The following is a 144179-nucleotide window of genomic DNA, read 5'->3' on the forward strand; positions in this document are numbered from 1 at the left end:
ATGTGTTTATGTTGTCAGTCACATAGGGGGAAAAAAAATCAAAGGGCTTCATATTTTTTGTTAATGGAATATGTTGAGATGACATTAATCATACAGACAGGGAACCCTCTACTCATAAGTGAACGCATGCGTTAAATACTAGGGCTGTTAATGGACCCTGTTTCTGATCACTGCTGTCATAAGTGATAACAGGCCTGAGGCCAATTAAACCACTTTTCACATTTTTCTCAAAGCGAGGGAGTGCTGGGAAGGGATCCTGGCACCAGCGAGAGTGCTGAGGTGAGGGGCTTAGCGCCACAGTAATGCGATCTCTCTCTGCTCAGGCACTCCTGCGCTCCCCTCCACCGCACGCTGCCCGAGCTCCTGTCTGGAGCTCCAACACGGGGCCTGGCTTCTCCGCAGTGAGGTGAGGACAGAGCAGGCAGGAGTTACCAGTTGTCAGTAACCTCAGTTACCAATAACGGCATCGAGGAATTCTCCACTTTTAATGTCCTGCCTCAACTCTTCTGTTTGCAGTGGGGAACCTGAAGCAGAAGCAGAGATCCACCTGCTTTGGGGTACGCTTGCAGTTGGTCGAGTTATCGGGGAACCATTGCCTCGCGAGATGCCTGCCATGTTCTGAGTCTGTCTGACTTGAGGTACCCCAGGGCATGTGCATCCAGACTTGTTACTGTTTTGCACAAGTAGTTCCACCTGGCTGGCCAAAGTTTGCCTTTTTTCCTCGTGACCAATATTACCAGTGAGAAACAAATGAAGACGCATCCAAAGAAGCTTAAAACCACGGACACCCTGAATTTGAAAGGTCCTTGCATGTAGCTGGCAGTACTACAAGGCAGGCTATTTTTGAATCAGTAGGAATTTGGTATTAGTTATTTGTAGGCTAGTGTGGACTATGCTTGGACTTTGAAAGCTTAAAGCCTTGGTCACGTAACCCACAACGCCACTCTTCAAAATCTCTGTACATCCTCACCCAGCCCTATACAAGGTCCTGTCTTACAGATCTCAAAATAAGAGAGACTTGAGATGATCTGTCTACTAGGCAGCTCTACGGATCCAAGCACTTCTTCACTGCCTCCTCTCCTGCCCTTTTCCCGAGTTAAAGATTGTATCTGCCAGGCTGAGTTGGGATGGTAGCTTGTTTCGCTGGTAGGAGGAATGCTGAATTTTTCAGCAAGTTGTGAAAGCCAAAGTCCTCGCCAACTTTCCTTTAAGCTTTTTAGACCCAGCGTTTGCATTTGCTTTCTGTTTCAAGTGAGGAGAGATGTGGCAGGCAAGTAGGGTCTCAGTCCCTTTGAAAGTCCCGTGGCAGAGCAGGGTACCTGGCAAACACAGGAAAATGAAATGGTGGGAATCACTTTCTAATGTCTAGCTCCCTGATCTGCACATGTATTTCCAAGCTGTGATAGTTAACTGTAATATAAATCAAATTAAAAACATCACAAAAGTAGGAGAAATTCAAACCATCCTCTTTATTATATTAGGAGATTAGTTAAAAAAAATTTAAATCCTGTGATTTTTACATGAGACATGTTTTAGGCTTGTTTTTCTTGCCTTCCAGGTTCTGAACTCGAGTTTGTTGTTTGAACTAGTATAGACTGTTTCTTTTGTGAAGTTTTTACCCCCAGAGATCTTCAAAATCTATTGCAGATTTGAAGAGCCTATTTAACCTTTTCTGACATTTAAAAGAAAACAGAAAGCAAGCCCTGCCAGCTGAAAAGTGAGTTAAAGGAACCAGTCCAGTTTGTGTCCAACTGGATGAAGAAAGGATAGTCAAATTCCTTCCATTTTACACATAGTTAGTCATGAAATTGTACAAGAGAAATAAAAAAAAAGACAATAAAATAGCCGTATTGTAACAGCTGAAGCAAACCTTGGGTAACTGTCAGCAGTGAAATGTCCAGAGAGCATTTGTACCATTCCATTTCATTAAGCTGAAGGGTGGGATTGCAGACTGTAAAAGATTATAGCAGAGCTCTTCAGAAATTTACAGCTCACAGCGCAGCGAAGCACAAGGGAAGTCTCCCTTTCTTGTGTACGCAACAGGGAGCCTGGGTTTTGTCTCTCCGATGATGATGATGATGTGTAGAAGAAGGAGGTTGCCAGAAGCACCGATGAAACCTGAAATGTGCTCCGTGAACGCTTTTTTTTTCTTCCCCGCGGCTGCAAAATGTATGTGCACAGTCAGTTTTATTCGCTTCCCAAACTCTTGGCTTTGCGGGCTGCATTAGGACAGGAAGCCTTATGGGTGGTGTTTAGGGCAATGTCAGATGCTTTGGGGGTATAATGCATAACAGGAATAAGTGCAATGAATGCCATAGGAGAGGGGACACTTCTCTCCTTTCAAACAGTGTAACCAGCAGGAGCTACTCTGTTTTATACCAGCTGAGGATCTGGCCCTGAGACCTTCACTGAGCTGCAACAGGAAGCTTAAATTTGGGGTAAAATAGGAGTGTGCATCTGCAGCCTGCTGCTCTGTAACAGAGCAAGTACGCTGGGAAGCTAAGTTCTTCTTTCTCAGAAATGACTTTGGTTTCAGTCTCCTCTCCCTTTATACGACAGCATCCCCCCTTTTCGTTGGTGGAACTCCTGCTAATGTGCTGTGGAGTAAGAGAAAATTTAGGATAGCAGTTATCTGTCAGCAGAAAAGACATAGGGCTGGTGGGGAGGGGGTGAGAAAGAAAGGTCACTGTAGATGACTAACAAGCCTACATACTTTTACTGGTGAAGTTTGGCTATAGCGGCTAACTTCCTCTGGCTCCTTTTTATCTGCTTATGTTGACTCACCAAAAATGCTGGATGGTGCTTGTCCGTGCCAGAGAGGAGGAGGCATCTACCAACAGCAGAGGTGGTCAAGAGATATACACTGGTGCAAGCTTCCAACAGGAATGGTGGTTTCCACCAAACTGATTTTCCAAAGTGAAGAATTTTCAAAATCACAATGGGAATGATGCAAAATTAAGTGTTGCAAACCAAATGAAATGCAACCCAAGTTCAGAAAAGCTTGGATTTCCTTTTTATTTATACAAAAAATATATTTTTTGTATTAAGTCACCATGGCATTCAGCTTAATTTCCTTATCTGAGCATTTCCTTTTAGGAGTTTTAATTCACAACTCTGTTCTCTCGACTATGGGCCCATAGTCCTTTGGAGGACTGCAGCTCCCAAGAAATAACATGCACTTGGCTTGGCCTGAATTATGCGTTGTGTTGGATACTCGTGTGACTCTAGTGTTATACGAGCAATTTAATTTGGACAGAAAAGTTTAGCCCATAGGGAAATCTGGGGGTTCTGGCCTTTTAACTACAAAGCCAAAATAGAGACCCTCATGAAATGTGAAGTTCAGTATTAACTGAATTTCAGGCAAATTGAGCATGTGTGTCAAATCCAGCAAACAAAAGGAAACATTTCAATATAGGTAATTCTCCATTCTCCTTTCTGTTCAAGAACAATGAAAGTATTGGCAATTCTTAACAGAAATTATAAGAAATTTCAGTTTTTGTGCAAATTTATTATGTTGGAAGTACTTGCTTCAGCTTAGAATAATAAGTTTTGACAAACTGGAAGTTCCCAAAGAGCAGGAATTCCAACTTTCTCACTGCTGCAAGTCCATGTTCATTAATTTTCATGGCGTTTTATGTGCAGGCTCTCCTCTGTGGGTTATAAAGGCTTGAGGAGTAAAGCCAAAATCTTTACTGAGGATTTGTACATGGGTAATTGAAGGATTTAATTCTTAAAAGTGGAATTGTACTCAGTTTGGTTTTATAACCCCAAAATTTTTGATATAAATTGTATAGGTCAAAGGAAGTGTTCTTAATTGCACTGAAGTGAACCCACAAAAAGCAATGTAAACGGATGAAAGAACCACCAAAGTCTGTAACGAAGCAGAGTTTGGACTCCTCTGTAACCTTTGTTTAGTTTTACACTGCAAGTGATTAGTGGAACAGGCTTCTTGTGCAAAATTATCAGTTCAGACTGGTTTCATGACTAGATTTCGGATATGTAAAGAAAATCTTGTGCGTGCAGCATTGTGGGACTTAGCTCTCTTTTGCAGGCACACGTTTCTTTCTCTTCAACAGATCTGTTTTGATATTGCAGAAGTGACCTCTGATCACACAGCCAGCGTGGCTTCACCGAGGGCAAGTCCTGCCTGACCAACCTAGTGGACTTCTATGGTGGAGTGACTACATCAGTGGTAACCAACACAATTAAATGACTAAGAAATTAGTAAGATAGGATAATAAAGTTCACCAGTTGTCTCCCAGGCCTCTTATTTCACTAGTTTGGGTTTTGGATATTATAACAATGATATATTAGAGGATGCTGAGGATGAAGCTGTGAAACAGTTGAACTGATAGGGTCAGAGCATTGTTCCTCAATCCTTTATTTTACGTACATTCATGTAGGACTTAAAGGGCTGCCCAATGGTTCCCCTTCACAACTCCTGTTGGGATATCATGAGTAGCAATGGTACTGAGGAGAACAGGAAAAAAAACCACCCAACATCCAGATCAGAAGACGAAAAGTGTGAAGACCAAATCTTGAGGAATACTTGCCATTTTGCAAAAGGCAATAACCAAGCCTATACTGTGTGTCTAAACAGTATGCAGTTCTCTGCACAGGGATGAAATTCTTCTAGACTAAGAAAGAGGAGGCCAAAGTTTATTCTCAGTTCATGAGGCAAATAGAGAATACAGTTCAGTGGTTTTCATGAGGTCCCTAGATAGAATTTGGCTCAAGTTGATCCTTCATGGCTTAGCGTAGACAAGGACAATGACCAGCCTACAGGAAACACAGGAGGAGATCCATCCAATAGACATGGTCAGAAAATAAACTTTTCTTCCCTTCCCTATAAAACAGTTGGATTTTTCTATTAAAATAAACCCCTAATTCTTGTTAAACCAGAAAGCATTCTGGTGCTTTCATGAGAAATAGGACAGATTCAAGAAAGGTGTACGCCTTTACTTAAAGAAGTGCATTTGGCTGAAAGACCCTAAGAAACATATTTTCCCTTTTTTGCAACAGTTCATTTTAAATTCAGGCTCATAGGGTAGCACGGGACAGTGACAGGATCTTCAGCATATGGGAAAAGCACTGGCATTTTGATCTCCCTGCAAAACTTCTTCAGCCTTGGTAGCTTTTGCCATCACTACACCTTGCAGCTAAGTACTTGAGATGATTGTGTTTTCACTTAACTAACCCCACCGTGAGCCTTACTCTGCTACCAGTCGATTGTCTGGTAAGGGCCCCAGTTCTTCAGTATGAGCAGATTAGAGATCAGCATTGATCTTCCATGTTGTGGGACAGATTTGGCCCACAAGCATCCAGAGACCAGGCAGATAATTCTGATAAAAACCCTCTCCTCCTTCTGGCACCTAAATTTTGTAAAAGACTCAGTGGGACAGTGAGAGCTGGTGGGTGAAGAGCTCTTTGTTGAATCATTTTTTTTTCCCTGCAAGAGAAGAAGAGAAAATTGGGGTGTTGAGTGTTTGGTGGAAAGCAAAACAAAAACATAAACCTCCCTCTACCAGGCCTGGTTCCAGCCCTATGACAGTCTGTTTTCCACTGACTCTCAAAATTTATGTAAAGAATAAGGCAAAGAATGTAACTGTTTGCTTGCAGTTTCTGCTCTGAATATGCTTCTAATGAGTTCCCCCTTTTAACCCATCTAATTGTCCATCTACCCTGGGCCTTTGAGACTCCAGAGATCCCAAGCATCTTAAGACATAAAGCCAGTGTTAAATGGCATTTCACATTCCAGGAAGCTCCCAAAGAGCCACCAATTTCCCCTCACCCCAGGAGGCTTTGCAGAATCCAAAGAACAGCCCCCACTTTTCGGGGGAACCAGATCAAACCACAGCACCAAACAAGCATGGAATTGCCAAATATTTTCTTTTTGTCTTGGAAAAAAAATAAAAAAAAACAAAAACAAAAACATTTCTAGTTAGTGAATTTCACGTCTGTGATGCCAAGGGGAGGGGATACTTTCCTTCCATTAATAGCAAGGTACCGAGACATCAAAACTAGTGGATGGGATGGAGTCCATCTGTGGGAAGAAACCAATTGTGACAATCAGGATGGGGACAAGACAAAGCAATTAGGTAAATGGCTAGCTCAGATTAAATTTGTGCTTTGGATCACCTCAGTATTTTTCTCTCCATTCATATCTGCCAGCAGCATGCTAATATTTATGCAATTTCTCTGCCTACCCCATCTTGGCCCCCCTCTTCCCACTTGTCCCTCAGTGGATCAGGATTTAAAATTAATTTGAAGTCCATTCAGAAGGGGAAAAAAGGACTAAAAAGGGTGACTTGGACCAGATTCTGAATCTCAGCTCTTCATCTGCGACTGGCTCCATCACTGTATAAGAGGTTAAGCCAGGATCCTGGATTCTGAGAAGCTTATGTGACCCTCACCTTGTTACAGAACATACTGCATAAATACCTGCCCTTTCTTCAATTGCAGCTTATCCTCCTGTGATCTTCCCATAGACACCCTTTGACCACTGCTGCACAGATGCTCCCTTTTAGATGTCATGTCAACCTCCACACACAAGGGAACCCTCAGAGACAACACATTTTGGTGGCACCCTGGGGAGAGGGTGAGCAGCTGGAAAGGAAGGAGGCTATTGACAGAGGCTGCTAATGCCGAGGTCAGTTTCTAACACCCAAGACAGAAAAATGCCATTGAGATTTCAGTGGGGTCAGGTTTTAGGCCCCAATTGCTCCATATTCCTACCAATGAAAACATTGTGCTTCTGAGTCCTTATCTAGATGATTTAGGGGTGCACAAAAGCAATCCTTTCCTTCATCCTGTCACCAAGAGGAGCAAGAAACCCTCCTATTAGAAAAAGGGAAAGAGAAAAAGCATTAGTTCAGGCAAATGGCTTCATTTAGCAAAACTATATCTGTGTCTGATGGCTTCTGGAGCAGACTGGGGCTAAACAGTGTCTGTCAGGAGCAGAGACACTGTGGCGTGGACCAGAGCACAAGTCCATGCCCCTGTTTACAGAAGTGCCCCAAGTGCTCACAATGAGCATTGCCAATCATTGTTTTCTCTAGTGAGATGTATCAGTCCCTTACTAGAAAAGTCACCCAGTCCCTCCTTTCTCACGGAGTGTGGCACTGAGATGCAGCAGCAGAGGGGCAAGCAATGTAGTTTCAATTAAGACCCACCAAAAACAGCTCTTACTATGTTATAAATTCTATATTTATCCTGAAACACCAGCCCCATCCTGAGCCTTTCTCCCCCTCCTTTAATTGTTTGCAGAAAAGTTTCCATTGTGTTTTCTTTTCCATTTTTTAGGAGCAGTATTGCAATATAAATAGTCTTTTTTCTTTTCTTCTCTCTCTCTCTCTCTCTATTTTTGCTAATAGTTTGGTTTCTCTACTTGGCTGAACGTACATGACTCTGAGGTTTTGCGATATAATTGCATGATTGCTTCCAAATTTTCCAGCCAATGGGGCATCTAATCAGTTGAAAAATTTCATTATCCACTGATATATGCTGGAGGGAAGGCAAAAAAAATGGTTTCTCCATGTGTCATTTCCCTCCCTCTCCTCCCCCATATTTAACCTTCTCCCTCTACACCCGGTGCAGGGACAAAGTCAACCCATCTGCAAAAGAAGTGACTGCGAATCTGTTAGTTCAGGGGGGTTGTGGTTGTACCATGCTCCTTCACGTGGAGATAACCCACTCAGACTGGAGTCAGGGGCAGTCCAGCTAAACAAGCCAAGTGTGGTCTGACGTGTGATACTGAGACAGGTATTATCCTTATTCCTTAGCGAGCTGATCTCCAGCCGAAAATGTCTGATTTCATCAGGTTTGGTTATTTTGTTCAGTCTTGCAGTTGCAGCCCAAGAAAAAGAGAAAGGCATTTCTAACTATTCCTCACCCAGTTTTTCCTCTTGTACTGGGTTACTAATCCCTTTAGACCTGACTTAATTTTAATTACCACACAAGGACACTACAGGGGTGCCTACATCCTTTCACATGCTGCCATTTTTCTATTCCGGTGTCTGACTTCAAGGCTGTGCTACATTGTGCAAATCCGTTAAGACGATAGGTTAAAAGCAACAGAGGGGGAGGGAGGAAGGAACATCATCCTCCTTCCTCATCCAAAAAAACTTTCAGCTTTCTTAAGGGATTTAAGTACACTTGGTGAAACCGGAAGGCAAAACCTCTTGCTTCTGCTTCCCTTTGTCTTTGAGGGAGTGAAGGCTGACTTTGGTCCTCTTAGTGTCATTGCATCCCTCTTCACCTCCCAGGTCATCCTCGGGGTCTTGCATGCTGGAAGATGCAGAAGCCCACCATCCTTTCGTCCTCTGCCCCCATCCTCTGGCTGTTGCCATGCACAAAGCATAAAAACTCCTTTCTCCTCAATTGACTATTTAAGGATCAAAATCTGAACTCAAGGTTTCACCTTGTTTGAGCAGACTACCTAAAAAAATCATCACGACGACTTCTAAAAGCTCATTTATAAGTACCAACATTTGTACTACATTTTGAACAGCTTGAATTATGTCAAGGTGCAGAACTTTAAACCTTAAAAAAAAAAAAGAAAGAAAAAGAAATCCAAACAAACAAAAAAAGCCCTCTCAATTTGTCTTTTACTTGAAAACATCTCATAAAAATTTGAAATTTTCACTCACAATGAAGTTTGGTCTTTGCTTTCCACTTTCACATAAAAATAATCCCCTTCCAAATATTTTAGAAAAGAAAAGAAAACCTTTAGCTTCCCTGAACCATTTAAAAAATAATAATCAGCTTTTCCTGGTTAAAATTGAAACTGCTCTCAAAATCTTACTTTAAGTCATCAGCATGTTTCAGATATAGTTTCTCATTTGTGAGGCATGAGCTCAAGTGCATTTATCTACCTACAATATCAATAAGTCATTTAGAGCAGGTTTTTCCAAACAGGATTTTTTTTATTTAAGTATTCTTTGCAGGCTGTCCTCTGGAGTGCCCTGGATCTCATTAGAAGTGTGGTATTTTCCTCTTCCTCTAAAATTAAATTTAGTTTCCAATTAAAAGCTGGCCCCTCTGACAGACACTTTTTTTCACTTTCAGGTCCAGATTTCTTACCATGTTGACCCTACCAAATGCCTCCAGTGACTTGTAAAAATAATAAGGATTGTGCGCAGCTGCACAGATCAAAAATCCCCCCAGCATTCAATTGCTATCATGAGTCTTTTATCAATCTGCTCTAGAGTAGAGAGGGAAACAATTTTCCCACCCCATGAAACCAAAATTTCATATATGTACCCTTTCCACATTATGATGGAAAAAAAAAATTACTTTCAAAGTTTTTGATTCCTTTTGTAAAAACAGACTCCCACTCCACAGGGGAACACTACCTGGGTGGTTGAGAGGTTCCCCTGGGTTATGGAATAGCAGCGGGGGCAGGATTTCCACCTGTAGTACCAGGCTGTGTGAAATGAGAGAATAACTTCAGGAGACCCACGCTCACATCTTGGTCCACCTCAGACTTCCTGCTGTGTTTTACTGGGCCAGTCTCTTCAGCCTCCTGTTCCTGAACCCCTGCTCTATGCCTTTCCTGGTCACCCCTTTTCGAGATGATCTTCACAAGCTGAGAATGAGAACACAAGGCAAAAATGCAGGCAGCTGTCGCCTAGGCTAAACCTCATTTCCAGAGCATGAGGTTGCTCTGGTTACCAGCACCAACTCCATGCTAAGGACAACTCCTAGCTCCTTAGTAAACTAGAGAACTTCTTTAATTCATATATAATTGAATGGTGCCAGCTAATTATTAGAAACATAATAGCCTGTTACATAATCACAACAGCCTCAATAAATGTGGTTTGAGTTATTACGTAGTACTTTATTAATAGACAATAAATACAATCTTAAATCTAAATTAAATCCTCATTTGGTAGGTGCTTCATTTTGAAAGGGTATCAGAATGTGTCACTGAAGTCAAATGTCAGCATATTTAAAGTCATGTGACAAAAATCCTGGCCCAGATGTTGTTTCAGATCTGGTTCAAGGGACAAGTGGAAGAATGTCCTTGGAGAACAGCTTCATACAGTACAGTCTCATCTGCTGCTCACACATTTTGTCTGAACATTTAATCCCCACCAGCACATAAGTGTTCTGGAGGTCACTTTTGGGCAATATGTTCGGGAGGATCTCAGGAAACAGCCAGATGGTGTGAGAGCATGGTGGTATTTCTAGCTGGATGACCACCCACTTCCTCCTACAAGATCCTTTGAATGTAGAAAACAAAAGCAGACGGACTTAAATCCAAGAAAGAGGAAAGTTATTTAAAAATAAGTGTCTTGATTGATAGCAACAAGATGGAAATTGCTAGTTTCCTAAAACCAGATGCTCACGAGCACTTCTGAGGATGCCTCACCTCAGGGACTGTAGGGGGACAGTGCCTTGTTCTAGGCAACCAAATAGCATTGCCCAGGGAAAGGACTTTCCTATCACTGTGGCTGGCAAGGCAGCTCCAGCCATTGCTTTCTGGTGATAACTCCTTCTCCAATAATTTACGAGCTTTCACAACCTAGGGTTCAATTATTGCCATCTGGTCTACCTGGGTCAAAACCAAGAAAGGCAGGGAAACCCTGCAGTCTGCACAAAGAAATTAGTGAATAAACCAAAGGCTTATGTGAAAATGTTAACTGATCTTTCCACATAGACCTGACGGTTAGATTTCCATGAGCTTTAGAAATTTCCTGCAGGCTTCAGTTATGCTGACAGGCAAGGAAGAGAGGATGGAATATTCTGCAAATATTTACTCCCACTGAATTAACTTACTTTGAAGTTCATTGTCATTTTCTTTCTTTGCACATCGGTAGCCTGGCAATAGAGGAGAACAGTAGCAAAAACTGTAAGTAGTCCTACTGGCTATTTGTCCCAATGCTGCTTTCAGGGATGCGTCTGTGAAACCAGGAGTAGTTGTACCATCAACAAATTTCTTTAAAGGCTACAAGGGACTGTTCTGATTAGTCAAACTGCCAGGAAAGTCATGTAAGGTAGACACCTGAATAAAGCTAGCACAGTTAAGAAATGGTTCCTTGGATACATAAAGAGGAAAAAGAAAGGAGGCAACATGTGCAGATGAGTGAAGAGAGACTCCAGGTGGGTTTAAAACATTGGCCAAGTGTCTACTGGCTCACCAGGAGAGGATGGGATACAGGAACAAGGCTAAAAGCTGGTGGAGTGAGGATCGAGGCTTCAGAGCTACTCTTGGTAAGCAGAAAAAGGAAGAGAGACCACGTGAGTGAACCTGCACAGAGAGAAAGGCCTCCTGGAAGAGAATTTTCACAATTGATTTAGAAACGAAGCCTGATTTTAACTGTTAGTTCTACTAATTTAGAGCAAATTGCCCCCAGGTCAGTTCTGAAGGTAAGGAGAAACCAAAAACCATACAGACATTGCTTTGGTGTTCAGAGAGAGGAGACAATGATGACCTGACTAATGGGAAAGAGCACAGAAATGAAAACTTGCACAGATGAAGTGAAAGCAGAATAAGAATAATGTGCGCAAATGCAGGGTTATGCCCTAAGCTCAATTCTCAGATAGTGAAAGAGCTAGTGTAATCAAAGTCAAGTAACAAGACTTTTTAAATAACATTGGCTGCTCTGCAGGTTCATAAATTAAGAAGGAAGGGGGGGCAGAGACGAACTGCTCAGCTGCAGACCCTTTCTCAAAGCAGCCACAATAACTGAGGACTTCGGGCGTGTGCGCATAGGGCAGATGGAAAATCTGAGCAAGATGCAAAATGCACTCAACAACATTGGGTTTCAAACTAATGTATCCAGTGAGATACCTGTATTTCAAGCCTTTCCCGCCCCCTCCTGCCCTTCCCCCAAGAAGGAATGCTTGTACGGTCAGAGTGACACATGCCTAAGAAAGTGTCCATCTGCTCTACTACCTACTGAATGCCAAGGCCAATTTAAGCCAAATTTGGCTGGATGCTCATGTCTGAACAGAGTCCACATCTTCCAGTAGAAAAAATGGATGTAGAAAGCATTTCTGAATACCAGACGTGCAAGATTTACTTTTGCTAATACATAGAGGATGCCATTGTTTGCAGCAAAAGAAAAATTTCTTCAGTCCTAGGTTTGTAGGCATATCATATGCCAGAGACTGTGGTGCTGGTATTAAACCCTAAAACTTCTGTCCAAAGCCTGCTGTTTATGAAGGAAGAAGTTCAGTCTGTAATGCGAGTGTCCTGGTCACTTGGACCATGAGCACATCCTTTGGGAATTTGTTCAAGTGGTAGATCACATGCAGGCTTGGAAGAGAGAATTTCTCACATACTTTGAGCTCTTAATGGTCTAGTAGGGATTTTAATAAAATGCAGGCTCATTTGTAATTTTGCATGCGACTGACATGTCCCTGGCATTGTTGCAATGCGTTAAAATCAGTGCTGTAGCCCTTTTCCCTCAATCCACCATGATCTTTGTCTACTGAGGAAAAGATTTCCCCGGTCCCCAAAATGTTTGTAGAATACCCAGGATGTTGTTGGCATGAACGGAATTAAGAATAAAAGAGGAAACACACCTTCAAATGCAGTAGGCAGGGATACAACAAACACTTTGGCAAATGCACATGGCATTTCCACTGGGGGATCACAAGAGGACAGATACAAAGGAGTGTGGAAAGAAATCCATATCTGTATCTAGGGCCTGATCCAAGGTCTTGGTGGAGCTGATGGAAAAATCCAATGGGCTTCAAATAAGGCCCTTATTCCAAAAAGGGGAAAGAGTTTAGAAAAAAAAGAATAAAACATTAAAAAGCCAAGGGGAAAGAAGAGATAAATAACATTTACCCAAAACAAACCAGATGTTTCACCTCAAATCCACTTTCTGTTTCCATGAGAATAAAGACAAAGAAAATAATGGCTGTTAGCCTTTTCTTTGGGTCGGACGGCAGAGACCCAATGGGTGATGGGCTGTTAGGCATGTGACCCTCACACGCTTCCTGTGTCATAAATGAGTCACAGTAGTAGCATACTCATAAATATATTGGAAAGAATAATGTTAGTCTAAATGGTTTGATTCAAGCAGAGGCAATAAAAGGCAAAAAACATCTTCAGCTTGCCTCAAATGCTCATTTCCTTCATTTTTCTTTCTTATATATATATTTTTTTTAAAAAAGCTCTTAATTCCGTTTTCTGTCTCAAAATGAGCAATGTGTTTGGGAATGGATGAGCAGCACGAGTTTGCTGACTTGAGCCATTGGAGTTACAGTCTCTATGGAGCTTTTAAAGTTGCTGAGGAAGCAAAGCCAAAGCAATTTTCCAAGCAGAGATGACAGGACTATGTAGAGCTCCTGGTTGCTGACGGGGGGGCGCTCAGGCACATTGCTTTCTTAGGACTTTCTAGAGGTCACCGAGCCACAGCCAAGGTCAGAAGAGAGCACTTGGATGTTCTCATCCTAACATCACGCTTTGGTACCTCCTGGGAACTGAGGGATGAATATAGACCTTTGTCCTTCCCGCATTTGCAGGCAGCAGCAAGATTGTACCGATTTAAATGTGCTCAGTACCCCTGAAAAAGTTGAGGGTCCTTGAGCTCTTGACCCTCCATAACAAAGCAATGATAGGATTTGGGTTGAATTGGTGCTGCTCCCACAAAGGGAAAGCATTTGCACGTGGTTCCCTAAAAAGCCCTATCAACTCATGTTTTCTAAGCGTAGGTAATGCAGATAGCATTTAACTTTTTTTTTTTTCTTGCAGAAAGGCCTCTGCTTTACCATTGCTTTTAAAGCTATCACATTGAGATGGCTCAACCTGAAGTTTTCCATGATACAGCATCTTCTGCAGAATGATTTTCTTTGAAGTTTCAGCTAGAACAGTTCCACTCCCAAGGAAAAATGAAAAAAGGCATCTTTTTGTCTGAGAGAAAAGAGAAATAAACAACAACAGTTCCATTGAAAAACTGTAATGCCTTTGCTTAGAATAGGATGTAAAATTTGACAGGATTGCCCTGCTCTCAAAGATGGCACTTGTACCATCAGCGTGAAAAACAAAAATCTACATAAATATGGTCAAGTTGTAAACTTCAAAAAAACCCCACAGGCTTAACAGAAAATTTGTCCGTGTTTGGCAGCTTAATTCTCAGGCAGTTCAACATGCAGTGAGCATGCTCTCATCCCCTTGCTGCTCTCACGCGTGCAGCATGCTGCTGCTTTGCGTGACAACAGCTGAGTGGGGCTTTCTGGCCCAGGTTGCTGGAGAACATTGTGGCACCGTATTGCAGGTAGACAGCATCTTCTGTGCTCCTGTTTCTTCTCCTGTTAATATCTACCCAGACCGGAAGAGGAGCAGGCGTTCTAAACGTTAGAAAAATACAAATAAGACAATGTGTCTTATTTCATTAAGTGAAGGCCGTGATAATCTATAACAAAAAAAAAAAAGAAAAAAGAAAAAAGAAAAAAGAAAAAAGAAAAAAATGAACAAAGCTTGACCAGGACAGCTTTACATCTGGCTTTCCTTAACTTATGAATGTTTCAATTTTGCTTTACTGTTAAATGTTGTGGTGTTTTGGTTTTTTTTTTTTTTTCCCTATTTTGCCTGTTACATAGCCCCAGAACACTGGCATCTGAAATTTAGATTAAAATTACAAGCAGCAAAATCTTTGTGTCCATAACAGGTCCCTCCACCCCCACAACACAAAGAAATTATTTTTATTTGTTTTCAAAACAGAGAGGGGAGTATTCAGGGTGTCCCTTTGCCAGCAGTTTAATAGAGAATTTGTCTTTCCCCACCCTTTTCTGGGGAAGATGGGTGAAATTTCTTTTGCAAGAACAGCCTCTGGCTGGCCTCCTGGTAGCCTAGTTTGTTTGACTTTCCTCTTGGGTGACTGCCTGCCTGCAAGCAAGCAAAAGCATGGAAGCTGAAAGCAAGCAGCAAGCTGATGCAATGGACAGGGCCCTTCGGGATCAACTTTACAAGAGCTATGCAAAAATCAAACAGAATTGAAACAAGCTCTGCCAAACACAAGCCAATGGACAGGATTCCCTTCTCCCTGCAGCTGATTCTACATAAACCAAAGACAGGACGTCTAAAGCAGGATCCGTGTCCGGACGAGAGTGTGGCAGATGATGCCCTGGACCTTGGAGGAGAGGGTGAGAAGGGAGGACAAAGATGCAGCTGAAGGTAATTTGGGCAAACACATCATCTACAGAGCACAAAACATAGTACAATAGGGAATAACGTGCAAGATGATGCTCAGGAAAAGGTTCTTCCCTAGTATACCCTCTTCTCATGAGCCAGCAATGTGAGTTTGCAGCCCAGAAAGCCAACCATATCCTGGGCTGTATCATAAGAAACATCACGAGCAGGTCAAGGGAAGTGATTCTACCCCCCTACTCCACTCTGGTGAGACCCCACCTGGAGCACTGCATTCAGCTCTGGGACCCCCAATATAAAAAGCACACAGACCTGTTGGACTGAGTCCAGAGGAGGGCCACGAAGATGGTCAGAGGGCTGGAGCACCTTTCCTATGAGGACAGGGGTTGGGGTTGTTCAGCCTGGAGAAGAGAAGGCTCTGAGGAGACCTTATAGCAGCCTTCCAGTACCTAAAGGGGGCCTACAAGAAAGACGGGGAGGGACTCTTTATCAGGGAGTGGAGTGCTAGGACAACAGGTAATGGCTTTAAACTGAAGGAGGGTAGATTTAGATTAGATATTAGGAAGAAATTCTTTACTGTCAGGGTGGTGAGACACTGAACAGGTTGCCCAGAGAAGTTGTGGCTGCCCCATCCCTGGAAGTGTTCAAGGCCAGGCTGGATGGGGCTTTGAGTAACCTGGTCTAGTGGGAGGTGTCCCTGCCCAGGACAGGGGGGGTTGGAACTAGAAGATCTTTAAGGTCCCTTCCAATCCAAACCATTCTATGATTCTGATTCTGTCTCTCCAAAGCATCTTTGATATATAGCAGCCCTTTAAAAAACATTTCTACTAATCACCTACTATCCTGCTATTTTGGTGTCATGGGGCTCATTAAGTTCAGAGGCTCAACATACCAACTTCCCATGCTGCAAACACACAAAAAGTGGATATCTGCTAGAAGACCTAGGACTGATGATGTTAAATCCCAAACAGTGCCATCCCAGTCCTCCCCTCCCTCCCATTTGGGATACATGGACAGGAGAAAGCCAAACTGATCAGGACAATCCGTATAGTGTTTAGAGGTTAGCTACTCTAACAACTACATATAAGTCCACACCTTCCATCACAACCAGAGTTACTCCTCCTCTGCAATAGAAACCTTGGAAGAGACCAAAAACCTGATCGCTGAAGTTCTTGAAGTAGGAATCCTCACAGGCGTTACGTCCCAAAGCTTTAGCTCATGCAGTGGAGACACTTCATGGGTAAAGCACGTTCCTTTCCCTCTTTGGCACAGCAGGATCCTTCGAGCCTGAGTGACAGCCATTAGTAGGGTGTGGGGAGCATGTGCTACAGTAGAAGGTGCTGCTGCCTGGTCTCACATTCACTTACAGTGCAGGAAGCCACACCATTTGCAGTCTGAGACCTGCAGATCTTTATCCAGAGACATAGGTAGTCCTATTTGGTGCAGGAAACAGAGCCGTTCCCTTGTGTCTGGAGCTGGTCGAGCTACAAACTCCACATCACGAGGAGAAATAACAGGACAAGCCCTTAACAGCAATGATGGACAGCAGTTCCTCTCCCCTTTCACAGCTTCTGTCCCTGTAGACCATTAACACGGCCCATTCCAAACTCCAACACTTTCACCTTCAGCTTATTTTAATTTATTTCTTCAGAGGAGAGTTGTTTTTCACTTTTCAGAGGAAATTCCTGGTTGCCTGAAGACCCTCTGTATAAAACCCACTGTGAGCTGCATTCCACAGGTCTCACAAGAATTTGGACTTCTTTGTTTTGCCCTTGAAAGCCTGCTCTGGGCTCCAAAAAGGAAGGGGAAATGATTGGGGCATTTGTGTCTTGCAGAAGCTGAAGTGAGACATGCTTATTTTTTATACAGGATATAAGGGATTCTTTTGACAAAATACATTCATTCTACCAATGACTGGATTAAAAAAAAAATAAAAAAAAAATCTTTATTACCCCTCCAGTGGCTGCTGCACAAATTATTTTTGCAGATGTATGTGGGTCTGGTTTGAATTGCAATAGCACTATAAACGTTGACAGAAGTGCTCTGATTTTGGGATATCCCTTTCCACTAGAAGAGGATGAATCCACCATTTTCTCCCTAATTGTCCACACTCCTCCTCCTCTTAAACTGTGTGCTTGTCACACCTGAGCGTACAGTTCTGTCTAGGCCTCTTCAAGAAAGATGAGGCAAGTGCAGAAGGTAGCCTACTAAAAGTGGAGTTAAGCTTTTATTTAGTAGCAGACTGAAGTCACTCATCAGGAGGGGAAAAGAGATATTTAACCAGCTTTGGCTCACAAAGGTATTGGGATAAACTGGCTCACAAGGTCCTTGTAAAGTTGTCTAACAGAAGAAAAGATGCACACAATTGTTACTGCTGGAAGCAGCATTAGATCTTCCCAGACAAGACCATATGATGTTCTCTGAAGAGAACTACATATGATGACCTAAAATCTTTCCTCGTCCTAAATTTGACATTCAGCTGTTTCTCACTGATATCCATTACAGGTCCAGATCAGGGAGTTACTCTCCTTCTGGACAATGCTGTCCCCAAAAAGTCACATTGATCCTTCAGTTCCACCTCTCTGGAAAGCTATGGATACCTATATCCAGCAGACTGCACTTAGATCTACTCACAAGCATCTTGTAGCCATCCAAGCAATTCAGCAAGAGAAATTGAAGTCTCTACCACTTTGCAGTCTTTTTATCTAGATTTGGACTCCACAAAGGACATTTTGATGGAGATTTTTTTATTTAAACCATTCATGCAGCACCAATGGAAAGTTCCTTTTTAACCTTGTAAGTGTGAAGTTGACACTCAAAGTGCCCAGAGCACCAAATAAAATATGAAAACACAGTGTTGATGAAGGCCGTTGTAATACAGGTTAAGATCCTTCTCTTTTTGTGGTGGGAAAACTGAGGCTTAAAGTCAGTAAAAGTTCCATCATGGACAGATCTCTTGCATTAGTGATGAGCGTGCACTCCTGGCAGGTACCCCATAGCATAAAACAGACCGATGCTTCTCTTATGGCTTGGTTGGCATTGAAGAGCACATCCCATGACTATTTGCCAATTCTTACATAATGTCCTTGTCTCATCTTTCTTATCTGGGAGTCTGTTTATATCCTTACCATGGACCACCATTGTGTTGCTACCTCAGCACCTCAAAACACAGTTCTGAAAAAACAAATTGACTGGCAGAAAAGTGAGAAAGACTTTTTTTCTTAAAGAAACCTGAATTTAGGAAAAACTTAGTTGCGAAGCACAAGCGTTAGCTCTAGAAACCTGATTTTAACAGTTGTTTTTATTGCTAATATTAGCCAAGAATAGAACTGTATGTGTTTTGTGCCCCATCCAGTATAAAATTAACACTCAAGCTATACTGGTTAAGTATGTAGAGACAGGTTCTCCAAATAATCTGGATATCAAAAGTCTATTGCCATCATTTAGCGTACCAAATAAAGTGAAGAGTTTTCAAAAGCTGCTTGTAGGGGCTTGTAGACACAAGAGATTTGAACTGCAGCATAATGTCTCTGCCAGCTCTGCCCTTGATGACCTTATCTAGGGAAGCCTCACCCCAGAGCATTAAAGGAAAACCATTTCAGACAATCAAATCTATTTACATGTACATTTATAAATTGGCATGATTTTTGAGCCACTAAAATTAGGTTCAGATCTTAGTCTCCAACTTACAAATGAAATCAGTTCAGTTGTCACTAGGACAGTACAACATGATCCAAAATACACAGGGACAAACATTTTAGTCTTAGTCCTGGTATCCAAAGGAAGTGGTAATTCAGTGATCACAGTGGCCAGCTCTTCCCCTTCCACCACCAATTTCAGCCAATTTCAACATCACTTGACAGAAATATCGGGACTGCTCCTTTTTACTCGTATCTGTGAAAACCAGCATGTGATCAGAGAAAGGCACCTGGCTTCCTGTCATGGAAGGAAGTAAAAAACTCAATAACATCAAGGTACTCACACAGAAGAGTGGATTTTGGGTTTTTCTGAGTTCTACAGTTCAGAGTGACTTGTTTTCTTAATGAACACTGAAAAACAGAAGTATAGCACAAGCCCTTTAAAAAGGAACAGAGGTGGAGGAGCTACTGCATGAACGTAGCAACACAGGATCATCTTGCTTCAAAAACATTTTACTGTTTTGAAACAGTACACAAAGTCATAAAAAATAGCAATTGGCTTTGCCAAAAAAGCATCCAGAGGAGAAGAGGCAAGGAAAGAACAGAGAAGGAACAGTGGAAATAAATCTTTCCAAACAAAGTGACAAGTCCAAAAATAATGAGAACTAAAGTTCAAAGAAGAAATCTAAGCTGAAGTAGAAAGAGAACAACCATACACAGGCAGCGGGGGTATGGGGGTTGCATGTACGCTGGTGGGGGGGTACGTAGCAAACATCTTGTGCTATTTCCTCAGCTAGCATTAAGGGTTCAAATCAGGACATCAGCACTTGACAGACATGACTTAGAAATTCATGTTTATATATCCTGCTGCAACGTCTGGCCCTCAAAGTTTTCAGATCCCATCAAATACTTTAACCATCAGGATTGTTTTCTCCCTATACACTGAATTGAATATCCAATTATTTTTTTTAGCCTGCACAGTGACAGTATCCCATACCTACATTTTGACACCTTCCAAGCTGGTGACAACCGTGTGCTCTGGCCAATACATTGAATTTTCCCTTCCTTAGCCACGCTTCCCAACGGCTTCCCCGCTCACCTTTTATTCTCTCCACAATCAGGATAGAAAGGAACACAAGGCAGCACAAACTGAACACAGAGCACACAGGGGATGTGGTTAACGGCAGAGCTTTTGACTATAGCTTCTGAAGCAGACCACAAGGTCACAAGCGGTGGATTAACTTCACAGGAAGACACAACATTCCTTTGTTTTTCAACAGAATAGAGACAAATTACAGGTGACCATAACACAAGTGTGTTTGGTACAGGATTTAACACGCTTACAGCAAACTCATTTAGCAGCATGAGCTGTGTTCAGAGCCTACGGTTCTCTGCAGAGACAGAGCAATAAGGGCGCTGAGTCACGGTGCATTGCTTTGGGTGTCTCTCAGTTCAAATGCCAGATATTTCCTTCGGAGAGCCCAAGGATGGGCAAGTAGCTTTCACACATACCAGGCTGGGCTACACTAATTGCCAAGGGCAACCCATCCTTCCCCACCCACTGCAACCAAAAGCTTCTTTACTGGCTCCTCGTGGATTTTTAATCTTTGCTGCTCCTTCATGTTGTGTGGCCTGTGCTGCCCTTCAACTCAAAGGGACACTACACAGGCAGAAGAAGAACAGGTACAAAAAAAGCTTTTTTATGATAAAGCCTATCAGAGAAGGAATAAGAGCTAGTCTGAGAAAGCATTATCACTAGTAAGTTGGCAACCTCTTTTTGATAGCTATATTCTTGCGCAGCCCCCTTTGGGGTCATACAGCAGAGGCTAAGCAAGCAATACAAAGGTAATAGACAAAATTTGCCTACATAGGCTTTCAGACACCAGGACAAATCTGACTTTCTTCTGTTTTCTTAGAGAAAACCTTCCTTTTGCTATGGCAGCTCTGTAAAAGGGAAAAACATTCCTATTTTCCCCCTTTTTCTTCTCAAGTAAGGCACTTCCCCCCCTTCCCCCTCCCCCGAAGTACTACCAACTTTGGTCACTAGTTAAGCATCTCATAAGATACAAGCTAGCTTGGGATGAGGGTTTATGTAAGAGCAATGAACCACAGACGCTGCAGATAACACTAACGAGCCACAGATGTTGCCAGGTCCAGCTTTGATTTAAAAGGGGTGAGGTAGTAGGTGGGAACCTTTTGGGGCTTGAAAAGAAAGTTGGGGCTCTGGGGGCTTTTGCTACTAGATAAAGGGCTGTGTTGATAAGCCAGTTTTTTTAGACTCTACTCTTTGCTATCAAGCCTGATTTCCCATGGAATAAGCCTGACCCTGTCTATATAGGCTCTTGTTTGTAAAGTTGCTCAGGTATAGAACAGCTAGTCTAATCCTCTGGATCATAAATTTAAAGTAAAGCTGAGGGTAAACTGGGTGTCTAAGTCTAATATTAGGTTCTTCACTGTGGCTTGAAAAGGTTAAATCTACAAGAGCCTCAGGCTAGATCTTGGCACAGCTGATGGAACAGCTATCTTAGTTGCAGGGGTGAGATAGCACAAATGCTTGGAAATCCAGGCATGAAATGCAATTTATTAAGGCCAGAACTTTTTCTTTTCTGTTAAGTTATCCCATACCAATGGGTAGTTTTAAAGCAGTCCTCTATATAACATGTGCTGGTTTTCCCTATGAAACAGGAGACTACGCGATCTGAGTTTCTAAATCAGTTGTAGAGGGACAACAGAAGTGTCTTTATTTCTGCTTTGTAGTGGCAGAAGAAAGAGCCATATGTTAGTTGACTTTTTTGCATTGATTGCTCACAGTCCTTGTTATAAAGGCTGGCAGTTTTATTATTGCATCTCCTCAAAATAACAATGCTCTACATAAGAGGGAAGAAAAAAAGACTTCTGACTTGAGTATTATTTGTATTAAAGTAGTGCCCAGAGGCACTGACAAAATCCAGGACTCTTATGCTGGATGAGGTAGGAATGCAGGATAAGAGACAGCTCTGTTGTAATGTTAATATTTGCTTATGCTATAATGAGGCAAGACTCACCAGGGGGATTTCGTGTGAGGGGCTGAAGTGTAGGTAGACTAAATGATGTGCCTGAGGTTGCATGAGAATTTTGAGGCAGAATCCAGAGATTAACCTGCCCCTCTTTAGTCCAACTTTGTGTCCTTCACCAAAAGACTACTCTCTTTTTCCCTTTAAGGGGCTCTAATTGTGACCAACCACTGCCTCAACTCTGTAAAGCTGGTAGCTGCAAGTAATTCAATAACACAAATGTTCTGACAAAGTCATTTTTAGCTTGTTAATTATTCCCAAACACATTCTTTCCCCTTCAAGTGGAGCTAGATGACATCAAAGCTGTTTGAGGGATGGAGGAACACTTGAAGTATTAACAAGAACAATGGAACAGACTATCCATTTTATTCCAACTCATTTAAAGGGGAAAAGGCTGGATGTTGGCCAAGCTTCACCTTGAGAACTGATAATAAAAAATGATTGGAAGTCCAGCTCTTACACTTGTTGTGCTTGTGCAAGACAGTGTTGCAGGGGTCCCAAATTACCCATTTCTGCTATCTTACGCTAATAGCCTAGAAAGGGATGTGTGGGGCTCAAAAACATTGCTTGGAGATTGCAGGGAGCTCTCAAACTCGATGTACTCCAAAATAAAGGATCTACCATGCTTTTCCTACAGGCTAATATAAAGTTGGGAATAATGCAATTACAGAGACAAATATGGAAAAAAGAATCTCCCATGGAAATGAAGGCTGCGTTGCCTGAATCTATTATAGACAGGGAAGGTAATAGGGGAATGGCAGGATAGAGAAGCACTTTCTACAGCATCCAGCTGGGATGAACATTCAGTTCCAGTGGAGGCCTACTCTGAAGTGGTGGATTTGCCTCTTCAGGTCTGACCTCCTGAAGCCTACGAAGAAAACCCATGGACTGTATAAAATCCTGCCGGACTGTCTCTGCCAGCAGAATTGCTGAGTTAGGATTGAAAAGGGTTCTATCCTAATTTCAGCCACGTTAGCTTTCTAATGCTGGATCAAGCCATGATGCAATTACAGGTCAAAAGCCTCTAATGAGGGTTCAAACACACACTCACTTAGCAGACAGCAGTATGGTCAGGTATGTCACTGCCTTTCCCTTCACCTTTCTGCCAGTGCTAATTTGGTGGATGGGGGCATAAAAGCACTCCCTGGAGTAGCAGGGATTTCTTTCCTCTTCCGCGTGGCTTTGATGTAGACATATGAATAACACCTGGCTGAATCATGTAAGGCCTGAATGCAAGTCTAATGAAGTCATCTTATCACTGGAGCCAGGGGAAAGAAAAAAAATAGCTATAGGGAAAAGCAGTAGAAGGAAAATTGAAGGAAGTGAGATGTGATATATCATGCTTTTGTGGTAAGGCATTTTCCGTCTCATGTGGAGGAGGCGGCAATCACTGTTAGGAAAACGACCATGTTTTTTTTACACCCCATAAGATGCAAAAGAAATTAGTTTTTCTTTGGTTTTGTGGGTGATCCACTGTGTGCTCCAATAAGACAGAGCCCCAGAGCACCAGATCTTGTGCTAATTCTTGTTGATAAGCTTCTGAATGCCTGCTAACTAATAGCAAGCATACTCTGTCCCGGTGGTCAAAGATTGTGCATACAAAGTCCTCGTGTGCAGTTCACTCACCTGGCCAAGGAGTAAAACAACAGCATGGAGATTCCTGTTTAAAGAGGCGAGAAGTTTATCTACCACGCATGGCATGCAAATCCTTTCCAAACTCAGACACTGCTTGCGTTACTTGGGCTCCCAAGGGTGGAACAATGTCATATCAGAACCTTTCATCTGGTCTGAGTCTTGGGGGCATGAGTATCTCCAGGCTGTTCCTATGCTCTGCCTAAATAAGGGTATGTCAGGCATTGCCAGCCAGCGCTGGCTGTACGCTGAGAAACATAGAGCAGAGTATTGTTGCTGGGTGTCTGAACTTTGTAGGGTTAGGCTTCTAAATTTTAGGGGCTGGCACTTAACTGGAGAGTGGAGCTATTTGTATTATCATTCTAACCAAACAACTCAGTTTTTATGCAATGTTTTTTAATAGGGGAAATCTATAAATAGGTTTTTTTCTTAATGTTATTGACAAGAAACATGCGTGGAGAATGTTACAAGTACATGCATCAACAACATTGAAATGAAAATAGGACCGTGTTTGAAGTACAGTCTAAATGACTAAAGGCATTTTGATTCTTCTCAGATCAAAATGGCAAGAAAATGTCAACAGAAGAACAGTTGAATTTCATAGTCTAGTGGCATCATTTTACACTAATTTCTGAATTTTTGGTTACTGGCTGAGCTGTCACAGTAATGTGATCAAAATCACAACTCTTGCCTCTTTTTCAGTTTCAGGAGATGCTGTTCAGCCTGCAAGCTTTTCAGCTTGCAAGAAGGACTTTTAAAATGAATTTAATTTTCTGAATGAACATTCTTAAATTTGTTGTCAATAAATAATGCAGTCTCAAAATGATCAGCATATTTATTAAATGTACTCCAATACTATATAGCATCGCCAAATGAGGTCTTATAAACATAACTACCCCGTAACCGGGGGTGAGTGGCTATGGATACGGAGACTGCTGCAGAATTCTAGCTGCACTCTTTGTTAAACAGAACTTCACTTGCCTTTTCAGCATAGATGAAAAATCAGGGTGTTTTGCAATTGGTATTTCATTCCATCCTTCTTCTAGGTTGTCATTGCAGTGGAGTCAAATCCAGGTCAGCCTTAGGACCTAAAACCTTGGTGTAATCACTTTAGGTGGAAAAATGGGTATAATGCAGATCTGTATTCTAGAAACCTGCCAAACATGAAAGAGGAGGATTTTTTCTCTTTCTATAACCCAAAATTAGTTTCAAGGTTTGAGACCTCTATAGAAATGTCCTCACTGGAGTGGAGAAAATAACACAGCTGTACATAGAACCTAAAGGGCTAGAATTTTAGTAGGATGAAAACTGGGCAACATGAATCGGAAGCAGTGCCAAATTCAGGAAACAGAAATTAATAAAATGGCCTGATTCGCTCTCTTCAACCCTGGTGTAAACCTGGAAGTATTCCATGAAACTCCTGGTCTTAAGGAGCCTTTATGGCTTTCACTTGGATCTCAGGATGATGCATCTCCGGGATACCTGCTCGCATGCCAGAGCAGCTCCCTAACATTTGTACAAGTTAGGAGGACTCAGACTAGGAATACCTTGGCAAACCGAGAGGAAGTTGTGAGTTGTGGCCTTGGTTGGCTTTTCTTATTGAAGATATAGGCTTTGTTTACTGAACACTAAAGCTGCAGGTCCATCCCAGCAAAACGGAGACAGGAGAAGAGAACTGTGCTCGCTAAAGGACAACTAACCGAAATTGGACGATGCATAAAGGAGCTTTCTAGGTATGAACACAGGACGTTTGGAGGTGGGTCTGAGCAAGCAGAAGACAGAGGTGAAGTGGCTGCAGTGCCCTGAGTTGGTGACGTGACTCCAGGCAGTGGGGATAAAAGCATCAGGAAATTTCTGGGAAAGGGATTTTCAGTGTGTTTCTGGATCCAGCTGTGATTTCTTTCACCTGAACCTGTTTTTGAACCAGTTTTGTCTCTCCTATACATCTGCCTGTATCTGAGAGAAATCAACAGCACTGCAATAAACCTGAAAGAGGATTAATCTCCTCTTGCTCTTAGTAGGGTTTTTTCATCCAACAACTCCCTTATCCTTAGAGTCAGAAAAGAATAATATTATCTTGCACCTTCTTCCTTCCTGTGGTGATAGGATTTTGTTCCAGTAGGCACTCCCCTGCAGAGGGCCACCAGAATATAGTTTCTGCAAGAACAAGTTATTTAAAAAGATCAAAACATCCAGGAGGAATTATCTTGGCTGCCCTTTAAAAATCTTCCTTTCTCATCTTCTTCCTTTCTTAGTTTTTCTCATTCCTCTCCTGTAAAATGAAGCTTTTTTTGGCAGAAACAGTGGCAGATCCAAAATGTATGAGCTGAGGACAGGATATTGGATCCTCGGTGGGAGAGAGATGGAACCCAGTGCCCGTGTCTATGTCTCTCTACCATGTTCAGCAGGGAAGTGACCACAGCGGAGCCTGAAATTAAACATAGTGTTGTTGCTGTGAGTTTTTATTGTTGTTGTTACAATTGTTGTCCCAGGGCAGCAGAGCTGTATAGAGGAGATGGAACAGCAAATGCTACAGATGGAAGGAAATTAAAAAAAAATATTTTGCGGATTAATTTAAGGGCTAGGAATAGTCCACTAGGCAGGGTATCAAACCACAGTGAGCTGGAGAGCTTAAGGCAATTTGCTGAAGTATAGTTTATAGTTCCTGTGGCGTTTCCAAGTTGAGATTTTGCCCAAAAGATAAGAGTTTTCTTCATGTATCTGCAGGTAAATTGAGGACATCTCAGAATCATGAAAAGGGGGAAGCAGGAAGCAATGTAAAATGGTGATATGCTGGATTTCAGGCATGGCCCTGGCATGGCCCTGCAGCTTGTTGTGAGTTCAGCATCCAGTCAAGGTTCACCCAGGCTTGCTGGTCTTCTGTGCCTAAGATTTTAGTCTGAGACTCTGCTAGGAAAGAAGTTCTCTCCAGCACAGCTGCTCCCTGGCATGTTGTTCAGGATGAGACAGAGCCTAGATACACTCATGGTGGCTCACTGTAGGAATAGGTGGATATAATGACTTCCAGATCCGGATATGGAAACGCTGGAAATAGATTGTCCCCACCAAGGAATCTGCCCTGAGGGGTGCTGGAACAGCGAGTTGTTTGTTTAGCTATGCTGCTGTAACATGCCAAAAGATCACTGCCCGTTGGTCGTGAGTGGATACCATGGGATCATAGCTGCCCCCTCCATCCTTTATTGCCAAATAGATTGGAAAGGGAGTCTGGCTACCCAGGTGGTTTTTCCATGAAAGACAGCAAACATTTTGTCTCCTACCTTTTGTCCTGGGACAAATTCCATTTTGTCAGATTTTTAATGTGATGCTCATGGTGCATTGGTGTGTAACAGGTAAAGATTGAACAGCTAAGATTTCTTCATAGCTATATCATTGTCTGGCGAGGCAGCCATAGGTCAATTGTTTGATCTCCCTCAACCTCAGTTTCACTGTCTGTACAGTGGCAATAATGATACCAGCTGCTTTTATAAACAGCTGGGAGATAAGGACTGATAAGGACTATCTGATAATAATTCTTCAATTACTATTATGAATTGCTCCCCTGCTTTTTTCATTTTTAAACTATCTTAAGTCTCGTCACTATTTTTCTCGCTTGGTTTGGTGGGGCTATGTATGAAGGGAATGTGTTGGGATTAATCCAAACCACACATGTCTTCATCCTGTCTTATCAAAGTGAAATCATTTTGTAAGAAGATTTAGATGCAGCAAGGCATATTTGATTTTGAGCTCCTGGAATTAAGGCAAATGGGGGGGACCACTGAGGAGTGGGAGGAAATGTCTCCTTTCTCTGTGCCGTGACTCAGCAGCATGGTAGGTAGAGGATTCCCACCCTCAACTTATCCCGTGTCTCCTGCTGTCCTGCACTAGTGCAGAATTTCCAGCGGTTATCTGTAAGAGGAACCTCTTCCTGCCTGGCTCTGTCCTGCCCCATCCCTGGAAATTTCCAGAAAATATTATATAGGATGACTTTTACTTAAATTAGCTAATAGTTCTTACAACACCTGAATTTGGCTTTTCAAGACATAAACTACTCCTCAACAGTACCAATTTTTTTTTAAAAGCCTGGCTTTGCTCCCCACAGCTTACATAATCGACCCATCCGGAATTGCATCCAGCTGAAAGTCTGCCTTTGAAAGACTTGAGGCACATCAGCATTCAGAGATTCTCAAGGTACAGCAATTTGGCAGCAACCGTGCATGCCTTCACACTCCAGTGTCCTCCCTTGAAAGGTGAAGGCCTGCCAGTTATTGAGTGTTATTATACAATTAACCCTGTTGGGAGAAATGTCCACGCCGTCGTGGATTGTAACTGTAAAGCTTGTAACAAATCATCACAATGCAATCAACCCTACCAGTGCTGAAAACCTTTCCCTTTTCCTCTGGGGCATTTAAAATGTCATTTGCTACGTGCATTTTTCCCTTTATATGTTTTATTATTAATAATAGTACAATAATGATGAAAAGATCCTCGAAGAAGCCTCAGGAAAGGAATTTTATAAACATTACCGTGGAATAAAATAAGCGCATTCCATTTTATCAGGACATTTTCCATTATAAATGGCCAGCTTTCTCATCACCCTGCCAACAGCTTTGCCTGCCATCTGTTCACTGATGTCATACTATAAAGTTCACTCGCAAAACTGCTTGTTGGGAAGCCCAGGGTTGTGCTAGAGAAGTTTTGTTTAGGAATAAATATGCTGGCATCTCTCAAGTTTTGTGTTTTTTTCAAAAAAAGAATGACTTTTTTGTTTGTTTCAAATTGCTGTCTTCACTATACAAAGATAATGACCAACGTTTTCTGAAATTACTGGAGATTTTGGCTCTTTCTATTATGGAGGGATTAATGTGGGACATTTTGAGAGAGAGAACCCTGGAAATGGGTTTTCAAAAAGTGCTGTACGTTTGTCTTCTGGAAAACAGACTCAATTCAGACAGGCTAAATTTGGCATCTGAAATTCTTAACCAATGCCTCGGAAAAGACAGGTCAAAAAGATCAGGTTAGGAAGTGAAAGGCGAGGGGAAAGAGATGCGTCCCTCAGGGGAAAAAGAATTTTTTTTTGAAAGAGAGAGAGAAAGATAAAAGAAAGGAATGAAAGGAAAGAAAAGAAAGAAAAGCAAGCAAGCAAGCAGATCTCTCCTCATGTCTCCAGTTTTCAGAAAAATCCACAGAAATTCCAGGTGGTAAACAAAAATATTATGTATTTAACACTTCCTCTCTCCCAGGAAAAGGACAATTGTACTTGGAAATGACGACGAGAACATAATGGAAACTTGACGTCAGGGTGCTGCTATGGCCAAGCTCAGCCTTGGCTGGATTGCACTTTCCGTCATGCATCATCACCATTTTCTAGTCTTTCTAAACTCAGAGGAGCCCACACCTTTCCTTTGCCACCCAAGTCACCGCAGCACCAAGAAACATTGACTGTGTCCTCCCCTGTCTCCCCAGCCCTGGCCAGCTTGGTGCTCCCCAAGTGCTTCCAGCGAATCTGCTTGGTCCTTCCTGGGAAGTGGAGACCGCATGATCTGAAAATTGGCAGGCTAGACTGTGGCAGGAATTGGGATGTAGCCTGGGCCAGGAGTGGTTAGGAAGACATGCCGGCAGAGGAACAAGATCCTGGACTTCGAGGTGGTGGCAGGTTTTGGGTGGCAGTGCTGGAGCAGGTGTCTGAAGTGGGGAAGGGGCTGCGAGGGGTAAGGTGCATGTGGATACCACAGCCACGCTGGCTGGTGTGAGGAGCTTTTGTCATCCCCAGCCTGTCCCATGTGTGTCCACAGAGGGTCTCCCACAAGATTTCCTTGCTATCTTGGAAGCCATCTCGCTGCTAACATGATGAGATGCGGACTGCCTGCCTGTGCCACGGAGGTTTGGAAGAAGCATGGAGATTAGCCCAGGAGGGTGCATGTCGACAGGCTTAGGGTGCTGTTCCTTGTTGTAGATCCACATAAAACACTATGGGCACAGCTAGAAGCTCCTTCAGAGCTTTTCCCCACAAGGCCTGCTGCCAAGGCATACGTGGTACCTCAGCCTTGATGCTGTGGCCTCAAGTCCTTGTAGCCAGAGCTTCTGTTTCATGACCAGATTTGCAGCCTGTTTCTGTACGCATTGAACAGGGAGTTTAGCACAGGAATAAAATGGCAGAACTCTGGGAAGAAAAAGGGGATTGGAGATCTTGTTCCATAAGAGAAGGCAGGGAATTTCACTTGCTTTTTGTAGGAAAACAAGGGTCAAGAAAGGATGGCTTAACTTTCAGTGACTACGCCGAGGCTGGAGAGAGTAAGATGCCAGAAAGGGGGAAGAGCTATTTAAGTTGAAGCAAAAATGTTTCATACCAGAAGACACAAAGATGAATGTGGCCAGGAATAAACTAAAACTGGAAAGAAGGGGAGGGTTTCTGACCATTTGAGGAGTAAACTTCTGGCCTCCGAAAAAGAGGACTAGGGAGAAAGAATCCAGCTTGCCCTCCGGTGGAGCTTTCCCCTGTATAAGAAGAGGATAACAGGCTTATTAGCAGGAGACGTGTGGTCCCAGGAGGGCTGAAGGGGATTAACAACCCCATGTTTTCTGCTTTTCTGCCCCACAAAGCCGAAGTGTTTGGCCCTGACTTCTGAGCCATCTCCCTGCTGAATCCAGCATCATTGCCTATCTAAATTGGAACACCACATTTGTAATTAAGTCTCAGGGAAGATCTTTATTTGGTAAGTGGCCCTAAAAAGCCTTTTTTTTTTGTCCTTGGCCAGATCCCAGATCACTGAAGAAAGCAGACAGAAGCTAAAAATGAGTCCATTTAATAGAAAATGGGAAATGTTCCTGGGTCAAGTGTGCATCTGTGCCTCTTTACATATCCTAGTCTAAATATAGGTGCTCTGAGGGCTTGCTACAGATAACTGTAGAAAGGAAGGTGAAAAGAAAGAAGCCACTTAATTTCCTCTTGCCCTTCCCCCAGACCACGTAGTGTTTTCAACCCCCTGAGCTGTGCCAGCTTAACCTCTTGAAGGCTCTGGATAGTGAAGCCGCAAAACTGGGAGGACTGGAGGGTATCCCACCTGCAAAGCCGAGTGGCAAGGAAAGGCTTTTCTTTTTTAATCGCTGTGCTTAATCCTGCCTTTCCTAAACACTGTCGAAGGCTGGAGTTGGTCATTTGTTTTCTTAAATTACCATAAATTGGAATTTATGGGCCAGGTGATTCTCTTTGAAAAGAGTCCTTGTGCGCTGGAGAGGGGAGGGTGGGGCCAACCTGTCAGCAGGGAGCTTTTGGACTACACCAAAAGCAATTCTTTGTTGTTCTCTCTTCCCATCAATGTTCCCCCATAGAAAAATAAATAAATAAAAGTGTTCAACCTTCTTTTAACAGCTGCCCACAAAGGTTCCTTTCTTAACTGTTTTGTTGTTGTTTTTTTTTTTTTTTTTTCTTTTTATTGGTCGTCCTGATTCCTTGGCACAGCAAAGGAGGAATAAGAGAACTCCAGAGACAGTGAGATCCTCCTGGGGACACCTTGCTTTCAGTACTTTTTTTAAAATGTAGGCCATTTTGGGGACAAGTAAGTGGTTTTTTTCCCCTGAGGAAGATTTCAGGGGATAGTCAAGGATGTCTTGGGACTTACAGCTTACCCCTCTTTATCATGAACCAAGTATATTCTTTTTGCTGAGGAGGAGAAGGATGTTGTTTTGTGTTCCCAGCATCAACACAGATTTCCCTGGGCTGAGTGCTCCGATCTTCTCTACATTGCATACTCTACACTTTTTAGTGAGGTTTATGCTAACATGTTTTACCTTGTGTTGCCTGGGGCTGAGAAAGGGAATAAATTGTTTTCTGGGTCTCCTATGGATTGGACAAAAAGTAATGGGATTAAATTGCACTGAGAAAGAGTCAGGTTAGACATCAGGAAACACTTTTTCACAGTTAGAATAGTTAAGTGCTGGAATACATTGCCTAGGGAGGGGGTGGAATCTGTGTTATTAGAAATTTTTAAGAAGAAGTTAGAAAAGTATTTGGCAGAAATGGTTTAATAGAACTGAATCCTGCCTTAGGACAGGGGATTGGACTCAACTGGTGTTCCTCAGCCCTTGCTTCCCCTCTCCCAATTCATCCAAGGATGACTTCACCTTTCTGATCCGGGAGGAACTACAGTTCACCTAGTGCAATGTTTCTACAATAGATTGCACTTCCAGCCTACTGCAAACTGAACCATGTTACTGTCGTCATCCCTCCCCTCCTCCACGACTTCCTTGCTTGCTCCCACATGTGGAAATGAGTGTATACACTGGAAAATTAAGTTGTTGCAAAGTTTCCTGGCTACTGCCTGATGCCTACCAGAGCATGGACCACAGACTGAAGAATGCTGGCTATAGTGACCTCCTGAGGTCCATTCCAGTCCTAATTTCTCTGATTCTAGCAGTGCTCATGTGGTTCATCACCATGGCTCTATTGATGCATGATAATTTGAGCCTTAGTAATAATTATGCTCCAGAGCCCTGGGAAAGAAAGGACTGTTCATTGGTGAAATCAACAGTCCGGAAACAGGACAAATAACTTCAAATCCTAGCCCCTTGGTAAGCCTGCTGTTAGGAAGTCCCTTAGGTCCAAACCTTAAGTTGTATCCTCAAAGACAACCTGCCTTTCCAGCCTCCGGACACATGTGCCATTTCAGCCCAAGGACAAGGGAGATATCTGAAATATCACATGCCAGCGGCAATGAATTGCAGGGGCATTCATTGAAAACTGAAAAAGGCATAGATAAAATCAGTATACTTACCACTTGTGCTTACTTATGCACGTATCTAGCCAGGTTCTTCAAGGTTTTAAAGGTGTGATGTAGTGCTTCTCCCCATTAGTATGAACATCCAGGTGACTACAAATCAAAATATTATGTACCATTAAAACTTTTATAGTTTCCCCATAGAGAGACCTGTCAAATGTGTTTAAGAAATGTTTGGCCTTCTTTGCCTTCTTGGGACTCGGTTCTTGGAAGAAGGGTTTATTTCATATGAATTTTTGGAAAGGAAACCTGAGGCACACAAAAGACATCAACCTGTCTTGTGCTCTGAAATGTTTCCCAGCTATATGGCTCAGATGGAAAGGAAGCAAAGGGTGAGGCTGAAGTCAGGCAGTGGGAAAGTCTAGCAGCTCCATGATACTGCTATGTATTTCACATCTATAGAGAAATGAGTACACTTTCACCCTCTGACTCCAGAAGAACCTGAAAGACCTTTCCATTTGCTCCAGAACTGGCTGAACAGTTGTCAACATCCAAGAGTTATGCTCCATATTAGATATATATCTGGCTACCCATAGAAGTGGTATAGGTCACACAGTCCTCCGATGACTACTGTGAGGTTTTTTTCCTGCTAATTTCTCCATCATCCACCCTGCAGGAATCTGACGCATCCAAGTAAATATTGAATGAAACATGGTTCTCTGCCCAAAGCCCTGGGGGCTCCAGTTCACCTACCCACACCAGCTCTGCTTGTCCTCTGCCCTTGTGTTGTGCCCCTTGGTCATTAGCTGTAATGACTTCTGGATGCTCCCTGAGCGACAGGAGCAATGCAGCACAACAGACCTCACTCTGGGAGTCTGAACTGAATACACGAAATCAAGCCAGAGCCTCACATACTGGAAATGGGTCCGGTCCTCTGAGTGACACAGAGCTCTCCTTCTTCATACTAAGCAGCAAACTGCTTCTTTTCTCCAGCCCTGGGTTGGGGACACTTAAGATACAGGATTTGCATTGTCTGGGATATGTTTGTGAACGTCTGCTCCTTTCTTCACACACCAAATCCTTCAGCTTTATTGCCACAGTTCCTGGCTCAGAGATTTGTGCTCCTTCCTTGCGTTCAACACCACTGGACACAATTTCCAGTGATCTCTGGAAGAGTCACATGCTTGCTGTTCTCCTGACCCAAATCCGAGGTGACAAGCGGCGTAATTCCCCCTGCATATTCCCAGCGTCTAGAGGCCTTCGAGGCCTTTGCATCCAGGAAAGGATGTAGAAGAGGGTACGTCATTTCTCCCTTGCCTCGGGGCTGTGCTTTCCCTTCGCTCTGCAGGGGAAACCTGGATGTTTCCCAAGGACAGGAGAAATCAGACATGGGTGAATGTCTGCGGGCTAGAGAGGGAACAGTGCCCTAGCAGGCAAGTCAGAGATCATGTTCATGAGAGAGCTGACTGAGCGGCTGATGGAGGCACTGCAGCTTCGTGTCTGAACTAGATTCAGGATTATAATTTCAATAAGCATTTTTTCCTAATGGAGTTGGGTTGCCGGGCAATGCAAAGGCTAATGGAATACCCCATCATTTCTGGAGCACAGGAAAGGGATTTGTTGACCTTCATAAAGGAAGGATGATTTTATAGGGCAGGCATTTGGATAGGACCCCCGGGACTCCCTTCTAGTTTTGCCACAGATGCAGGCAAGTCACTTAGGCCAAGATTTTCAGAAGCAATTAACAAAGGAAGAGGGAGAATAACTTAAAATGGCAATGTCCCCACCCATTTAAAGTGGGAGCTGGCTTGCTTTGGGGACAGCTGACAGAAAGGGTTTGCAAAGATGAAGCCCAAAGGCAACAAGGTATGAAGAGGCTTTCTAAATAAAGGAGGAAGCTTGACACCTTTGCTAGGGAAGCATGACGGACTGGGATGACCGAAGCCCTGAAATCACCTCAGAGGCCTTTTTAAGATAGAAGTTCCTTTGATGAACCTCCAGCAAGGTTTATTTTTTAATACTTTTTATCTGATGCTTGTTTTTCCATAACAGCTAAGCAATGACAGGCTGCCAGCCTCCCCTGTTAGATACCAGGAAATACGCAAGGTGAAGAAGTCATGACTCATGATATAATCTCTTTTGCAAACTTGAACACTGTTTGTGCAAGCGGCTTTTCTGATGCCTAATACAGTGTTATGCGTACATATCTTAGCATTGACTAAGTATCTTTTCTCTAATGGGTCACCTATTGGCATTCAGCTTGAAGTGTTTTGAGGCCTTGGCTTACCAGTTTTAGCTGTTCAATGTCTCTAGTAATTGACCAAAGGGGACACAGTTCAATCACGTAAAATCTTGTCTCCTTAGAAAAATGAAGTAAATATTTATGTATGTATTTCACTGCTTTTCATCATTAGGATCTGAAATGAGGCAAGAGATCCACCATGACCTGCAGAGGGATAAAGTCAGTGCCTAAGAAAGATCAAGCTCAGAACTCCAGTTCTTGTGTGGTGGTGCCTGGAAGTACAATTTGGGTACTCATACCAGTGGTATGAGACCTCAAAATAAAGGGGGAAGAAGAGTGCTTTACAAGAGAGGCCCTTTCTCATCCCTCTTCATTGCCTGTCCTGAAATGAGCTGTCTGAAGACTGCTGCGTGGTTAAGAGGTTGCCTCCACAGCCCGGTCTCTGGTCTCCTCCCCGAGTACACAGTGAGAACAGGCACCCCGAATTTCACCCTGCAGTGATGGGGGACACCCCGGGGTCTTGGTACCTCCTCTGAGCCCTGGTGCGTCTGTATAAGAGGTGTCTTCCCAAGGGTGAAGGCACATACATGCCTTCTGCCTTCTCGACCCTCCTTTTGTGTAAGATTTTCTGGTGGGTAGGGTACCCTTTGCTGGGAAGAGGCAGGTGTGAGAGAAGCAAGCGACTGTCTTTCAAACTTAATTTGCCTGACATTGCTGGCCTGGATACGCAGAGAGTTTTCAAACGTGACTGCAGCGGGGTTTCTTCTTGGTTGATTTGTTATTTGGTTTTGCATCTTCTTTTTCTTCCCTCTCGAGCACTTTGGCTCATGTGTGTCTGGTTTATTCCCTCTTCATGTTTATACAAAGAACAGATTTACTGGGGAATAGGGCATCTCCATTACATGCTGCTTTCACGTCTCCTCTGTCAGCTTGGGACTATCCATGTTCTCTCCTATGAAAGGGAAAGAGGGCCTGGGTCATGACATATCTCTTTCCCCATCAGCACTGCAGCTGCACTGAGCTCCATATGCCGATCAGCTCTGAACCATGACAAATACCTCAGGGCCACATCCTCAGGCACTCTGAGCAGATACAGCCCCACTGGTTTCCAGATCAGAGGCCAGACGAGCGTGTCCTCAAGTCAATACATCTGCTTATAGCTTCTGTAAGTAAGCAACTGATTAAATCCTCTGGAGCATGCCAATGTCTGTGCAGAAACATACTGCTAAAGGAGAGGAGGACCGGGAGGGGAAGGAGCTGTCTGAATCTTTGGGGAAAGAGAATATGTTGTAAATAAAGCTACATACCATTAATTAACTTAGCATAATCACCCTGTAATTACACTGATAATCATTTATCTTGGGCTCAGACCAAAAACCTTAATGGGGAAAATCCATCATATCCAATTTTTGTCCAGATGCTTAATTCCACCACTAAACTAATCCTAACGGTTCTGTCAGCTTCATTATGGTGCCATTAGAGATAGTAAACTAGAAAGTGCTCTGAGCGCCTCTGCCTCCCTCTCGTGCTTGTCCTAACCCATAGGGAAAAAGGATGAAAGGGAGCTGGAAGACCCGGGCTACCATATTTCTAAAGGACCTCATGAGCAGTTTTGCGAAAACTGGCAATACTTTGAAAGGAGATCACAAGTAGGGGACTGATTGGTCACTGCTGGCACTGAGTGAGGAAATCTAGGGGTTGACATTAACCCCAGGTGAAGGACTGGCATGAGGCAAACACACTGCTTAGTCCTCCTAAAGCCTTTGCAAAGATTCAGATCTGACAGGATGGAAAATAGGAATTGAATTAGGCTTCCTGGGAAAATGTCATTTTTGTCAGTGCTAAACTTGGTCTGAAGTGCCATGACCCTAAAGCAGCACTTCAGGTATGTCTTGATTTGACCACTTTGCTAGTACAAGGACATTGTAGAACAGGAGAAAAGAATTGTCAGTAGGCTACATGAGGAATGGATAACAAGATATTTGATCATTCTTGTTTCCTCAACTTGAAGCTGCTACAATTGTCTTTATAAATTTAAAATGTACATAACTTGCAGGCACAGAATGATTGAATAATTGGTTAATTGAACAAATTATTAACTCAAAATGAAAGAAGGTCTTGACCAAAGCACGTTAACTCTCATGGTTTAAACTCTCAGCCCTTAAGATCTTGTTTTGTTATGTGACCAGATGATTTTGCAAAAGATCTTCCCAGTTTTTTCAGATCCTAACTTGCAAAAAATGTAGTGCAAGTCAGCTCCATGTGTGATTGTCTCTATTTTGCAATGCATTTTTTTAGGAGAGAGACACTGCAGAATGAAGTCCTCCTTGGAAGATGGAGCTCTTGTTCCAGAGAGGAATTTGAATGTTGGCAGCTTCTGTTTCATTTAGTACTTGCACCCTGTTGCTTATTTTTTCCTGGTGAGCATTGGTAAAGAGGTCATATACACTGACGAATGCATTCAGGTCTCTGCAGTTAATTATGGCTCTAACAACGAACCAGCCTTCAAGGTTCCTGAAACGCATCACTGCCTTCTTGAAAAACAACACCTACTTCACCTTCAAATGCATTCATGCTGCGCTCATAAAATAAATTCTACTCACCTTCTTCCTCGTCCCTTGCTTTTATTTTATTTTAGGAAATCCAAGCTAAGCAAAGCACTGTTTCCCCCCCCCCCAAACAGGGTTGCACTGAGATTCAGTTTGTTCTCTCCTATGTAAAATCACAGATCTAGCTGCCTGAATTCACAGACAGCTTCTTAGTGTGTTGTAAGAAAATGGCTTTCACCACTAGGGAGGGACATATGGTCCTATGTGCTGCATTGTGGTCCTGAAGAAGTGGACTGAACCCCAGAATGTGACTGTTTCTTCACCATGCAGCCAGGGCAATGAATGGGGGAGCTGTGCTCGTGTGCTGATGGAGGCAATGGTGGGGAGTGCTCTGTGTGAGCTGGAGAAACACCAGGCAGCGCTGCTGGTCCCCGCAAAGCATGAACCTAGGGAAGGACAATAATGCGGGAGGATGGAAGTGATCTACAGACTAAGGAGTGATTGAGCCAGAAGCTGTCTTTGAATTTTTCTTCTATTAATTTGTCAACAGAGGTCAGCATTAGCTTCCTCTTCATCCCTGTTTTCTCTGAGAGGCTTCATCAGCCTTTCAGGGTGACAAGGCTGAAAAGGCTGGGAAGACCCTTGTGTTTGGCCAGGCTGTTTTACGTACTAGAGACCTTGCTGCTCTTCTGGTGGTCCAGTCCTGGGGCTGCAGTTGTGGGAAGGAGGCAGACGGCTCCGCAGGCAGGCCAGGTCATTAGCCGCTGCTGCTCAGGCCACCTTCTGGAAGAACCCAAGACAGAAAGATGAAGAATTTAGGTGTGTATAGGGTGTGAATATCCTCATGAGTATATTACTTATCATAAGTGACCCCTCTCTCACCTGTTTACAGCTAAGCCTCATTAGTCAGCTCTGGACTGCATTTAACTCTGCCACTCCCTGATGCTTAGCAACGTTTTCCTAGAAATTTTCTGCCCTCTCCAGAAAGTTGGTTACCAGGTATGAAATCCTCTCCGCCTCTCCTCTGCTCTTGCACATACGCAGGGCGGAGCTGATCAATGGAGACCTTACTGGTTATTTATTTAACAAGGGAAACAAACCTAAACACAAAGAAGGATGGTTAAAAAAAGAATTTTTAAACAAACTCCAAGAACAGCAGCTGATCTTTCTCTTTTGTAAACAAGGCCTTACTGTAATCTTTTTAACTCTCGCCACAAGCCAGATTTATCTTTGGACATCCTGCCCAGAAATCATTGCACTTCTCTGCAGCAGAATAAACATTGAAGGGACCCAGCCACATGGACACACACAGAGGAGGAGATAGGGGGACTTGGAGATCAAGCCAGTGCAAAAATGTTTCATTACGATGGCAAGTCCCCAGCTGAAGGAAAATACAGAAAAGAAAAAAGAAAAAGAAAGCAATGAAATCAAATCCCTGCCTTGATTGCGTGTGGGTGGATAACTCACTTCCTTCACACGCTTCTTATCCACCGATCCCGCACACAGCATGCAAGTACTCCAACTCCTGCGCCTCCCCGTCATTTACTTCTTAAATCACTGCAAATATATACAGCAAAAAAGCTTTGAGATAAAGCTGGCACAGGGGAAGACATGCAACTTCCCCAGCAGAGCTGTGGCAGCGTGACAAGCTCTTGGACCCCATCCAGCAAGCTGAAGCAACTGAAACTCAGGCCCAAAGCTGGTGAATGGCAATGGTTTGGTGCGGACCGAGATCTTCTGCCCTGACTGCAGGAGGCGGAGGGGACGCCTCTGTGTGCAGAACATGTGCTTTGCAGCACACACATGGCGCCTCTCCACTGTGCCACTGAGCACCTCAGTAGGACAAGGAAGCACCCAGGACTGTTCCTTTTTATTTTTATTTTCAAGGGCAAACTTTTGTGCAAATGCCCAGGCAAATCAAAGTTGGGTGCAGGAGCAATGACCAATTAAAGTTCCTTTGTGTCACCGTAAAGCTGAGATCTCCTCTAGATCACCAGCAGAAGAAAGCTCACAGTCTTTTGAAAGGTTTATATTAGGTACTAAAATAGACTTAGTAAATCGTGAAATAACAAACGTTAATACAGAACCTGATGGTGGGGAGCAGTTGTATACTGACAGTTGCACTTGATCTGAACATCCAAAATATTTCCAGATTTTGACTGATTCTAAAATAATCTATTTTACTTATCAGGACAGGTAGGCATGAGCCTATACAGGGTTTTAGGTATCTGGCACTGTGAACCAGTGTGTATGCAGAGGACTTATGTACTCTTACGTGTCAGAGGGGTATAGGGCTGAACAGGACCGATCAGGAAGACAGGTGGCAACATGGGACTGGGTAGGAAAGAGACAAGTGGATGACGTACAATTGGGCTGGGCAAAAGTTCTTGCTTTCTCCAGCCTGGCCACAGGCCTGGGCAATGGAGTTCCCAGGGCTAACCATCCACTGCCAGCAAGTCATTAATTACTGATAAAATTCACTTACTCTTGCATTTGTGCTTGGTGCCAGCTTCTGGCCAAGAGTGACATCATTTTGTCTGTGATCAACATCAAAGAAAGGGAAGAGAGGCCTAGGAAACCCACATAAATCTGAATGGAAGCAAACAAAGATGTGTCATCAACTCTGGAGATGGCACGGTGAGGAGCAAAGTTTTATTGCCACTTGTTTTGGGAGGACCTGTGCATCTTGCTTGTGGCTCTGCATGAGTAATGCGGTTGTCATGGGTCCCTGACAGTGGAAAAATAATAATTATATTGCACTGTCACATATTTCCTCCCTCTTCAGTGGGTGAACTAAAAAGCAACAGGAAGTTCTCCAGCTCTGAGAACCATATTTTTGTCATTCTTTCATTGGGGAGCTGCTGTTCGCATCAGAGCTCCCGCATTCATTGCAGGCCATCAATGGGGGCTTCCTCTGGTTTTCATTTTCTTCCTTACAGATGCAAAACTTGGGGCGTCTTCACAGGCAAGCTGGAGGAATGAGTCTGCGGTAGGAAGGACGGTGCCTGTGAAACGATTTCTTAAAACGGAGTCCAAAGTCTCAGGACATTATCCTTGGGTGACCTGGGAAGGACTGAGCTCCTACATAGCTGACGAACACGTGACGTGACTGTTAGGAAAATTGCAGCTGCAGAATAATGGCCTGAAACTTTTTACTGGGGTAGCTTCTTTTCTGTTAGCATTCTTCTTTACTTTTAACTCAAAAGTATCCCTAGGATTTTTTTACTTTTAACTCTTTAATTTGGTTTATGGTTTCATACAACAAACCAGATATTTTTTAACTCTCCAGATCTCTCCAGTGCCTCCAAGGATGCATGTTGCCTCACAGACATTTTTTTCCTCTTTTAAGTCAAATCTGTTTTTTTTCAACACATAAAGCTATAAACAAGCAATGAAGAAATCCATCTTTTAAAAATAGCTGGAGACGGTCAGGGCACGTGTTCCGCTACTCATGCAGAAAAGAGGAGCATCTGGTTTGAAGAGAAGGCTTCAATGGCTCCAGCAGCAATTTATAGTCATGGAGCTGTCAGCTTGCACCTGCCCTGCAGACAGCAAAGGAGAAGAGGAAAAGGATTTATTTTTTTTAAACATAGAGTTATCCACCAGAAGTTATGCTGGTGGCCTCCCCCCAGACTCTTAAAAAGCCCAAATTAAAAAGTGTGATGACTACACTGAGATACAGTAGCTAATGTGTACTTTTCTGCCATTGCCTTTGGCTGATCTTGAGAATGGTTGGCTTGTAGGCCAGAAATATGATTTACCAGGAATGAGAAAGAGTAATATGGCTGTGGTGCCCTGGTCCCACTAGCCTCACAAAATATGGCTCAGGTCTGCAGGAGAGAGGAACAGACCTCTCTCCTTTCCTCCTCCATCCTCCTTCGGCACCTGTCTCCCTCTGCCTGTCCCCACACCTGCACCCTCCACCTGATGTCTGAACCCAAGCCTCAGTGTCTGTGCTGGCAAAGGGTGGATGCGGAGGTGGACTTCACCCTCCAATATCTCTCACTTGGAGAGGTTTCCTGGTAAAGAGGAAAAGGAGATCAAAATGTCAACCTATAGGAGAAAAACCTTATCAGCACAGCAGTGACCGGTGTCAGGTTTTTGCTCCTGTGAAGAACTCAGCTGAAAAGCTTTCAACAATGCCATTGGATGTGATGATGGGACAGAAAGACCAAATTGGGGTCTGGAGCAGGGGTATTGCTTTAGTTCAGGTTTAGGTTCACAGTCAATGTTGAGCTGAACTTTTTGTCAAGATTGTCAAGAATGCATTTCCCACCCTGTCAGAATTCCAGAAAGGATTTAAATAAATTATCCTGGATTGATGCAAATGATTAAAACCTCAGATGATTTGTAGAATGCAACTTCTGCAATTTCTTGATTTCTGAAATATCAAAGTAACTATGTGGGAATCTTCTATTTTGGTGTAGTCCAAATGCAATACTACACATTCTATATAAAGACATACAAATGGCTTAAAAAGTAGTGTTAGCACTATTTAAATGCTTTAGCTTGTAAAAAAGTAATTCAAATAAATTACAAGCTCCATGACATGCTCAAAAGGAAGTCCAAATGAAAGTCTAATTTCAGCATGATTTACTCTAGCTGAAAACATATTCCAGCAAAGCATGTCTATTTTCACAAAATGGCATTTCCTAATGAAAAACTACTCATATTCCTTTCTATTCTGTCTTTTCTGCTTGTTGACCTGTTCATTTTTCATCTAAAATTGCAAATTCCTCTTTAAGGGAATTTTTCTTCCCTGCAGTCCATTGGAGACAAGTAAGTTGCAATTAACTCTCCCCAGTAAAATGTAAAAGCTAGTCTCTTTAATCATGCATCTCATACAAAATATGACTTGTCAGAAGAGATTTCAAGCAAGAGATATTGCCCATGAAAGAAAATGCAGTCATGTGCCAGGAACACAGAGATAGATTCCCAAAGGAAAAAAAAAAAAAAAAAAAAAAAAGGCAGTGAAAGACTGAGCCAGTCTTGCAGAAGCATCGTTTTGCTTTGGCCTGGGAAGTAAAACACCCAACATACAATTTCCGCTCTTAACTAAGAGGGACAAGGATTAATCAGCCCTTGAAAAAGTAATAATTTAAGCAAGTGGAATGCCAGCAATGCTCACTTTCAGGGGAAAGTTTATAGTGCTTATATCCTGTCTGCTTTACTTTAATAAAATGTAAAATACTTTCAAATAAACTATATTTAATGGACTAGAGGTACATATCCTCTGGCACTTTTTTCCCCCATGTTCACATCCTGGTTGCTGTATAATTCCATACTTTTCATGTTGTGCAATTTCAGTGTTTCTTCTATGCTACTTGGCTCTTAGGGGCTGGATTTCATGTTCAATCAGGGCAGTAACATTGCTCCTCTGGAAAGGAATGGTGGTGACATTGGAAAGGTCCAAACTGCATCCGACAAGCTTGTTTTGCTATAGCTATATCTTTTTTCAAAGTTTATGGTGTTCTTCCTCAGAAAGCACCAGAGCACCCCCACAGGAAGCCAACACAAAAGCAACATGTTCGTGGTTGTGTTCTTTGTCAAAGATAATGACAGAAAATATAACTGGTTGACCCTACAGTAACTGACTGGTAGTCACAGTTCAGCCCTCAAGATTATTTATTTTCAGATCTTATTTATTATGGTTGTGGTCAAAAGATACCAAGGTGCCCTTCTGATAGCTCTTGGAAAGGCCTTGAATAAGACAAGGATCCCATAGAAATAGGAAGCAGCAGCAGTGAAGGTAAATATTAATGAAGGCTGCCTGTCCTTGATGACTAGAATTTCATGTTAGAAAGCCTCTGGGTCACCAGGGTAGGAAGGGAAGAGCCCCAGACTTAGAGCTGCTTTCAGCGACTTTGGAGGAAAGGCGCATGGACTGCAGGTTGGAGAAGGCCTCAGTAAGTCTGTCAGGTACCATGTGAAACCTCTGCAACTGGCTCTGCTTTATTCCAGGGTCATTTTAGTTTTAAAACCATAGAAACCTGATGTCTGTATTCAGCAGTTGGAACCTAAGAGTGGAAACATTTTGCAATTGGGCAGTGGGAGAAACTTAGTTGGCTTTTTTTTTCTTCTTCTCTTTTGCACAACTTGGTTAAAATACTGCTCTAAACCACTGGTGACAGCTCTCAAGAAAAAAGAAAGACTCTGCATGTCACAAGGTCCAAGCTCATCATTTGAGTACTGAGAAAAGCAGATGGTTCAATGCTCTTGGTAGACACATTCCCAATGCACTTGCTCTGTGCCTGGCTCCTTGTGAGTTTGTCCCCTGAGAATGTGATGCTCATCCAGATCCACAGTTTCTCAACGGGGTGTTGCCCACAAGAGGTATCTTAAAGGGTCCTTCCCAGAGAATTTGTCTCCCGCTGATGATAACGGAAAAAGGATTGAGTTCTTTGCTAGTATCTCCACATTCACCTAGATGGAAACTATGCAGGATCCTACTGAGGCATGCAGCCAAGCCAAAAATATCCTGTGGGCAAAAAGGATAATTAGAAAGTTAGCCTGTCCTTCTACCTTCTATCCACTTGTCTGTGTTATGGGAAACTCTTTGTATTTAAAAGAAATGGGGAGGCAAGGATCGCTTCCGGTATCCTGGAGGCTTATCATCTTTGTAAGGAGAAAAACCAGAACCGCCTTGAAAGGCAGCAGTTGTGTTTATTTCATTCTCTTTGGAGAACTGTTAAATCTCCATGTACAGTGAGGTTAGTCTCTGGCTTTCATCTGGCTATTTTGATGAATTAGCAAAGCCACTGGCAGATGCTGGCTGTGAGGGGTAAGCCAAGACTCTTCTTCTGCCTTGACCTCTTTACTGCTGTGCTGTGTTCCCAGGGTGCTCTGCACCCTAAATCTGAGGGCTTTTTTTGCACAGGTCTTTTCTCATGTCTGCACCTCTGACATCTATATCCTATAGTGGGTTTTAATAGCATTCCTATCTTCAGATAAACAGTATCCCCATCCTGCTTTACAGTCATCCCAGACCTACACCATCCAGGGACTTCTGCTCCAGATATAGGGGTTGTAGGTCACACTAAAAGAGATTAAGGGAAGAGACGCTAAAGATATATGTAGTTTTGGGTTTGTTTTTTTCCCCCATGACAGTTGAAGAAAAAGAAGACAACTGCTTGTTGGATGTCTTCAGAAAAATGGCTTAGGGTTGTCCTTGGAGTGGGCTGTGAAAAGGCATAAGGAAGAAGTTGAAGTCCTGGGAGTCTTTTACAGATGTGTAGGAAGTGGCTTTTGGTTCATGAAGGGCAGCATAACCAATTAGAGAGGAAACTGAGTTAAATTCTACATCTGATGATGAAAGGATGATCTGCCGGTGTTCAATAAGAACGTGGTTACTCCATGGTAACCCCATGGTTACCCTTTGGACACCTCAATAGGAGAGAGATATTGAGGTGCTGGAGCAAGTGCAGAGGAGGGCAATGAAGCTGGTGAAGGGCCTGGAGAATAAATCTTAGGAGGAGCAATTGAAGGAGCTGGGACTGTTTAGTTTGAGGAAGAGGAAGCTGAGGGGAGACCTCATCACTCTCTACAACTACTTGAAAGGCCATTGTAGAGAGGTTGGTGCTGGTCTCTTCTCACAGGTAATTAGCGATACAACAAGAGGGAATGGCTTCAAGCTGCAGCAGAGTAGGTTTAGGCTGGACATTAGGAAAAAATTCTTCACAGAAAGAGTGGTCAGACACTGGAATAGGCTGCCCAGGGAGGTGGTGGAGTCACCATCCCTGGATGTGTTTAAGACTCGTTTGGATGTGGTGTTAAGGGATATGGTGTAAGGGAGAACTTTGTAGAGTGGAGTTGATGGTTGGACTCGATGATCCCAAGGGTCTTTTCCACCTAAATGATGCTATGATTCTATGATTCTGTCTCGCCTCTATTAGAAGAGCAAGACTGCAGGCAGCATGTGGGCATGCCAGTCTTTTATCATAGACATGCCTGTGCTGTGAAAATGGAGAGTCTTGGACCTTCATTTTGGTGATTTTTTTAGCATAAGAATGATATTTTCTCTGTTGAGAGGGATTTAGGGCAGGTAATGTCCATCTCAGTCCTTGCCAGCTATCTGTGTCTCTGTTGCTGCAGATGGGCACGTAGGGTACATGTTTCTTGCCCTTTAGAAATATGTTGCCCAGAGAGGCCAAAATATAACTAACAAGAAAAAAATGCTCTGCACAATAAAACAGAATGCCATAAAAGTGTCAGCGCTTCCAAACCTTTCCCTGGTGGGTCACAGCAGAAATATCCATCGTTCCTCTGGGACGCATCTCCTGCCATCTGCTTCTCATTCACTTTCTCCCTCATGTCACCCCTTGGAAGGATTCTGGAAAGGAGGGCTTGGCACCCATTGCCAGGAGACTTGCATCCTTCATTTTGATTTGAAGGGTTCCCCCCTCTGAGGGAAAAGTTGGCATTATCCAGTGGTGCAAGTTAAAAATGGAAAACAAAGGGATACACCCAGTTCTGCTGCAATTCTCAGATTGATTTCCGAGATTCAGGTGAAAGGCAAGCCAGTGTTTTTCCACTTGATGGCTAAGAAGAGTTCCTCTCTGGGGTCGAGTGGGAAATGTCTGCCTCTGTGGCTCATTTGTTTCAGAGCTGGCTTGGCCTGGCTGTGTGCTGGAGCTGGGAGAGGTTTTAGCAGTTGTGAAGGTGACCTGTTGCCTCAAGGCAGCTCTTGAAGCATGAAGGCTCTTTCCAGACTCTTACATCAGCCCAGGACTGCAGGTTACAACGCTCAAAAGTCCTTACTGGTCCCTTTTGCCGGTACGGTGGTTCCCTCACTTGCCTCATGCCACCAGGTGGCACAACAGAAAGTCACCGGGTGCACAACCCTGAATAATACCCCTGGGGTGGGAAAGGGTTGAGTGGTGTGACTTTGGCAAACCTGAGCCCCACACTCTGGGGAAGCAAAGAGGGCTTTCAGTGCTGGTCGTCCCCACCTATCTTTGTCCCAGCATACCCTGGGAGATCTCCCTCTCATCACCGGCAAAAACATCAACCTGCTGTCCTAGAGGCATCCCCTCCCAGCCCTTCAGCTGACCAGAGGAGGGGATTTCCTCCAGAAGGAGCCAACCCAAGAAATTCTAGCTTTTCATCCACCCCATCCTGTCGCTTTGCCTACCCCAGAGCTGATGGGCCTTATTTGGCAGCTGGCTTATGCCTTTGCAATTTGCCATCACAGTTTTGGGGGCCAGGCAGTGGCAAACTCAGCCTGTGTGTGTGTGTCACAGGGAGGCTTGGTAAACCCCAGCACTGTCTGTAATTATGCAAGGTTTTCCTGTGTTGCTGCCCACATAACTTTTGTGATTAGAGAAATGACAAAGATGTACTCAAAACACGGTCAAATATCATCAGGCTTGCCATGACTCCTGCACAGTTTATTCATGCATCTGCAGGAGCATGACAACGGAGGGGGATGTAACTCTTGCATGTCTGCAGTCCAGTCCTTGTTATCTACTGTTGACAAAGTGGGAACTTTCAGGACAATGTTTCTCATGAGGTGTGGTAACAGTGCAGCCTCGGATTGCTTCCTTCTTTGTCTTCTGGACGCATGAAAGTATTATTTATCCCTGGGATTTAGATCAGCATGATGCTCACCAGTCTCACTTGTGGAGCAAGCTCCCACTGTCCTGGCAACGGGGCAGCTGTCCTCACCCCAGAGAGCTTCTCCCCGCGCATAAGCCAGCAGCTTCCAGCAGGAAAATGGAAGAGAATGGAGATACAAAGTCTGCCTGGAGTGAGGAGGAAGGAGCACAAAGGAGGAAAGGGGAGGGAGCAGATGCCATCCATGTGCATTTGCCGGCCCCTCTCAGACGTGCTGTGATGAGCCCCCACGGCACATGCTGCATTCCCTCTGCTCACAGGGGAGCACGAGAGGGGAGACAAGCTCTCCTACACATAGCCTCCGTTTTGGCCTTCCCAGAAGCTGGAGATTGGTCTCAAACAGATGTCAGCAGGCCAGGCTGGCAAAATATGACCCTCCTTCTGGGGAAGAAGGACTAATTGTTGCTTACTGATCCCAGAAGGTCTGGGTTTCATGTAACTGCCTTGCAAGGGAATTAACTCTAACATCCGACAAGTGGTTAATTAAGGCCTTGTACCTTATTACTAGTCTATCCTGTGAACAGAAGGGTGTTATGCAGCTCAGTAAGTGCCACTCAGACGTGCTGAGAAGCTGGGACACTCTTTAACACATCCAGGAGGAAAGATGTATCTTACAGCTAGCGGGACAGTCGCAGCTTTCCCTGCAGCCTGTGCAACAAGCAAGAATCACTTTCCATCCCTGCTTCAAAGACAGGGCAACTGTACATGATGCTTCAAGCACTGCTAATTGCAAACTACAGTCCTACCCCACTGCTGAAGGGCAGTTACCAAAGGGCCTGAAACATTTTGCTCAGTCCTGATGCAAATAATCCACCGCCCTCCCCTCCTGAGATTTTCATTTTAGAGCTAGGGAAAAATGCGCTGAAGGAAGAGAGGATTCTTGGCAAGATCTGCAACTGGCTGCCAACCAGAATCTGGGCTGCAGCAAGGCGACCAGTTTGAAACCAGACTGTCCCGCATGAAGGACGGCACTTGGCGAATCCACCGGGATTTCATTCAAATGGCTAGGGAGGGTAGGCTCACCAGATGATGCCGATTAGCATAGCTCAGCATTACCCCTCTTTGTAAGCGCCAGGAAATCTGTCCTTTATTGTCTAAGCAACCAAATACACACACACACACAATGGGTCTCTGTGAGGACTTGTGTTGATGACAGGTTTGAATGCTTGGTGTAAAAGCTTTTGTGCCCAGTGGACTTTTGTGGTCTTTCCTGAGATGCTTATTTATATATTTGTTTGTTTGCTGTTATGAAAAAGGTCAAGAGCTTTTTACCTTGTGCAAACACAGATGATGATGATATCAGCCTGCATTTGCATCATACTTTTGTGTGGCTCTGTTCCTTTTTGCAAACAAACTCATTCTAGGCCTGAGTCACCTGCCTCCAGTTTGAGTACCACAGTACACAGTGTCTGGACAAATATTTAGACCAGTAAGGTAAATGCATGGGCTCCAGTATCCCCTTTCGTGCCCAACCATTGGGATGTCTTTGCTGTCATGCAGCTTCAGTCCTTCTTCCCAGTGCTCAGAGTTTGGATTAAACACTAACAAATGTATATAACAATTCAGCAGAGAAGCTACTAATTGTATTAAGCCATTGATGATTCAAGTTGCTTTCAGGCGTGTTAACTAGTGGAGACTGGCAGGAGGGGCTGTGTGGCTCAGGATCTGTAGCTGATGTTCAGGGTTTCTCTCAACAGAGAAGCGAGGAAATGCTGGGAATTGCAATGAGACCTGCAGGTGAGGAGTTGCTTTTCATTGTGAAGTGGCTGGGGACAGACAGAGCATACCGAGGTCGTGAGCAAAACACAGACCTAGCCCTCAAAAATCATGACGGTATTCCTGACTCTACTAATGCCTACAGTACTTGGGACAATTGTGTCCCTTCTCCTGGCCTCAGTTTCCCCATCTGGGAAAGAGGATCCTGTTCCTCGCTTCCTTTGTAAAGCACTCCGAGATCTACCAATGGCAAGAGCTATAGCATAAATTAGTACCGGGAATATTTTTGCTCCCAAGTGATATATTCAACTCAAATATTTACAAATGTTCAAAAGTCAAATATTTGAAAATCACAAGACATATTTTTCCGTGAATGCTAAAAGAAAAACCAAAATTGAACATACTCTGTCTGCCACGGATGAATATTTGACTATGTGCAGACATTAGAGTAATTGCAGCGTTAATTGCCTGTCTGAAAGCATTAATTAACTTTAAATCCAGATGTGATCATCCAGAGTTGCTCTGGGGTTTGTGGACTCTCACCTTTACGAATATGAAAATGGTATTAAAATCAGCATCACAGTTTACAAGGATTTTATGGAGGAGAAGAAAAAACTTCTCCTTTTCTTTAAGCTGGTATTAAGGACCTGTTTCAGGCTTTTGTTTTTCTCTTGCCTCCTTCTCTGCACCGTTTTCTCTTGTGCAACATGACTATAAGTTGCTATCACTCAAAATATTGAACATAACAGTTTTTGCATGCTTTGCACAGAAATTGGTCTCTGTGCAAAACAGAAATATTAGCCATTGGCCATCCATTGAAGCCAAGGGATAGAACTTGGATAAAGTTTGCCCTCCTTTTTGACGCTGGCGAGCTATTAAAACCTATCTCGGGTCTTACTGGAGACCAAGCAGTAAAACAGAGCAGCTCTGGAATTCTGACTGAGCGAATTTCTGTGTCTGCTGGGGGTTACAGTATGCCCATGGACCAGACTGCAACCACGGCCATTGCTAACCGGAGGAGGAGAAGGGAAATGAGGAAACTTCGAGGGTTAACTTTTAGGGGAGTGGAGAGGAAAAGAAAGAAAAAAACTCCTTCTTTTGCTTAGTGGGTAAAATCAGAGTGTTTCTTCTTCCTCTCCTCCCTCCTCCCCAGTCAGGACAAAATAAATACTATAATTCCTAATGAAATCAGGAAGGGGGTAATAGTTCCTGGAAGAGGAAGAGAGAGACTGTGAGGAGATCCCTGCCAATGGTGTTCAGTTACTACAGAGAGAGCACTGAGCAGCCCCAGGAAAGCACTTTGTGGGACAGATTCCTTTGGCTAACTCTGATCGAATTTCGCTTTTTCATTGGGCGACAAATTTTTTCACTTTCTTGCTCTGGAGTGTGTTCCTGCCATGCATTTTATAGCTGGTCTGTCACAAACAGCCTCCGTCTGTCCTCCCTTGTGCGCCTGCAGAATGAAATGCCATCCTGTCCCGTTTTCTTTCCCTGCTGAGGTGCTCTGGGGGGTATATTGCCAGGAATCGGCAGTGCTTCCTCAGAAATGTTAATGATACCAATCAAAGCCTTGTTTGCAGGCCCCACACTGAGCCCTGGAAATTCTGGGAGTCAAATAATAGGGATGCCACCGCTAAAGATCAGAAGGAGCATCTGGGAGGGACTGCAGTGAGGACAGCAACATGATCTACTATCTCTTTGTAGTCTGCGAACGCTGTGACTCCCAGCACTTCTAGTAAGTGATGCTGGAGCATTTTACCCAGTCAGCAAAGTCCACTGACACCCGTACGTCACTGTCCACTAGCAGATGGGCTCCACCATTTCTTTTTCCAGTTTAGTGGCCGGGATCTGCAGCACAATGGGGAAAATTTAGATCCTAACCTCTGTTGTTTTGCTGCAGCACTGTTTATCGCAGTGGCTGGTTTGAATTCACACAGTGCCAAGGGGGTGCTAAGCCACGGACCATTGTGTGCCAGATGCTGTAGAAATGTTAAAGGAAAAAAGCCAGGACACACCCCAAGGAGTTGACGATTGAAACAGAAGGCAAGGGTTAAGATATTCTATAGATAGATGGGGAGTAAGCACAAACCAGGGAACTACATGTTGGATATTGCTCAACATCATACTCGGCAGGATGTGATGCTCACGAAGATATAATGAAAGCCATTGGGGAAGCTAAAAGTGGAGTCTGGACACCCTCACTCCTCTCTTTGCTTTAACTCCGAAGTGAATTTCCTCCCTCTCTTACATCCTGGGATTTCTTTTAACCATAGTGCTTAGCTTTTCTGAAGCTCTGAAGATTTTCTTTTTCAGTCCAGTTGGAGCCATTTCTCTAGGTCAGTGTCTTTGAAGAGTATTCCTGGCCTATTCCAGTGACACCTATCTGAACAAAACATCCTCTTTCCAAACCTTCGCAAGCGACTGTCCCGCGCACGAAAATGCACAGAGGTCATGGGCCACCTCCAGGCTAGTGCCTGGTTCTCCATGGTGCTCTCTGATAGCTGCAGGCATAAGAGGGGATCCCTTTCCTCTAGGTCAGATGGAGGCAGTTCCTAGGATGGCAGGATGATCATATATTTTGAGAAGCAGGCATGAAGTTGAGAAAGAGCAAATGAAATGTACTGTTGAGGCTTTGTGGGTCCGTGCATTGTGGACAGGCGGGGTGGGAGCCCCCAGCTAACGTGACACTCTCCAGTGAGGCGCAGACCCGGACTGCTGGGGGATTTTGCGGGTCGTGGGGTAGGACAGTGCGCCAAGCTAAGCAGGGAAGACAGGTAGAGGAGGGGGAAGGCTTCACTCACACGTGGATGTGCAATGCACACACACCACCCGCCCCCTCCTCCCCGCCCCCCCACCTCCCCCCCTCCATTACAGTGCTGAGCTTTGGAAAGGATTAAAGACACACGCTTGTTCCATTAACTGAAATACAGAAGAGGGAGGTGTGTGTACAGGAGTGAGGAAGGGAGGGAGAGCAGAAATAACGCAGTGCATTAATGAGATAAGAACTAGACAAGGAGGAATAATGTATTGTTACACCCCAGAGACAAAAGGGCAGCTTCCAGAGGGCTGAGGCTTACACTCTAATCATCTTGACTTTGTAATGTTATACAAGTAGGGGCACATTCTGTGGCTTGGGAGACTTTGCTGAGTAAAACCCTGCAAGCCACAGAAAAATGCTTAAGCAGCCTTTTAAAGCCTGGCAATGATCCAGCCCTCTTCCCTTCCTCACACCCCCCTTCCTCTACCCCCACCCCACTGCCGTAACCCAGCCAGAGAAGCAAGAAAACCCTTGAGACAGACACTCTTTATTGGTGACGATATAAAAAGCTTTTAAAGACAATGGGAGGATTAAAGCATTAGGGCCAGTCTCTGCATTCTTGTAAGTGATCAGGGTGGCAACAAAATATTTAAGCTCCCACGTAGTCAAAGGCTTTGGGTTCAGTGAGAACAGGGGGAGCGGTTAAGAGGGAAGGGCTCCTGACCACAAGATTTCACTTGGTTCTTGATGCAAAGGGGCTCGGCCCCTGCACGCTTTCCCCGAGCTCCTGGTGAAGGCGGGGAGAGGATGGAGGAAAGGGTCAGGCAGTGATGAGTAGCATCTTGATGGGCTGTGACCTTGGCACCCAAAGGCCATCTTGCAGCAACCCTCACTCTTAAATGTCACCCTAATGCTCCCGATCTGAATATGCTGCCCTTGCTGCTGCTGCTATTTCAGGAGGTGGCAGCCCCTTCCACGTTTGCCTGGAGCCACCAGCCTGTAATTTGAAACAGCAAAATCCCTTCTGGTTGAACTTCCCACTTCAGGATAAGGCAGGGTCTGTTCTCTCTCAGCTGCACAGTCACTCAGCACTTCCCCGGCTCCTATCTGCAGCGCCCCAGCTCTCAGCTCCTTAGGATAAGTGCAGCACAGTCAGCTCCTGCCTGTACCAGCCGCTCCCCCCGCCCTGCCATCGATTACAGCCCGCTCAGATCGCGGGGCTGATGTACACCACCCTCTCAGTGGCACTGCTGCTGATGGACAGAATGGTTGCCAACGGGAGGCAAGTTTTCATGGCATGAGGTGGAGCTGTATCCATCCAGAAAAAAAAAATAATAAAAAAAATATTCCAGGTATATGCTGGACCGGTCAGGGTATGTGCAGAGATGGGTGGAGAACAGAAAACGGGAAGCCTGATGTGGTTCTTCCAGTCTGATGCTGAGCGAGTCCGTCAGGACTAAAACCACTCTGAACGGTGGTCATCCCACATGAGTTTCCCCACAGTTCCTGCTAGCAGTCCTGCTGCAAGCCAGGATTGTCGTAGCTAGCAGGAGTTTCACATGTCTTTGGGCAAGTATTTGTTGAAAGTTTCCTGCTGTTGATGCTCTGAGGATCCTCTTGGAAAATCTGTGAGGAGAGAAAAATAGGAGACACTGCTTAGCTGTGAAATGGAGACTGGACTCAGGGTGAGCAGGTCACAGGTATCCAGGGACTAGACTGTAGATGCTAAAAGTGCTTGGATTGGTTTTTGGAATGGTAAAATAGGTGGTCAAACACTCCACAGACAGAAAAGCAAAAAAAAAAAAAAAAAGACAAGGAAGACAGTCAGACATGCTCCATGTAGCTGAAATCTTCACCAGAACAAGTAATTTTGGAAGACATCTGTGTTTCTTCGGTCAGAAGAAGAGTAGATGCTGATTTAATCCCAAAATATTAAATGTTCCCTGGTTTCAGATCCAGTGCTCTACATTCCTAACATGCAAGAACCTTTTGCTCCTGTAGAATATGTCCCAATTGAAAAAAAATAAAACCCTTATTTCTCATCCTTGATTTCCAAAGACCTGCCTTACCCTTTTGATAATTCTACTTCTTTTCTTTGTCAAAGGAGGAAGGGGCCCTTTTCTGCCTTTGGGCTGTGGTTTATTGAAAATTGTCAAACTTGCCCTTGTCTCAGCTTTCATGGTGGTGTCAGTTCTGAGTGCTTGATCTGTGCATAAATCTACTGTACCAAACTAGTTCTTCAGTGGCCACTTTTCATGTTTTTCCATTCATAGGTTGATGTGCCCTAGAGATTGCTGCCTTCCCTCCCTCCTTTCTGCTCTTTCTCCCTCCCCATACTCCTACCATCAATTGAGCTAAGAGAACATATTCCTGTTGTCTACTCTTTATTCTTACACTCATGATAATGTTCATAATTGCTGGCACACTTTCCAGTTATGATTAAGCATTGCAAAGAGCAGGATTAGAAATGGGAGTAGTGGAACATCTTAGTTGGGGAAGGTTTAAGTAAATATTGCATGCATTTCTGTGTGTTTACACTGCAGGAGGCAAGAAGGAAATCACTTGATGTGCAAATGGACCTGAAGGTGGTAAGGTCTGGGAGGGTTCTCCCGTCCTGTGAGGATTTGTTTCAAAGTGTTGGACCCACTCCCGGAAAAAGTTCTGTGTCTCTTCCACATGAAAGTTATCCTTATGGTAGAAAGCTCTGTGGTTCCAGGGGAACAAAGTTGTCAAACATCTTTCATCTTTTGCTAGTAGCGTTGCTATGGCTCTGATGGCAAAAGGAGATCATTGAGACAAGATTGTCCAGAGAAGGAGAGATTTTCCAACTGTAACTACTTCCTGATGCTACACGTCTGGTTTCTCAGCCCCAATCCTCCAGAGAGACTTACAAAATACCCTAGAAATTTGTGCTGGAAAGCTAAAATCCATAATTCTACTGTATATCAAAAATGGTGACTCCAGAAGAGTTTCTTGGTGTGTCACATAATACACATATAGAAAAACATAACTTAACCTGCATACTGCCAGTGATAAGACTTTCGTATCTCATAGGCAATAATTGCATGCTGGGTGACAGTCAAAGACCAGCGCCAACCTAAACAACTTCCATTTTGTGAACTTCATCTTTTCTGCAAGACCTGAAGGGTCCTTGCCCTCAGAGTGTATAATCGATCCTGACTAACACGTAGTAATGGCTCAAAGAAATTGCATGTCCCTTTGGCGCTTGAGAAATTATCAGCATTTCTGAAGACATGGTCATAATTTTCATTCCCAGCTGTTCAGGTCAATGGTTACTTTATGCCAGTTTTTTCCCAAAAGATAATGGCTTGCACATCCAGAAGATGAACTTCTTTTGTTTGAAATTTCCAAAATGCTGAAACCTTCGTATCCAGCTGTATTGCTTTGCAGCAGTCCATCTGATATATGGTTCAGGAATAACTAACATCAGGGTTTTTTCTGCCAGGAGCTTGCATCTCCTGGACAACTATCAATAGCTGAAACCATTACTATTGTTTACTGCTATATGAAGCTTGCAACCTATCTGTCCAAATTGTTCCTAATGATTTTTTTATTGGTCAGTATGAAGTTTCAGGTGCAGAAAATCAGCACAGAAGCTGCGAACAGCAGTTATTTCTTGTTTCCTGCCCTCAGCTTGGTCTTGAATTAGTTTCAACTTCAACAGCGTGTTTGGGAGGGATTCATCCACATGTGAGTTCAGAGATATTCAAATGGTGGGTTCAGATTTGGATTTGGACTGAGCAAATTTAGATTAAGATCTTGTAAATTTTGTTTTAAAACCTTGTTTAAAAATATGGACAAAATATTAATGAAAAAGTAGAAAGGCAATATTCTCATGCCTCTTCTTCACTACTAATAAGGCAGGACAGACGAAGACTGTAACTTATTTTTTTGTGACATTAGAGCTGAGAATGTCCTCCTTCTTGATATGCAAGCTGAGATGATTGGGACTGGAAACAATTGAGAAGGAATAAATCAAAAGTCACACAGTGTCCCTTTTTGGAGGTAGTCATTTTTTCTGATCGCGGCCATAACCACATTTCAAACTCTGTTTGCTTCAATTCTGGATCTATTTGGAAATTTAAGAACAAACATATCAAGGGAGGAGGGGGGCAGAGGAATCTTTTCGGTAAGTGACTCACTTCAGACAAGATGATTTATCGTGTGAAGAGCGTTGCGACACAAACAGTAAGGGATCAACAGTGAGAAGTTGCATGTGAAGTGTTTCCATATTTTCTTAGGCTACCAAGTGGTTATGTGCTGGGATCATTCTGTTAACCAGTAGTAGGCAGCAGGGTGAAAATGTGTTGCTATTTTTTAATGGTATTTCAGAAATTGGACATGCTGGTGACTGAGGAATGATAGTTGCATCAGCTCCCTTTGAAAAGGTTAGTCTTGCTATTCTTAAGTACTTTATTTTAAGTACCCTTTTTTTGTATCCCGCTCAGTGCCAGAGGTCCTGATGCTGTGCATGGAAATACAACACTATGTATAGTACACCGCCACAGATATGTCCCACACTTTCCTTTCTAAGGTCACACAGCGCTGGAATGCACAAAGCCACGGTAGTTGGAGATGGAAAAGAACCTAATTAGCTCATCTATCTCCTTTGAAGGCTAACTCCTTGCCAAACATTTTTTAGGAATTTAGTCCAATCTAACTGAAATGTTCCAAGCATTTAAGATCTCCTTTTATCTCTTGGGAGACCACTTAAAGGCCAAATACATATCAAGAAGCACTATGATAATGTTTAAGCCACAAATTCCACTTCTTAGCTTCACCTCTTCACTAGGAGCTCTGCTCCCCTGGGCTACCCTAAGTAATTCCTTTCTTTCCTTGACCCTTTCATGCCCTTCACAAGATTAGTGTGGTGCTATTTAGAAACTCCTCAAGGCAGAGACTGGATTTTCATTTGTCCTGGTGCTGCAGAAAAAACGTGAAAATTGTCACTACAAATGTCCAGAATTAATATCTTCAGCTTCCCAAGAATGACGTGGGTTTTTTTTTTCTCCAATAAACTTCTTAATTGAACATTTTATATGAAGGTAATGTAGAATTCAGAAATAATCACTAAGTGGGTCAGTGGAAAGTCAAATGATTCCAACTTCCCAGCTGCTGGCCATGGACCCTTGTTAATGCTCATAGTTTCATCCGTCCTGTCATGAACCAGCCTTTCAAACTTCTCACTGCATAGTAAAGGCAAAAGGATCCTGTGAATCTGCAGATCACTCAACATGACCTGGAAAGTTAGTAACAGTCTTCCAGTGACAGTTTGGGAATCAGCTTCCACCTACAGAGTTATTATCTGCTCAGGTCCATCACAAGGTCTTGCTTAAGACTTCAGTCACCCATTGGACACTGCACTCCTGTCTAATTTGCCATGCTTCCCATGATTTACCTTCTTGATGCAGTTGCCAGCTACAGCTGGATGCAACACGAAGTTTCTTGTTCATTCATAGGTAGTATTTAAGAGGGGAAAGTGCATGGCAGTAAGCCTGGCAATTTTTTTCCTTGATGCCAGCATACTGCTAAAGCAGCTGGAGCTACAGGCATTGTGACCACACAAATGACTTTGGGTTGTGTCGCTGCCTCTTACAGAGATAAGGCAGAAGATGTGTGTAATCAATGTCCAGCCAAGCATCTGCAGCCCAGCTACAACTCTGGAATCGAACCTCCGTTCCTTTTCAAGAGATATCTGAAAGAGACCTAAAGGGCTACCCAGGACTGCTATTACCACCCATTTGTCCAGGGGAAAAGAGGGGACAGATGGATGGAAACAAACCGGGCGGCCTCAGTGGAGAAGCCTCTTGTGCTTGCGGTTGGAGCCTGCACCGTGTCCCTTCCAGTTTTCAGTACTACCTTAAGCAAAGTCTGCTGATAACACGAACTGCAGTACATGAGAGCTCTGAGGACAGGAAAGCATTAAGTCAGTAGGGTTCCTCACAGTTATGGCCTCATTTCCATGACAGCATCATGGGCCCTCAGGCCTAATAGTTACCCTATAAAAGATCAGAAGGAATGGATGCTTCTTTGTGTCATCATCAGCATGACTTTTGATCCACAGACAAGCTTAAAACATCTCCTAGTTGGATCTGTCAAAATGCTCCTGTGGCACCTGAGTTCTTGTTTCAAAAAAAGGGTGGTAACACACAATTACTTTTAAACTTGTTTTGTTCTGTTTTCTGTGTTTAATATTTTTAGAGTTCATGCCTAAATGAACTTCCCTAGGCTTAGTCACTGAACTGGGGGAGTCAGCTTTTTCCTTGCATTCTAGTACCTGGATGCTGGAAATACCATGAGGTGATTAGATTTCATACCCATTTCTCCCTGTGCATAACTCACGGAGGTATCTAAAGCAGTTAGGAGGAAATGCATAGCTTTGCAAACACGAAGAGTGAGGTATTTCATTTGGGTTTGTCCAAATCAGCCTATTTCCAGCCTCACTTGGGGTCCCTTATGGGGGTTCTTTAGGAATCAGGTTCAACCCTCAGAGAAACTATCTGAATGATAATTTTGTAATGGGAAAATGCACGCGGGGATTACCCAGAGAAGACCCAGCGCATTTGTGATCTAGTAGCACCACATGCAGCTCTCCAGAGACAGAGAAACCAGAGTTCGCCCCTTCCTGCACCACTGCTGAATGCATGGCCTTCACGAGCACACCCAAGAGAAGAGACGCCATGCAAAGACTCAAGCTGAGGTGCCACTGCAGGAGGCACCGTCGTTACATTCTGTTCAGCAGCTAGAATGTGCTTTTAAGCAAAAATTGCTATGAATTAACGTAACGATCGAGCTTGAGACCCAAACTGCTTATGTAGGCTTGTGCTGGGCACTGTTACAAGCACAGAGAGAGAGGAACTATTGTAATGTTTTTAAGCTTTTTGTAAGCTCAGGGAAAGCTGCTCAGGGAATTTCCTAAAAAGCATTGATTACTATTGGAATTTGTGGATTCATCCACATTAATGAACTTTTGGGGAAAGAGCTGTTTTTGACCATGCTATGCATTTGAAAGTGAAAAATACTTTTGAGATCTGTTGAAAGATCCTGTTCCAGCATTTTCAAAATGAAAAGAAGATGGGAGTTTTTTTGGTTCAAAACTACTCTCAGGCTGAGTTGTTTTTATATATTAAAAGAAAAACAAGGTTTAAAATTGGAGTAGAACCAACTTTGAAATATTTCGACTGATGCAACGTGAATACTTCTTAAAAAATTGCTTTTTGAATATGAGATTTTTGGCTTTGTCCTTGTTTAGAGTGGGAGGGAAAAAATTAAAAATCTTGAGAGCTTTTGGGAGAGAAAATTCCGTATGTACTCTGCTTATAGACAGCATAGAAATGAAATACTTCTAAAACACATCTTGCAAAATGCTCAAATAATGACCAAATATTGCTTAAAAATTAGAGCCCAGAACTGGAGGTACACATGTTGGATTTTTGTACAGCATTCATCCTATAAATGCCCTATTGTGGTGCTAAAACTGCTTGTCTGAAAAGTAGACAATACTAAAAGTAGTTAAGTGGGTAATCTTTAACTTGCTTTTGTTCAGCTCAATGTGCTTCATCTGTATCAGAATAACCAATGGCCATTTTTTCAATGACAGATAGCCGTTTGCTGTCATTATCTGTGAGAGCTTTGACATCAGCAATCTGTAACCAACAGGTAAGGTTATAAGCTGGCCACGTGCACTTTCTGTGACTTTCTCACCTCCTCTTTTGTTGGGGTCACTGCCCTGGCCAAGTGTGTTATCTCCAAGGTCTGAGTCACAGCATAGCGCTCTCTCCAGATGTCTTCAACTCAAGCCTTTTACTCCAACTTATTGAGATTTGATTTGAAAGGCTTTATGGGAGCATTTCAGGGAGTCTTGACTACACATCTAGGGAGGATTTTATTCCTGCTCCCAGGACACGTTCCTGTTCCCCTGACAGAGGCCCTTAGGATCTTGTATGAGGTCATCCCAGTGCTACCCAGGGTCTGTAGCACTCTGAATTAATGCACTGAACCTGGGGAGTTGGGGCAGGGCAGTTGGTCTTTGTAGGCTAGCATGGATGGACAGAAGGGCAAGGAAACCTTTTTTGTAAAGGGAAGACTTTTACTGTGGGCAATCCATCCCTCTCGTCTATGGGGTATCTCAGCAGGACGAATAAATCTGCCTGTTTCAGGTTGGGATGAATCATTATATTGAGAGAATAATCTCTTCCTTTGACTTCTCAGGGAGCCCGGCTGAGTGGCTTAGCCTGCACGCCTAAGCTTGGATCCATTAGTGCATTATGAGATAAAGCTAAGAAACATAAACTCCTTTCAGCCATCCTGCCCTCAAAGGGCTCTCTTCAGCCAGTCTTTCTAGTCTTTTGTTTTTCACCTTTCCTCAGGGACCTCTTTAGAAACATGTAGGCCTAGTCGGACAATATCATATCACACTGAAAGTCACAAAACCCTTTAAACATAGTATTAGACCCACAAAACTTACCATGCTTAGAGAGAAATGCACGCCTTGGCTGTTCTAACTGAACTGAGGTTTTGGGGTTGAATCACACAATACTTACAGGAAACAGGAGGTTATCATTAGCTGCAACAGGGAAACCAAAGCCTTGGTCATGGGGAGAAGAGATATCTGGCCAAGCGGATTGCATCCTAGAAAGCGGTGGCTCAGAGAGAGATTATCAGAGACACGCTACCAGCATATCTGTGTTAGGGTCTTTGTGGTCAAATAGCTTAGGCTCTGAAGGAGGTAAATGGAAGTGTCAAGGAAAAGGAGGAAGTGGTATTATCATAGTAGAAATGATACTGAAACATTGTATCCAGGTTGGGGGTTTGGAATGGACTTTTCATTAAAGGAAATAATAATACAAAAATTTTATATCCTATGCATCAGCCACTGGCATTCCCATGGGGCTGCAGCAGGATGCTTGCGAGCAAGATCTCTTCAGCTTGCGTTAGAAAGATAGTAGGGGTGGGTGCTGCCCCAAACTAAATGGTAGGGACTGCATGGCTCCGGTACCCTGACCGCATCAGATGATGCAGATGCACGCATTGCTTCCACCTGTGTTACCAGGATGCCTGTGGGAAGCCTTGTAAATGTTCACGTAAGATTTTGGCGCAGCTGGGGATTTTGGCTTTTAACAGACAAAGAAGTAGGATGAAATAAACTTAGGAGTGATTTAGAGAGAGATTTTAATAGGAATACAGGCTGGATTTTCTTGTTGAAGGGTAAAATTGGTTGTTTGCAAAGGAGGTATGAAGGTTATCAAGCAGTATGGTGTGGGATCAGAGAAATCTCCAGCACTCCAGGCAACTCATCCATTTGCTGTGTCATTGCACGGGTAGGGAAATCCTAGGTGATGCAAGCAGGGCATGATTTTGATTAAAAATAGGTACTGGCACTTGGGTGCTATAAGAAATGACAAACCTCTGAGCTGTCCAAGACACAGGTCGTTGTTCTGTGTCACTGTTTTCTTTGGAAGCCATTGCTTTCTTGCTAGCTTGGCCAGATTATAAGTGAATTACATGAACAACAGGAGAAAAAGAAAATTTGGACTTGATGTTCGGCTGATTATCAAACTGGCCTCATCCCACCAAAATGAGTGAAACTCTGGCAATTTACACCATTGTGGATCTCAGTGCCCACAGGTTCCTGCATCTCATTCCACACGTGGTGACAATGACATTAAATTAGGAGACTTTCCAGATGAATTGTGTCTTCCCCTGAAAACTAAGATTTACTCAAGATAAAGTATAACTAGTAATGCCTATTTTATTTCAGCTTGGTTTGCTTGCATTTCAATTCTTTTTGTGATTTTGTAATTATGAAAGATTTGAATCCTCAAAGGTGCTAGGCCAAATTTTTCTCCAGTGATAACGAACAGCCAAATTGACCCAAGATATCAGAAAATGAGGTAATTTGTCAAGCTGGGAACATAGTCTGTGATATTAAAGCAGGGCCATCTCATGGCAGACCCTGCCTTGAGCAGGGGATTGGAACTGAGACCTCCTGACGTCTCTTTGAGCTTAAATTGTACTGTGTTTCTGTGATCCTAAAAAGTTAAGTACCGTGCACCCTTTGTACCTCCTGTGCTTTTATTTCATTACTCTGTTGCTCATGCTGCAGCCCACCTTGCTCAGAGACAAATGATGAAACAGATGCTGAATGTACTTTCTTACTGATGTACAAGGAGTTGCAGAAAGGAAAAAAAGCCTCTCTGTGATCCTCAAAGCCAGATGCAATCGCAGTATGAGATATTTGAGCCCAAAACTGTGCAGCTACCGGTGTGTAGCCGCTTCCTTGCTGGAACCCCAGGCCCCCCCAGGGATGGAGCTGAAGGAATAATTTCTAGCCCTTTACATTTCAGAGCTGTGTTGCTGCAAGAGTTGATGAATAGCCTTCATTGTGGACGCTCCTTCCCTGCCGTGGCTCCCACCCTTGTCTCAACATTCCCATCTGGATATAAATCTTGCTTTTCCCTGTCCCCTTCCCCCACTCTCCTCATCTTCTCCCCCTGCAGCCCCCTTCCAGCCCTCCCCCTCCCCCTTACCCTCTGTGGAAAGCTGGAAAGCTGATAAATAAATCATACCTGCCTTGCTGACCAGGGTGATAGCCACCCAATCCATAACCACTACACGATTTCCTTTGCCAAATGTTGGAAAATGAAAAACACACTGTCCTTTTGAACAGATCAGCATCTGTGTACATATAGAACTGTTATTGTGGGACTACCAGCATATCTGTGTTAGGGTCTATCATTTTCCGCCACGTACTGACCCAGGCAAAAGCTTTCATTGAGCATGACTTACAATTCACTGAGGGGCCCACTGTTGACTCAGGCCATTACTATTATTTTGTAGATATTCCCTAGTCTCTGCCAAAAGAAAAAAAAAATCCAGGAAAGAAACAGCTTTAATTAAAGCTACATTAACTTTTCCGACTTTACCACCATACTGAAAACCATTTAAAAGATGAGCTTCAAATAGACTCCTACAGGCAAATATTTTTGTGATTTTACACCGCAGACCTTGGAGAGGCATTTGAAGAGCAAGGGGTAGATTTCAGAGTTTGTGCCAAATTTTTGAACTGGCCCTGAAAACTGCACCTACCTTGTGCTCTTGATCAGATCTGGATCTTTCTTCTGTAGCAAGTGTAAAGGACACATCTGCGATATTCTGAGCCAGCGTTCGGAGACAGGTTTAGAAATTCCAGACCAGCGTCTGGTGCTGTGCATTAGTGAAATAGTCGCAGGGAATTAAAGAAAAAATGAACTGGGGAAGGGGCATGATGTGGAGAAAGCGTAATTTGGAAAGGGACATTGGTGTTGCATCATTTCCTAAGGGTGAGAGGTGCCAGGCTGCAGAACAGTCTCTGGAGATAAGTGTTGGATGAGGCATTGGTTGGGCTATTTTAAAAGATGACTGAACAGTACTATGGTGGAATGCGGGAACATTTCTCATTACTTGTAGATCCTGCTACAGTGAATTACGTGCTCACATACAGCTTGTTACTACCGCTGTTCCAGGAAACAGGGCTGGTGTGTACGTAGGAAATGAACAAATTGCAACAATTTGTGATTCCACATCACTGGTGTGCTGCATCATGTGAGAAGCTGGCTTAGATAGTCCAGAAATCTGCTTCCACTTGCAAAGAGATAACAGAGGAAAGTACAGCCAAAGGGAATATGCTGGTCTACAAGGCTAATTTGAATCTGGCCTTGGGCCTTTCCTCTAATTATGTGACATTCAAAAGCAATGAGGAAAAGTGGAGCCTCCCTTTAACTCAGTGACCCACCAAGGGCAACTTTCATCAACATCTGTGAGAGGGAGACTGGTAGATCCAAACGGAGATTTCGGTTCCAAAACAGACTCCGTCATCCCCTGCAAGTACGTCTCTTCTCTTTTAGTCTGGAAAAGGAATATGAGACAATTCCATTCCTAATTTGGTAGCTCAGGTAGGTCAAATGAGCAGGAGTCAAAATTTTGGGAAAATGTGCTTTCCAGTATAAGGGCACTTCATCTCCATCTGGCCCCAGCTCTCCAGTGTGAACTTTCCTCAACAGTTCTTCGCTCAGCCCCGTGAACGTCTTTGCTATTTTTGCCTTCAATCAGAATTTATTTAGAAAGACAGAGCTTTGGTACAGATACAACATCAGCAGCTGAGTGGATACACTGAGACAAGTTACCGAGCCCAGCACAGCAGCCCAGGCAGCGACACCACTTTACACTTTCAGACAACTGGGACCAATTTAATCCTTTCCCTTGGTTCGTGAGGCAGGGAAGAGGGGTTGTCATTTTGTTTTTTTATTCCCCAGTTTGGCAACAGGCTGTACTTTTCTGGAACGCGTAGGATCTTCTGCATGGCCACTTGCGACGTGATCATAAGCAGGGAAAGAAATGTGTGCATGCAAGTGCGCACACAGACGCACACGGGTGCACGCCGGCACACCTCAGCCCACTGGGCTGCCTGCCCGCTGAGCACTTGATGCTGCAAGTCATGATGATTAGCAGAGTTTCCTCCTGCAGCCTGCTTGATAACAGGGAGATCGGCACATACGGACACACCTTCAGCGTGAGTGGAACAGTATTTACTTTGCTCTGGCCAGGCCCTTACAAGATCTCGTTGCTGTGACAGCTGAAAAAAAAAGAGGGAGAAACACAGCATTGACAAAAGGTGATGTTTTGAGGTGAAAATGTCAGGAATGTTAAAAAAAAAATAAAATAAAATTTGGTAAATACAGTCATAAAGAAATAATGTGCCAATGTAGTTTCTATCTCCCTTTCTGGTTAGGCTACCAGTCATTTTATTTCTGCCACTAAGGCTCAGGATGTGATTTCAGTTGTGCTCTTGCCACTCTGGATGAACTCCTCAGCAGTCAGGCAAAGTCACTGGAGTTGCTCGAGGCTTATACCAGACCAGAAGACGCTGAGATTTATTTCCCAGCCTCTTCCCTCACATCCCCTTGGTAGTTACCTGACATCTGTCTGTAACACTTCCACATGAAGAAAACCAGCCCCTTCCATGAGCTAAATTTTCCATCAAACCTACCGGTCCAGCAAGGGAGTTGTCTGTGTAGCTGTTGGCTCACTTGAACGCATCCTGCTTCAAACTGCAGGAGCACATTGGACATTGAGATCTAGCCATCCTTCTGGGGCCCTGAGGATGGGCCCGGATCTGCTCCATATCCACACAGCACTGGCCGGTCAGGAGGATGAGGAGGTGGTGTTTGGAGACTTGAGGCTGGTCTCAGCCTGTATGCTGATCTGCAGCATAATCTTTAAGTCATTCCTTTTTCTGTTCAGCTTTGATTTTTGACGGCTTGTGAGCAGAATGTTTTTACTCCATGATGTGTTGGAGCCATTTCAGCTTGGTCTAGATCTATGTGATGTACGGCAATTCTCCAGATGTCAGCTGTGCCAGCGGGCAGTGGAAGGGATGGAGCTATTGATCTTCAAAACCTCACAGACTTGGGCTGTGTTGAGCGGCAGCACAGGCCTGCTGGCATAAAGCACCAGAGTATGCATATACTAGTGAGTTGTGCAGCAGATATATTTCTGGGAACTGGGAATTACAGGTACGAGGACAACTTCACAGCAGCACAATTTGCTGGTCGGCATAGTCTTCCAAAGGAAGTGCTGGGAGCGGTGTTAGTAAACAGAGAAGCTGCACTTGCTGTCCTTGTATCTTTGATCGATAATGTCAGGCTTACCCTCACTAGAGTCAGAATCAAATGTGCACAGAAGCTCAGAACCAGACTTTTTCATCCAATTACATTCTGGCTGACAAAAGTGCCCCCCATCCCCCAAAGCAGCTGGAGTCTAAATTTGATGTTATTGCCTGGGGACTCATAAAAGCTTTGAGTTTCTTGGTTGCCTCCAGAGGACACTTAAACTGGCTAGAACTTACCAGAGCACAGGACAGTCTCATCATGAAATCGAAATTTCCTGCCCAAGGCTGCATTAATGCAGTTTCCAGGTCTCCTTCAATCTTTCTACTTTACTGGCATGCCAACTTCAGGTGTTAGCCTTAAAGATAACTGTTCTTACCCTCTTCATCACCTCTTAGAGGAGCAGAACACCCCGACCAGTGCTTCTCATGCTAAGCCAATATCTCCAGAAATAATAACTTGTTGCATGAGCAGCTGAACTATTGAAGCCAGATTTCCTGTGGAATCATGTCCTCTTTTCCAGATGTTCCTTTCTTCTACCTCCTCCATAATAACCTCATGTTTCTTATGTCCCTTCCACCTGGCAAGAGATGATGTGCACTGAGGCTAATCCAGTGTGTCTTGAGAAAGTCAGAAAGATACGATCTTTGCATTCTGATCAATCTAGGGGAAATGATTGCTCATAAAGCAAATTGCCATGGGAAAAAGATGGTTCTTTCTACTGGGGTGGTTATAAACGACAATTTGATAACTGCTCATCATTATATTGTTCCCTTTCACTTTGTTTGTATAAAGCAATAACGTGAGCTTTTATTTATTTGAGCATAATCAAACATATTTATTTGAATGTCTAAATTAATCAAGTGATTCATCTGAAACACAACTTTTATTTTTACCTCATTGAAACGTGTTTTCATTTACTGGACAGCATACTTTGATATTATGACAATGAAAACTTTCAATGGTCCCCTGTTGAAATTTTTAGTGTGTTCTCTTCACAAGAAATTTCACAATGTTGTCTTTCTATTCCAATTTGGAATACAAACTCTCCTCTTTCAAATGCCAGAGTATCCTAAGGAAAGGAAATTCTGGTTTCTGACCAGCTATAATTATAATCCAAAAGCAGCAAATATTTCATCAGGAAAATCATACTATAAACATTGGGTTTCTAGCAGGGAGGAGTGGTAGTTAATAAAAGCAACTGGGAATTAGTTGAAAACCAACTAGTAAAGCCAATCTGACTTCATTCTCCAGGTATAACCTTGAGATGAAGACCATGGTAAAACATCTCACAAAGGGTTGATCTCCATCTTTCCTACCGATCGAAGGTCCTGTGAATGGCTACCCAAGGCTGCTTGTTCAAAGACACAGCTTCAGCTGTATCATCCTTCCAATTTGGGGCCCAGATTTGAAGCGAGAGAAGTTCTCTTCAAGCGGCTCATCGCTAATCAGATAAAAACCTATATTCCTTGGCATTCAGAGACCTGCAGTGGCATGGAGCTTCACCTTAATGGTGGTTTATTACCACTGCAGTGTTTAAGTGTTTGAACCTTGAATATAGACAATTAACTTTTTCAGTAAATGTTCCTGCTTTCTATCTGAGAATGAGCTTCCAGGTTTTGAGTTGAAATCACTGTTTTTGTTGTCTGTAAAACTCCACTCCATGTATTCTTTCACTGTGTGCTTCTCTCAGAAAAACCATGTGAGTCCTCTTTACTTGCTAAAAAAAATAAAATAAAGACTGTCCTTTCAAGACTGGTAAATAGTTTCACCATTTTAGTTGGTCTGGTTATGAGGAAAAACCAGTTACTAAATTGAGAAATATATATGTATGTAGGTGTATGGGATTTTATATACCTGTGTGTAAGTATTTATAAATATATTTTTAAAATATTGAAACTTGACTTTTTTTCTCTGGAAAAGGTGGAAACTGTAGCCCAAAACAGAAAAAAAATGCTGTGTGGAAATTCTTTCTTCTTTCCTCTTAAAACCCCCAGAATGTATTTTGAGAAATAATAATAATAAAGCAGTGCTTGAAACCTGAGTTCAAAAGCTTATTTAGGCTGAAGTGAAAAATTTCATTTCGTGAATTTACTTCCAGCATATTGGATCATTTCTGTACATCAGAAATTCATCATGTAATACTGTGGCCTCTTACACAAGATGGGCTCAGGAACAATCCAGCAAGGAAATTGATCAGTCAGCAGGACAAATGCCCAGTTTATTGACAGCATCAGATGACATTTTGGAGTGGGTAGGGTTGCTGCTTTTAATTTTTGGATTAACACGAGTTGCCAATGTTTGGATTAACACGAGTTGCCAGTGTAGAGCTGTGGTTTGACACGGTGTGGGCAAGTGTTGGGAGGAAACCTTCTCTCACTTCATGTTCAGCACAAATGACTGCTGTGTGTACCTGTAGATTTCAAAGACTCATCTCTGCAACATTCCTTATAGAAAATCTTATTTATTTATATAAAAATACCCATCCAGTTGCCTTAATGTCACTGTTCCTAAAACTAGATTGATTAGAAATTTCTAATTAGCAAGAGAATGTGGTGAAGCTCAAACCACCTTTAAAACTCGGTAGTTTTATATATAAGGCTTTTCCATAAACATATATACATACACACACACACGCACACACGTATATAGAGATGTACAAATATATATTTCCTTAGAATCATAAAGTATGGAGCCAGAAGAGACCTTTGTGATTGATTATAGAATCCACGTGTTCCTAGCGCAAGTCAAGAGCTCTCTAAAACTGTTTTTTGTTTGAACTAGAACAGGCATATAAAATCCATTTTAAAAGTCAGTTCCATCTTGACTTCAAAATTGATGGTGAGGAGGCCTTCACCAAGCCCTGTTTTTTACAGGCCATGTCTAGGTATTCACATGTGTGTAGATATAAATGTATATAAATAGGGACACTCACATAACTGCCTTAAAAACTCTGACAAAAGCGCAGTAAACCAGTAGAACTGATCGAACACAGCAAACCTCTTCAGGCTCCTAAAATGGCCCGAACCTTAAGTGTGTAGCTGCTCTTTGCCAGGTCAATGTATACAAGAGGCTTTGAAGGCAGCCTGAAAACTGCACTCGACTCCATACCCGCGTTGTGGCCCTTCGATTTAAAGCCATATGCTAATATTAACCAAAAAAAAAAAAAAAAAAAGAAAAAAAAAGGAAAAAAGCAACATCTGGTAAAAGGGATTGAGCTTACAAAAGCCCATCCTGCAGTTCCAGCACTTGGACAGCGATGGGAAAAGGGAAATGGACTTCACACCCCCAGCACGCCATCCATCAATGGAGTGTGAAAGCAATGTAAGGATTACTGCCCCAGCCTTCAGGTGCCAGGCATAATTATCTAGAGATTGCGGAGTTCAGTTCTCACTCTGCTCTGCTTATATAGCTGAGAGCTCCCCTTCCTCCCCTCATTCCCTCCGCAGCTCTCTCCCAGCACGGAGGTGCTTATGGGGGTGGGAGGGGGAGGGGAGCAAAAAATCAAATGAAAAAAAAAAATATTCCAGCTTTGAAAAGAAAGCAGATGTTTCTGGGATCCTGAACACAGTGCTTTAGCTATGGGTCTTGCCTGGGACTTCCAGAAAAGCAAATACCAGAGCCCCTGTTTATTGGCTGTTTCCTTGCTCACACTGCAATATGGCTTCCAAATGGAACAAGGCACTGAGCCAAAAATCAGCAGAATTGGCTCAGAAAAGGGGGGATTTTTTTTTTTTTCAGAGGAGGGAGCAGATTTTTGCTTTCAGAGAAGGAACCCTCCCACCCCCTCTGAACCTTGGCATATCCCACTCCCTCCTTTTGGGAGACCTGTGGTAAGGGAGACCCTAATTGAACCATTCCATAAAGATGCATATGTTATCACTTGTTTTATTAGTATCTAATCAGTAGTGTGTGGAAAGTAGTGTCCACCAGTGATAAATGCCACAAGCTCTGTGTTTGTCAAAAGAAGGAAGAGATATTTGGATTGTAAAGCTGTGAACATCTTGCCAGAAGCATTATTTCTTTCTCTAGTTTTCAGCATCAGTTTCCCTTTCGCTCTCCCAGTTTTTCAGACAGAGCAACAAACTGCAACATCTTTAAGGGTGTGAGGGTATTGCCTGTTTGAAACTCCCCCTAAGAGATTTCCATCTCTGCTCCAAAGTCAAGACATTGCTGAGCCGCTTAAGGGTTTGCAAATAACAAGCCTTTGTCCCAACTTTGGTTCTGATGAGCTTACATCAGTAGCTGGTTGAGACGCGTACCCACAAAATCTGCAATATTTTAGAAACTGGACTTGGTCTTCCTCAAGGTGAGGCCCTTTATCAATGCCTTGTCTCCCCCAGAGTGCATGCACTCCTTTTTCTTGGCACAGCCCTGGCCATGGGTGCACCAGGTGACGGCTTCACTGGACAGTCTGTTGGAAAGGGGAGAGGGTGGAGCGAAGCTCTCAAACCATAATTTTTACAAGACACCATGGCAGCTGAAGAGGCAGTGGCTGAATATTTAATAAAGCCAATTAAATTAAATTAAATGCTTCATTTAAGGAATGTGGAAATATTTTGTTTTGGTTGGAAGCTGTGGCTGTCCACTGAAAATGTCCTTATGGCATGCTTGCAGAGATCGACAAAAGTTGGTATTTTCTACAGAAAGCAAATAATTCTTTTACAATCCAATCTTCCATTGAGGTAAACCCTCCATTTTCTCACAGAGGGACCAACAAACAGTTTTGCTAGAAAATTATAACCAGATCTAATAAACTGCTCTCCTAAGGCACAACTAACTGATCATTCTATGTGAGGCTGCTTCATAGCAAACAGGTTCCAGTTGAACCTGCGTCTCAACAATGCCTGCTAGTAAAACACCACTACAGAAAGACGAGGTGGGGTTCATGACATTACTGTAGTCTTCTACAGTCCTGTTCACTGGGAAAATAAAATATGTTTTTCAAAGACTGCTGTTTTATGTGGCGATTGTCCTGTTTCCACGCAGGAGGAGCTAGCCATCTATGGTCACGAGGTCTTATGGCTCAGACATAAGGACAGGCATGGACCACTCCAGTTTGTCATAGAGAAGAGAGGGGATTATTCAGTCCTAAAAGGGGCTGCAAGATGTTTTTGTTATCTTGAGATAAGCTTAAAAAAGGCAAAGGAAAACTGAGGTCCTCATTCTGAGGTCTCAAGACCATTGTTATACTGTTTCTGTGTGTTATAAGCAATATATGCCTCCCAAACCAGCAGGCTTCAACCTTCTTTATTACAGAGCTCTTCCAGCACCAGAGGAGGACGGGAGTGGTGTCTCTTGTGCCAAACTAGATGATAATCTTGTCAAAGTGATAAACTGTATGGTAGATTTTATGCAGATGTTATTTTCGTCTCTTTTTTTATATTAAATGGAGGACTACTGTTTGTGTAGTGCTGTGTCATAACTGGACTATGAGTCCAGGACAAGCTTTCCCAGTTAAGCTGTGCTCAGTTAGAGCTGGAAAAATTTGTGGAGAGCCTTTGAAAATGAATCTTTAAATGGGTGGAATGCATTACTGTTGAACCTCTTTTGTCAAAGCCTAATGTAGATGAGGTTATTTATTTTAAGCAGAAAAGATGTGATCAGCCGTGCTCTCTGGGATGCATGTTGTTGTTACGACCATGACAGGCTTGTTCCATTGACATATATTGACTTTAGCATTTTCTTTTTCCTGTGGACTAAGCAAAATAAATTCTGCCCTGCTCCATACTCTGTTAGGAGGTCTTTGAAAACAATGTGTATTTATAATTGATGTTTCCCAAGGTTGTTTGGTTTCTAGATCAATGTAAAGTAAATGTTTGTTTCTATTTGTTTTACCTTTCACTCTTACTGCCTTTCATTTTCCATTCATATTTTCATCTTTTTAAAATAAAATTGAATTAGGATGAGTGTGCAGATGTCAGTAGCAAGGACTCCTGGTTTTCTATCATTTTCCAGATTATTTTCCTCAAGGAAATGGTATGGAGTGCAACATTGGTAAAGTGTCCCGAGGATCGAGGCTGAGACACCCCGATCTAAATACACTTGAATTAAATTTAAACTACTATTGGGGGATAACTTGGTGCCTTCTGGGTGGTCATAAGGGACATTGGTCTAGTTCACGTATTACGGGGCATCAGCAAGACCTCAGACTGAAGCTTGGGCAAAGACGGCTCCATGAATGTCTTCCAGAGTTAGAGTTACAAAGCAAAGCTCCTTCTTAAATGTAAATTAAAATTCATTATAGCACAAGATGTTAACATTGGAATTGCAGAACGGATTGTTCTGGCAGCTTGTGTTCACAGCTTCACAAGAGACAAGCCCAATGCTGAAGGTTATGTGACCCAAGGATCTTCTCATCTGTCATACCAGCATTTATTACTTCTACTTTGCCACTGAAAAACAGATACATTCACAGAGACTCCCATAATTTTCTCTGGGTCACAGAAATAATCTATTTCATAGTCAGGAATCTAACTGAAGAGTATATTTAATGCTTTAGGCACGAAGTTGCTTGTTTCTGATGTCCCTCCATTTTCAGAAGCACAAATCCTAGTCTTTGATGCACAGGCAAACTTTGTAATTGCAGCACTTTATTAATCGTTGACAAGGGTGGCAAGGACTGGAAAAAAATGAGAGAGAAAGAGAGAGTATTCTTCTCTGTGGCCTCAGCCAAGAAAAATACACTTAATGAAGTTATGTACCATGACTAGCAAAGACGTATTTCAGCAGAGGAAAGTATAGCTTGGCTGAACAACGCATCCATCTTACCTGGGCAACTGAAAGCTATCACAGAAAATGCTAGAGGTCTGTCTTCTACATGGTGACTTGCCTTTGCGTGTCATCTCTTCAGGGAGACTTCTTGTTGCGTCCAAAATATTTTTCTTTCCAGAAAATTAATGGACTTGTGTTTGCAGTTTGTAACCAGGAATACGTTGCAGGAAGAGGCTGCACACGGAATTAACTGAAGGTAGAGACAGCAGCAGAAAAGAGAGAGGTGTTGGAGACTTGATTTTTTTTCAATGCATCTGCAATTTCCATCTGACATCGACGTTAATACCACTTGTGAGAGAGGTGTCCGCCGTTGGGTGTGAATGCACATATACTACCTGGAGATTTGGTGAATGATGCGTAGTAGTCACTTTTCCTCTTAACACTTCTTTATTTAATTGCTGAACTTCTGACAAATAAAATCCTATTTAAAATTTCAAAAAATTCAAAATAACACTAAAGAAACAAGCTTTAATGCTTTTGCTCTGTTTGTCTGTCTTTTCACCTTTATATTCTCACAATAGTTTTAACCCATTAACACATTTCAATGAAATTTGACAGAGGTGGAGGTCTCAGAGAAAAGTTCCATTAAGTTTAGTGAAAACTTGCTGCCATATGTAGCCAAGACCCTAATTAATATTCCTGTTATGCAAAAAGATTGTAATACAGTTCAGTAGTTACCTATTGTGGAGGGGCGTACGTGTGTGCGTGTGTATGTTCAATTTTCTCCATTTTTTTTCCTGACCGGTCAGTTAGCACATACTCAGAACCATCCACAAGGTATTGATTTTTTTCACACTGGTAATTAAAGAGCATGGGAGGAAGATGAAGGTATATGGAAGAGAGTCAACAGACACGAGAATGAACCTGAAGGCGTGGTGCACTTCATGGATGTGACAACGTGAAGGTACTCTGGGGGCTTGGGAAAGGGGAGAAGAAAGGGGACAAATGGAGTTGTTAGCAGGATGATTTACTGGTGGAGGACATGCACCTGGAAGAAATCAGATGTCATTTATTTCAATCTGGCACCCACCAGACTATTTGTTTCATTTCTCAGGGAACTCCCATCCTGAAACCTCCAGGCATTTTGGCGGCTATTGCTACTGGTATTCTGACAATGCCTAAAGTCTCTAGGCAAGAACTCTCCTTTGCTAATTGCTGTATATACTAAAAGTCTGAAGGCAATGAAGTCTTTGAGTCAAAGCAAAGATAAGACGTACAGACCAGAGCACAGAGTCTGAAAATGACTTTGCTGAAGTCTTATGGAGTGTAGGACTAGTAACAGTACAAGGAATGCCAAATCCATATTTGTCTCCTTTGAGCCATGTTAAGCATTTAATACTGGTCAAATCACATGGAACTGGTTGGTGTTTACTAGAGAGAGGTGCCTGAATGACTTAGCTGTTGAATTTTTCTTCAACTCTGTTTGGGCTCTACTTCCTGCATATTCAAAGGCATTAATTTTACTTACTGAGAAACATTTTATAGGTCAATGAAATTTTACACAAATATTGCAGAACAGCCACTGAGTGAAAATTTGTTATGATTATTCATGTTTATGTTTGGTGGCTAATTCTATGGGCCACACACAAGCCCTGCCACAAAACCTGTATACTGAATTATAGCAGCTTGGAGCTCTGACCTCAAGTGAGCAGGTTTCATGAAAAAAAAGAGTCTACTATAAGGTGCACGAAATTAAATGAGGTGTACAATTAAGTCCATTAAAAGCTTTCCAAGGGTCCACTTAGACCACATCTATACCAGAAGAGTGCAGAATGGTTGGAAATATTTTCAGGCACTAGAATGTGATTGTCCATACTCTTACACTGCTAGATGGTGTAACACCTTACATGGTCCCTGTCAGTGTTTTGTCCATGCCAGCTAACACTCTCCAAAATTTGTTTCCAGGTGTGGTTCAGAGACTGACCCAGAAACCTTTTGCAGGAGGCAGTTTTCAGGTAGCCAGCCTATTCTGGGGGTCTGAGAGCCAGACTGCAAGCCCAGTCATTTGGTGCCAGTTGATTTTAGTGCCAGAGAACATTCCTGGGCACGTGTACATGCTCTATTTGTATGAGTCTAGTTGTGTTTTGGGTGTGTCTGACTCAGATGCTTAGAGCTAATCGAGTTGCTGGGATTAAGGACAGAGGTGAATTTTTCCCCAGTTCAAATTTGCCTTTGTGTTCCTTTGTAGAAAGGGACAAAGTCTATTTTCCAAGTATCACAGGACAAATTTCTTTTTCAGAACAGGATCTTCGCAATGTCCTCCATAGCTTCTGTTAGCTGTTGTGTCAGCTTCCCGGCTTTTCCTACAGCCACCACTTTGCTATGTGTTGGAAGAATCCTGCAGCCTCTGCCCTGTGGGAACAGAAGTAGTAGAAGATTTGTAGTCCCCCTAAGTAAAAAAGCTATTGAAGAGCTGCTGCAATTGTGGAGACAGGACTCAGTAACCCAGGCAATCCATTGGAGGTCTCCGTTCCTAACTTCAGGGGGAAAAAAATCATGATCTGTTTTTTCTCAAGTCACAGAAGTTCAAAAAAGGCAGACTTAATTCAATTAACAAGTCAACTTGAAACACCCACCAAAGCCTTTTTGCTACCAAGACAAAAGCTTATGGGAAACAGAAGTTCTGAGTAACTCCATGCTTTGTAACCAGACCAGGTTTATGCCTGTGCATGGTAGACTTACTAACTTCTAAAATGCAATGTTTTGGGAAAAGTTAGCTTTACACTTACATTTTTCAGCTGAATGTAATTAATTAGCATAATTGTTATTTTTTGAGGCAGGTAAATACAGGGAAATAGTGAAATGAAACTCAGAAGTTTGGAATTACCTGTGATTTTGGATTTTCAGTGGTTACACAATGTCGTAAGATTTGTGTTTAAACCTCTAACGACCATAGCTGCTGATTTGCCTTTTGGGTATTTGTCATCTGTGAAAACAGGGGCAGGTGTCTTCATTTGGTCATCTAAAGCTTTAACCAATAGAACTTCCTTCATCCCTACATTGGATTTGAAGCAAAGGAGTTGTGATTGAGGTAAAAAAAGGTCCTCTAATGGTTTTGCAGCAGTTCTTGCAGTATTGATGGATGTTTTCTTGCTGTGTTCTCAGCTTGCATTTCATGTTAGTGGTCCCCCTTCAAATTAAATCTCTTCTCACTAGGTCTGTGTTGATACAAAACACAGACAAAGTCAGGGGAAGATCTTTTTTGTGGAGAACCTCTTCCAGCACCTAGCCCCCTGTGCTCCAGCTGCCCCACGACTGAGGTCTGTCTGAGCAGACTCAATTCAGCAAAGGATGCAAGATAATGTTGCAATCAAAGGAATTAAGTTGGGGTTTTTTTTGTTATGTTTTGCTTTTTCCTGTTGCTCTAAACTGCTCAATCAGTGGAGGAAAAAATCCAAAAGCTCAGATCAACGTGCAAGGGGTGGCTTAAAATCTCGTTCCCAAAGAAGCCGATTTATCTTTCAAGGTTTCAGGTTTTTTTTTTTTCCTCTTCTCCTCCTGCTATGCCTAAATTTGGCCTTCTAATAACATTTTTATAATATACCATTACACAAAGAGCACAGCAAAAGCCCATTCAGCTCAAGCCCAGCTGCTTGTAAAGGCTGGATGAATGAGCTGTTTTTTCTTTGCACTCTGCTCAGTGTGTTTCTCAACACCTCTGAATTTAATATTTTTTCTTTTAAAGGAGGAATTGGGACAGGATTTTCCTTTTCATTTTATAGGTCAGTTACCTTTCATCAGCTCTGCTCCAAAAGTGCGAGGAAGCATCTCTTGAGCTCAGTATCTGGTGATCCAATAAGCCCTGTAAGGTATATTGCACTCTCTTGTAAGTTCACCGCAGGAATTCACCTGAAGGATTTAATTTTTATTAGTCCTGTTTGTAGAAAGAGGACAGAATGTGGGCACCTTGGACAAGCACAGATATTATACTGAGGAAACTACCAGAGATCAAATCATGTGCCTGTACATAGGCGTGTGGTGCATTTTGGATGCTATAGTATATTCTCTGAAGTGCATGTCTTCTGTAGTCCTTCATCATATCCATTATCCCCAAAAGGACATGTTTGCTACTGTAGGAACTCAAATAAGGTACTACGTCTATGTTTTAGGCACCTGTGCCATTCCAGTGGTGTGGAAAAGTCGGCCTAGGGTGCATAAACAGAATATGCTCCGCCACAGAATCCCCTGTACACATTTGGTTATATAGTTTAGCCTGCTACAAAGATATAGTTTCCCAGGAGCAAGGAGGGAGCCAAAGGAGTTGCTTAGCATCTCTGCAGGAGCGGAGACAATGCACACCAAAGCTCTTCTACGTGGAAAGAGAAAAGCTGTTATTGGCATGGAGATGGTGGCTAAGGAATGATTGTGCACTCTTTCACTGAATGTCTTCTGCTTCCAGTAAATTACCGAGAGGCAAATTGAAATAAAACAAGGTACTTTTGTGCACAATGCAGAAGCTATGTAACACATGGCGACAGGATGCGGTGGATGATAAAACAGCTTCAGGGAGAGTTGAGCGGAATGAACTCATGGAGGAGACCCCCATCAAGGTGCTGCCGCTAGTTTAGGTGAATGGTGGAGAAAAGATGGCAGGGACTGGGGTGCTTGTCCTCTCCTTAAGCTATTCCTAGGCACTGCTGTGAGTTCCTGGCAAAGAAAAACTCCAGGTGAGATGGATTTCCTTATTTTCTTAAAGTTGTGTCCAAAAGAAAAATTGCATTTCGAAAGTCAAAATGTTTCATTTCCACTTGCCAACTTAAATCTGACTTTTTTTTTTTTTTACAACTGAGTCAACTTCAGTCTTCAGAAAACATTTAAAAAAGGTTTTATTTCACAGCAAATGAAACATTCTGTGTTTTCTTCAAGTAGGGTTTTTTGGATTTTTTCCCCTTTTGGAAAGCAAAACTGACATTTTTGGGTTGGGGTGACATGAAACTTGTCTTTTTCTTTCTTGACCCCAAAAAATTGATTATATTCATGCAGCTGTCTTTGAGAAAAGAGCTGTCTTTTTTTTCCCATGCTATCAAATTTGCTATTAAAACAAAACAAAGAAATAACAGCAATGGCCTAGAGAAATAGTCATGGAACATTGGAAACCAAAAGAGAAACCTTGCCAATTGCAGTCAGTTTTCAACCTCGAGGGGGATGAGGGGGTGAATATTGTTGTATAGTTTGCTAAGTCACTTGTAAAGCACTTTGGGTTCCTCCAGGATGAAAGGCATTATGTGAACACAAGTTGTTGTCATTAGGACTTGTGAAATGTGAAGACGTTATTAAAGGTTGTGGTCAAATTTCCCTAGGCAAAAAGAAAATCCCCCATTGCTTTTGCTCACTCCAATTGGATGTTTACAAGGTGCTTGTAACTGGCTGATTGCCTCCTCAGTGTTAAACCCCATTTCAGTGGTCATGTTCCTTTTCGTTGGCAGAGTGTTATTTAATTTCTCGGAAATGACTTTTACTGGGCAGTTCCCAGTGCTGCTGGATGTCAGACACCCTGTCTTAATCACCATTCGCTGTTGATGTTTCTTCTCTTGCCCTCGAGGGGCAAGGCTGGACACTTCTTCGTGGCTGAATTTTTGCCATATAGGTACATTAGTATCTGAGGAGAGAATGACCCTAAGGCAGACCTTCCTCATCATCTTTCCCAGCATGTGGTAACCCATGAGATGGGGCGAAGACAGTGGCACATGCTTGTTCTCTTCAGGCTGCAGATACAACCTATAGATTGGATCAGAGGAAATAAATTCACCTGCTCTCCTTCCTTCTGCAGCCCATTTCTGCCAAAAAGACAAATGCCAGTGTTCATGATACTTAATTTGGCATATGGGAACCTTTCTTCTACTTGCCATGCATTCCCGTTACACCAAACCCCTTCCTGCCCTTGTCTCCATCTTTAAAGACTGACAGTGAGGTTGACACTCTGACAGCCCTTCTTTGGAAATTACCTCCAGCACAGAAGATAAAGGGCCTGGATTCAGTCCATGTTTACCTGGAGAGTCACACATTTAATGGTGAATACCACAGAGATAATGTGCTGCTAAGTTTTACAAGCCAATTCACCCAGCAGCTAGTCTGTGGTTTCTGGCATCCCCCCAAAGCTGCTCTCCCAGAGGGTCACAACAGATGAAGAGAAAGGGACGAGTTGGCATCCATTTCACGTGCCTGGCTGGGAGGGGAAGGGGACGGGGTAAGGAAGGACTGCTTTGCTGTATCCATTCAAGGAGACCAGGGAGAAAAGAGCTGAGCTGAGCTTTCAGACTCACGTATCACTAGGATCTCCAGATACTGGAACACTGAACTGAGGGACTCTTCCGATACTCTTGCCACCCCCCCGGTTACTAGCTGGACGCAGCTAGAAATTGCTGTGTGTGTTGCCCTAATGAAATCATTCTGCCCATCTTTGCACTGTCGGTTTTTATAAATTTAGGAAGATGAGCACAGTCAAGAAGTCTCCTGGCTCTTTAAAGAGTAAATCACTCAAAATGGAGCAACAGCCCAGGAGAAAATACTGGCCTTTGCACATTTTCCAGTCTGCTGGCGGTGACTTCAGTGCATCCCCTCACAGATGTGCAGCAGGTGCCACAGGTTTCTAAAGGAATTGTGCAAAAGGGCCAGCAGGCTGGGAAGCACACAGGGATCTGTGTTTTATCTGTTTCAGCAGAGGGAGAAGCAAATCTGTTGTTGCCTCCTGCCCCAGGGTGTGATATTTTGCCAGACCCGGGGCAAGCTAAAGGCTGCTGAAGCAGAGGCCACAACAAATGTCACCGTGGTCTTCTGCACATCTGCCTCCCTCTTTGAAAGTGCCAGCTGTCCATGCACAGAAGCAATGATGCCTCCCTTGCCTGGCATCCCATCCGTTTCTTCCAAAGTTGAAATGATCCGGCACAAAGGGCAGGGGACTGGAGTGACTCCAGAGTAGAAAGGTGGGTGAAGAAGGGGGAGGGGGCTCTAAATTGATTTAAACTGCTGTTTTAGGTTCATTGAGGTAGGGATTCAACAAGCTCCTACAGTGCTTTTACCATCTTTGAATGCAAGCACTTTAGGCTATTTTAAGCCTCTGCGAAAGGAATAACAGGGCAGCATGTAAAATTTTCTCAGCTGACACTCAAGGGAGGGGAAGCTGCAAGTAAGGAAGAAAAAGCCTTTGAAAATTCCTACCTCCTCCACTTTGAGCCACCTCCGGCGTCGAATTGCATGACCCACTGTGCGCCTTGCATAGCTGTGGAAAGACCCCTGAGGTACTTCATGGAAACCTGCCAGACCCAAGCACTTCTCTAGAAAGAAGGGTGCTTTGCACAAAGATTGTCCTTTCAGAAGGCAGAGAGGTGATCGCTAACACCTTGCTTTGCATTTGTGCACTCCAGTCAAGAATTAACAGGGGGTAAAACCTAATCAGCTCCTGGCCTGCAATTAAGATTGTTAGAGTCTTGAAGGAACCTTCCGCTGCTTTGGTTTGTCATTCCCAGAGTACTCCAGCTTCATCGTTGCTGCAGGAAGTCAAGAAATGGACCTATAGGGCATCTCTGTGAGCACAGAGATGACTGAGAAACCAGTCCTGACGGATTCCTGTCAATGCCAGATAGGTAGAAAGATATTGCATACCTTTGGTTGTATACAAAGTATACATTGAAAACAAAGTTAAACTGCTTTTTCATCCATGTGAGGATGTGCTTCTCCTCAGACCATTTCACACAGACTTGTGTCTAAGAAACTTACTGTAGAAAAAAGGGATCATCATATCATTAAAACAAAAAATCAGAAAAGGCCATGAGAAACAAACCCAGATTCTGAAGAAAATCTGCAAAGATTCATTTCTTCACTTGCTGCTCCTGAGAATGATGCTCAGAAGCTGACACAGACCTCCCGGTTCCATTTGCATTTCATATGACAAATCCAGGGTTGTGACAGGTCTATTTTAGGCACCTACTTCCAAGACATCCTAGAAATCAGAATGGGATGCTGCCACCAAGCAACATCTGCTTGTGAATGTGCAGACTTTTACTAAATTAGAATAGAAGGGGTTTTATACCACTCTGTCCCTGAATTCAGTTGCTTAGGAAATGGAGGAATATAATTTATTTTAGCTCCATTTATATTTGGGACAGCTTTGTCCATGTATTCACTTTGGTTTGACTACAGAATGGAGTACCTAATTTAAAAAAAACCCACAAAACAAACATCCAGCATCTAACAAATAGGCTCTGATTCAGAAAATTACTTAGTTGCCTGTGCTATCTCATCTCAATGATTAGTCCTGCTAAAAAGTTATGTGAATGCTTAAATATGGGATTAACATCTCAGCTGTACTATCTATATGGCTTATTTATTGGAATTTCAGTGAGTTAGGGCCCAGGCTAGCCCCTAATTCCTGGTTCAGCAAGTCTAAGGTTTCTCAGCCTCCTTAGGTCACAACCCCTTTCTAGAAGTCAATCATTTTTGCGACTCCCCATAAAAGTAAGAGTGAAAAATCTGCTGGCGATAACATGGTGAAGTGTCTCTAATGTGTTTGCGCTCAGGTTTTCTGAGATCTTGGCAGGGAATATTTGACCTTGGAGACAGAGGTGGTACAGGGAGGAGAATAGCAAGATTTTCTTGGCCTTGGATTGCAATAACATTTCAATGCCTCACAACCCCCCTCGATTGCCTTTCTGACCCCTCACTCCCTTCTCCTACCCTATCTACCCTGGTTTTGCAATGCACAAGTTGAGAAACATTTGTTACAGAGACAGCTAACCTCAGTGCAGTGGTTTCAAGGGGTAGGGAATCAACTGCTTTCTAGCCGTGAAATTCTTGACCATCCTTGCTAGAAAAACAGAAAACAAAACCAGGGAGCTTCATCTCTAGTCTAGATTGCCAAAGCAGTGGACAGGGGAAGAGGAGATAGAGGAGGAGAAAGAGGAAGAGGAGAAGGAAGGTGGTAAACATCCAGGCTGGGTGTATGACTATTAACTGAAGTAAGGAGTTCTCTGATATTGTCGTTATGCGTCCTATGGTATCAAGTCACAATGTAGGAAAAGAAACCTGCATTCTTTTCACTTTAAAGAAGGTTTTCCAGATTTCAGATTATTCTTGGAGACTATTGTTTCATGGCCATTATTAAAATATGGGTATCAGAGCTGAAATCCAGAGATCAATCAAAGTCTTCCTAAAGCAATATATGAAACTAATTTGGGTTTCCTAATCCTAGCTGGCATTTCATAGCATATTTCATAGTTGTGCTTTTGTAATATGAATGATACATTTTTATGCTGGCCAGCTACGCGAGTCACTCTGTTCGGTTCTCTATAAATGGCACTATAATTGCGAGAACATGTTTACAAACTCTTTTCACACCTCTCTGACTGGTTCCAACTCTGCTTCATTCCAAGGGTTTCCGTTTTGCTGAAACAGCCCGGCAAGAACATTTGTTTGCTTAAGAGCCTTTAGTTTTAACTCAGCTTTGGAATACAGAGCTTGCCTGAATGTGATGGGGTTTCTCTGGTCTCACTGCCCTGATGCTCAAGGCTCTCTCTAACCCTAATAGTGTTGCATCCAAGAGGAACTTGCTCTGGCTTACAGAGGAAATCTTTCAGCAAGACGAGGACCCGAACATGGGTTTCCAATTTCCAAACTCCAGCCTTAAAGCAAGGCCACTTTTTTTTTCCTGGCCTTTATCGGCAGGAGCAGTACGCAGGTTATTCAGCTTCGCAGCTTGCAGTTTTCCATTTCATTTCCACACCGTGGTACCACACAAGGACACTTCCTCTTTTAGTGGATAGCTCTGATTTGCAACTAGCTGGTGCTATTCAGACAGCAATTATGTGGCACTGAGTTTTTTCTGTGATATGGTTTCCATGTCTACATTCTGCAGGTCGCCGAAGGTTTTACGAGCTCATACCTGTACTGCGTTTCTCAGCTGTGACTCACGAGCAATCGGCCAGCCTATTGACTCCCAGAACACCATTTTACATTTGGAAGCCTCCTTAGCTGTAAATATATCTGAAGGTTACTGTGAATCCATCAGTCAGTGACCTGTCAGGACAGATGTTTACAATTATTCTCTAAGCAAATATAGGCCAAGAGCTGCAGTAAAGAATATGAATCATTTCTGTGCCCAGTTTATAATTTGAAGTAACAGAACCAGCAGCATTAGTCTTGGAAACTGTAGGTTTAAGCTGACTTGGCCATTTGAATATTCATAAAAGCATCCAATATTTGAAGGAAACTATTTTCTTGGTCGTTTGTAAGTGAGCAAGAAAATATTTGTCACTTCACTGATGCAATAGATTTGTGGCCTCTGTCACACCTCTGGATTTTCATTAGCATACATCGAAGTAGTCTCTGAAAGCCTGGAAGGCACTGTAATACATTTTAACAGAGCATGGTAAAAGTACTGTGAAAACCTCCAAAAAAATCTGCCCCAAGTTGAGTGTGAGTGGCCGATGTCACCATCCTGTAAATCTTACAGCTGAAAATGACTAACGTGTTTCTTCTTTTCACCTCTAAACATCTTACCAGTAGAGTAAGGTAACCACGTATTTCACCAGACTATGCACAGTTTGAAATTTCAGGAGGGTATTAAGTTAGATCTTTGATACCTTGAATATTGGTTGAAAGAATATCATAAACACTTCTTTTAAATTCTTTCCCCTGTTTTGCTTGAAATTGGAGATGTTATTTAGGGTATTATTACTATTATTATTAATATTATTTATTATTATTTGCTGTATCTCACAGTTTATATTGAATACCAATTTCTTTTCAAGATCCAATCATACACTGAGTTTCTTAAAACGTGAATGTAGGATTCATAAATTAAGTTCATACTCTGTGGTACACTTTATCTGTTTTGCTTCCGTTTGGGGCAGAGCTTGGGTAGTTTATTTTGGATGTTCTTCATTACTGTAGTGGTGAGGGCACCTGTGCAAAGGATCGCGTGCAAATGCAGTTCTGAGTTTTATTCTTAAAGTTATTTAAAAGATAGGGAAACTGAGGCAGAGAGAAATTAACTTGTCCACAATCACATGTATCGCTATTGCTGAGGATGGCAAATAGAAGCAGAGGTCCTGAAATAAAAGCATGTTATGTACTTATGGAAGAGGATCATATAAACCCCAGATTTTCTAATTCTCTCCTTGGGAAGCAACTAGGTAAAATACTGAAGTTTACTTTATTTTTGGCACTTTTGGTAAGTTACAGTTAAAGGCTGATGCAGTGTTTACTGCTGCTTCCCTGTTTGTTTGTGTCTGTTGCTCTTTATCCTGGACTCCCACGTACTGGGAATGTTTCTCATCTGTGTTTGCCCAGAGCAAAGAGATTTTGACCCAAGACTAAGGCATGCTAGAAGCTACAGTAGCGTGAACAGTTTTCTAGAGGCCATCATCATTGCTTTTCCAGCCACACTCCACCTTTGTGATAAGCTGTCCTCTGAAGTGCTTTTCTGAGCTCTTGAATGTCTTCCAACCTGTTTCTTACGAGAGTGAAACCTGATCAGTGTTGGTGTCTCTGTACAAAGGGATGTGGAGTACCGGTGAAAAGCCCATAGGCTTTTGATGTGCTTTTTCTCACCTGGGCTCTTTGACAGCAGGAGGGTCAGAAGTTTAACTTCAGTTTGGCTGCACAGAAGGTAAAGAAGGACTTTAGCATCAGTTGGTTTCCAAATTGAACAAGACCCCTTGAATACAACATCCTGTATTGTTCTTGGAGAAACTAAAATAACTTAAGCGTGCATTTCAGCAAGCAGTTTCTGTCTACCCTTCAGGACCTTCTCCCTCAGACCTGACTCTCCTCAAGCTTGCCTGCCTTTGAAATTAAAGATGTCACCCACCTAACTGTTGACCCATGCCAACCATATTATGTTTCACGTGGGGGAGGCTATTTCAACTGAAAACTGGTGAAGTTTTCCCCTAAAAATAAAGTACAGCAACAAGGAATCATGTACGGTTTGGTGCAATGGTGATCAGGCTCTGCCAGAGCCCAGACCCAAGTCATCGTTGCACCACGCTTATATGTTAGAGCGGCAAATGCCTCAGTGTGGAAATAGCCATAAGGAGCACAGCAGGCTCTTCTGGGATGGCTGCGCAACACAAGGGTCATGGCCCACGTAGTTTGAAGTTATGGAATCATGGGGTTTTAGGGTTCTTGTGTTTCAAACAAGACAGAATCACAAGGCCATAGGACCAGCCAAAGAATAATCAGTGCTTTTTCAGATTACAGAGGGTAGATTCACCAGTCTGTTCAGTTAAGAGGGCTTCTGGGGTCAATCAAAGTTCAGTTAGAGCAAACTCAACCGTGACTGATTTTATGCATGTCCCTAATGTGCTCTTAAGGAAAGCAAATATTGCAGCCATTTTCCACCTCAGCCTTATTGTCTTAATTATTTATCCCTCTCTGGAGCTGTTGCTGGTGCAGAAGCTGGAAATCTTGTGCAGGTGCAGACTTACCTATTAAAATGCAGGGTTCATTACTCCTGTGGCCCACGTGTTTGCTAACCAGATGTTTCTCCATCCCTCTATTACTCCATACTGTTCCCTTAAGGTTTTATGAAGGTAAATGAACTTTCAGGACAGCAACTTAGCCATGCTCCAGAGATCTGTCCTGGATGGAGACATATCTAACACAGCATACTGCAGAAAGCTGAATAGTCATGCAAGTCCTTCAGGGAAAAAGAGCAAAGATGCTGCATACTTCTACAGCTTCAATTTAGACTACAGCAAATGGGAATGGAGGCTGGGACATCTTTCTGGAAAGTCCACTTAAAGTAGCTGTTTAGGCTCCCTGCACATCAGTGGGGAGAAAAGACTCATTCACCTGACTTATCCCTCTATTTTAGGTGCTTAGTAGGTTGGGACAAACACAATCCTTTGATGTTAGGAATGGAAACTGTGCTCGCTGTGCACAGAAACAATTTGTAGTGCTCTGGAGTCCAAGTCACAGTTAAGGGCACGGCTGAAAAGTAAGTAAGAACAATAGCTGGTTGCAATTTGCAATCTCAGCAAGGAATCTGAAGACTGTCCGAGTGAAGAGACTGAATGGGAATCTGAAGACTGTCCAAGCGAGAAGACTGAATGATATGCTCTGTCTAAAGCAGATACAGCCAGTCAGGCTGGGGACAGTGCTCATGGGGTAATGCCACAAGAGCTTTATTTTGAGGAGGAAATGGCTTTCCCAGGTCCTCATCACAGCTCTAAATCCCTTTTTTAAAAAAAAATCCAACCTGGATCTGTGAGAGGGAGAAAGAAACGCTTAATTCTTAAAGATCCCATGCAAACAATAAACAGAGTTTAACAGTCAATAGGCAGATTAAACTGGCTGTGGATCAAAACGCATCAGGAGTAGAGATTTATTGCCGAAAACAAGACATGGAATAAACCCTGCTCTGTTGCTGGAGCTCTAACTAACTAGTTCTACTGAGGAAAGGGAGGGGGAAAGAAAATTACACTGTCTTTATAAATAGGCATCAGCAAAGCTGTTCCTGGCATGCTTTCCTGCCCCAGTCCATACCACCCAGTGGGGTAAATATCTCATTCCAATAATACCACTGATTAAATGGCTGTGGGATAAGGAATTTAATAAATTCCACACAGCATGTGAATGATAATCAGGCCAGGAGCTTTATGCACTTTGGCTTATGACATATACCACTGGGATACGGGATAATTAAGGGAATATTCCCTCCTGCCTCCGGATCTCTAGAGACTGTAGGGCATGCTGAGCCTTCTGCTTCAAGGGGTATAAATAGAGCAAATGGGATGAAATGAGGTGGGATACATAGTTTGAATACCAGTCAAATCTACAAGGCAGGGGCACGGCCCTCTATACTCTTACAGTTATGGGGCTTTCGATGTCACCTAGTAAATAGCTTTATTCATCCTCCATCCAAGGTGTGTAGTATGCCTGTCTGCTTGTTTGATGATTCATTTTGACTCCTCATTACAAGCGTAAAAGTCTTTTTAGATCATATATGCCCTGTGTGTCTGGGGGACAAGAACAAGATGATTCCTTACTCCACTGCATTGCTACTAATCTGTTATAGGAATTTCTCACCTGAGACATTCAACTCTAAACTGGACTCATTCTAGTAAGAAGGTACTTCTTCACACTTGAAATTCATTGAATGTGTCACTTAACGTGAAACGCAAACTTGTATATCCCCTATTTCTCATCAGAATTCCCAGGCAGAAACTTGACTCATCCTGCAGCCGGTGTCTGTGAAATGCGCCCGTATGCATGCATGGAGGTCCTTTCAGTTTCTAGTTATAGTGGAAGAGGCCCTTCCAGACTGCATGTGCCCAGTCTCCTGTGCATACTGACTGACCTTTGGTGGGGTGTTCAGAAAATGTAAAAGAATTGGTAATACGCCCTTTATGTGAGCGCGTGCCACGTAATGCAATAGAAAGGGAGGGAGCGCATCTTCTTCCCACAGCCATCAGGGAAATCGGCTTCTGAGGCTGCTGTGAAGCAGCTGGGTCATGCTAAGCTTTTAGTATCTGCTTCCGATGGACAGTGAACTCTGAAAGAGTGCCACGATGTAGATATTGCCCAAAGATATAGAAGAATTCAGATTTTTTTCTTTCTTTTTGAAGCTGTGTTCTTTTTGTGTTTTGGAAATAACAAGTTAAAAGTTGTGTGTTGTTAGGTGTGTCTCGAAGCAATTTTATCTATCATTAACCAGAGCTCTGGAGTTTTTTACATCAGCAAGCTTTCAATACAGACCTGGTGCATTTAAATGGGTAGGTCTTCAGAGATTGCATAAATTAAGGAATTATCTATATTTTTTAAATTAAAAAAAAATAATCTGTAGTATTCTTTTGTACAGGACAACTGCTGGGCTGAATTATATATTCAGAGGGCTCCCTCTCCCCATACCACAGCTCACGCCTCAGCTGCCTGACCGTAGGAATGGTTGCCACTTCATTTAACCTCTGGAGAAGGGGCTGACACACACTTTCCCAGTGTGTTTCACAACTCACAAGACAGGAGATCACGTATCTCGGTTCTGTCCCTGGCTCCGAGAGAAGAATGTGGCTTAGGGGTCTGATAGGGGGTAATCAAAGCTCATTCAGCCTGAAAGATGTTGCAGCTGAATAGTGAAGATATAGGCTTACTATGCTGTCGTCCTGCTTTCTCGCCAAGGTGACCTTTGTTAACCTCTGCGTTAGCGTTGCTGTGAAATATGGCAGCAGCTTGAACTCGACTGTCTTCCATAATTGGGATTTATGGCCTTGGTCAGTAATAAGGACAAAGAAATGTGCAATATCAATCACAGCAAGTTATGAGTGCATGAACCGGAGTTAGCTCAGGCAACTGGCTCTGAGGTTACAGGAGTATTGGTGTGGGAGCAACATCCATCTATTCTTCACACCTGTCCCTGAAGTAATCTTATGTCATTACTGTGACCGCTTCTTCATGGTGTGTGTCTTTTCACCCAGGGTAGAAAAAAGGTAAGATCAAAACATGCTGAATGCTTTCTAGTTCTAATGCTGTTGCATTTGTCAGCACCTGGGGATCGTCCTGCAAAGTACAGTGGGTTTGGATAGATCTTTAAAAAATCAAGGCAATCTGATGAAAAACTTGATTAAAAAAAGCTTGTTTTCAGAATTAGTATTTTTTTCTTTCTATCAATTCCTTTTTCATCAAAAGGCAAAGGGATTCTGCTCAGAGCTTCCTTTCAGGGTGGTGTTTGCCATTTTATGGAAATCTTTATATCACAGAAGTTTCTGTAAAAGTGAGAATTTCTGATTCAGCCTCTTCTGTAGAATTGTAGCTCGTTATCTCTGCTACAACTGCTTCCCAGTTATTTCCAACAGTTGATAAAAGTCTGTTCTGTTTTCTGATGATAAACAATAAATTCTGCCTCGGGAAATGGGCGCACAGCTTCTCAAAACCTCTGGTATGCAAAGGATTGGCCAACTGGTTGTTTTATATTTGCTCTATTTTATTTGGGCTATCTCTAGGCGTATGGAGTGATAAACATAGTCGCTCTGTAGGTGTGGACATTGGTAAACTGTAGTCTCCAAAGTGGCTAATGGATTTTTTCTAAAATTATGTTAGATTACTTCCAAGATAATAATATGATACGTCTTTTCCAAATAAAGCTAATCTTAACTTTTTCTATTTCAAAATTTGCATATTTGCAGTGCAGTTGAAAAGCATCAGTTCTGCTTCTTAATCATCCAATCCCTCACAGTCATTATGGAAAGTTCTTCTGTTTCTAATCTTTTTTTCTTATTTACACTTTTCCCCCTTACTTTTGAGTTGTTTTGCACGTAAGCGCCTCCACTGTCACAATGGCTTTCATGAGACTGAACGGAAAAGCACCTTTCTGCCAGGTGTTTTGAATCTACTTCTTCTCCCCTCTTAATAAAAACCAGTGTTCCATCTGCTGTTGAACGTGCACATCTCCACTGTCAGTCCTATCCCAGCCTCACACCCCTCCAGCTGTGCACATGTTTCTTATTATGAGACAAGTCTGTGGAGGAGGACAGCGATTATTGCTTCGTCCCCATCTGAAGCAAATTCCCAAGATGAAGGATGACTTCTCAGATTGAAAGTTCTTGTAAGAATAATAACGCCTTTCAGGCCCTTAGCAGTTTAGGTTTCCTTCAAAAAGGAGCACCTCTCAGTAAAAGATGCCATAGGAAACCTACGTGTTGTGTATAATTTTATTCTTGGCAAATCTTGTTATTAACATAGATGATCTGAGTGATGGTTCTTATGACTTTGGAATGGATGAAGAATGGACCGTTTAAAAAAACAGCTGAGGGTAGACAGACACACATAGAAGTGCCCTCCAAATCACCATGTTCTTTACGGTCGAACCTGTTTATATATTTATTATGTTTATTTTTTTCTGTGGGTATGGGAGAAGTAGTGGAAGCGTTATGAAAGCACTAGCTTTCTTGCTTTATTTTTCAATCTGGAAAACAGAAGTCTGGAAAAAACCCTACACCTTGAAGTGCATAGTATGTGTGTTCGTATTTGTATACATATGATTGTTGTTCCTATCAGTGACACTCTGCAGTGGACCCATCCTGCAGGAGACCCAGTAGACCGACTCATGTAAACATGAAGGCGGTGTAGCACTAGACGCCACCAGGCATCTTGTTGAATCAATCTTGTTGAAATTAATTGGTCAACTGTATATCCACAAAGTTTCATATGGATTGGTATAGAAGGAATATACTCATGTGTGATTGCACTTGGGAAAATTAACTTCAGTTACAACTACACATATTTGTGCAAATACTCAACATACTTTCTACTGTCTGTGCTATAAAATTAGATCTCTATCATAAGTTTCCTTATGACGCTGTGAGATTTTAATGTTTGTCCCTTCTCACCAAAAAAAGAAATGCTTTCCTGTACTGGAGGAGATTGAACTGGGCAACAAAGAAGGTTTCTCTCTGGCTATCATATGGAGAAAGAATTTTTTATATTTAAACGTACTCAAAATTGCCATCTAACAAGAGTGCTAGTGTGAGTTGAAGGGAGACAGTAGAATTACCATAGTGGAAAGGAGGACTACAATGAAGAGTTTGTGTCCTGTGGAGATGGGCAAGGTGTGGTAGCAGCTGTAAAACACTAGAGAGGCAGATCTGGACAACCCTGCTGGTCACAGATCAAATGAGAACACCAGAATAAAGAGCTGGAAGAGATGTCAAGTACTGTCTTGAGAGTTAGTTAGATAGTTACAGACATCCTTGGTGGTCCTGGGAGCCTGGGGACTTTGTCGGCTTGTAGTTATGTCCTTTTGGAAACCTCCTTCTGCTATTCAGAAGGGTTTTGCAGCAGTCCCTTGCTGCTTGACCTGAGATTCCTGTTATTTATGACCCCTGTTCCACTTCTGTTGGCTGGATTCATTCCACTGTGGTCATTCCAATGGGATTCAAATTTCCTTTCTAAAATAAATGCCTGTCCTCCATCAACCTTCTTCCTTGTGTCCGCCTCAGTTTAGCAAATTACATAGCCACAAAGTATTCCCGCTGGTTGCCACCTTCTCCCGTCCACCCCAACCTCATGTGACAACTTTGGGTTGGAAACATTGCTTCTGTGTCCCTAACTTCTTCCTTCAGGACAGTGTTTTCCTCTTTAATTTTATTTCTCTTATGGAAATGGCCCTTCTGGGGGAAGGTCGTGTTGCTTGTGCTGTTTTAGGAAGGCAGGGAGGGTATTTGGTTTTACCCACAGCAGCTAGAGTGCAGTATGCTGTTTCTATAAATGGACCGGTACATGTTTTGTTATGAAACGGCCTTTGATATAGGATGGCCACGGTCTTACAGCCTCCAAATATATTTCAGCCTTCTATAAAAATGACAAATCTCTCTGTGCCCACAGGGTAGGTATGTTTCCAAGAGCTCAGTTGTACCATCCTGAAATTAAATTCAGAACTGCTGGCTTAATGTTAAGAAACAAGCGTTGTCTGCATCTCTTTTCCACCTCTTCTGCTTCTGCCTTTGAGCTCTGGAGCTGGACTGGCCAATTCGGGAAAAACAGAAGACAAGAGATGATCTCATAGTTGTCTGGTTATGACACAGATCGTTCAGTGGTCTGAAACTAAAGAAAGGAAGTTGTGCCTAGAAAAAGGACTCTGGTCTTTCCAAATTGTGCTGTGGGGTATTGGTTTGGGTCAAGGTGTAGAAGAGCTCTGCCCAATCTTGATCCAAACAAACCTGAAGTTATCAGACTTTCAAAGATGGCTTCTTGAGTGAAGTGCGAGAATGCACCAGTTCCAGAAATGTGACAGGGATTTGTAACTGTTGCAGTTCATGGCCATTTTATAGATGATGTTTTGGGTTTTTTTATTTCATTGCTTCCTGTGACCAGCAAGATTAGGCAGGGATGGGGAAAAAAGGAGATCAAAGCAATAGGCTGATCACTGAAAATTTGTGAAACAGTTTTACTGGCAGAGGCACAAAAGATTCCTCCAGACTATGCTCAGAGAAATGTCCAGGTCTTTAAGAGTTTGCTTTTCAAATTCATCTTTGAGTTTTATGTGGTTTGCTCATCAGTGCCACAGCAATGGGACACGGCATTTCCCAGGGATAATTAAATACTCCTGTAATGCTGCCAGGTGACCCATAGGTCCCGTGGTAACATTACTCAGAGAGACAGAAATGGGACCTCAAGACAAAGCCCTTCCTTCAGTTGTCTTTTTTTCCTGTTTTCAGGAAAGCAGCAGGTCATGCAGAGCAAGGGGCTCATGAGCCAATGAGGAATTCTGACACAAAATGGTGGATTTTGGAGAAATGATTTGACCGCTCAGGGCTGGAGTCACACAAACATTTATTCTGCGTGATATATGTGGTAATTGTGACCCAGAAACAAACCCATATGCCACAGGGCTCTAAATGTATGCTTAATTTTCTGGTTTCATTATATAACGATAGCAACACTGATCTATTTATAGACAATGGCAAGACATTTAATAACTGACCAAGATCAGCTCCTCCTGGCTAGGCATTAAACCTCCAGGAAATATCTCTCTGCTCCGCTGTTATTGCCTCATTATTTACACTAACTATCACAACCGTTTGTATAAATATTTGCTTTTCTGATACTGGCACTCTGAAAGGGTTCAGGTCAGGACATTGTCTGTGTATTGTATAGCACTACGGCATGCAAAGATTTAAGTAACTGTGGAAAAGAACAGGAGGCTTCAAAACTGGCTGAGAAATGAAGGGGTCTGGCTTGGAGCACCTGCTCTGGACAGTTGGCTTTTATTAAACAATACAACGTGCGGCTCTGCAGGAGGTCAGAGCCGATGATCTAATGGGTCTTCCTGCCCTTGAGATACACAGACTATGTTGCTTTAAAATTAGTGTCAGCAAAGCCAGTAAAGTGAATTTGGGCTTGTCCATTTAGATTATCACGAAGCCAGTATTTGGCGGAACTGTTTCCTTGATCCCTCTTTTGTTTCCAATGAATACGGTTTTGTTATGGGAAGGGAGGGGAAGTATTTGGAGTCACCAAAGAGGTCCGCATTCCCAAATATAGTGTCAGCGACCAGACGCTGCGGCATCGACTGAACTTTGCTCCTACTCAGTTTCACTTCCTGGATGTTTTCCTTATTAGGCTCAATGATGAGCAAATTGTATAAGAAAATGTGTCCCAAGTGTATCAGCACGTTGGAATTTAAGAACTCTTCCACATGTAATGAGCTGAGGAATTACAACACGAAGCACACCTTTCTCTAAAATTGACTGATTAACATAATAAAGTTAAACTCAAAGCAGCTTGTTCTCAACCTGTATTTAGCCTGAAGTGTTGTTCTTGTATTTCAGACCTGACAAAGGGCTCATGTGCGTGGAAGCACGTGCCTGCTATTTTCCAGCTATATCAGTTGGTCTAATTAAAAACCTTACCTCTTCCTACAAACTTTGCCACAGGAATCTGCATGGCTAAGCAGCTTTTTTTTTTTTTTTTCCCCTGTGTCATTATTTAAATCTGGCACAATTTTAAACCTTTAGAAGCATCTTACATATGAATGGCCTAATTTCTGGTGGCACTGACCGTTATACCCATAGTTTAAAGGCAGTATCAGTTTCATGTATGGAAAATATGCCTTGCAGCCAGACAATACAGGAGCTAGATAAACTTATTTTATGAAAAAAAAAAAAAAAAGATTAAGGGGTGAATTGAGCACTGCCAATAAACAGATGTGCAGGCAGAAAAACTGGATGTGTAACTGAGTAGTTGGAGAAATTGCAGGATACAGTCCCAGACACAGAAGCCAGAAGTCTGTGAATATTAAATTACAGGGTTTGGTTTTTGTTGGTTGGTTTTTTTTTTTTTTTAATTTTCTTTCCTTAGAAAGTTTGATAAAGCAGTTATATGCCAAAGGATGTGGTAAATCCTCCATCACTTGGCATCAGCACAGAAAGTTTAGTAACCGCCAACCCAGATTTGAAGCTTGTGGGCTTGACAGAAGAAGCAGTTGAGAAGCTGGACAGCCTGTGTTCTGCTGTAGGATGCAGTAAATGATCCAAAAAGAACCTTTCACTCCTATTTAAATAAGTTGGGACAGAGCACCTCTGAAAGGCAGTGAAAGGCTATTTACACATCAAGGTGACCTCTGCTCCACTAGATGAGTTCAAAGAGGCTGCATTGTCTCCCCACAAGAGCATCCAGCTGACTTGCCCTAAGTCTTTGAAAAGCAACAAGGTGCCAGGTTTACCTACTCGTTGTGTGCAAGGCCAACATCACTCCTGAATTCAGGCAAGTTTGGATTGGCCCCGTTGTGGGTGGGCACATTGAAACCTTTGAGTTTCATTAAATGGTGGAGTGTTTGATTTTGTTTTCTTTCCTACCAGGCTGCCATCCTTAGCAGGACTAAGTGATGGGAAGAATGGGTGTACCCAAGAGCCTGCATAATCCCCTGGTAATTTATGCAGAAGCAAGGGCTGGTTTGTTCATTCCAGTGAGATAAGGGCAGAGCAAAGGCTTGACATGGGATTGCCAGTCAGCCGAATGGGATTGTCTGAGTTGCTTTGCCACACCTATGGTTTGCAGAGGTTGCTCAGCAGATCTCTGCCATGGTAGAAGGAAAGGGTTTCATGGCAAGCTCTCTGGCTTTCTGACAGCAGTCCAGAGAAGTCTGTGCTGTGGGAACATGGAAGAGGAGGGAGCAGAAGGCTTCAGTGGTGCAAAGCTGTGACTGACGTAGCTCCAGGTGGCCCCACTGTTTCTTCCAGCCTGACACAAGAGCCTGTTGCTCAGACCCTCAGCCTTACAAGTCTGTGGACCTATGCGGATTTTCCCTTGCTAGTACAGGCTTCTGGATATCTACTTAATAATGCCTAGTTTTTCTTAGTTACGTTTTGTTGATTTCTTAAAAGTGGTCCATTGAACCTACTGCTTGGTTGAAAACTGCCAGAGCCCTACAAAGCTCCACTTCACTAAATGCTAGTTTTAAGTGCTATGAAAGTGACCTAAAAACCCTCCTTCTCTAGAGTTCTGTGCTGGAACTCATCTCTGCTACGTGCTTGCTAGCCTACAACTCTTGCCAGTTTTCACTCTTCCTATGCAATCTAGCAGAAGCTAGCTTCCACCTTCTTTAAATGCCAACAGTCACATCCTGTTATCTACAGGCCTGATCAGGGGCAAAGCTGAAATTCAGTTACAACCCGGAAATCTGAAGATTATCCATAAAGGCTCTTCTGGAGCACTGAAGATGCATGGCTCAGGAGTTCTTACAAGCTACACTTATTAGGCATAATCAAAGACTATAAATTAATTACTGCTGGAAAATTGTCAATCCCAAAGTTAATTTCTGGTAGAAAAAATTGTTTCTTCTCTAAAAATTAAAAATAAAAATGTAGAGAGTAAAAGAACAATATGAGAAATTGTTTTCGTTTCTGAAAAAATTTCAATGGAAACAAATTTTTCCACAGGTTGAATATCCTCTGTGCTGAAATGCTTGGAGTTTTTTTTGTTGGTGGTGGTGGGTTTTTTTGCCAAAATAAATCGAAAAAGAAAAAAAAAAGAACACAAGCAGTTCTGCTGGGGTGTTTCTCTTAGGAAATGTAACTTATTGATGTCTAAACTTAAATTCCCACACCAGTGTTTCTAATAGACCATTCTGTGGATCATTCTGAGGTTTCTCCCTTAATAATAGCAAAACCAATAATTATTATTTGCCTAGAGGACTGTAATTGAGAACAGCACCTTCCATTCTCTTGTTTGTTTTTCCTCTTCCAGATGTGAGTTGGAGACCTGATCTGACTGACAGATTAAATGACTTTGATCCATATAATATTCAGATAAAACAATCACATGTAATTGAAAATATCTGTTCTAATCAAAAGTCTATGAGAGCAAATTAGTCTTCCCTTCTTCCTGCTTCTTGCTTAGTGAGTTCACTTTCAAGGTATGATAATAAATGTGTCCAAACTTGATCTTTCCTTGTAACCCTTTCACAGAAAGGAGTCAAGGAAGATTTGTTCAAGCCAGGCAGAACTCCAGGACACGAGGCACAGTCTAGCGTCTTAGGATGCTTCTTGACTTCATCCCTTGACTGTTTCTATTGAGGCCTCAATGACATCTCACACAGGTGAAATAACTCCCTGTAAAGCTTACCAACCTTAACAGGACCTAATTTACCCTGGAACGTAGTGATGCATAGAGTTGTTAACTTCTGACTAGTTGTTTATCTTTCTCCCTTCACCTCCCTATTAATGAATACATTTTCACACTTCTTTTGGAAGATTTGGCTCCATATGGTGTAATTAAAAATCACAAATCATGGGTGCTGAAGACATACTAAGACACATTAGTCTTAGAAGAATCTTTCTTAATGTCATTGAAACGCTATGCCAAAATTTCACATGTTAAAATGACTTCAATACTGCTTTAATAGAATGCAACAGTCAAATGATTTACACAGAAATAAGAATGAAAAGCTGATCTCCGCGGGGATCTTGAGGAGAAACTGCATTTACAATATATATGCAGAATATTGTAATGAGTTTCTTATTGAGAACATTAAGGCTGGTTCAGCTGGTTCTTGATTATTTTTTTTTTCTCTACAACGGCAAGCACTGATTTAACACCCTGCCTCCAGATATCAAGTTTCATTAAAGTGTTTCTTCTTAAAACTACCCTGGCTAGCATTAGGCACTTAATATTAGTTGACATGAGCATCTAAATAAGGCTACTTATGTGCCTGTGTGAGTCTGGATCTTAGTAGCTTATTCTTTCTACCTACTACTACTCGTGTTGTCAGTGGCAGATCACACACTGTGGCCTCTGAGAGCTATGTAGGGTCTTGGTTTCTTTTCCAGGAAAGCAAAACAAAGCAGTCCGTATGCTCCCATCTACAGGAGACAACTGGACTTTCCAAAAAGAGAAAGGATACAAGGATGATATTGATCCTTTACTAAGGATAATAATCTTAGTGCTTCAGCTGCCTATTCCCCTGTTTTTGTATGCATTATGAAAAGGGAGATGTACCATAATGAACCTGAAGGAAGTTAAGAGATGGCCTTGTAAATCCACAAATGGAGTGCTCAGTTTATCCCTGGCATGATGACTATTGGTGTTGTCACCTATATTATATACAAGAAGATGGAAATGCAGACAGCCTGTCTCAGCAAAGAGGTTCCTTTCCCAAAGATACCTAGAGAGAAAGCGGATCCTGGGACATGAAGGTGAAAGCCAATTATTGTAGTAGGATGCAAACTATTTGCTTATCTGGGAACTGTTGGCTACAATGGAGGGATGGATAGGAATACCTTGGTTCTCAAGCTCTGGCCCAGAGTGGCAAACCCTTTTTTAGAAGCTGAGTCCAAACTCATTCACAAGAACATCTGCTCTGATCTTCCACATACCTCAGTACTCAAAACAACCACAGGGACCAAAAGCTCCTGTTATGACAACGCTCGGTTCATCTCTGGTTTGGATAGCTTTTGCATGGCGCTCGGAAAGACTGAATGGAAAGTTCTCCTGGTGAATATGCTGACCAGAGTATTGGAAGATACTACAGTTTTATTAATGTGTAAAGCCAAACACCACCAATTAGAAACATTACCATACAGATATGCGTAGCCTGCACTGCACTGTGAAGTTGCTTATGCAGGTAGGTCAAGAGCCGATTGCACTGCAGAGTGTTCCATTTTTTACAAATTAGGTCAGATGAGAAAACTGTGAGGAAAAAAGTATGTGAGTAGGGAGCAGACTTGTAGGAAAGAAATAAACACCAACCCACGGAAAGGGGAGGGGGATCTCCTGCTGGCTATGAGCCCTGCATTTCTTTAGGAGTCCTCCAGGCCCAAGGACAAGAAAGAGTCAGCCTAGCTTGACAAACTGGGTGTTAGTGGATACTAGTGACCTAAAGGGGAAAGGACTGTAATGCCTCTCTGGCTTGTGAGTATTCCCCAGGCTACAGCTCCCGCTTTTGTAATTTGCTCTTGTCATTTTTATTTATTGCCAATTGTTCATTTGAACGCATCAGCTGCTGTTAGTGACAGAGGAGCCGTGTGGTGAGAATGCTGGATGTGCACCATGGAAATATGTTTTACCCATTAGTGTTAGAGCAAGCCGATGAAGGAAACATTTGTACTAATTTTGAACGGGTGTTTATGCTCTTAAAAGCGACTCTGTTAAAAGGACATGAAGGGGATGCAGGCAGGCACAAGCCCCCAGTTCTTCTGTCTTCGTGACGTTAGAGGAAATTTGTTCCATTTACAAGTCAGAGTGTGAGTGCTCATAGCCTTTGCAGAGAGCTATGCTTTGTGAGGCATAGATCGAGCAAGTCTGGTCTGACTCAAGTGTCACTGGCAGGGACTGGCACAGTCTGAAGTTCTGTCTTCAGATATACACCAAACTTTGGAGCAGGATAGATCTCTGCTGCTAGTCTCATATACCCTGGGGAACCCAGGAAAGATGAATTTTCCGTGTGATCTAAAAGAAAAACTCATGCCTTTCCCAGCACTTGTCTTTCTAAATGAGAATACTAACATAATCTCCTGCCTTAGTTGCTTGTATGATCCTCCCTAAATACCGATTAACCAATACCCTTAGTCTTCTCTCCTAGCCTTCTTGCATCATTCCTACTTCCTTTGCCTCCTGATGAGAGAAAGAAATGATCCACCGCCGTGAATCAGCTGATTCTTTGAGAGGATGGCTGGCTGGACGTCTCCCTGCAGGGAAGCTGCTGCGGGCAGCCAGTAACAGTGTTGTGTGGGTGCGCAGAACAGACCCAACTCTGAGCACAGGCGGGGAATGGGCATCTTCAGCGCTGGGAAAATGCTGCCCCAATTCTAAAAGCGAAGACCGTGCAACTGAAAACAACGCTGAAATGCCCCAAGCAGGGCATGCTGTGGGAGTACAGCCTATCATTTGCCCTTTCTGAAGTTCGCCATCTTCGATTTAGATAATACATAGGTTTGCTTTTCTTTAAATTGTCAATGTTACAAGAGCTCCTAACATGTATACTCTTACTGCGTTAATTATAGTTTCACTGCCATCACTGTATTCTACACCCAACTGTCATTTCTTGCCTCTTTTTCATCAACAAGTGCTTTCAAGGGAGTTTTGTCTAAGAGATGACACCATCAACCCAGAAAAGGGCACCTGATAGTGATATTGCTGCAGCTGAACAGTTGTTTTCCCCTTCGGCTCTGCTCAATCCGGCTACAAGGTTCAAGCCCTTGTCATCCTCAGCATAGACCTGCACACATCTCCACCCCTCTTCTTGCCCGCGGAAGGGCTGGAGCATAAGTGTGGCTTCCTGTGGTAATACGAGCCAATTCAAGTTATAGCTGCCGCTCCTTCATACTAAAGGTGGGCAGCCTGTCCCAGGCAACCTTCCCAGTCATATTTTATTCAAAGCAAAACAGCGAAGAGAAAAAGAGGTTAAATTAATAAATAGTCCAATTTCTCAGAATTCTAGCACCTTGGGCTGTCCCCATGCTGCCTTGCGGGTTGCTGCAGGTGCTCCCTCTGGGAAAATCTCTGCAACCCTGTCCCCAGACCATCCTCCACTGCTTGCTGCCCCATAGAGCAGGAGATAACCAGCATCTTATCAGACTGGGCCAGAAATGAGACTGTGGAGAATAGTAGTTAGGCTGTAGTTGGGGAAGAAGTTACTGGGAAATAACATTTCTAAAGCCATAAAATACCATGGTGGTGTTTCTCTCCAGAAGCCTCTGCTGGACATGAGGAACTATAGACCAGACCAATGTAAGTGTAGACCACTGGCAGCCCTCTTGGAGCTCATCACATGCAGCACTGATGAAACAATTCTCATTTATAAACCATTCTGGGGCAGCTTCCCCTTGGCCATACGTGGTATTTCACCCAGCTGGTGAAATTTCCAGGGGTGGCTTGCAGCCACCGGCAGCACAGCAAGTGGGTTGGATAAGATGTGTTATTTTTCTCTTTAGCATTACCAATTTTTTTTCTTTACAGTATAGCCCCATTAAGCTGTTGAGTGCTTTCCTGACCACAATTGACTTAGGATAATCCTGGTCTAGCAGAAAAGGCATGGTGAGATTTAGCAGCTGGAAGTAAATTTGACACAAATTTAGTCTAGAAATAAATTTCAGATTACTACTTTTTTAAACAATGGAAGGTGATTAATCATTATAACAAATTCCCTGGGTTTGTGTTGGGATTTCCCAAACTTGGAATCTTTTATGAATATCTTCTTAAAACCTCTGCCTTAGTTTCAATAGAACTTACTGACTGGATGCTAAAAGCTTCATTTGAATTCTTTGGCCTGTGTACAGAGAAGTTCGGATGAGAGCTCATAGGCGCCCTTCTGATTTTAAAATTCACAATTATTCAGTTGATCTAAGCCCTTGTTGACTTCAGCTTATGCCTACTTGCTTATGTTTTCACTCCCGGTATGAAATCTCTATCTATGCTGAGTATGAAGCCTATTGTTATTTATTTATGAACTCCCCATGTACCTTCTAGATTAATATCTGTGGGTGAGTATAACTCTAAAGCTATTGCCAGTGTTGTTCTTGATATATTCTGTTTGGATATCTGAATGTTTTCTCAAATTGAGCAAGGTAAATAGAACAAGTTGGAGCAAGTCTCCCACGTCTTATCTCTGTCTCTGGCTTTTCTAGAAGGGTGGATTGTACTTGCAGTAAGAAAGGGCTCAGACATGTTGCAGTCAGAAACGGAGGGTCAGAGTCTTTCCCCAAATCTAATTCAGGCGAAGGTGACTGGGTTTGCCTCCATACTATACAAATCCTTTCTCAAAGTATACTCACCTGTAATAAGCATAGTCTTTAGGGTTGTGCTTTGCATAGATTACTTAGGTGCTCCTGAACGGATCCGCTGATGGTCCAAAGCAGGAAGGAGTCTGATACAAAAAAAAAAGGCTCTGTGATGCCTTCCTTCTGTTCCAAGCACAGCTAAGCAACTTCACACTCTGAGAATAAGATGGGAAAAGGGGCTGACAGGGACCTAAAGAAACTATACAGTGCATCCCGCTGGCTTATGGCCAGATTTCCTCTCTCTAACCTGCTCCTGACAGATATCACAGTGATTTTCACCTGCCTCTCCAATAATGTCTTACTGCTCCTGGCAATAAGATATTTTTCTTTTAATGTCTAACCTGAGTTAACAATGCTTCCAAGGACCTGCAGACCTTCCTCTTTACAGCAACTTTTTATGACAACCCACAGTCCTTTCTGTTCTCTAAAGTAAGTGAAATTGGTGCTTTCAAAGGTCTGGTTTTCTAGACCTTCGGACATATTTGGGGGATAGTCCAAATCTTGCCATCTGATGACTCCACCTTGTCACTGTTGCATGAATAAGCTTACACTCATGGTCAGGGGAGGAGCCTATAGGAAAGGACCTCTCCTTTGCTAGTGATGCTAAAAGAGTCCAGCCTTCAAAGCCCCACTGCATGTCTAGTGCAAGATACTGGCCAGGAACCTGGACAAGGCATGCCTATAAATCCCACTGTGCCATCCACATTCCTTGCAGTCTCAGCGCCTTCTCCCAGAATTTTTTTTTTTTTCTAATTCTTTAAAGTTCAGGCAGGGCCTCAGCTCTCCATGGGGAGCCCTGGCAGGGAGAGTTGAATGGGCCTTGGAGGCATCAGCGCCTGTGCATCTGCTTGGAGGCTGTGAAAGTGTGCGCTCTGAAGGACTGCCTCCCTCTGCATCTGGAAGCCAAACGTGTGGCTAGATCTGCCGGGGCAGAGCATCTGCGGCTCGCGGAGGGTGTGCTCACACACTTCCTGCGCTTTGCTGAGCCTTGGAACAAAGCAGCCACCCTGGCCTCCCCATCTTGCTTCCCAGCAGCTGACCCCAGCAACGAGGGGATCAGCTTAGTAGGGGCTTTACACTCGGCTGGCGCCAGGTTGGGCTGTAAGGAACACGGGTGAGCGGGATGCTCATGGACATCACCTGTGATGGACACATCTCTGCAGGGCTAGGGTCTAGTTGCCATTCCCCATAGCCAGGATCATTCAAGAAAGGACCAGGAATGGAAGGATTTACACTGGGAATGGCAAAATGTATTTTCCAATACCTATCTGATCTGTCCTGCTCCCAAGAGTCATACTCATCCCTGCCGTCTCCCACTCCTATTGCCTTGTTTTGTCACCAAGGCTGCCTGTTGCTCTGACACCTCTCTTTCTCTGAGCATCATAACTACTCGCCTTATGGGAGCAATAACCTCCTTACAGCCTTTTGCTTTCTCCTCATAGTACAGTGCACACCTATGTGTTCTCATGAGGGCAAGGATACTTTTCTACACATGGCCCTGTAAAACACCTTGGTAACTTGTAGCTATTGCACTGTCTCATTAAAATAAATAATTAAAACAAACAATCCTCCCTATATCATCTTCTGGAGAGAAAAAAGCTGCAGCTGAGTTTCTGTTGGGGGATCATTGAAATAAGGGAGCCTGAGAATCGATTTATTTCCTTAAAGCCAAGACCATGCTAGTTGTTAACTCAATATAAGAGTTTAAGGCATTAAATATGTCTCTCTAAGCACTTTGCAGTTCTTCATTTCCTTACCCCAGGGAATCACTTTTCAGTATCAAGTCTAAATAGCTTGTCTTCTCTGCAAAAACACTTGAGTGCATCTTCCCGATTTTAATAAAGTTTGGGTTAGAGAAGGGAAGTGAGCAGCTTGTTGAACAATGCATGAAAATACAAAAGTTGCCACTTGAACCTTGGGACTGACGTCACATCATAAAACCATTGACACAGTTCCGCTCACCAATTGAAATGGGGCAGGCTGGGATTTTTGAGAAGGGATTTTTTCCAGTAGATTAATTATTGGTTTAGTTGTAGTCCATGCTGTGACTATCCTTTAAGGATATGTTTACTTGCATTAAAAAAACCTTGGTTGCTTTTAAATTCTGAAGAAGGAATCAGGAGAAGGGGGTTAGTGGTTGTATTTTTCTGCTTAATTAAAGGTTAGAAAATAGCATCTCTGTAATCTAGGCTCTTTTTCAAAGAGCAGGCTTTTGTGTGTGTGTGTGTGTGTGTGAAATTTGTAGAGCAAAGCATTCTGCCTGCAGATGTCCCTAACCAGCACTCTTCAGTTCAACACCTGGGTTATCCAGATTGCCGGGTCGAATCGCAGTCTTGGTGCAATGAAGTCGTGAGGGTCTGGGATCCACAGAGACTGAAAAGCAGAATAAAAACCAACAACATCAGTGTCAGCAGGATGCAGGAATGGGATGTGGGGATCGATGGCTGTGCAGGTCAACACTGAAGAGTTGCTCTGGGTTGGTGGTGCCAGCGGTGACTGAAGTGCAACAGAAGTAGTGGTGGGTGCTTTGGTCATCTTTGACGTTCTCCCCCAGAACTGGGGGTACACTGGTGTGGCTTAGGGAGGAGTCTGGAGGACAGCAGACAGGTTGTGAAGACAACATGCTGTTTTAGCATCCCCATTACTGATCTTGGCTTCTGAGAAACAGGCCTTCAGCTTTGCAAGAGATAAATACCCGTAATCACTGTGCAAAAGAAAAAATACCCAAAGAGCTAGTATAAAACTAAAGGTATAGGGCTGTAAATCCTTTCATTGCATACCATTCAGCTCCTTATTTCTGGTTGATCACAATGGCACAAAAGACCTAAGATCATAACAGGTCACAGCCAATTCTAGAAATACCGACAAAACGATTTCACCCATAATCAGTCTGAGCTTTTCTGGTCACAGTGGTTTGTTTATTTTTTCCTGAATGTCCTTTTTCCAAGACTCATTGTTTGTGTTCATAAGACATGAAGGTGTTCTTGGGAAAAGTTTACTGCTGTTTGCTTTGGCATTGCTAGCTCTGCTAGGGTGGTACTGGCTACCTGAGAGAGATTTTTCTCTGTGTTGTAAAAAGACAATGAGTGTTTACAGTGAGAGCTGCTAAATTGGACAGTGAGACATAATCTCTCAAAATGTAGAAAAATCGGACAGACACAGTATTGCTGTTTGCTTTCTGATGTATGTTGTATTTAAGAGAGCTCTTGCAAATAGCAGGAGCACTTGTGTCGTGCTGTAACCTATCTAGCCTGATGTATTCAAATCAATCCTTGATATTTCTTCTGGAGCAGTAACCTCTTGTGAAATACACTGTTAGTTTTGCTATGAGAATAACCAAATGAAATGCCATGGGGTTTTGTTTGGTTTGTTAGTGTTTTTTTTTTTTTTTTATTTGCAGGATTTACAGATTAGATGTTCCAATAATCTTTTAAATGCTGATGAATTTTGGACAACTGATTCCTAGGAATTTGCCCGGGAATTTAATTCTTTGGATGCTGGGTGGAGGGGATGGAGGGTAAAGGTTGAGTTTTCTAAAAGAGCATTTTCCCAAAAGGACAACTGCGTCTACCTATGCTGTAGAGCTGGTATGTATCATTTAAATAAAAAAGTGACACACAGAAAATGTCCGGGATCTGCAGCACTGATTTTATCAAGGATGGAAAAAGCAGCCTGCAAAGTTTGCAGCCTTTTCTGTCACAGAAAATGGTGATGGTACACACACAAAAAAAGTAACTAATATTTCTAGGAAGCGGGAACATGTTATGAACAGAACATGGGATACAATGGGGTGGATGATAACTTGGCCAAGCAGTCCCAGGTGGGAATATGACGGGAGAAGGAGATGAAACTTCATGCCACTCCTTCTTGCCGCCTGGGTGGTGCTATCACAAGCTGACTACTGTCCTACGAGATCAGTGGTCCTCAGTCTTGCTGACCCACAGACAGTAACACGGACAAATAACATGCTGTAGGTCACACCCTACGCTGTGCTCTGTGTCAGATGGGACGGGAATAGCGGTGGTATCAGCTGCACCAGAAAGTCCCACAAAGGTTTTGAATGAGCCAAGGACTGTTTTCTGCTGGTCAGAGGAACGCTTTGTCCCTCTGTGTTGGGGTGAATCTGGGACGAAGGAGGGATTTGTACATTACCCAGCAGAGAACAGGAGAGCAACGGTGAAGCTCAATGATCTGAGTACGGCTTTAGAAAAGAGAGTGAAAATGAGGAGGGAGAGAATAAACCCACAATGATGCATGGGAATTTGAGTCTTTTGTGGAGAAATGAGGTTGGAAAAAAACACCTTAACTGGTCATGTAGATGTTGAGAGCCATGCATAATGGCAGGGAGTCAGTAACCCCTCGCAGGTATTCATTGCCTCAGCCCCTGCCTTAGAAAAAAAAAATGCAAAAAATTGAGTGCAAACGTGGGGAAAGTAACATGAAATTCTAACAGTAACAGGCTGGAGTGCCTCTGGCAGACTTTGGAGGAAGACATTTAATTGTGTCCATATGGCCTCGTCAGAGGGATGGCTCACGGTCAGGTAGTGAGAGAGAAGGACTCCTTTCTGGCTGGAGCACTGACTATAAACAAATAGGAATTGAGCGCTACACTGAATGTTGTTGTAGACCAGGACAAGCACAGGATCTATTGTGCAAGGTACTTTGAGGTTATACGCAGGATTATAGGACCTATTAAGTCTTACATCACATGCTACCTTTGCTGAGCAGGAAGAATACTTGTATTTTTCAGTGCAGGCACTGCTGAGGCTCATTGTTCTGCAGATTTTGGGGCAGATCCTCAGATAATGTACATCTCTGGTCCTCAGTGTCAGAAAGGACTTTTTCCTAGCAGATGATCTTCCTGCTGTATAGTCTGCAGCAGTCAGCAGGGAAGGAAACTCAGCATCACATCATGTTCTGTGCATTTGCGGGAGCTAAACAGGAAGCCATTTCAATGGGAGTTACGTGGCTTTACACAACCGGTGGACCTGGCCCCTCTCTAATGAAACCACCACATTAAAAACAGCAACAGGCTCTAGATTTTCACCAGCAGGGAAGAGGAGTTATAATCAAGTCAGGTCCATTCCTCTCAGCAGGCTCCTTTGAGGATGCCCTCAAAGATTTAAAGGAGGGAGGTGAAAAAGGGCTTGACCATGGAGGTGCAGTGTAAAGGGACACGTACAACAGCCTCTGCCTGTGACAAGTAAAGACTATCCATGGCTTAGAGGCTCTGTCTTTCCTTGATTATTTTTTTTCTTTCACCTATAGGAATCACCTGTGGTTTCAATAATGGCCCTTCAGAGGTTCAAGGGACTCCAGAGAGTGGCCAGGCACTGCGCTGCTGTGGAGGAGGGAGGTCAGACACACTGCGTGTCTGCTGGGCATGTTCCCATACCTGGAAAGAACATGCTGTTTCCTGATAAAGGCTGGGCTGGTGAGACCACGTCGTGACCATGAGCGTCACTGGTGGGGCTGCGGGTGTGCAGCGTGTTCTGGCAGATGGTGGGTGGGAATGGCTGCAAAAGGGAGGGAAGCCACTAATGAGAGGAAGGACAGCAGGTGGGGAGCTGGACAACATCCTTTGCCATGGCATGCCTGATAAGGTGGGTGTTTACTTCTGTGGGAAGGAACAGCTTTGCAAATAAAAGAGGAACTACTAAGTGATGTTATGGTATCAGCCCTGAGCCATTGCTAATTTAGCCACCCAGCCTAAAACCGGGCAGGAAAAAGGGATCGTATTCCAGTCCCAAACACCCCTGGCTGATGTCAGTGTGTGATCCTCGCGTCTCCACAAAGCTCAGTGCACCCACTCTGTTATCACTGTTTTGCATCTTCAAGAGGCTTAGGCTGGTCCACCTTGCTGGAGACACTGACAAAGGGCTGTCAGGCCTGAAAGCATGGTGGAGTTTTTCCGAGCTGTGTCAGTTGGTCTCAGTAAAGACATTGCCTCTCCTTGCAAATCTTGCTTCACTGGGTAGACATACAGAGGAGGAAAGGCTGAAGGAGGAGGAGAAACTGGTTTCTACTGACTGTTAGCTGTGTATGGGACCTTTAAACGTCTCCAGGGCATGAGAGCCAATCTTGTGTTGCAGATGTTGACCAGCTAACTTCTGTCAAGAGACTAGGGCAGATGTTTGTGCTTCCCCTTGATCTGACACAAAGTGGGCTGAATCCTACAGCTATTTAATTGTGTTAAATTGTGTTAATATTCACTTACACACATGGCTAGATCCAGCTTCGCTGTCACCAACAGCATCAATGAAAGATCGCTCTATATTCACAATAATGAGCCTGTTGCTTCCAAGGACTGTGTAAATCCTATCTGTGAACACTGCTGGACACCAGGTCTGAACTGGTGTGCATCTCTTTGGAGCATTGGGAAACACTCAGGAAACAACAGCATTTTCTGGACCAGCAGTTCTAAGAGACCTTTCAGGGAGAAGTTTCTGGGAAGTCTCCTCATGGTTATTCCAGCTTCCATCTGAAGACACCAGTATGGACTTTGGAAAAGAGGATCCCAATTACGTCATCATCAACAGTTGGCAAATCTCAGCACAGCCCAGAGAATGAGTTGCAGACTCATCTGCTTTTTACAACAGTTACATGTAAAGTTCTTCACAGTTGCAGGAACGGGTGGTGATCTTCACCATCATTCTCTCTCTTCTGGTGGCGTGGTGCACTCTGTGTCTTTTGGCCTTTAATTAGAGGTCTTGCAGTATGTTAGAGGGTACTGGGAAATGTCTGTCCACAGTGCATGGTCAGAGGATACTCCTAAAATAAACTTCCTCCCTGGGTTGTCTGTGTTTGGTAAGGAATAGTTGTGATGACTGAAGCAACCCTGTCTTGTCTTGAGTTCCTTGTTCCTGGATTGTCAAAACCACCAGTGCCTGGGAAGCTTGGCTGGCTTTCTCCTGAGGTCCTTTCTGCTTCTTTCTTCAGGCTATACTTGATTTGGAAGACAGACCTGGAAAACACAGGGCTTCTGATTCAGTAAAGGAGATGGACCTCCTCTTTTCCACCTGAAATCTGCCCATTCCTAACACCCAATACTCCAGTCCTTCACTTGAATTTTGATGGGCAAGATCTCATCAGCTGGGGAATTCCCTGGGGATTTTTTTTCCCCCCAGCGTGAGCAGAGACTCAGTGCTCTCAATGAGCAGTGTGGTGAGCACTGATTGTAAACCACAAGGGTTAAGTGGCATGTCAGATCATGGGCGGTGAGAAACTGCCGCATGTGTGTGGTCTCCCCGATTCACATTCAAGTGTTTTTCCAGAAAAAAAAAACACCAAAAACAACAAACCAACACAAAAAACGTCTTGTAAATCTTGAATTCCAGGTAAAGGCCTGACCTGCACCCCATGTGAAATCACAATGGTGCTCGGAAGGCAGTTCCTGTCACATCCCTGCGATTTTTTATATTCTGAATGCAAAATAACCTGGGGCCACCTGTGGGTTTTCTTAAACTAAACATCCCACAAGTGTGAGCAAGTGCATTCTGACAATAGCCTAAACCAACAACACAGCTCAAGGCAGAGAGAGGGAAAGCCTCTTAGGGGAGAGTGACATCTACAGCCTTGTTTATAAGATATAATCCCCTACTGCCTTAAGACTGGCCTGAATTGAAAACTCTAGTCCAGAATTGGACTTTGCAGAATTTTTAATGGATGTTAACATGATTTGGATCAGAGACTTGCTACTGAGCTCCAACTAGAAGAGTAGCCACATTTTCTGCTACATGTTGCGCAAACATATAAGAAGAGTCAGGCCCTGTTCCAAAGACCTTGAAGTGAGTGTAGACACACAGGAGAAGGGAAGTCATCTTAGCCCCAGTATTTGCAAAGGCAACTGGGAAAGGGTAAGTGACTTGCCCGAGGTCATGCAGGGATTTTTTGGCACATCAGCAAACTGAACCCAGCCCTCTTATGTCCCAGTCTAACACTTTAAGCACAAAAACATCATTTTTCCAGAAGGAGCAGCTGTCAGATTAAAAAGCAAAGGTTTTTTTGTTTTGTTTTTATTCTCTTTTTCCCCTTTTCTTCCCACATTTGATGTACAGGAAAGAACAAATTAGCTCATTTAAAAACAACTGGAATTTTCACCCCAACTTGAGCATATTTTTCCAGATTCAAAGCCATTTGCTCAATATTTTAGTTTCTTAATCTTATTTTCTACGAACATGAGACTCTCTTCCTCCCAGAACCGCCTGTGCCTATGAGGGCCAAACCACCACTTGAAAGGCTATTCCTGAAGTATCTGGGGCATGTCCAGAGCTGGGGAACACTGAAAAAGTTGCAGACAACCTTGGCCTCTCACCCTTTGTTGGCGTATCAAGGCAATCTGCAGAAAACATGGTCCAGAAAAAAGGTTTAGATTGCAGATGGGTGATATAGAGACCTTTGAATAACCTCAGGACTTCAGTGGCTTCAAGAAAATGGAAGCTGACTCCAAAACCATTTCTGGTGTGGGGTTTGGTTTGGCAAAAACAAAGTCTGATTGATGAGGTTTGGCCAAACCGAGCCTCCAGTTTCGTAGCCAATCTCTGCTTCAAGAGATCGTCAGTTCTTGGGTGTGCTTCCACACATTTGAATTTCCTCACTTCTTGGAGCCTCCAGGAAAAACAGAAATAGCCAGCAGGTCCTTCTGTGAGCAAGCAGAGTCAAAATACAAAGTCAAGAGTGGTGCAGTCTTTTCTAGTTGAGTGCAGCCATGGTACCAGATTGATGAATGCTGTACTAAACAGAGCACTTGCTCTTACTTTTTAGCACAGAAGCAGACAGCAGTGAAAGTCATCTTTGTTCTTTCACCATCCTTCATCCTGGACTTTCTAAGACACACTTTTCTTTTGCAAGGCATGTAAGTGTGGGGCAGGAAAGTGCTCATAGGGAAAAGAGAGAACTGTGTTGTGACTTCTTGGAGAAGAATGCTCTGGACCAGTTCACCAAGGACATGCATGACACAAAACTGGGAGGAGTGGCTGACACACCAGAAGGCTGTGCCGCCAGACAGTGAGACCTGGACAGGCTGGAGAGTTGGGTGGAGAGGAACCTAATGAAGTTCAATAAGGGTGAGTGTAGGATCCTGCACCTAGGGCACCAGTACAAGTTAGGGGCTGACCTGCTGGAAAGCAGCTCTGCAGAGAGGGACCTGGGAGTCCTGGTGGACAAGTTGACTATGAGCCAGCAATGTGCCCTCGTGGCCAAGAAGGCCAATGATATCCTGGGGTGCATTAAAAAGAGTGTGGCCAGCAGGTGGAGGGAGGTCATCCTCCCTGTCTATTCTGCCCTGGTGAGCCCACATCTGGAGTACTGTGTCCAGTTCCGGGCTCCCCAATTCAAGAAAGACAAGGAACTACTGGAGAGAGTCCATCGGAGGGCTATGAAGATGATCAAGGGAATGGAGCACCTCTTTTATGAGGAAAGGCTGAGAGTCCTGTGTGTGTTTAGCCTGGAGAAGAGAAGACTGAGAGGGGATCTCATCAATGCTTACAAGTATCTGAAAAGTGGGTGTCAAGAGCAATGGGCCAGACTCTTTTCAGTAGTGTCCAGTGACAGGTCAAGGGGCAATGGGCACAAACTGGAACACAGGAAATTCCATCTCAACATGAGGAAAAGCTTCTTTACTTTGAGGGTGGCAGAGCACTGGAACAGGCTGCCCAGAGAGGTTGTGGAGTCTCCTTCTCTGGGGATATTCAAAACCCACCTGGATTCCTGTCCAACCTGCTCTGTGTGAACTTGCTTTGGCAGGGGATGTTGTATTAGATGGTCTCTGAAGGCTCTTTCCAACCCCTACCATTCTGTGATTCTGTGAGATCCCAGATCCACGCAGACAGGCCTCTGCAGTTTCAGTTTCTGGCCTATTCACTCTGTGCCTCTGTGCTGAGATTGGTAACCAAGGTATCAGTTGTGCTGACAAGCTGTTGTCAATGAAGAAAACACATGGCTTTTTCTGGCCCACATGAAGAATGTGTTGGTTGTAACCCACATGAGTCATTGTGCTGGATACGATCTTCACCCCTCAGACAACTCGTGCTAAAATAGTGAAATAGCTGGAATTGTAAAAGTGGCTCTGAGAAGTCCCAGATCTGATGTGAGGACTGTTTCTTCTGCAGTCAACAGTACCATTGAGAGCCGTGAGAAGACTTTTCAGATGTTGCAGCCAGCAGGAGAGAGTGGAAGGATCAAGGTGTCTTAGTTTACCAGAAGCTTCCTGCAGGGTCCTTTCTGCCCCACTGATGGGGCACAGAAATATCTTTATTTCTCTAGAGCCTGAGCAGTCTCCAGCAATTCCTCTGTTTTAAGGCCCTTAACAGGTATGGATGATCTGCATCTCAACTTATCCTGCTTTTTTTTTGTCTTGAGGTCCATTCGTTAGGGCTCTCAGTCCCATTAGAAGTCTTCAGATTTCCTCCGTACTTGAAACATGCATTTTGCATTTTTTTAGAATCCCACCTTGCTACTGAAGTTATAAATCTGCTTTTTATCTTTCTGTTGATAATTGCAAAGAAACGGACTCATTGAAATCTGTTGAGCCCAGTTTCAGAACTGAGCATCACTCTTTACTTTCAAGCACCATCAAATGCTTAACTTTTCTGAACTTTCCGAAGAGCGTATTTCCTGGCAGTTTCTGACCCCGTTGAAGTTCTTCCTCTGCTTACTTATTTGTTGTTAGTCTCCTGTGGTTTCTTTTTCTGGACTTCGCTTGTCTAACAGCTAATCCAGGTTCTCCATGACAAAATAACCCTGTCTACCACTTCTTCTCTCTGACACAGCTCTCCATGAAGTTTCTTCTCCCCTTCCTGCCAGGAGCACCTTTCCTATAACCTGGCACCTCTTTCACTCTTTCCATTGCTCCAAATGCTTCTTCTGCGAGTAAGTAAAAAACCAGGCTTTTCTGGTTGTAATCACCTCCTTAGCATGTTCATTGTCATCATTAAATTTAAATGCTCCTCCTTGTTCCCAGACTGATGGATGCTTCTTGGCCAAGGTTAATAAACACCTACAAAGAAGCATTCACAGCACAGCACTAACAATTTGGTAGTAACTTCACAAACACAACCAGAGTCCATAAGCATGGGCTGGTTTCCTGGAGGAGCATAGCCCAGCAGGAGGACTATCCCATGTGCATGTGCAGGAGGCTGTACACCGAGCCACCCCATGCTCCAGCCATAGGTAGGGGCTTCAGGCATTTGGACAACTTGATTTTGGAGTCTCCGTGCCCTGTGCTGGGTAACTAACTGGATCTCCTATTCCAGTCCATTCCCTCACAGCATGTTGACGTCCGCCCTGTCCTCCCAGCTTCTGCCTTACCTCCTTAGCTCTTCCCTTGTCTGTTAGATGCTCATTGCCCACCTCACTCCCTGACTCTCTCTGGAGGATCGTTGCTCACTGTGCTGAAGTGGGAACCTCTTTCTCCCCCATTCATGGATGTCCTTCATTTGTTTAGACAGAGTCTTCACAAGACCAGGGCCTGTTTCCACCTTTCATTTTGAACACTACCTGAAAAAATGAGTTTTGGCGTTTATTTTCATTGTCTGCACATAAGCCTTATAATAAGCATGCAAGCGGGACTGAAAATCATGTAAAAAAAAATCACATTAAAAAAAAAGGATCAGTGGATTCCCAGATTCCAATGAGATAAGCAGATGCTGCTTTAAACTGAGACAATACCCTGTGTTTGCTGCAGCACTGGAAGTAGCAGCCCAGGTCCAAACACAGACTTCACAGGTGTCTGCTTCTTTTGTCATACTCTCTTCTTTGCCTCTGCCTAAGTTTTAAAGATTTCAGAAGAGGATTGCTTGAGGTTTTCCTCTTGCCAACCCATCTGCAGCCAGAAAGTCAGTGGGAGACAGAGAGACCCATAAAAGGTAATAGCTAAATAAGCAACACGCAGAGATTCCTCACACTCACCTCTGTATTGGCAAGAGAAGATGCAGCTGACACGGATTATCTGAGCATGAGTTTGGAGAGAGGCTGAATGCAAAGGCCTCTAGACCTCTTTTAACCCTAAAAAATTTGGAGGTAATTAGTAAAAACCAAAGCTAATGCAGCTGATCTATCCCTTTGTGTTTTCTCAGTTCTTACATGTGAAGCCCTGTTGCTGTTGTTTTTTTCTGCCTCCAGGAGAAAATTTCCAAATGGTAACTAATAATACTGTGAAGATCTTGTGGCCTCTTGGGCCCTTGTAATAGCCTCACTGAGCTTCTCTCTACAACTTTGTGTTGCTCATTGCAGTGTGCAGGAAACAGGAAAAAAAAGGTATCTTCATTTCTGCATCGTGTCTGCCTTTGGCCTAGGTGAAACTGAAGTCACATGAACCTGTAGAGCAAAAGAAAGGGACAGAGCGGAAAACACCCCCTTGCTCCCTTCTCTTCCCCCTTGCGGCAGAGGGAGACAAAGTTTTGTTTCCATGTGGAGGATTTTTCAGATGTTTCTTTCTCAGGAGTGAATTGGGGCTTAGGAAAAGCTTAGTTCACTTCCCCAGATCAGCTGCAATTCTCTCGTGCACCTTTGTCCACTTGAGCCTGGGGTAACTTGGCTCTTCCCTCTTCTCTCGTGTGCGTAGTTCAGACCCTGTCCTCTATAGGCAGAATGGGATAATTCAAGTTATTAAATTCATGCACTCCAGGATCCAGCAAATTCCTCTGTCTTTTCCAATTCCTGTACATCTTCCAGGACCAAGTGCTGCTTTAACCCTTCCTACCCTTCCTAGCAGCCTGGGCTGCACCTGCTAGAAGCAGAGACCTTGAGTCCATAAAATCCCTCTCTATATGCAGACAGCTCTGCTTGAATGGTTATCTTTATTGCAGGCAATGGATGAAAAATAAAGTGTTGTTCTCTCTGCTCTGCTGAATGTAGGAGTCTTTCTGTCATCTTGCCAAGCCTGCAGAGGAAAAAAAAAAAAGCTAAGTTCTGCAACTCAAGGGGACAAATTATGTTTAGCTGGAAATTTTGAATTCCCTGGGGCAAATGATCTTTTCTTTGTCATTTCACTTGGCTTTAAAATGAGAATAACACACCTTATCTATGTAGAACGGAGATGTATGATTCCACAGCAGGGAGGAGGAGTTTGTGCCTGGCAACTATATAAATATGTAGATTCAAAACTATTCCCAGATATTCTAAGGAACCTTTTTGAGGCTATACGATTGCACATATCATGGACCAGTTAAGCCTGTAAAGATTCTATTTTTGGAAAGTCAGTGCCCTCTTTGGCAGCCACCCGTGCTATAGGCTTATGAAGTTATTCTGAAATAGCCAGTGATTACGGTACCCTAGTGAGGACATTGTGTCCATGACATTCACAGGGAGCTGAAATTGCCCAGTCTTTCACGTTGAGAAACCTCTCAGCGTCCCAGCTGGTCCATACAGAAGAAAAGCAGACAGATTTTACAGTCTAGAACTCTAGACTTTACATTTTGTATGCTTTAGAAAAATTATAAGGCAGCCACAGCCCCATGCTGCAGCATACACAACATGTATGATGTGCTGGAAAAAAAATAATTCTCTAAAGTTAGTGTTGTGCAGGGAGGTTTATCCCTTCCCTTGCATCATCCAGCCACTCTTAAAGCAAAGCTATCGAGAGAGATGGGCTGTCAGAATTCCCTGGTGTAGCACATTCTATGTCTGTCTTGGAGTAGGGGAACCTGAAGCATCAAAGTGTCCGTCTTAATAAATTCCAGGAGGGTTTAGAGCATAAGCTGAATTCTGAAAAGCAATGACATGATTAGCAAGCTTCCAAGAATTATCTCATAATAATTCCCACACACATGCAGACTGTTCTCTGATTACATGACTAAATAGCATAAATTAAAACCATCTTTTTCCAATATGTCTAGTCATATTGGTTCTTTCAATCTATGAAGGGTAATCACCCATTAGTCCAGCCAAACTGCAGCTCAAAAGAATTGCTCTCGGCCTTGTTTGCTCTTTCTATGTGTTGATAAATGGATTAGTGTCACTGTAGTTAGGTACGTTCCCCTCTTTTGTCCTATTAAAACTGCAGTAAGTTTGAGCTGATGTCTGCTAACAAGGGCTGGAAACAGCAACAGAACGAAAGCTACTTCATCGCTGACCAACGCTTGTGTTAAGCAAGCAGTGTTACTTTGTGGTGTGGCATCTCTGAAGGTTAGGATTGACACCACACTTGTTCTTCCTGCTCCCCTCATTCAGATCTGGACTTTGGTGTCTAGCAGCAAGGATGCCTCCTTGACCATTCTCGTGGGACGTTAGCCCACCGCAGGGGAGGATTTCTGGGGAAAGCGGCACTCTTGCTAGCAGACCCCTTAAGGATATGAAGGATCAAAACCAGCCTGTCTTTGAAAAGAGGAGCTGTCTGTGATACATGCGTTTTGTGGAGAAATAGACCAACTTGAGCCTATTAGCTGTCTATTTTTTGTTTGTGTGGGTAGTGAGACTACCCCACAGCTACAATAACACTATCATTAATGAAATAAACAAGGAGAGATTTTTAGGGAGAGATGACATCCCTGGTTAGAGCAAATGATAAGAAGCAAAGAAAAGGCATTTCTTGGGCCTGAAACTGAAGAAGCAACATTCCAGATAATAAAGATGGGGAAGACTTGCTATGCAGCTTGAACTGAATTGTGTTAATCTGCTTGATATTTGGCTAGAAAAAGGTATTTGGTACCCATGGAAATGAAAGGTATGCTAGCAAAAGCAGTAAGTTCAGTAATTTCTGTGTCACAGAGACAGATGGCAAGTGCTTCGGCTATAGCGTAGGGAAAATTGTGACATAAAACCGGCATCTCTATTGTGCTGTGCTTTTGGGGATGAAGTAGGGTTAGGAATTTGACATCCAAAGCTCATCTTTTGAAGATGTTTTGTGGAATGCCTTTGAAGATCAAGACTAAGAAGTCAAACAGAGAGTGGTTATATTGTGAGAAACGTTCTCCCACCGGGTGTTTCTGTCTTTCACAGAGTGTCTGCGTGAAAATGTTGTGGTGCACAGTGGTTGATGGGTTTCACCCACATACTTTCCATGAGGGCATTTGGTGCTTTGGATAGAATAGATCACGTTCTAGAATGAGTACATGTAGGATGCAAAGCTTTGATGGTTTCTTTTGGATGGGAATGGGGCTCTTATTCTATGGGGTATGTACATGTGTCAGCAAGTTTTAAATCTGTTGCTTTGGCATGGCCCCACTCCACTTGGGATATGTTTGCCATGAGAAATTTTGCTTCTAATAAAGGATTTGGTGAGGCAAGGGCAATTTGGAAAGTTCAAAGGGAAACTTTGAGGACAATTTCTCTCAAATGATCATCTGCTAGCAAAGGCCGTAGTTTCAGGATGTTCTGGACAGGTTCCAATCTGGCGTGAAATGTGATAGCTAAGTGTGCTGTTAATAGGGTTTTTCTTTTTATATTGTAGTGTGTTTTACATATGTTCTTCAGAAGGCTTATTTGCATCTGTGATCTCTGTCTCTGGAGGAGTAGCCTTGTTTGCTGAATGTTTTGGGGCTGGTGCTGGGGTTATCAAGAATATTCTCTTTACTGCCAATCTGATAGTGTCTGGAGGTTTGGCTGCATATTACACACTTCAGGGAGTGCTTTGGATGGCTGCTATGTTTCTGTGGGCAGGTGTGCTGGTCCTTGGTTTTTTTCCATCTATAAGGTTATTTGTAGGCTGCCATTTTCAAGGTGGGCTTGGTGTCTGGGAAGTATCCAGAGACAACTAGATGGTTTTTGACCTACTATCGGGTGTTGGAAACACCAGAAATGCAACCCAGACAGAAGGGTATTACTGAACATTTGCAAACCACAATTCTCCTGAGAGCACAGGTCAAGGCGCACGATATCAGCTTTGCCCCACACGTAACAAGAAAAGTTCCCCTCAGAAAGGTTTCAGGCGCCAGTTTTTCTGTCCACAAGGCTGCACTTGTGCAATAACAACAAAAAAGAGACCTTCAAATGACTGCGTTAAACAGTCATGTATAAAACCTTAGTAGTAAATCAGTCCTGGTAAGAAAGCCACCTTGTGTTGAATGCACCTGTCATGGCCTACAGACGTGCCACACAGAGTCAGCCAAATCACTCCCCCTGGTAAGCAGTGGTCCCGAGGCATATCATAAATATCACTCAGGTAAGGGCTATATGGAAAATACAGCTGTGGACAGCTCCAGGGAGGCTGGATCAATAGCACAGCTGGTCAAAAAGGGTGGAGAAGAGGGAAAAGCTGGCAAATATCTGCCTTCAATTTAGTTCCCGTCTGATGTTGTGAATTCATGCCTGTCAAAACGGTCTGACTGCCTCTGGGCAATAGCTCCCAATGTTGCATTTTCATGCAATATGTGGTTAGAAAGTCGTAGCAATTGCAGTACTAAATGCCCAGCATCTGCACCCGCAGGGAATCAAAGCAAATGCATTGATGCGAGAGTTGTATGGAACTGACAGACAAGGCAGAAACTGCAAACCACTGTTCTGAAACTTTTCTTTTCTGCTTTGTAGGCACTGAAATGATCCATTGTGCTAGATTTGCTACTTTTGTGTTCCCAAAGAAAATGTTTGGAAGTGCAACAGGTTCTGCTGGAACCATGAGTCTGGGTCTAAACCTTTCTTAAATGAACTCAAATCAGTTCCAGAAGTTTACTCTCAAAAGACAACTAACGTGCAATGACAGTATCATACCTGAAAATTGAAGGTGAGCCATTTGAGCAGATTTAACAAGTTCACGTTGACTTTCATGTCTTTTCTCCTGGTGTACTCATGGAGAACTCGCATCTGGAACATGGTGACTGGTGCTGGTCAACGGCAACAAGGAGCTCTCATTTTAATTTCTCTCTCTCATTTTATTCTTCTACAAGTGGTTCTAGAGCTTAGACCTGGCACTGGAATCCAGAGGACATTTGCGCCAAATAAAATTATTCATAACTGAGTTTTTTTCCCCAACTGCAAGTGAAGTTGGATTTCTCTCAATTTTATTGGTGGCTGTGGTGCTGTGAGCAAAAGATATTTCCCTAAAGAGCACTAAAACTGAAATAACCATATGGGTGAGCTTGGTTGGAGCTGAGCGCTATAAATATTTCTTTGTCAATGAGATTAAAAAGGACACTCTGGATGAACATCCTGCACTGAAAAATCCTTTCCTGTTTTAGTAACAACTATGAAAAAGCAATAAGGAAGTAATTTAAAGCACCTATTGCATTTGGATTGGGTTTTCACAAAATGGGTTTTCTTTTATGTATCTTACCTGCTCTAGGGGTTTAAACTAGGACACTTTTATGCGGTACATTTCATTCCTGATTTACAGGTCATGTTCATTTTCTGGCTATTGTGCTGTCGATTTTAGATTATAAACACAGATTTTTTTTCTTCTCTATCTCAAAACGATGCATTCCATAGAGAATAAAGCTCTGTCAGCCTCAAACATTCAAAAAACATACAGCATCACCCCAAAATCATGACTTTGACTGACATTCACGACATCTTAATATTAAAGATCATATTAATGAAGATTATTTTTTTAGTATATAATCTGAGTTTTGAATAATTAAGTTGCCCTGGGGCCATACACTTGCAAGAGTTTCTCTGTGACTATAAGAGCTACAATATAGGGTTTTTTTTATTTGTGTTTCTCTCTTAATTGATTGTTTCCAGGGAATTACTTGTTTTCGTTTTGTTTTTTTTTTAACAAGGACTCAGTATTGCAAATAGTCATGAAGGAATGACAGCAATTTATAACACTGACTTTGCATTCAACACATGTGTCCCTCACTCCCTCACTTTTATCAGGGGTGAGTGGTATTTTCAAGAATTCTAGTTGGCATTTTCCCTTTGTGTCTTCAGAAAGCTAGCATGTGAAATCTTCCTGAATAGGGTAACACCACATACTCCCTGACTTTAACAATCAAAGTGGTTGTGGTTTTTTTCTTAAGGAAATGTGAAAATTCTTTTCTGCATTGAAAATTACATCTAGGGCTTAATACAGCTGGCAGAATTTATATGAAAGACCCTCTATGTAATAATAAGCTTGAGAAGGGGCAACTTCAACGTACACCATCATTGAAAGGACATTTTCTTCTATAAAAAGCTACAGAAGTAACTTGTGCTACCTTGCAGGAAAAAAGAAATTTCTGGGGTTCTTCTCCAGATGGCAGAGATTATTCTTCTCTTGGTCCCTGAGCTTCTCCTACCCGTTCTCTGCCTTTTCCTTCTGGACTTATGCTTTTCTGCATCTCCTCCCTCCAGCCTACACTGCTCATGGCTTCTTCCACCATACATGGGAAATGACATATTCAGCAGCAAGGTCAGATTCCTCTCCTGGATGAAAAAATGCAAGATGAGTGTGAAAAACCTTTAACCACAGGCTGAGGTAACTTGTGAGAATAAAGCTACTGCAGTCAATTCACCATAGAGTAATTTTCAGCCGTAGCTCTTTAGCCGCTTCTCATCTTGAATGCAATAAATCAAATTGGAGACATGAATCCAGGGAGTTTTCTCCTTGCCAGAAAGACATGGGAAACCTAAGGAAGTGTGGTCTGTACACTCACACCTTGCTTATCTCTATCACACCAGGATGCTGGAAGCTGTTTCCTGGATGTGACGTACAGACAGATCACAGGAAAGGAGTGAATGTGGCATCTTGTGGTTACAGACTCAAGAAGAGAAGGAACAGGAGCTGCCTCAAACCTCAGTACTAGAGATTCCTACAAAGATGTGAAACAATCACGAAAAATAAGGAACTAGCTATCTAATCCACCATAGTGACCTTGATACATCACAATGCCTCACGAAATTCATGTTAGAGATATGGCTCTGAGGACATTCAGAAAGCAAATTTCCTCTAAGTGCAAGAGAAAGTATTCACGTTCACTGTCTTATTTTCGTTCAGTACAGATGTGGGTAGGGAGTTTGCAGACTCATTGCTCATTTCCTGTTCTCAGAAGGTGGAGAAAGTTTTCTCCCACCTGAGCAAGAAAATGAGACTTTTCATCTCCATGAGAAACAACCTCTAACCTGGTGGCTCCATCATTTACCTCTCACACAGAAGTGGGGCCCCACAATGAGAAGACAGAGATGGTGAAGGTGGTTTCTCTGCTTTTGGACAGGGCTGTTAGATGAATGACCACTGCAACTGCAGGAGATGATAGAGCAGAAGGAGGTGGCAGGGTTAAACCGGGCAGCTGGCTTAGAAGAAGCAGTGATGGGTTAAATCTGCAAGAAGGGGTCTGTAGCAGGAATAGCTGCACATAGAGCACCACACTGCTGCAGTTGCTAGCAGGCAGTGGAGAAAACTTTTGCAGCTCATTTGCGAGGAGATAATAAAGTACCATGCCATTCCCAGAGGTAAAACAGAAGAAGATATCTTAGAGACTGCAGATGTAAAGTCTCACGTTGCTAGTCCTAGGCACTGAGAACCTGTTCTAGAGTGTACATCTGTAAATTTGGAATTGTTCTAGGAGGATTTTTCCTTTGTTTTGTTAGAAATTTTTGTTAAGCCAATGTCCACTATTGTTTTCACAGGGCTGTAGATTATATGCAGATCCTTCTACTTCCTTATGTAATTACATGTAATCTCTTTGAGTCAAGATGTTACATACAATTCATTAATATTACATACAGATAATATTCTTTATAGTGCTATTATTCCCTTGCCGGTATGCAGGAATAAACTAAGACAACAAGGTGTACCTAGGCCAGATCCTCCCTGTCCTAAATGCTTGCTACTGCCATCAGCCACTGACTCACTCACTTTCCCAACTTTTCTCTTTGTGCCCAAAAAGACTCTGCTGAAATCTGCTTTTCATTCCTTCTTAGGGAAAGAAATTTAAGCCCAGTGCTAAGGATGCTTGATTTTTCTCAAGCTCCCTCAAGAAAAGGGTTTCATTAACAGTGTTGTATGATTTATGCTCCTGGTTTTCATTTTTGTGAATTATTTTCCCTAAACTGGAGACCCGGGGACAAACAAGCTCTTTGTTGGAGAAGGAGCATCATTGATCCTATGACTGCTTATGCATCCCTGAAGAATGTGTCAAAGAAAGGTTACTTTTCTGTCCCAAATTTCACACAGATCAGATAAATAGAAAACCAAAGGGGAAAGAAAAAAAACAAACAACCCTCTCTTTTTGAAGAGCCAGAGGAAATAATACGGAGAAAGTGTTTTGATTTATTTTTTTTCCCCTGATGTGTCATTTTTTTATTTGTTGCTGAGGTCAGTACATGCACAGGTAACTAACTCTGTGCGCTGCTCTTCCACACACACATCTCCATCTGTCTCCCTCTTATTTCATAGTAATCCCATTTCTTCACCCTCTATTTGAGACTCCTCTTAAATGGATGGAAAAGACTGTAGGGGAGATATCTGTGTTACAAAGATGACCGTTACAATTAGTATTGTTTTATTCATGTTCTGATAGTCTCAGCAGAGAGACCAGTCGCAGGAAGACATTGTCTTTGAAAAATGGCTCCTCCAGGTTAAATTCGGGGTGTGTTACAAGGCAGCATTATGGAGGCTTTCCAGATTTCTGTTACATCAGAAGAGTAAAGGCTTTGAGGAGTTTGGCAACATGTAATAATGTTATTTGGCCAAGCATGGAAAAAGTCACAAATGCTACGTTCAGAGCAGACCTATGAGAAACTGCCTTCTCAGCTACAGTTGCCCTAAATGTATAGGGTGCTCAGACGGTTCACAAATATACCCTATGTCTCTCCATTCTACAGAAACTACTTGGATGAACCCCAAGCCCAGAATTAACTGCTCAGCACCGGAGACCATTATCAACTCCAGGTGCATGAGATCATTCTGCCCTTTTACCTTCAAACCGCTCTGTCTCCTTGTTCTTTCCTGGCACTTGTTTGTTTCTAAACCAGCAACTGAGAGATTAGAAGAAAATGGTATGCAAAAGGTGACCTTTGGAAATGAAGAACCTTTACAGAATGAATGCCTCTGGTTCTATTCTGACAAGGCATCCACTCTCCAATGCGTTTACAGACTGTATTGTCACTCTCTGGCATAGAAGTTGACAGCAGTGGCGGGGAGCGTTCCTTGGGGTCATGCACTTTGCAACAGCAAATACCTCATGCCTGAAACAACACCAAAGTAAATCCTAAACCCATCTTTTGTACTTTTATTCCTGCAACCTGATGACTAGGAAGGAGAAGCAGTAGCTTGGGAGAGAGCAGCCTGGCTGGGACTGTAGCATCCTGTAACAGTGCGTGTGCTGCAGCCTCTGAACTCTCTCAAAATCAGCAGGGGATGAGTTTTTAAGGTCAGTGCCTCTGAAACTGTGAAGGGAACACTATCAACTCTTGCTTGTACAATCTCCGGGTAATTAGAGATCAGACAGCTAATCTGTGTGAGCATGAGGTTCGTGCATTGCTCAGCTCTTTTCGGTGAAGAAAATGTCTTCATTCTACATGTAATATCTTGTAAGCTGTGGTGATCCATTACTTCTTCAGCTGAGCTGATGGCTTTGACCATCTCAGTTCCAGAAAGAACTGTAGAAAAATATAAAGCTAAGTTCATTTAATCTTTTTGCAATGAAATTCTCTGCTCCGTGATGTCTCTACTCCTCCTCCCTGAGACAGCCAGAAAGCACTTTGTAGGGGTCATAAATACAGTGTATTGCTTTTAGGGGCAACGTTGCTCCTCCTCATTCTCTCTTGAGCATGATGGAGATTCTGTGATTCTGTGAAATCAGATAACCCATAATGCTTGTTTAATCTTTCCTCCCCACTATCCATAGAGGTGCAAAAATCAGTGAGAGAATGATTTTTTTAATGCTCAAGATTTATGGGTCCTACAAAATCAGGGCACACATTGAAATGCCGGCTCATGCAGTTTAGTTCTGGTAAAGTACACCTTAAAGGCACAGTGTTTTATTTTACCAATAATACCTTCTCAAGCAAAAAAAGTGGCAAAACCAGAGGCATTTGATCTTCATCTACTTTTCTGTAGTTGTGGAATGAAGACATGTCTTCAAGCTGATTATGAACAAAATACTTCTACACTGATGTTCTGGAAGGGCAAAATATTGAAACAACTGCATCCCTCCTCAGCTAGCTTTTATGTTGAGGGAAGTGAGCAGCAGGCATTTGGGAATATTCTGAGGTTTTTCAACCAGAAAGAGGAACAGGTGACACTCAGAAAACACAGCTGGTTTCCTTGGGCTTTTGAAATATCTTTACTGACCAAGGGGACAGATGCATCGGGTGAAATCTTTAGAGGATGTAACTCAGGCTTGTACTGTTGGTTTGAATGGAGCTGATCCCTGTATTAAATTGGAATTGGTTCTTTAGGATGTAAAATCTCCGCACAGAGCATTCAACATCCACTTCTAACTTACTTAGCCCACATCGTAATGACATAAAGTTACCACTTGATGGCTCTTTATTAGTTTAGATGCATGAAACGAGTTAATGGACCCCGACCAGTCCCTTGCAATCCATGCAGAGCTCGTCGGCAGACTCACCAGAAGTGAAAGGACTGTGAAGCTGTGAGAACAGAGCCACTCAAAAGACATATTTCTCCTCTTCCTCACTGGACCAGAACACCATGATGCAATCTGCCACTGCTTTCACTGCCCAATCTGTGGATTTCCCTTTCTGGAGCTGTCTGCCCCAAATCTTTCAGTATTAAAAACAGATGCAAACCAAACCAGCAACAATAACAGAAGTTTGATAGCTTCTTTGACTTTTGTACACCAAATTCCAGAGGTGGGGGAGGAGTGAGAGGGGAAAAAAAAGCACTGGAAATAAATACCCCTATGAAGAAATTACAACATCAAAATGCAATTCCCTTGTTCATGTTTTTTCTTAGAAAGCAGTTCAGTTCCATCTGGCTGTGGGCCTGCAGCCAACGCTTGCTTCAGAAGAACCGAGACATTGAAATAAAAATAAATAAATAAATAAAGGAATAATGTACCGAGTGGCTCCTGCACCCATCTCTAGAGCAGGGACTAGCAGCGATCTCAAAGCTGATACTGTTCTGAGCCAGCTTTGCACCCCCATGCAAACATTAATCTTGCTTAGGCTGACGGGGTTTCAAATAGAGCCACGTTACGCAGGCATTCAAGAGAGATGGAGGCGAAAGGAGGGGATCAGTCAGATGACACAGAACAACGAAGGTTTTGTTCTCAGCGATGGGTCACTGGAGCAGCATAGATGGGGAGATACATGCTTGTTGCGGTGATGATTCTTTATTTAATTTTGTCACTAACCAGCTCTAAACAATGGTGTGCTATTCAATTGCAGGCTGGGAAACTGCAAAGAGCCCCTGAAAAGAAGTGTTTTGTCATTGGCAAAATCTCCAAATATTATTTTCTCTTTAAAAGAAGAAGAAAAAAAATGGAAAAGAAAAGGAGGGATTCATTTATTTCTAGCGGCTATTGCAATGTTCCAAGTTGCCGAAGAAACATGAAGCTCATACAGAGCCAGCCACTGCTTCTGCATCCTAGAAATGCACTCTGGCCGTGGCTGTCAACAATGGCTGGGGATTTTAATTGTCTTTGGTTGATGGATTCTGACATAAAACTCCTTAAAATTTCTTGCTACACATGCTGTGCTGAGATGTGGGGTTTTGCTTCATGATGGGAGAGAGAAAACCCAAAGCACAAACCATTGGAGTTACCTTCCTAACAGAGCTTGGAGTTTTGTCCTGAAGCTCTCTGAGCAAGGCAGTAAATTGAAAACTGTTTCCTCATTCCCATTTCAGTCTGGCTTAATGGGAAACCTCTCTGTTGTGGATGTAAGACCATGGTCAAAGCAAAAGCTGACAGGGAAAGGGGCCCTAGTGGGCTCTAACTCCTGGCAATAATTCTGGGGACATCCTTGGGGTAACATGCTGTTTCTTAGTATGACACAATAATGATGCCATAGTGAAGTACTCCTTCTACTGAAGAGTTTCCCCACCTCCCTTCTTGAGACATTCCAAAAGTTGACAAACAGTTGGAGAAAATGTCAGAGAAGAGAGCCAGAATAGGCAAGAGAGATATATCATATGCCACTCCTGATGGCTGATGCACAAAAGCGGTCTGGTGTCAAGAAAGGAATCCATCTCATTCTTGCCTACAAGAAGTTAGGATTAGAGGCTGATTTTCATCTTGGGTTGGGAGATCAAGGAAGAGGGTGAAGTGGGAGATGAGAAAGAACAGATCTGATATGACATTATTAAGTTATCTGTCCTTAATCTTTGGCCCAGTTCTTTGGACAGCAAATCTGTCTTCTTGCAAGTACAGCCTGTAGCCAAATGCAATCCAAAGTTAGTCCATTTGCTTCAAGGACTTGGGGAAACAAAAGGAAACCATAGCAATATAGGATTATGTCACAGATTTTAAACAATCTATAAACAGGAACGTTATATGGCTAGATGTATATTTTCACTTATCTCTGGGAATTTAACTTCACGTCTAAGAGCTAGGGCAAATCGAAAATTTGAGCATTGTCTCTTTTACTTCAGTGGATGAAAAACAACCTTATTTAACATCTTCCTCTTAACACTCGCAATGTCATATGTCAGCATTGGCTAATTAAGGGATTTGTGAGTGCGTGCTTCACCAGTTTTATTTTTTGGGGTCAGCCGAGCGAGAGGAGATTTAGCACCACTCCAGCTCTCACTGCCAAACCCATAAAATATCTCCATCAACCCCTGCTAGATCTGTCATCGATAAAGATGGTTTAAGGAGGTGCCCTGAACGCAGCCAGATAAGCGCAGAATCGGCTGCTGATAAGGAGGAAGGGCGGGATCCCAAACTGTCACTAGTTATCAGAGCAGCGAGACCAAGTAAGTCACCAGCTCCCCAGCTGCCAAGTACCAACAACGTCAGGACGGTCTTGTGCCTTTGGGCACGTCCCTGCTGACAGCAAACCTTTCCTGCACTTGTTGGGGAAGAAAGGGGAACACTACAGCCACCCTGGCACAGATGGAGGATGAGCTCTCGAAGCAGCTGAGCTCTGACCTTCCCTCCTCCAAGGAAACTATTCTGTTTGTTTGTTTTTTGAAAGGGAAAAAAAAAAAAAGAAATGTGGAGCTCTTTTATGGGAAAAAAGTAAGTCTTGGAGTTGGGATTTCTGACAGATTTCCAACAAGATAAAAACATGACAAATTTTCACCATCTCTAGATGCAGCCTATGGTGAATATTCCTCAGGGGTGATAGGGGAGGGAGGGAGAAGGGAAAGTGAGAGACAACCCACTATTTCCATCTGAAAATAATTTTAAGGGGGCTATTTATCCCACTGGGTAGAACAACTCTTAACTAAAGCAATGTGCCTGGCCAGTGAGGTACTATGAACAGGGAAAGAAGATCCCTCCACTCCGGGAGGCAAAACACAGCCTGAAAAGGTTGAAAAGTGCTTCTATAAGCAACCCGCTAACTGTGATGTATGTATTTTCTCTGGGGAGAGTGCACTGCATGTTTTGATTTGAGCAGATTCTTGATTTCTTCCCTCAAAGCAAAGAGGCAGCCAGGAGGTATGGGGAAAGAAACTGAATGACTTGGAAGCTGCCTGCAGCCTGAGCATTGAAAAATCTTTGCTTTATAACACTGCAGTTTAGCCTTGCTGAGAATCAGTCATCTTTGGTGAGAGTTTTGTTAAAGCCTGCATGGAAAAAACATGAGGAAACATGAGAAAAATGAGACATGTGGGCTAAGACCAATAGCATCTTGACTGCTACAGAAATAATCCTTCATGGATTGTCAGAAAAGAGGCAAGTGACCTTCATCATCATGTTCCCTTTCCAAAATTTTTTGCTTGCGTCTCCAATCAGGCTTAGAATAGAAGCAGGATCGAGATGTCAGGTGAGTTGCCTATGTTCCTTTTCACTTCAGCATTGCTTGTCCCTTTTTCTGTGGTGCATTGTATGCTCTGTGCCCAGGGACCAGCTTTCTCAGATAATTTGATATAGTGCTGAGCACAAGAAGTCAATGTCTGGGACTGGTAGATATTACCACAGTGAAAACTATGTAGAAGCAGAGTAAAAAAGCATTTGCTATGACTTAGGCTTTCCTAAGTGTTTTCAAGAAATAAAGTGCTCCCTTTCCACTTAATGTGACCCCTGATTTCCCCAAGAACTTCTTCGTACACAGTGTTTTTCTTCAGAAGTTCCAGTGACTTAGTAGTTTGTCCTGTCTTTTGCTGCTCAATGATATGCCCACCTGGGACATCTCAGACTCCTTCCACACCTTCGTGGAAGATGCAGACATAAGGGACCATGGGCAGAGACTTCTGGAGGAAGTGGTGGAGCGAGAGGGTGAAGGTGGTTTGGGGCCCTTCTCCTGGGTGAAACATTTGCTCCAGGAAGGGCAGCGCCATGTCATAGAGCTGAGAGCAGATTCAGCTCCACTGGAACACAGACAAATCTTCCTGTCCACTTGCTCCTAAATCCCTTAATCCCACAGAAACAAGCAACACTTATTTTATTTTTTTATTAAAAAAAAAAGGCCTGTTTTATCTTACCTTCCCTTCCCTCTCCTCATTACACATAAATTGCAATGACTCTTTGACTTTAAAAAAGAAATAACCCATATTTTTTCATGCACAGACCTTGAGCTCCTGTTGAGACACTCTTGCAGCAGACAGGAAAGTCTACGGAGCAGTTAGAACTGGTAACGTTCATTTGGATGGAGGCTGTGAGGTTTGCAAGTGAGCACAAGTATTTCCCCAGGTCATGCAAGGAAAATTCCTTCCACAGAAGATAGCAGATTGCTCTATTCACGCCTTGGATCAGCCACAAGCCAACCAAAGCTCATATACCTGCCTTCTCAGTAGGTTATATTGCTTCTGGTCTAAAGCCAACCCATGGCTCCTACTCAAAGCTCAGCCAAAATGATCTTGTGTCTGTCTGCAAAGTACCATGTAGCCGTACCCATGATAACAGGCTTTGGAAAATAAAACCTGAGCACTGATCTGCAATGCTTTGAAGAAATGGCTTTGAATGCCAGGACCACTCTTGCTTAACAGATTTCAGCCTAATCTGATTTATTTATTGTTTAACCTGCCATGTGCCTGCAAACCAGCTGGAAGCACAGCCGGCTAATTACTGGACCGTGCCAGCATAGGCTGCCTTTGATTGCTTGAGACAAGATGCCTGTAAGATGGACAAGATTTAAGGCACACAGATATTGTCTATGACCCTCTTTTAGATCCTAATGAGCTCTGAGAGGCTGAGATGTTCTGTTGGAGAGGCAGCAGGGATCTGGCTGCATCAGGGCAAGGGCTGCATCTGGAAGTTATTTCATCTCGGGCTTTCCCTGTCTTTTCCCCCATTCTCTCTCTCGTACATCTGTGAGGTGGAATGTGTTTAAAGCACAATCCCGATAATCCCCGTAGATCTTCTACTCCCCTATTTGCATCTTTCAGGGGGCATCTGTGCTAACATGTTTCCCACTTTTGCTCTAGACAAATGAGACATCGCTGGTTTTCTCAAAGGCTGCATGAAATAGTGGGGATTTTTCCTTACTCTGAACATGTCCACAAGCTGAAATTCCCCTTTGTGAAAAAGCCTGTTGGCTCCAGGAAGCAAGCTTATCCTGAGCAGGAACAAAGTGTATTGAGGATTACCCCAGTTCCTGTCTTCCATGCTTAGTTTAGATGTGGAATTGCAAAGTGAAATCACTCTCCATTCTACTTCCAGTTGCTGCATATACTCCCTTTCTGATATAAGGAGGCAAGGGCACCACAAGACCTAACAAAATCAGCACCTGAGTAAGCTACAGGGGCAACTTTCTTATCAGCCAGTGTTTGAACTCTAACTCTTGAGGGGGGGAGGGTTTAAATACAATTGGATATATAATGCTTCATTAAATATGCATTGCTTTCAGGGCTATTGCTGGCCCCAAATGTTTAAAGTTCACTGGTTCATGTTTCATCCACTCTACTGAGAAGATGAAGGTCTGGTCCAGAAAATGAGAAAGTACGAAGTAACTGACCACATTAAAAATAACAAAACAGAACAGAACCAAAAAAGAAAAAGATGATCTCAATAATTTAAAGTCCTTTTATTGGCCTGAAAAGGGTGGAGGAAGCAGGAGGACGGGAAGGGCAGGAAACGATCTCTTTACTCCACAAGGGTTCTGGGAATCTGGCTGCCTTTGGGGGACTGGGAGAAATGGGAAAATAAAATAAAAACATGTTCAAAACGCCAAAAATGATAGGAAATGGTTATCAGCTTGAAAAGTTCCTCCAAGGGTTATTAATAGCTAACAGCAAGGAAATCATGACTCACTGGGCAGATAAGTATATCCCAGCCCCTAAAATGTGAATTGGTTCAAAGTTGCTTAACCCTGACTATTCTATCATAACACATACAGGGAAGGGCTGTCACCAAAGTATCACCATATGTATGTAAACCCATCTCTATCTTGCAAAGCACTTAATCATGTGCATAAGCCCTGTTACTTTTCATGAGCTATACGCACATAAAAGTGCGTTAAATCTGGACAACATTCAGCATTGGATTTTGACTGCATTGCAACAAGAATTGGGATATTGGTCTCTTTCAGCCATTTAGAGTATTTTGCATATAAGTGGCTAACTGGTGGTGGTTCTGTCTTGGACCATGAAATGTCAAATGATAACACAATTTCACCTCACCACTCGAACGATGGGCATTCTCATTTTCTGGCACGTGCAGGGAAACTGAGGCACAAAGACATTATGGGCCACTCTTCCAAACTCTGGTTGCAGAGATGCAGGTGCCAATAGTCCCACAACAGTCCATTTCCAGCAGCAACAAAGGCAGGTTTGCTCGGGAGCATACACGTGGGTTTAACTACTGATCTGTAGACACACGAGCAGCAGATTTTTAAGCTAACAGACATTCCTAAAAAACACCCAGGAAGTCTCTGGGCTCAGAGAAAGCTGGACTAGAGGAATGATCAAATGGACAACTGTGTTGCAATGGACTGCGAGAACAGCCAGTCAGGAACAGAGCCCCGTTGCCTGCTGCTGCATGTTAGCATTGCAAAGAAAAATCTCTGCGCTGATAGTTCAGCTAGGTAGAGGCTGGGGGTCATGCAACACTCAACTGCATTTTAAAGATCAAATAAGCAAGCACGCAGTGAGCAAATGGGTGGAGTGGACCAAGATCACGTGAATTTTGCCCAGATGTATAAGCCTTAAAATTATCTTTCCTCCTGGTTGGAGTGGTGATTTCCTTTCATGTCCAGCAGCTTTTCTGCATCATGTCTGGTTCCAGCAGAGCTGGTAACACGCGTACCCTAAAGCCATGGCTATGAGAATGGTTTTCTGCATATTAAGCTGCCTAAGATATTCTCCTGACATAGCAGTTATTGCACTTTGATAATCACCTAATCACTGAATGGGACAGAGGGACAAGAGGCTTCAGTGATATCGCAGCCCATTCTCTGTATCGCTTCTTCTGGTAGGTCTTTTTCTACCTGGCGTGTGACACCTCCAACAAAAGGGGTGCCCCAAACCCCCAGGTAGTCTACCTGTTTTAAGTTATCCTAATGTCTAGCTTATCCCTCCTCTGTGGCAAGGTAAGCTCCCGACTCTCCTCCTGTCACCAGTGGACACAGAGGACGCATTTCTGCCTTCTTCTGACACTGCCTTCTCCACATCTGCAGTTGGTCCTCCTCGCTCCCCTCACATTGTGCAGCACTGCGAGCATAAGAACACAGTGAATTTTTTCAGTGTCTTCTACAGTGGGAAATCATCCTGATTGGGCTGTTAGGAAAGAGAAGAAAGGGAAGCTAATAAATCTTTTCCGTCTCTCAGTCCTATGGTTTTCTATTTTTGCATTGGAATGGAACATAATATTCTGAGTCCTTCAGCACAACAATATGTCAGGCAATTGGTAACAATACATTGGGCTTTTGGGTGGGGGATGCTCTTTTGTGGCATCTGTGTGAAGGATGATTTTCATCAAACAGTTTTATGGCTTCAGTGAAATATTTGTAAAGTGGCTTCTGCAAGTGTGACTGCTTATCTAGTTTCATTCTATTTTCTGTTTTCATTGGGTTATGTAAATCACCGGGTATTATGTATACTCTGCATTTGATCATTTCAAACCTGTAATTGAAGAATTTGTGTACCGGGGTAAATTCATGGTTTCTGTGAAATTCTTGTTTGCTATAAATAAAAGTTTGTTTACCCATATGTCAATGAATAAGAACATAAAAGGTGTTAGGAATAAACAAGGTTTTTCTTCTTTCTTTCTTTCATGAATGTACAAGTATATTTATTTATTATATGCACTCAGCTTAAGCAAAGGGAAAATTTTGCTCATTCCTTTATTTGCCACGTATTTCACGAAATGTATTACACAGACATTTAGAATATATCAGACAATATGGAACATATTACAGCCTATAGCAGCTGTCATGATATTTCAAATATATTACATGGAATGACATAAAATATTTTCAACATATTCTTATAATTTTAACGTATATCGTGTGGTGTCCCATATTTTAAGCAGCAGAACAATGGGCCAATTCTTTTTTTTTTTCTTCTTCTTTTAAAAATTGCATTTTATATATTGTCAGATATATTTTTACCATGTGTGCAATAAATTATATGAAACACGTAACACACATATGGAAAAGGTATGACTTTTTTGAGGGGGGGAGGTTGTGGATTGCTTAGCAAGGAACTTAAATCCTTTGTGCATTGTTTAAGCAATGGTCGGTATCTCTGGTCTGGTCTGCAGGCAGAGAGGTTTGTAAAACAAGTATTTGTGATTTCCAGCAACTGAGATATTTTCTGGTGAAGTTAAGATGGTGGCACAAAGTCAGTCACAAAAATCTGTAGCCTGGAACAAGCATCAGGGATGGCTTGTCCCAGGGCAATCCATTCTTTGTAGTTCATGAGAAAGTCGTGAGCGCGTGGCCCTTTTCTGCACCAGGTCCTGGAAAGGAGGTGTATGACTCGAAGAAGCTAATCTGAGCTAGGTGATTGCAACCAGCAGTGGCAGGGTTATCTACGCCACAAACACAACCCAGCTTCTGAGATGGCTTGTGCTATGTCCTTGCCTTCTCCCTGAAGGTGATGGGAAGCTCAGAGTAATTTAGTTGTGCCAGCGGACGCCAGCGGAGCCTTCGAGAAGCCAATGTCTGCGTAGAGACAGTAATCAGAGTTGTAGCCTGGCAGGTTAGCGCACTGGGAGTTGTAGTGTGCTGAAACCTTACAAAATAGGTTTAAGTGAATCAGAAATACAGTTTTTCTGTCCTAATGGATTTCAGATGCCTATTGGTCACATTTTCAAGAAATATGTTAAAATCTGGACTAGCCTGAAGGTGATTTGGTCAAAGTAGCTGTTCAGGTCTGCTCTCTGCCCTGTGCAATCCTCTGCTGCTGTTGAATGAGTCCCCTCTCCTGCCTGCTGGTTTTGGTGGGTAGCATTCCCCCCTCTCCACTCCGCAGCCTCTCAGATCTGAACAAAGTCTCCAAACTCAAGCAAGATGAGATAAAAGCCTTAAATCCTAATGAAGATGTCACTTTCACTTGTGACTTCGGGAAGGGGAAGCAAGTAAGTCAAGAGCGCACCTTCTCTGTGGCCTACTGGACTGATACACCTTTTCTAAATGCCTGCAATGGTGGGTTGCAAGGTTCCTATCTCACCATTAGAAATGCAGAGGGCTCAAAACATGCACCACCGAGGGAGGTTTTAGGCCAAGGGAAATAATCCAATGCAGGATTCCAGTAGTGAGTCTGGATTTTATAAATATAAATCAGTGCTCTGAAAGAGTTACCCAAGCTGTTTAATAACTGCTTAATTCATCCACTAGGACTACATTTTTTATTTCCAGTAAGCCTAGAAGATCTAAGATTTTACTACTTGAGGCAAGCAGGAACTAGAGCCAGGGGGAACTGTCTTTGAGGCTTTGCATTTAGACAACCGACACTCCTTGTTCTGTATGAGCATGCCAGCTACAGTGAGGGGTCTTTAAGGTTGACCATTTGAGATTTGAGGAGTGGACCGCCAGCTTCAGCCTCCTTTTATGGACTTGCCTTACAGCATGGTCTTTTATAGTACGATCCTTGCCTTCTTGTGCACCATGCCTGTATACAGAGAACAGCTCAATACTGGGTTTATCCTTTTTTACTCTATTGGTCATTATTTACTGCATGCCATCCAAACCCTGTCTTACTTGCTTCATGTTTTTTTCCCTGTAACAGCTGCTTCTGAGTGGTGGTCTTCCAGGAATGTCTTACTGAGTTTGTGCTCCCCACGAAGACAGCACATGTGCCGTTCAGCTATGGATGAGGAGTGTGTGGGAGGGAGGTGAAACATACCACTGACTGATGGGGATGGCATGTGAAAAGCAGAGTCATCCTCTAAGCTGCAAGAGCCCTGGACTCCGGGAGGAATGACTCTGTGGAGATTTTAGGAGGTAAAATCTAAGAAATCTTGACAAAGCATTGATAAAGTCCGGGTTTTCTCTTAAAGCAATGCGGGAAATTTGAGTGGACGTTCACAGGTGAAAAATGACACAGCTGTTGGTTAATACAACGGTCATCTCCGCTTCTACACAAAAAATGCCTGATGGGTAGCATAGAAAGTGAGGCCTTTCAAAAGAACAATTGCCATTTGGTCTTCGACACTAAAGCCTTCAGTGACAGGGTGTTATATATCAGCACCTTTCAGTCAACAGTTATTGCCAGTAGTGCCTTTAATCATTTTAAGGGAAACTTTTAGAATAGCTTAGTCTAAGTCATATAACTTAGAAATGACACGTTGCAAATCAATGCTGTGAGTCTAAGCAGTTAGTCCACCAAGTCCCTGTCTTGCAAGCAAGGAAGATGTTTTGGCCAACACATGCACATATATGTGCATAAACAAGCATTTACATACATATACATATACACACATATATAGGTAATAAGCCTGAGGCAAGACATCCTTCGGTAATTACAACACCAATGATGAAAACCTGGCGAAGCTGCAAGCAGGTTTCCACAGTGGGAAGTGCTGAACAACCTTCCTGATGTCCACAGGTGTCCTCAGGATCAGTCACACAGACAGGCAGACACCCTGTCACGACTTACTCCTCCCTGAATCACCTTGACCACATTTCCTTCACAGGGAACTCACACCCCAAATAATCCTCGTTCCCTCCCGCCCGTGTGATTCCTGCGCCGGTGCTGCTGGGGCTGCAGCAGGGGAAGAACCGAGGCGTGTGTCAGAGGCATTGCATTAGCTCTCCCACGTTAGAGACGTGCACAGAGGAGGCAGAATCTGCTGAAGGAAGCAGGTATGTGTGTGCCTCTGTGTGGGGGGACCCATTTGCACACCAAATGGTAAGATGAGGAGAAAGTCCCCTCTTTTGCACTTGAAGAAACAGGGGTGACTGCGCCCCTTAGGAAGCAACATCATAGGCTGAGCAGCTCTGACATAGATTACATCAGACAGATAAAAGTGTTGTAGAAGCAAGAGAGGAGAGAATGACTCCAGCTTGTCCCAATTTCCTGACAGGATTAAGAGAAAGGGAGGGGGAAAAAAATATGCTTATGAGCTAGAAATGCAATTTTTTTTCTTTGTTTTGCTTTCTGGCTTTTGACCCTGCACCATGCATTTGTATCAGATAAAATAATACCTTTTTTTTCTTTTTTTTCCATGCCTTTAGAAGTATCAGTCTTACATTTTCATGATATCATCCCTTTCCTGTCCCTGAGTTGTAATTTTGGGTGGACTGCTGGAAGCAGAAAAGCCTATATATCTTCTCCTCATCATATGAGTTTTCCATTCTGCTTCGTAACACACCTAGGGCCAAGAGAGCACAGGAAGCACAGAGAAAAGGATTTCCTAGTGAAAAGTGCATTAAAGAACAGCTCAGTGAAGGGCTGACTGTGTGGCCTTTGCTTCTTTATCTGGCTGCTCAAGAGCAATGTGAACTAGGTCATGATCCTTATGTACTGCTCCTCCTGTTCATGGATTAGAGAAACACTAGCCCTGAGATTTTAAGTATTGTGACTGATTAAGCAAATGAGTGTTATCCTGTGTGTCCGAGCTCTTGGAGTAATGAGAAATTGTGCCATCAGTTCACGTGTGTAAAGAGACTTCTCATTTCTGTGGCCATGACTGGTCGCTGTTATCCTCTCATGCTATTACCCGCATGATAGTTAATATGTATCATTGAGTTCTCGGAGTTAATTCTCATTTGTACTAAATACCATCACTGAGGGGGAAAAAAGGAAAGAAAAAAAAAAAGAGTTCATTCTTGATGATCCTTTTCCACCAATGGAGATGGCACCACAGTCTTTAGTCATCACAAGTCAATGGCAGGTCACTAAGACAAACGGAAGCTCTATACGAGGCTGTATAGAGAGGATTATTACCTTCAAAAGGTGTAGAATAAAAATTGTCTTCTGCTAAAGTGGCAAAGTCAGACAGAGGTCCTTGTCCCCTCTGAGGCATCACACTACTAAGAAGTAAATAATGTTTAGAGTCCAGAGATGAGCGCTGAAGGCTCTCAGAGCCTTCAAAAACAAGAGTTACACGGAAAAAAGTGAGAAAATTGGGGGTTTCAGTCTAGAGAACAGAAGTCTGAGGAGAGGCTGCATAACTGTCTTTAAACCATGATTTCTTGTTTTGCCTCAGCAAATAAATAGCACAGATGACTTCCTTATTCACTGCAGTTGCCTTTTATGTATTAATATTGCAACATGATAGATGCAAGGTTTTTAAGAACAGATTATACAGCATCTGTCAGAAGTGACATAGCTGTTGTTGATCCCACAGTGGGCACGGAACAGATGAGGATGTCTCTGAAGGACCATGCCACTTCTTCGATGGGATTCTGGAAGTCTCTTGATGTGCTAATCTTAATTATTTCCATCTGAGGAATGTTTTCCAATAATGTAACTAATCAAGCAGCTTTACCATTAACCCTCTGCAAATTATCTATATGCTGCCTGAATTGTTAATGCTAGATATGAATGCTGCACTTCAGCAGTGGTTGCACCAATGACACATACAGTTGTCTATTGTCTTCTGTTTCTTTCCAGTGTATCTTTATTATACTTCCAGAAATCCCATCCTCCCTTCTTGACGCCGTGTCCACAGAGGCCCTCAAATGATTATCAAAACTGCAGCTGCTGTATGTGGAGTCCTTTATCCTATACATAAGCTCCATTACACTTTTTGTACCCAGATGGATGTCTTTACAGCTGGAGGCATCTAACCTGTATTGCATCGTGTTTTCTTGCCTTGGGCTTGCTGGCTGGCCCAAGGCTACCTGTCCCAATGACCAACTTTCACCCTTTACTGTCTTCTGTTTCCCCAGCCCATTTCTCTTATTATTGAGACTTTGTGCACTACGAAAACTTTGTAGGTATCGGTATTACAGTTCCTCCCAGGTCGCTGAGATCCTTGAAGAGCAGTGGGACAGGAATGGATGCCAGCTGGGCCTTTCCACAAATGCCTCTGCTTCATAAGAATTCTGTCTTTTACAGTTTCATTTGAGTCCCACAAGTCAGCCATTTCTGAGCTGTTGAATGAAGGCCAAATGTATTTTGTGTCTTTCTAGTTTCTTAATTAAAACATCCTGCAGGGCAAAGTCAGATGCCTTACAGAAGTCTGTTACATCAACACGATTATCTTTAGCCACCAAACTGGTAATTTTATCAAATGAAGATATCAAGTCAGTTTGACAGGATCTGTTTCCCATAAAACCCTGTTCATTGGACTAATTTATATTTCCTAACGTAATTGTTTATTAGCTGAGCCTATGTCATGTCATGATTTCTCTCGGGATGTATGTCAAGCTGTCAGACTTACAGCTATAATGGGAAATCACAGAATCATGAAATTTTGTTTGGAAGGGATCTCTGGATGTCATCTTCTCCAATACCCTCAATTCAAAGGGGGGACAGCTTCAAAGTCTGCTCAGGGCCTCGCCCAGTCCAATTTTGAGTCTCTATGAGGATAGAGATTCCACAACCTCTCTGGGAACCACTCCCAGTGCTTTAACGCAGACGTACAGATTTTGTTCTTGATTTGCAATCTGAATTTCCCAAGAGGCGAACTGGGCCCATTGCTTCTCATCATTTTACGGTGCATCTCTGCGAGTTTGCTAGATCCATCTTCTCTGTAAGACTCCATTAGACAGCTGAAGACAGAAATATGTTCCCCCCTTTGCCTTCCCCTCTCCAGGATGAACAAATCCATCTTGCTCTGCTTCCCACTGTACACAGGCTCCAGCCCCTGAAAGCTCACTGAAGCACCAAGCTCGCTGAAAACTGCAACGGCAAAATTTGTTGTTGATAGTGTCACATATCTCAGTACTTTAACAGCTGGGAATGTATCCCAGGCTACATCTCCTACACTCCCTACTGTAAATGAAGATTGACAAACACCTTTGAAGGAGGTTTATTACACCTACCTTCGAACGGGATAAATCACCCTGGCTGTACCATTCATTGCTGCAGAGAGAGTCTCAAAGGTTGGTTTAAACAAGAATCCAAACTTTTGGTATCTGAAATGAGGTGAGAACAATGCTACCAAAAGATTGCATGCCCTGGCTAGCTCCTTCAAATATTGTGGGCTGTCTAATCGTAATGTCCACCCTTTACCCTTGCTATGTACTATCCTTCTCATTCTTGCTAGAATGTAGTATACAGACCTCATATAGTACAGTTTTTTCTCAAGTATGGGAGAGAGCTATTTCCTGAATGCTTTTTCCTACCCTGAATTGTCACAGCCTATCCGGTACCAGATCCTTTGTTAGTTTTCCTTTGGTGCTGCTTAGTTTTAAACAATCTGTCCGTCTGTGCCGTCAATAGTGCTCATTGCTGCATGTTTATCCTTGCAGCTTTCTACTCCCTTTCCTCGTATCTTCTGATTTATGTCAATTACTGCTAGCTTCTCCATTCTTTTATTTGCTTTATAATACAGACATGCCGGTGTGTACACGTGTGTGTCTATGTTTCTGTAAGTGACTGTATGAGACCTTCGAAGTCCCAGCTAAGCCAGCATGGTTTTATAGCCAGCATTCCCTCTTTCTAGAGTTACATCATTTCAGTTTGGGGAATCTAATAAGATTTCTTTTAGAAGCTCCTGATTACCATTCATATTTTTGCCACTGCTTTAAATTATCCATCTCTACTGGCTTGACTAATAATTAGTTTTACCTTGGTGGAGCTGTCCCATTTGAAGCATCATATACATAAAACATCTGTTTATATACTCGCACATACACTGCCTCTACACATATGAACAAATTAGCACACATGCACGCACACACACGTGCATACACACACCACACTCTTACTATGGACTTCTACAGGTCAGAGGTGCCCAGTCACGCTCAGCCTATTCTTGGGAATTCTCCTCACTCTACCCAGGATCTCTTTCCCACTTAGTATCATCTAAAAGCAAGATAACCAAGAAACCTTCCTGGAGTCACACGTTAAGAATCCTTGGAGCTTATAATGGTTCCACCCTACTTTAAAAACTATGAACTTTGTAATTCCCATGGTAACCTAAATGTCTGACCAAGTCATCCTTAAATGTTCTGTCCCAGTTAAATACAGCTTTGATTGTGCATAGAATAAAGTGACATCATATAACTATCTGATTATCCTCTGTGGTAAACAATAGATAGAGCAGCCCTATAGTAGGAAAACTGAGAACTGTAAAATATATTTTCATACAGTATATGTTTTTTTTGTGGGGAACATTTTATTTTGTTTTTGTTTCTTAAAGGCCATGTCAGGGGGTATTTTAGAAGGATGTTTCCTTCCCAAGCTTTTCAGCAATACAGCTACTCAGATAGACTCCTTTGTTCTTTCTAGTGAAAAAACATAGTTGACAGAATGAAAGACGCATTCAGTTTCCTTCCATGTTTTTCTTATACACGCATAATGACTCCTTTTAGCTATCTATTTTACCTACGAAGTGATCAGCTTTGGGGACTTCAATACTTTTCATTAATATTGGTCTTTTGGGCACAAAATATACTGTGTCATCTTTCCCTGTTCCCCACCTCAAATTCCATGTCACACTGTGCTCTCAGGAATATGACCATCTTTCTTGTAAGACCAACATCAATTATGCTACAATGTGAAAGAGGTCCAAAGGAGGTGGGATGTATGAAACAGCTGGTTTCAATCTAGCTGATTTGGGATTTTTGTCCTCCAGCTGAGAAGCTGAGGCACTATGTTTTGTTCCTGCTGGTAGGTCTAATACCCTATTGACCTGCACCACCAGGGGATGGAGTTCCCCTAGTTTTCACAGGGATCTATAAAAACCTTTTTTTCCTTTCTGCTTTGGACCTTTTTTAATTATGTCCTAGAGTATCACACACAAATCTTTGTAACATACAGGGGTTTAAAATACTGTTTAGGGGTGGAAAGATTGTGGAATGGGGGACAGGGAAAGGGCAATAGAATCACAATCAAACTAATGTAAATATCTTCCTTCCAGTAGCTGGTAACAGGTAATCAAACTGCCTGCCTTTCCCAATTGTGATGTTTCTCTCAGAGAGACACTGAGAGAGCTGGAGAGCTCTTACAGAAAAAAATGGTTTTGTTCAGATGAGCTGTTGATAGATCTTGGTCCACGTCATGATGTTTTGGACATTGGTCAAATCCATCCCAAAATGCTGGCTTTTCTTTCAACTTTTTTCCTCTGAGCAGAGCCACAAAATGGTTGCCAGATTGGCTTCCTTCCTGTTGCTGCCCTCTGTTTTTCTTCTTTGGGAGGGTATGGAGACGGTCACCAGTGTTGTTCTTAGTCAGTGACGTGGGTTGGTTTCACCAGCTCAAACATCTGCCCAGAAAAGTGTTCAGTTAGAGCTGAATAAAACAACTCTTGCTTTTTTTAAAACTCTCTTATGCTTTCTAAGAATTTACACTGGGTCTGTTCCATCTCAGAGATGTTCTTTTTCCGTATCTCACATTGGCCTTTGTGGTTTTTATCTTGGGAATTGGGCTGAGAGACAAGGAGGATGAGGAAGAGGAGTTTGATACTCTTGCTGTTGTGAATTTGGTGATTAAAGCCTTGAGAACAGATTAAGCCGAAATTGCAGTTTGGGAAATGTAACCTGATAAAATAGCACAGACTTCACTCCCCGCTGTGGGAATCACAGCCAGCAGCTATTTCTGATACACAACGAGCCGAGGTTTCCCCCGAGCCCCCATGTTTTCAGCTGCCTTTGCTGTTCTGTAATGTTCATGTTCCTTGTACGTCTCAGGCCTTAAACCTCTCCCTTGCTAAAAAGCAGTCTTTATTGAAATTAGGGAAACTGCATGAAAATGAAAATGAAAATGATGAAAATGAAAATGTGTGAGATCCAGAGAAAAAAAAAAAAAAAAGACGAAGCCTTAGTGTCCTTAGTTTCACTAAACCCTGCCCTTCCACTTGGATTTTGATGGCCAACGGCTGGGATTTAGGAAGCAATTTTTGTTTGTTTATTTGTTTTCGCTACAGGCAGATGAAACACTTGGAGGGAATAACCAACAAGACATTGGGAGGCCACATTTAGATGTTATTTCCTCTTGGCATCAGTGCCTGCCTGCCTCTCCACAAGTGGAGATGTGGACTGGGAAACTGGATAGCAGATTTCCTTGGGAAGGGCTCCAATCAGAGGAGAATAAAACCACATTGTTCCTGTCCTGACAACTGCTTCAGAGCCCAACCAGTCTGGTAGTGACTTCCAGACCTGACCTGGGCTACAGATTTGCTCTGCTTCTAAAAACCATGCCCTGAATATCATTAGTGATGACACGTGGCCAGCCTCTATTTGCTATCCTGCAAGAATTTACCTTTGACGAGAGGCTTTCTAGGATCCTGCTAATATTCCCAGGGGAAACCTAATAGCACACCATCCAGCAAACCACCTTTCCATCCATTGTGGTTTATTTGAGAGCAAATGATTGCCAGGATGGTAGGACTCCTAGGACCCAGACAGCAGAGGGAATGGCTGGAACCATGAGACCATTTCTGTCTTTCCCAGTGTTTAAAGTCGCCCAGGGCACTTGAGCTGTTGCTGCCTGACTATTCATCCCACCTCCATGCTGTGGTTCACCAGGATCATGACGTTGTCACTTCACAGGAAAGGGCCCCTGGAGGCAAAGCTTTCCCAGAAAATGAACTGAGGTTCTGGAGCTCGTTGTTAAACAACTGAGACTGGGAACCTCGCTGTGCCAAGGAAGAAAAGTACAGTTCGTGACTTGCCTTTTCCCTAATCAGTTGCTCATACACACAATGACACAGACGAGCAGATGAGGCGTTTCTCCTGCACCACGAAAGGGCAGATGAAGTGGCTGCTAACACTGCTCCTCCATGGGAATGCTTGGGAGGGATGAGAATATCCTACTGAGGTGGAATCTAGTTGTTTGAGCGCAAGGGGGAGAAGAGACAGGACTGTAGGACACACACACACACAGACCACATGGTTCAGTCTGATTGCATTACCTAGCAATGACCACACTTACCTCCAACTGCACCAGGCAGGGTTTCTGTGTATACCACAACACAGAGTTTTCTTTCAAAAGAAACTTTCTTCCGGACTCCCAGTCTGACTGTGGCTGAGTACAGAGCTTGGGATCTGGGTCAGGTCTTGTTTTATCCCTGTGGATTTTACCTAATCCTCGTTGAGTACTGCCAGAGCTTCTCTAACCTCATTTTCTTCCTTTGGATCCCTCTGATAACATCATCTACTAGTCGTGGTTGTTTAGATGTCTTACTTTTTTTTCTTTTCCCCTAAAATAATGTGTGTATGAGAGGAAAGATGCCAAATACAAACCACCCCTATCCCCCAAAAAAGGCGAGGTGTGTTGGGGGGAAGACTGAGGAATATTAAAAGGAGAAACTCCTGCCTTTGATGGGTGCATTTTCCAAGGAAAATAGAAAAAATATAACAGACACCAAGAATAACATCCGATTTTCTGCTGCCAGCCCATTTTATGACTTTAAAAACCAGTCAGTTTTATTCAGCATAGTTTCTGGGAAGGAAAAAAAAAGCAGGGGGGGGAAGGATCCACACACTTCTAATCATATTCAAGTAGGCACTGTACAAAACCTGCTGGAAGCCAGCAGTGGTGATGACTGGCTCATTACCATTATATAAATAGTATTTAAAGTGCAGCTGGGCCCTCACATGAGCAGAGACCTAATTGATGCCGAAATATGTTCATTTCAAGTCCTGTGACTTCACGTGGAAAATATTACGCTGGCTAATTAATGGCAATGAGAAGAGATGATGCATTGCCTTATAAAACAAGCGACTGAAATGTTGAGCCTCCATCTGAAAGGAAAAAAGGGGAGGGGGGAAGAGCTCTGGAAGTTTAAAGCATAAAAAGCCTCAACAAAATAAAACGCATGCTCACAAACTCACCATGACACACACATAATCAAGAAATAGAGACATTCAGGAGGAAATGACTTGCTATTTATCTGACGGCTCTGAAGCCAAATCTGAGTTTATTGTATGTCCTTGACAGAAAGACAGCACAAAGCCCCCGGTTTATAAAGAAGGGTTCGGGAAAATATTAATGCCTTGATTCTGGCAATTCTGAACACTATCTACGTAATACCCTTTCCAGGCACTTAGCAAAGTTGCATCTACCGTGTTATTTAATACATACAAATATGAGTTGGCTCACACTGGGAATACAGGCTTGAGTCAAGGGGAGAAATGAATTGGGTGCCGTTGTGCAGTACAATAGAAAGATAATTATCACGGTCTCCTCTAGCCGTAAATCGTACAAATGTGTGAAATGAAACTTTAGTGAAAGTTTAATGTATGGTTAGACGTACTAGAAGATGTAGTGAGCTATGGAAAAGGTGTGGCCAAATAGATTAGAAGTGTGGACAAGCCATTTTTAGGTAAGCCAATAGGACTAGGTCCATCACTGGTTAGTTACGTGACTGTTTATGAATAACAGGTTGTCCCTACCAAGATATGACCCTCCTTTACTCTAGAATACATTGAGGAGGAAATACCTCCTGAAAGTTGTTCAAAGACACAGATTTGCGTCTATTTTCCCTGCAAACACAGTCACAGAAGTTAGAAAACCAACACTGGGTGTCTGGCAGTTTCCCGGCCTTCAGAGGACTGTTTGGCACATAGATATTATCCATATTTTGTCTCAGGAGGGATCTGACAGCCCTAAATGCTGGGTTTTCCAATGCCCTCCTTGAAGACTTTATGATAGTGCCACTGATCTCACTGTCGGGAAAAAAATGGCTCCGAATTTCTCCTTTGTTTATGTTTTCTTATATTATTCATAGCAAATCTCTTCCTATATTCTGCAGTCTGGGTGTTTTATCTCCCCTCCCTGCTTACTCAATGCCTGTTTTTTTGTTTTTTTCCCATGTTTTTTTTGCATCTTGAGATCTTTATCCTTTCCACATATATTACATGTTCCAGTTCTTTCATCATTTAAAGATGTTTTCTTTGAATTTCATGATCTTGTCATTGTCTTCCTTTCAAGAATCAAATTCATTGTTCTGGGTTTTAATCTTTCTAGATTTTGTGGCTCAGTGACTTGATCCCTTTGCACATTTCCCACTGACCTGTCTTGTTGCTAGTTCATGCCATAAACCAACATTTGCCATAAACCCTCAGCTCTTTTTTCTTTATCTGCCTTCTAAATCTTACTTTCCCATTAGTTATTTGTGGTGTTTTATTATGAGTGAATAGAATTAGACTGCATCCTTCCTTTATTCCTTTACTCCCAAATTATACTCCCCAAATTGCCTTTCTTCTACTTTTCTGCCATGGTTGTTTTGGTGACTCCTCCCAAATTATTGCTGTTTGTAAATTTCATCAAGCGCCTGATTATTTCCATTTTCAGAGATTAACGAAGATGTTAAATGAGACTCTTGCAGAATCCAAGTAGGCACATCTGTCTCCATGAAACAATGTTTATAGCTAAGCCAGCCGCAATAATTTTTGGAGTACAATCTCAGGAAATAATTTCCGAAAAGCCAAAAATGCATCATCCGCTCCGAGTCATTTGTCAGTGATATTGCAGTACTAGCAAGCGCTGTTAATGTGGAGTGTCAAAGGCCACACCAAGCTAGGGCTGGTTTTCCTTTCCCTGCTTCATTCTTCTCCAATGCAAGTAAGCGTTACTTGGTTTGTAGGTAGCTTAGGGTACCACTGAGAGCCAGGACATCACATGAGACAATATAGCCCCGCCAAGGGATAGATTGCATTAGCAACTCTCTGATTAAATTATCTGAATTCTGCCTATCCATCATGACGGCTACTTGCGACATTCGCTGTCCAAACAACCAGTGTGCTCCTCCCCCACAAAAAAACAAACAACAACCCACAGCAAATCAAACCCACCCAGACAAAGCTTTCCACTCTATGTGCATCTCCCCTAGGGAAAAGGATAAAGCACAAACAACGCCAGGCAGATGGCAGCTATGTTACTTTCTGCCCTACTGGCAGGGACTCAGAAACAATGGCATTGAAAATGCATAAGGTCCAGGAGACAGAACAAAATCAAATAGTTTCTCATATCTTCCAACAATTCAACATTTCATTTCAGCAAATAAAAATGTTGTTGTAATGGCCACAGTGGTAAAAATTCAGAGTGCCTATTTCTGAAACAAGCTCTCCCAGAAAACTTACTTAGAGATATCCATTGGCATTTATATTGTGTGTACATTTATGTTGACTCTTCCAGCGTGTGGGGCTAATATGGGGCACCTGAGAGTGATAGGGGGAGAGTAAACTTTATCCAGAACTCTCTTCATATGATCTTCAAGCCTCCTCTGTATGTGTTGCCATGCAGTCGCACTTCCCAAATTCATGCCAGCAGTTCCTTTAATCACACCCCCACATGTTTTTGTTTGTTTATTAAGTGCCAACTGCATGGCCTGGGGCAGGCAAAGCAACTGAGACTCGCCACATTTCAGACTCACACCTGCATCTGGGATGCAAGTGATACCTTCCAAGTGTGGTGTGTCTCAGTTAGTGACTGTTCAAGAAGCGTTAATGGAGAGGAGAACTCTGGGTCCAGGCCACCTCACACAGCTGTTTACCTGAAGCTCCAGACCTGTCTGTGTCCAGTGACCTTGTCTAGCAGTCCTAGGCTCCCCTGTCCACTGCTCTGTTCAATGCATACACCATTTGCAGCTACCTAAGCCTGCCGAAATCACTGTGGTGTAGAGCCTGGATGGAGTCCAAAGTGTTTTGCCTGAGGCTGCGAGGAAGATCACCGAAGAAAGCTGTGATTTGAAGCATTATCTCCCAATTTCTAATTAATTTCCCTACTGGCAGGGAACTCTCTCCCTCCTCTTGTGGTTTAATTTGCACACCTGAAATAATGAATGAAAATAAAGCAGGAGTGAGAGGAACGAGGCTGCTGGGTCGGTGCAGGTCTTTGAACACACCCTCGGAGGGGAGATCCGCTGTGGAGGCTGGCTCACTTGCTCCGGTGCAGGGGCCTTTTCCAAATTCAGCTCCACCTGGGACCCCAGGTTACAAATCTTCTCAGGCCTCAAGGGTCTGAGATCCCCTAGAGGGATCGCTTCCCCTCACCCCATGCCAAGAAAAAAGATCTCCTCCATTTAGTGCTCTGTAGACGAGGAGCCTGTGTGTGCAGCTGTACATTTGCATGGGCATGCAAGAAACAGGCACCCTTCGGGAACTCTGTGAAGTCTTGGACAGAGCGATGACAGAAGACTTCAGAACTGGTCCTCTAACTTGAAGGCCTTTAATAACACCGGCAGTTATAGAAAATTTGGGATGACCAAGGGACTGACCTAGTTTTCTTGAGGGATAGAGTCTGGCATGAATAAAGCCTTCCTCCTGCCTCTTTTTTTTTCATGTCTGTTTAAGCATTGACATGGATGCCCTTTAAGTTTTATCTTCTACTGACATGAAAGCTGTTCTCCAAAGATTTCCGGTTTCGCATTGGCTTTCATTGTACTAACAAACGTTAACTTAATTGAAACAGCAGACCCTCATGGTCTACCATTGTGGTGAACTGGGCACAAAATACCTATTTTAGCAGAAGTAAAATAGACAGGGAGTAAATTACAGTTCAGCAAGAGTTTTTACACTCCCCTTTGTGGGCTTTTTATCCTTTTTTTTTAAAAATGACTTAGATTAATATTTTTTTAAATGATTGCTAG

Source organism: Larus michahellis, chromosome 7, assembly GCF_964199755.1.
Source record: "Larus michahellis chromosome 7, bLarMic1.1, whole genome shotgun sequence".
Taxonomy (NCBI): Eukaryota; Metazoa; Chordata; class Aves; order Charadriiformes; family Laridae; genus Larus; species Larus michahellis.